Below are 144,179 nucleotides of genomic sequence, written 5' to 3'. Positions count from 1 at the left end.
TCTGTCACAGGCACTTCTGCAGGCTTCCTCATGCCTTGCGCTCTGCGGGCAGTGAGGAAGCCAGCTCCCTGCAGGCCCCCGGAGGTCCCCACCACCTTATTGGATCCGGGGACCTGCAGAAAAGGAGCCCCCCGCAGCAGCGCTGCACATTGCGCTGCCGTGGGGGGCTCAGGGAAGCACGGAGGGAGCCCCCTCCCTGCCGATGCTTCCCTTTAACCCCCGGTACACGGCAATCATGTTTGATCGCCGTGTACAAGGGGTTAACGTGTCGGGGGCAGTCCGTGACCGCCCCTGACACATTGTGCCGGGTGTCAGCTATGATCCGGCCGTGATAAGCGGCGCTCACCACGTGGGCGCCGCTTATCGCTATGACGTAATATTCCATCCATGGTAATTAGGGCCCAGGGCACATGGACGGAATATTATGTCCAATGAAGGAAGGGGGTTAATCTGTTTCAGTAGGCTCTGTGCGGTTCAGTGTAAGTTATGCTTCTATGGCTTCCATAGTGTGTATTATTTTCCATGCTGTGTCTAATCTATTCTCGCATGTGCTCTGCTGCCATCTGTTGGTCTTTTTTCTATATAGCAGCCTGCAGTTAATTAATTCTCATGGCATGCCTTCCACTTCCGGTTCAAGGGTCAGGACTTCCTCTACCTCCAAGCAGCCATTGTTAGTTTCACTTTCTCTGGGAGAGACATACTTGTACCGAGCTATGAAAGGCATCAGTTTTCGACCACTTTGCTGTACCACCTTGGTTGTTATACCTGCATTTCTGGAGAAGTATTGTATTACCTATCATATGCTGTATGTCCAGCTTTCCAATTAAACAAGTCTGGACTGCACAATCCCTGGTATGCATCATCTCTCCTGACGCTGAACAGCATTGGTCCTGTCTGCTCTGCATTGAGGAAACAGAGTTAGGGCCTCTCCCAGCCCTTATTCATCAGCCACATCTTCATTCACCTCATGTGAAGACAGAACAGACTCCACAATCATGGGGAAGACTGCTGACTTGACATATGTTCAGAAGGCAGTCATTGACACAATCCACAAGGCGGGTAAATTAAGTTTTTGATGATATTCTAATTTTGTGAGAAGCACCTGTATCTATGGAAACTCATCACCACAATTGGCTTCACCCACAATGGCACCAGCGTGTATTCCAGACATCAGCTGCAAAGTCACTGCCTCCTGTAAGATCAACATACAGTTCTCCTGCTGTTATCATTCCTGTGATGAGTAGACAGGTCACTGCCTCCTACATAATCAGCACAACTTTCTCCTTCTGCATGATCCCTTCATTGTCATTTTTCTATCTCAGCAGACTTTATGACTATACGTATGCCATCCGGTGCTATCAAAATCTTAGAAATGTACAGGTCACTGTCTTCCGCAAAGGTCAGCACACTCTACTTCTGATGCTGCAATAATTGCTGCACACTGATTGGCTACATAGTGTTTTTTCCCCACTGACTCCCACATGTCAACACAATCTTCTCCTGCTGTTGTCAATATCCTGGTGATCAGTATCCTCATTAATGATAACAAAATAAAAGTAAATATTGCACAGACAGATGAGGAAAGGGAAGACTGCAGTATTTTCACTAAACAGTACCTATTTTGGGGTCTTTTGTCTTACAAAATAACGACATAGCAAGGTGGGGGAAACATGTAGAAATAATTTTCTAATTGCAAAACCAAAACAAGGTTTTATCATTTACTGCACTTTTTTGTTTCTTTTACTAACCAAAAATTGACGAGTTTTTCCATCTCATATGAAAGGCACCATGTCGACCGAATGAAAAAGGATGTAATGGGAATGGACAATCGTTTAAGGGAGTCTGAAATCATAATTAGTCTATAAAAGTCCATTCTATGCCAATGTAATTTTGCACTTTTTTGAAGATTCCATGAAAGTCACGATATGACTGGAAAGTGCGAATCATTGTCAGTTTGTGATTCCAAGATCAAAGATTGGGCCGTTCATCAAGATAATGATCCAAGTGACCAGAGCAGCTCAAGTAGAAGATAGCTCGGGCAGCTGCAAAATCGAAGCCAAGTGCTGACATTGGAAGGGACCTCAAGGGTTATCGTGTCCGGGAGATCATAAAATAAAAGAACTTCCGTTGATTTCATCACAAGTTATGGGTATTGGAGGCAAGCGTTTTATTTACCCTTGGAGATATAAACTGGTCTACCACCAACAAACACTGCAACGGACCAAGGGAATGGCCCCATGTCATACACTTGTTGGGAATGTCATGGGGATGGGAAGTCCTGCAAGAGTTAGGGCTATAGGATGGACAAACTGCCATTTTTTTCCATTATGGGATACAGAGGAAGTCTCTAAGGAAGGGGAAATAGTCCCAAGGTCATAGAATGCGTCTCACCTTCAAGAGCAGGGAATTGAGGAAAGACAAGAGTAAGGGCCCCGTTACACGCTTCAATGTCCCAGCGATCCCACCAACGATCCAACGCGGATGGGATCACTGGGACATAGTTAGCTGATCGCTGGTGAGCTGTCACATAGGCAGACTCACCAGCGATCAGGACCAGTGAGCAAGCTGGTATCCAGGGTGAACAGCGGGTATCTAAGCGTCGCGCAGCTCTTAGTTACCCGCTGTTTACCCTGGATACCAGCTCCCTGGGTCGCTGATCGTTGGTCTCTCACTATCACACGCAGCGATGTGTGCTGCCCAGCGGGAGACCAACGATAGATTTATGGCCCAGACCATTAGGCAAAGATTAACGATCAGCCAACTGATCGTTGCTATGTGTCACACACAACAATGTCGTTTTGACATCGCTGCAACGTCACCAAATTGGTGACGTTGCAACGATATCGTTCACAATATCATTGTGTGTAACGGGGCCTTAAGAACCCTCTTTCTGGGATGCAAGAGATAACCTGATCCAGTAGTGCAATCATGAGGTGGACTGGTCCCTGGTTCATACTTGTAATCTGCAAGAACAATAAGGAACAAGAGGCAAGACCTCCCGTTCTGGGTTTAAGGAGTTATTTGAATCATCGCCAATGGAGAGAGAAGCTAGACTAATATCCATTCTTCATCCTTCCAAAAGTTAGGAATTTAAGAAGGACCATCATTGAATGAAAATGGTGGGAGTCAGCAGCAAAATCAAGTGAGGAAACGACCTCAGGGTCGCAATATAGAGTAAACCCTGAAGACGTGAACATTTTAGACGGATCAGTGCCACCTTGGAATGAAAAGGGCGTTCTGAAACAGCAGCAGTTTGGAGAGATTAACAGACCACAGCATTCTGATGTCTGATCTTACAACAGTTGGGTATTTAGGATGGATAAAAAAACTAAACCTTTAAAGGGAATCTGTCACCCCTTTTTTGAGATATCATATAATGATATCATTCAATTGTGTGTCACATAAGGATTCTCTTAGTACTTTTGCTTCCCCCTGACCCCGCACCTTTCATGCATAAATACCTTTTTTATATCGGTTCAGAGGTATGTAAACTGCCACTGTCCGGTCCGATGGGCGGTGCTTATTCACCTGCTCCCCCCCTCCATGTCTTGCTCTACACAAGAAGAAATGCATAGAGCAAGACAGGGAGGGGGGGAGCAGGTGAATAAGCCCCGCCCAGCGGACCGGACAGCGGCAGTTTACATACATCTGAACCAATATAAAAAAGGTATTTATTAGAGTTGAGCGAAACGGGTCGGTCATATTCAAAAGTCGGCGACTTTTGCTGAAGTCGGGTTTCATGAAACGAAACCCGACCATAGCACGAGGTCGGTGACCAGAGCGCCAAAGTCACGTTTCAATAGATGCTTCCAGCGCCCTTTTTCAGCCAATGATGGAGGATGCACACTGTGTGCAACGCGATGACATGGGCATCGGTCACCACCATCTTTGAGAAGGGCATGCAAGTGATTGGCTTGCTCTGTGTGGCGTCACAGGGGCTATAAAAGGGCGTGAACGCCGACCGCCATCTTACTTCTGCCGATATTAGCATTAGGGAGAGGTTGCTGCTGCTGATTCTGAATAAGGGAGAGCGTTAGGCAGGGAAGAAGAACCAAAAAAACTGCTTCTGCTGTTAGCGATTTCCCACTTACAACACAACACTTTGTGTGCAGTGACAGGGGAGGATATATTTTTGTGCATCAGCTCTGTTGGTTATTAGGCTGCCTTATAAGGCTCCCTGATAGCTGCATTGCTGTTTGCACACTGCTGTGTAAACTGCTTTTTTAAAAGCAAAAATACTTTTCTTCCTCTTTTCTGCACAGTTACCAAGCGTTCATTTTTCCACCCTTTTGTGTGTGCAGCAGTCCTGCTTATTAGGCTGCCTGTGTCCATACTTGGACTGAGAGCATCATTGTCAGCGTCCTCAAACCTCTAGTGAGATCCAAATTCTCACCAATCCGATAGACACCCTCCACCTTGTCATACACCATCCAATTTCAGCCTGTTACATTGAGGTGTAATCTCTACTGGGCCAGAGACAATAGTTCTGTGTCCTCAAATCTATAGTGAGATTCAAATTCTCCCCAATACTATATACACCTTCTACCTTGTTCTACAGTACCATATAGCTGGTGGTATTTTGGGTACATTTTCACAAAAATGAGGAAGTATGGTGGAAGACGCCATGGAAGTGGGCGGGGGTGCCAGCTGGTCACGATGGTGGTGGTGGTGGTGTTGCATCTGTTGGTAGCGGTAAAAGCACAATAGCACCTAAGGCAGGAGGTGTTGAGCCTGCGTCATCGTCTGGCTCCTCAAGGCCTCGAAGGCTCTCTTTTCTGGGAGTAGGTAAACCACTTTTAAAGCCGGAGCTTCAGGAACAAGTTTTGGCTTACATTGCTGACACAGCCTCCAGCTCTCTCGCCTCCTCTTCTGAAGTTTCAAAAATTAAAAGCACTGAGTCGTCAGTGGAGGCTCCTGGTCAGGAACAACACCTTTCCATGTGTCCTTCACCCCTACCAAAAGTGAAGGATGTGGCAGGCCACACTACCGATTACTCCTTGGAGCTCTTTTCCCATACCATGCCTGGGTTATCAAGTCAAATCGTGAATTCCCCAGTCCAAGATAAATCTGACACGGAGTGTGGGTGGCCAGGGCAGTGGGGTTAATCGGTACCGGGCCGGTGTCTCAGAGGGATGTGTCACGTTGGTGGTGATGACCCGTTCTGTGGTCCTGGGTGTCCATGCAAAGGGGTGAATAACATTTATAGGTGAATGATACGTGACGCCACCTGTGGTTTCTGATCAGATTGACTCGCGCTGCAGTGTCACTTCTCTGGGACAGATGTTGTGGTGCAGCTAATAAGTAGAAGCCCTGCACAGGTAGGGCCGTAGTCGCAGGGCAGATGAAAGAGTTGGTAGATGGTGCGCCGAGCAGGATGTAGCAGAGCCGTGCGCCAGGCGCAGGAGAAAGAAGACAGACACAGTCGTGCAGTTCCTTTACCTGTACTTGGTAAGTGCCATCCAGGACCCAGATGGAGAAGGAGTTGGTCAGCCTGGAAGCAAATTTGGAATTCTCTCTCTGCAGATAGGTAGTGTGGCCTCCGTTCTAGCGCTTATCTGAGGTACTCGCAGTACTGAGTTTACTGAAGTTCCTCCTGTTGACTCTCTTTTGGAACTTTCTCGTATGGCAGACAGCCATAGCCTTTTCCTTCTGGCTCACACACATTGCTGCTGGGGCCTCCGAGCCTTAGTTGGGAACAGAGCATTTACAGCTGCTACATCCTCCGGTTTCTGCTGCAGGGCCGTCAGTGTCACTATAAACTCGGAGACCGGAATCTCGACCATGCGCTCCAGCTATGAGTGAGCCTTAACTCTGCTCATCCTCCAGCTCCCCTTCTCACGTCCACACACTTCCCCTTCCCTTCACAGACTGCCCTAACTTACCTCCTCCCGACCACAGAGAGCAGCTCCTCAGCAGTCAGGTTCAGAGGTCTCCCTGCTCGCCTGGAGTGGGAACTGTGTTGTGTGTTGGTTTAACTGCTAGAGAGATCCTTCGTTGCTCTCAAGCATGACATCACACTGCCTAGGAGGAAGGTAATACCACTGTGGCGACCGTACTCCTGGGGGCGCCACAAGTGCACTGATGCCCAGCCACTGCTAGATGATTCTGCTGGTACATTGACCCAGACCACTACATTCTCCTCGCACTCTACACAGCCAGAATCTGACCCTGATGAAATTCAGGTTCCCCTTCCCGCATACTATACCACCTTACACGGTGACAAAGAAGAAGGTGCAGAAGAAAGTGCAGGTTCCTTGAGCAGGTGGGGGAGGGCATACTCATGGGTGATGGCACTGGCACAGGGCCCCTCATACTACGCAAGTGTGTCTCTGCCGGTGGGAGGGCCCACACGTCGTCAGACACACCGCCGTACTATGAGGGGCCTGTGCCAGTGCTGTCGCCAACGAGTGGGCCCCCCTGCTTGCTCAGGATCACAGCACTTGCAAAGTTGAAATACTTACCTCTCCATGCTCCACCGCCGTGACGTCTTCTGCGTTTCCTGACAGTGACATTCTGGTCAGAGAGCGCGATGACATCACGTCTGTACGCCCTCTGCCTAAACAGTCCAAGTGCAGAGAAATGGAAGATGGGGACGACCAGGAGTCCAGACTAGTACAGGGATTCCCTAGTGAGGAGACTTATTTAATTGTTTTCAGTGTTGGGACAGGTATTTTTGTGGAGCACTATACTCTGGAGAATGATATATGAGGCCCACCATACAATGGAGCATTCCAAAGGTGGACATCAGACACTGGAGCAGCATTTACAGGGCTCATTATACACTGGAGCATTGGAAAGGGGGCCCATTATATATGGAGCATTATTTGGGCCCATAAGACAGTGGAGCTTCATCCATGGGGACCAACATATACTGTAGCATTATGTGGAGCTCATCATATACTGTTTCAAACATTATATGGGACCAATGATTCTGTATGGAGAAATATATGGGCCTCATTACTCTGTATAGCGCACTATGTGGTGGCCATAATACTGTATGGAGTTATATACTGTCCGTTTTTGGAGGTATTGGAGAATTTAAAACGGATATCAGTCATGAGATGTAAGAAGTGAAGTATTTTTCATTGTACTATACCGCTATTTCTCTGCCATATCAGAGGATCATGAATTGTGGCGTGTGTTAAAGAGCCCAGTGACACTCTTTGGCCCAGGGCCTACGAAAATCTGGAGCCAGCACTACCCCCCCTCACAACTTTAGCCAAATAACACCCAGTTTTCAATGCCTAACTATTATTATAAAGTAAATTAAGGTTGACAAGCTTAAGCAATAAGAATTGATGTTTTTGGCATTAAAATGGGCACTGTACGTGTGTTTCCTGTCCTCCACTCCCTGCTGACCTTGGTTCCCGATTGACTTGCATTGGGTTTCGTGTTTCAGTCGGCCTTCGAATTTTCATGATAATTGGCCGATTTTGTTCGACCCGACTTTTGAGAAAGTCGGGTTTCATGAAACCCTATTCGACCCGAAAAAAGGCAAAGTCGCTCATCTCTACCGAATAGCTATTCAACTGATCGTTAGGCCAACAGCCATCTCAGCCGATTCTCACATACACAGGAACTACCCCATACATATTAGACCAGAGGTAGACCAAATTGATATCAGCAGGTTCAACTGAAATTAGTCTAATGTCTATGGGGGGCCTTTAATCTTACATCGGGTGGTATAAAAAGCCAGCTCAATATTTGTTCCCATACACTGATCAGAGAGGTGACTGTTCTCTTTCACTGTAATTCTTCTGTTAAAGGAGGGCCACAAGTTCTCAGAAGGATTTAGGTCTGGTGAGGAAGCAGCCAGGTCATTATTCTTAGGCTACTTTCACACTTGCTTTTTTTTGCGCTGCGCGACCAGTGCAAACGCGCATAAAAACGCATCATGCGTATTCAATGCATTTTCTTGTTTTTTGCGTATGGTTTTTGCAAATAAACATGCGGTTTTTTGCGCTGACGTGCACATGACCATGCGCACGTCAGCGCTCCCATAGACTTTAATGTGTGTTTGGGTGAATTTCGTGCGCATTGTGTGCGCATGCGTTTTTTTTAGACAGGTCGGACGCACAAAAAATGCAACAGGATGCATTTTGTGCGCCCGGGCGCACACTACAAAAAAACGCATGCGCATACAAACGCATGACAATGCGCACCCATGTTAAGTATAGGAAAAAAAACGCATGCGCATTTATGCGCAAAAACGCAGCGCAAAAAAACGCAAGTGTGAAAGTAGCCTAAGTCTTTAAGGACTTGGATAAATTATATATGGGCAATTAATCAAGGCTCATAATACGACAGTCAAGTGACCACCGTATAGAAGTAGGGATTATGTGTTAAAGTTCAGTGCAAGGTAGCACACAAGGGTATATAGTGGAAAACATGCACCCAAGAACATGAACGCAAGGTTAAAAAGTATAGTTTTTATTAAATCAAAAATTGTAAAAGTAGAACATGCAGAAAAGACATTAAAATGGATGATGACAGAAAATGACCAGAAATAGGCACCGGAGCTACAAAATGGTAACAGCATAGCTGAACATAATACAAATGTAAAAAAAAAAAAAAAAAAAAAAAAAAGACACGGATGTGTCTTCCCCAGAAGAAGACACTGTAGCCTAAACGCACCTTGGGGTGGTGGCACCGCAGCTCTAAGGTAACCATGCTCCATGCAGGATTTATCGAGTACTCCGTCTTACAACTTTCTAACATTGATGTGCCTGTTTTTCCCTTCTGGATTATCTTGTACTATTATTATTATTACTATTATTATTATTTATTTATAAAGCACCATTGGTTCCATGGTGCTGTACATGAGAAGGGGTTACATACAAATTACAGATATCACTTACAGTAAACAAACTAACAATCACAGACTGATATAGAGGGGAGAGAGGATCCTGCCCTTTGGGGTTGACATGCTACAGGATGGTGGGGAAGGATACAGTAGGTTGGGGGTTGCAGCAGCTCCAGTGATGGTGAGGTGGTAGCTCTAGTAGTGGTGAGGAGGCAGCGGGGATCATTGCAGGCTGTAGGCTTTCCTGAAGAGGTGGGTTTCAGGTTCCGTCTGAAGGATCCGAGTGTGGTTGATAGCCGGACGTTTTGGGGCAGGGAGTTCCAGTGGATGGGGGCTATTCGGGAGAAGTCTTGGAGGCGGTTGGGTGAGGAGTGAATAAGTGTGGAGGAGAGAAGGAGGTCTTGGGAGGACCGGAGATTACATGAGGGAAGGTATCGGGAGATTAGTTCAGAGATGTATGGAGGAGACAGGTTGTAGATGGCCTTATAGGTCAGTATTAGTAATTTGAACAGGATACGCTGAGGGAATGGGAGCCAGTGAAGAGATTTGCAGAGGGGAGAAGCGGAGGAGTAGCGAGGAGAGAGATGAATTAATCGGGCGGCAGAGTTGATGATGGACTGGAGAGGTGCAAGGGTGTTAGCAGGGAGGCCACAGAAAAGGATGTTGCAATAGTTGAGGCGGGAGATGGGGGCATGCACAAGTAGTTTAGTAGATTGAGGGTTGAGGAAGGGACGGATTCTGTAAATATTTTTGAGCTGGAGGCGACAGGAAGCGGAGAGAGCTTGGATGTGCGGTTTGAAGGACAGGTCAGAGTCAAGGGTTACTCCGAGGCAGCGGACCTCCAGTATGGGGGAAAGTGTGATGTCAATTGTTATAGAAGGGTCGGGTAAGGAAGATCTGTGAGATGGGGGAAAAATGATTAGTTCAGATTTGTCCACATTGAGTTTGAGGAGGAGTATATGGCTGATAAACATGCTGTGATTCTGGACAGCAGAGAGGTGACGTCTGGGCCAGAGAGGTAAATCTGAGAATCATCAGCATAAAGGTGGTACTGGAATCCCTGGGACTTTATGTGTTGCCCCAGGCCAAGTGTGTAGACTGAGAAGAGTAGGGGTCCTAGAACAGAGCCTTGGGGGACTCCAACAGAGAGCGGATGGGATGAGGAGGTAGTGTGGGAGTGGGAGGTGCTGAATGTGCGGTTGGAAAGGTATGAGGAGATCCAGGATAGGGCAAGGTCTTTGATGCCAAAGAAGGAGAGGATCTGTTGTAGGAGGTAGTGGTCAACTGTGTCGAAAGCAGAGGACAGCTCTAGAAGGAGGAGTATAGAGTATTGTCCTTTAGCTTTGGCTGTAAGTAGGTCGTTGGTAATTTTGGTCAGGGCTGTCTCAGTGGAATGATGGAAGCCAGATGGGGCGGAAGCCAGATTGAAGATTGTGAAAAAGCAAGTTAGATGAGAGGTGGGAGGAAAGTACAGCGTGGACATTCTGCTCTAGGAGTTTAGAAGCGAATGGGAGCAGCGATATTGGGTGATAGCTGGACGTGGCTGTTGGATCGAGGGTTGGCTTTTTAAGGATAGGCGTGATTGTGGCATGTTTGAAAGCAGAAGGGAAGGTACCAGAAGTTAGTGATAGGTTGAAGAGGTGGTTTAGGGATGGGATAAGAGTGGTGGTGATGTTGGGGAGGAGGTGGGATGGGATAGGGTCAAGTGCACAAGTGGTGAAGTGTGATTTGGAGAGATGAGCAAGCTCCCCTTCAGTGATGTTAGATAAGGAGGTTATGGGGTTTGGGCATTGGTCGGGCATGCAAAGGGGTTGTGGTGGTTGAGCAATAAAGACTTGCCTTGTTTGGTCTATCTTGTTCTTGAAGTGTGCGGCAAAGTCCTCGGCAGGGATTAGGGAAGTCAGAGGGGGCAGTGGTGGGCGGAGGAGGGAGTTAAAAGTATTGAACAACTGTTTGGGGTTGTGGGATAAGAAAGATACAACGGATATAAAGAAAGGCCTGTTTAGCAGAGGTGAGAGCTGATTTGAACGCAAGTGTTGCTTGTTTGAGTGCAGTGAAGTCGTCTTGCAAATGCGTTTTCTTCCAGCGCCATTCTGCAATTCCGGATGCTTGACGAAGCTTTTTAGTGGTGTTATTGTGCCAGGGTTGTCTATTGATTCGTCGCACTCTGTTATGCATGACAGGGGCGACCGAGTCGATGGCTGATGCAAGAGTGACATTGTAGAAAGCAGTGGCATTGTCTGTGTCGTGGAGTGATGATTTGGGGGACAGTGGTAGAATAGTCAGAGAGTGCGTGGGTGTCAAGGTGTGCCAGGTTTCTACTGGGGGTGCGCATGTTGCTGGACATGGGTGACAGGTGAGGAGGACAGAGATGAGAAAGTGAGTAGGTGGTGGTCAGATAGAGAGGGGAGGTGGTGAAGTTAGAGAGCAGAGGCGGGTGAAGACCAGGTCTAATGTGTCCCCATCTGTGTGGGTGGCTGAGGAGGACCACTGAGTAAGTCCAAAAGATGAAGTAAGGGACAGGAGTTTGGAGACTGCTGACTGGTGGGTGTCAATGGGGATGTTGAAGTCACCCATGATGATGGTGGGAATGTCAGCAGAGAGGCCAAGGAAGGAAAAATTACGAGAGGTAAAGAGGTCGTGAATCACATGGAGTTTATTGCAGGCGGAGCGGGCATTCCAGAGTGATCCAGAGAGTAGGAGCAGGGTGGTGGTTGTCAAAGGCACGGATTTGAGGTGTGAAAGATTTCTGGTGTTTGTGTTGGTTTGGGAATGATAGAAGGGGGTAGTAATGGAAGGTATGGGCTGTGGGGGTCCAGGGTTGGGAGATATGTCACCAGTAGTGAGAAGCAGAGAGAGGGAGAGCATGTGGGAGGAGGGTGGGCGGCTTGTTTTGTATTTTATTAGGAGAGCTCTGAGGTTGAGGAGCAGTTCAGCAGAGGAGGGGAGGGAAGGAGAGATTATTTGGTTAGAGGGTGCTGGGGTTTGCGGATAGCGAAGGAGAGTGAGGATTAAAGGAGCCAAACCAGTTACCGCGTATGTCAGCATGGTGAGAGTAAGTTTGAAGGCAAAGAAATTTAGTGCATTTATACGCAGCGTTTAGTCGTACCTTCTGGTCACTTCAGGCATATTTCAGATATTATCCTTAGAACTACTAATCAGATCACTCATAAGAAATACCTGACTGCACACTCGTAGTTTTTTTTTTTTTTTTTTACATATTTCTGTATTATGTTTATCTATGCCGTTACCATTTTGTAGCTGCGGTGCCTCTTTCGGGCCATTTTCTGTCATCTATTTTAATATCTTTTATGTCTGTCCTATTTTTACAGTTTTTGATTTAACCCCTTCCTGACATCCGACGTACTATCCCGTCCACGGTACCCGGGCCCGTATGACCGTGGACGGGATAGTACGTCTACCGCGATCAGCGGCGCCCACGTGGTGAGCGCCGCTGATCGCGGCCAGGTGTCAGCTGATTATCACAGCTGACACCCGGCACTATGTGTCAGGGGCGGTCACGGACCGCCCCCGACACGTTAACCCCTTGCACACCGCGATCAAACATGATCGCGGTGTACCGGGAGTTAAAGGGAAGCATCGGGAGGGAGGGGGCTCCCTCCGTGCTTCCCTGAGCCCCCCACGGCAGCGCAATGTGCAGCGCTGCTGCGGGGGGCTCCTATCCTCCAGGCCCCCGAATCCAAGATGGCGACGGGGGCCTTCGGGGACCTGAGGAAGCTGGCTTTCTCAGTGCCTGCAAAGCGCAGGCAAGAGGAAGTCTTCTTCAATGCCTGTGACAGATTGCTGATCTGTCACAGTGATCTGTGATGTGACAGATCAGCGATCTGTCACAGGACAGTGATGTCCCACCTGGGACTATGTAATAAAGTAAAAAAAAAAATAAAAAAAAATGTAAAAATAAATTTAAAAAAATCGCCAAATAAATTAGAAAAAAAAAATAAAAAAAATATTCCCCCAATAAATCCATTTTTTGGAAATAATAAAAAAAAAAACAATAAAAGTACACATATTAGGTATCGCCGCGTCCGTAATGACCAGCCCTATAAAACTGTCCCATTAGTTAACCCTTTTAGCGAACCCCTTAAAAAATAAAAATAAAAAACGAAGCAAAAAATAATGATTTATTATCATACCGCCAAACAAAAAGTGTAATAACGCGCGATCAAAAAGACGCATATAAATATCCATGGTACCGCTGAAAACGTCATCTTGTCCCGCAAAAAACGAGCCACGATACAGCATCATCAGCGAAAAAATAAAAAAGTTATAGCTCACAGAATAAAGCGATGCAAAAATAATTATTTTTTATATAGTTTTCATTGCATAAAACCGTCAAAAACATAAAAAAACGACCTAAATGAGGTATCGCTGTAACCGTACTGACCCGAAGAATAAAACCGCTTTATCAATTTTACCGCACGCGGAACGGTGTAAACGCACCCCCCCAAAAGAAATTCATGAAACGCTGGTTTTTGTTCATTCTGCGTCCCAAAAATAGGAATAAAAAGCGATCAAAAAATGTCACGTGCCCGAAAATGGTACCAATAAAAAACGTCAACTCGTCCCGCAAAAAAGAAGACCTCACATGACTCAGTGGGTCAAAATACGGAAAAATTATAGCTCTCAATATGTGGTGATGCAAAAACTATTTTACAATAAAAAGCGTCTTTTAGCGTCTGACAGCTTCCAAACATAAAAACCGCCATAAATAGTAAATCAAACCCCCCGTTATCACGCCCTTAGTTAGGGAAAAATAATAAAACTAAAAAAAAAGTATTTATCTCCATTTTCCCGTTAGGGTAAGGCTGTGTGCACACGCTGCGGATTAGGTGCGGATTTTGTAAAATCCGCAGGTGAAACCGCAGGTCAAAAGACCTGCGGTTTTACCTGCGGATTGCTCTGCGGTTTTGTCCTGCGGTTTTTCATCTCCTCAATAGAGGAGATGGCAAACCGCAGGAGAATCCGCAGAAAGAATTGACATGTCAATTCTTTCTGCGGATTGAAAACCGCAGATAATCCGCGCGGAAAATTCCGCACCGTCTGCACTGCGGTTTTTGATTCCCATAGGGAATCATGGTACTGTACACCGCAGCAAAAACTGCTGCTGGTCCGCAGCGGCCAAAACTGCTGCGGAACCGCAGCAAAATCCGCAGCGTGTGCACACAGCCTTAGGGTTAGGGCTAGGGTAAGGGCTAGGGTTAGGGCTAGGGTTAGGGTTAGGGCTAGGGCTAGGGTTAGGGCTAGGGTTAGGGCTAGGGTTAGGGCTAGGGTTAGGGCTAGGGTTAGGGCTCAGATTAGGGTTAGGGGTGTGTTGGGGTTAGGGTTGGAGTTATAATTGGGGGTTTCCACTGTTTGGGCACATCAGGGGCTCTCCAAATGCAACATGGCGTCTGATCTCAATTCCAGCCAATTCTGAGTTGAAAAAGTCAAATGGTGCGCCTTCCCTTCCAAGCTCTGCCATGCGCCCAAACAGTGTTTTACCCCCACATGTAGGGTATCAGCCTACTCAGGACAAATTGCAAAACAATTTTTGGGGTCCAATTTCTCCTGTTACCCTTAGGAAAATAAAAAATTGGGGGCAAAAATATCATTTTTGTGGAAAAAAATGATTTTTTTATTTTCACGTCCGAGTGTTATAAACTTCTGTGAAACACTTGGGGGTTCAAAGTGCTCACCACACATCTAGATAAGTTCCGTGGGGGGTCTAGTGTCCAAAATGGGGTCACTTGTGGGGAGTTTCAATAGTTTAGGTACATCAGGGGCTCTCCAAACGCACATGACACCCGCAGACCATTCCATCAAAGTCTGCATTCCAAAACGTCACTGCTTCCCTTCCGAGCCCCGACGTGTGTCCATACAGTAGTTTTCTCCCACATATGGGGTGTCAGCGTACTCAGGCCAAATTGGAAAACAACTTTTGGGGTCCAATTTCTCCTGTTACCCTTGGGAAAATGAAAAAATTGGGGACTAATTGATCATGTTTCTGGAAAAAATACGATTTTTTTATTTTCATGCCCTGGCATTATAAACTTCAGTGAAGCCCTTGGGGGTTCAAAGTGCTCACCTCACATCTAGATAAGTTCCTTAGTGGGTCTAGTTTTCAAAATGGGGTCATTTGTGGGGGGTTTCCACTGTTTAGGTACATTAGGGGCTCTCCAAAGGCAACATGACACCCGCAGACCATTCCATCAAAGTCTGCATTCCAAAACGTCACTACTTCCCTTCCGAGCCCCGACGTGTGCCCATACAGTAGTTTTCTCCCACGTATGGGTTATCAGCATACTCAGGACAAATTGGACAACAACCTTTGGGGTCCAATTTCTCCTGTTACCCTTGGGAAAATAAAAAAATGGTGACTAAAAGATCATGTTTGTGGAAAAAATACGAATTTTTTATTTTCACGCCCGGGCATTATAAACTTCTGTGAAGCACTGGGGGGTTCAAAGTGCTCACCACACATCTAGATAAGTTCCTTGGGGGGTCTAGTTTACAAAATGGTGTCATTTGTGGGGGGTTTCCACTGTTTAGGTAAATTAGGGGCTCTCCAAAGGCAACATGACACCCGCAGACCATTCCATCAAAGTCTGCATTCCAAAACGTCACTACTTCCCTTCCGAGCCCCGACGTGTGCCCATACAGTAGTTTTCTCCCACATATGGGGTATCAGCATACTCAGGACAAATTGGACAACAACTTTTAAGGTCCAATTTCTCCTGGTACCCTTGGGAAAATAAAAAAATGGTGACTAAAAGATCATGTTTGTGGAAAAAATAAGAATTTTTTATTTTCACGCCCAGGCGTTATAAACTTCTGTGAAGCACTGGGGGGTTCAAAGTGCTCACCACACATCTAGATAAGTTCCTTGGGGGGTCTAGTTTACAAAATGGTGTCATTTGTGGGGGGTTTCCACTGTTTTGGTACATTAGGGGTTTTCCAAACGCGACATGGTGTCCGATCTCAATTCCAGCCAAAAACGTCAAATGGCGCTGCTTCCCTTCCGAGCTCTGCCATTCACCCAAATAGTGGTTTACCCCCACATGTGGGGTATCAGCGTACTCAGGACAAATTGCACAATAACTTTTAGGGTCCTGTTACCCTTGGAAAAATAAGAATTGAGGGTGAAAAGATCATTTTTGTGGAAAAAATATGATTTTTTAATTGTATGGCTTTATGTTATAAACTTCTGTGAAGCCCATGGGGGTTCAAAGTTCTCACCACACATCTAGATAAGTTCCTTAGGGGGTCTAGTTTCCAAAATGGTGTCATTTGTGGGGGGTTTCCACTGTTTTGGTACATCAGGGGTTTTCCAAACGCGACATGGTGTCCGATCTCAATTCCAGCCCAAAACGTCAAATGGCGCTGCTTCCCTTCCGAGCTCTGCCATGCGCCCAAATAGTGGTTTACCCCCACATGTGGGGTATCAGCGTACTCAGGACAAATTGCACAATATCTTTTAGGGTCCTGTTACCCTTGGAAAAATAAGAATTGAGGGTGAAAAGATCATTTTTGTGTAAAAAATATGATTTTTTAATTGTATGGCTTTATGTTATAAACTTCTGTGAAGCCCATGGGGGTTCAAAGTTCTCACCACACATCTAGATAAGTTCCTTAGGGGGTCTAGTTTCCAAAATGGTGTCATTTGTGGGGGGTTTCCACTGTTTTGGTACATCAGGGGTTTTCCAAACGCGACATGGAGTCCGATCTCAATTCCAGCCCAAAACGTCAAATGGCGCTGCTTCCCTTCCGAGCTCTGCCATGCGCCCAAATAGTGGTTTACCCCCACATGTGGGGTATCAGCGTACTCAGGACAAATTGCACAATAACTTTTAGGGTCCTGTTACCCTTGGAAAAATAAGAATTGAGGGTGAAAAGATCATTTTTGTGGAAAAAATATGATTTTTTAATTGTATGGCTTTATGTTATAAACTTCTGTGAAGCCCATGGGGGTTCAAAGTTCTCACCACACATCTAGATAAGTTCCTTAGGGGGTCTAGTTTCCAAAATGGGGTCACTTGTAGGGGGTTTCCACTGTTTAGGTACATCAGGGACTCTCCAAACGTGACATGGCGTCCAATCTGAATTCCAGCCAATTTTGCATTGAAAAAGTCAAACGGCGCTCCTTCCATTCTGAGCTCTGCCATGCGCCGAAACAGTCGTTCCCCCCCACATATCAGGTATCTGCGTACTCAGGACAAATTGCACAATAACTTTTGCAGTCCAATTTCTCCTGTTACCCTTGGTAAAATAAAAAAAATTGAACCTGAATTATTTTTTTTATGAAAAAAAGTTAGATGTTCATTTTTTTTAAATATTCAAAAAAATTCCCGTGACGCACCTAAAGGGTTAATAAACTTCTTGAATGTGGTTTTGAGCACCTTAAGGGGTGCAGTTTTTAGAATGGTGTCACTTTTGGGTATTTTCTATCATATAGACCCCTCAAAGTGGCTTCAAATGTGATGTGGTCCTAAAAATAAAATGGTGTTGTAAAAATGAGAAATCGCTGGTCAACTTTTAACCCTTATAACTTCCTAACAAAAAAAAATTTTGGTTCCAAAATTGTGCTGATGTAAAGTAAACATGTGGGAAATGTTACTTATCAAGTTTTTTGTGTGCCGTATCTCTGTGATTTAAGGGCATAAAACTTCAAAGTTGGAAAATTGCAAAATTTTCAAAATTTTTGCCAAATTTCCATTTTTTTCACAAATAAACGCAAGTTATTTGAATGAAATTTTACCACTAACATGAAGTACAATATGTCATGAGAAAACAATGTCAGAATCACCGGGATCCATGGAAGCGTTCCAGAGTTATGACCTCATAAAGGTACAGTGGTCAGAGTTGTAAAAATTGGCCCGGTCATGAACGTGCAAACCACCCTTGGGGGTGAAGGGGTTAATAAAAACTATACTTTTTAACCTTACGCTCATGTTGCTTGGTGCATGTTTTCCACTATATGCTCTAGTTTTTAAGGACTTTCCTTGCCCTGAGCAGTGAAGACTTCGATGCTGCGATGGAGCATGATCCTACATAAAAATCATGGTTTACTTGAAAGCTTGAGACTTTTTTTTTTCTGTACCACTGCCGGAAGAAAGTGTTTTATAAAAACTGGCAGGGGGTTTGGAAGTTGATTTTGAGTTCATCTTTAACCCGAAAAGTCCAATGAGCCCATCATTAATAATCCCGGCTGCTGAATATATTAATCTACAACTCAATCTTGATACTTTCAGAATCATTCATGTAATCATACACCTAATTGCAGAGGAGCGGTCCAGTAGTTACAGTCACAGGTGCGGAGGGATTAGTCAGATATCCGCGACTAGTCAGTGCTTATTGTGCTTTAGGGATTAAAAGTCTCGCTGGCCGGCAACTCATGAACTGTGGAAGGGAAAGGCGAACTGTGCGGACTATATTGGATTGGGCGCCAACAGTTTGCTACATTACATCAGTGGGGGATCCTTTCCTCACAAAATAATTCCATGCATAAGTATTCACTCTCCACGCTACTATCACATCCCACCATCAGGATAGTCATATGATTACAGTGGGGAAAAAAAAGTATTTAGTCAGCCACCAATTGTGCAAGTTCTCCCACTTAAAAAGATGAGAGAGGCCTGTAATTGACATCATAGGTAGACCACAACTATGAGAGTCGAAATGAGAAAACAAATCCAGAAAATCACCTTGTCTGTTTTGGCAAGATTTATTTTACAAATTACAGTGGAAAATAAGTATTTGGTTACCTAAAATCATGCAAGACTTCTGGCTCTCACAGACCTGTAACTTCATCTTTGAGAGGCTCCTCTGTCCTTCACTCATTAGGCCTATTTCACACTTCAGTTTTTGTCCATCAGTCAAGATCCGCCGTTTTAAAAAAAAAACGGATCCGCCATTTTGCTTGGCGGATCCGTTTTTTTTCCCATTGAGATGCATTACCGGCAGATCTTGACGGATGGCCATCCGTTGGATCCGTTTTTTTACGGATCCGCCAAAATTTTGACGTCCGCCGACATGCCCGAACGGAGCATGTAACGTTTTTTCGGGCGGCAGGATCCGCACTTCACACTGCGCATGCCCGAAAGACTTCACTCAGCCTGAAATTTAACCCTAAAGTCTGTTCTGGCGGCTGGAAAAAAAAATCCCCTCTCTCCCCCCGGGCAACGGTTCCTTTAAAATTCTTCATTCATCGGATTCGTCAAAAAAACGGTCCAGTGGCATCCATTCACATCAGTTTACCAACGGATCCGCCTTCCGCCATTTTGGTGGATTTTAACTGACACAAAAAACTGAAGTGTGAAACAGGCCTTACCTGTAGTAATGGCACCTGTTTGAACTTGTTATCAGTATAAAAGACGCCTGTCCACAACCTCAAACAGTCTGACTCCAAACCCCACTATGGTGAAGACCAAAGAGCTGTCAAAGGACACCAGAAACAAAATTGCAGCCCTGCACCAGGCTGGGAAGACTGAATCTGCAATAGGCAAGCAGCTTGGTGTGCTGGAATCAACTGTGGGAGCAATAATAAGAAAATGGAAGACATACAAGACCACTGATAATCTCCCACGATCTGGGGCTGCACGCAAGATCTCACCCTGTTGGGTCAAAATGATCACAAGAACGGTGACTACACAGGGGGACCTAGTGAATGGCCTGCATAGACCTGGGACCACCATAACAAAGGCTACCATCAGTAACACACTACGCCGCCAGGGACTCAGATCTTACAGTGACAGACATGTCCCTCTGCTTAAGCCAGTACATGTCCGGGCCTGTCTGAAGTTTGCTAGAGAGCATTGGATTATCTAGAAAAGTATTGGGAGAATGTCATATGGTCTGATTAAACCAAAGTAGAACTGTTTGGTAGAAACAAAACTCTTCTTGTTTGGAGGAGACAGAATGCAGAGGTGCATCCAAAAAAAACACCATACCTACTGTGAAGCATAGGGGTAGCAACATCATGCTTTGTGGCTGTTTCTCTGCAAAGAGACCAGGAAGACTGATCCATGTACATGAAAGAATGAATGGGGCCTTGTATGGTGAGATTTTGAGTGCAAACCTCCTTCCATCAGCAAGGGCATTGAAGATGAAACGTGGATGGGTCCTTCAGCATGATAGTGATCCCAAGCACACCGCCAGGGCAATGAAGGAGTGGCTTTGTAAGAAGCATATGAAGGTCCTGGAGTGGCCTAGCCAGTTTCCAGATCTCAACCCCATAGAAAACCTTTGGAGGGATTTGAAAGTCCGTGTTGTCCAGCAACAGGCGCAAAACATCACTGCTCTAGAGGAGATCTGCATGAAGGAATGAGCCGACAAACCACCAACAGTGTGTGCCAACCTTGTGAAGACTCAGAAAACATTTGACTTCTGTCATTGCCAACATAGGATATATAACAAAATCTTGAGATGAACTTTTGTTAATGACCAAACACTTATTTTCTACCATAATTTGCAAAATAAATCTTGCCAACTCAGACAAGGTGATTTTCTGGATTTGTTTTCTCACTTTGACTCTCATAGTTGTGGTCTACCTATGATGTAAATCGGAGGCCTCAACTTTTTAAGTGGGACAACTTGAACTTGCACAATTGGTGGCTGACTAAATACTTTTTTTCCCCACTGTTTTTTGATATTGCACTATATTCCTATGGGTTTCCAGAGATGGTGAGAGGTCTGTAAAGTACAAATGCAGACAACGATCAGGGATCCTTACAAGACACAGTGGCACATTGGTGACATCTGCTGGTGAAGAGCAACAGCAGTTTTCAGTACACAAAGCTTAAGAAAACAAAATGAGCATCTACCCTGTACTAAGTGAATAGTAATAGTACATGTAAACAACATAGTTAACACTATTTTGATAAAGTGTAAAAGCCATCCAACCGCGACAAGGTGTACCCAATTGAGACAGTCCTAGCCTCTACTAAAAAAAAAAAAAACTCACCTTGTGTTAGGTTAAGTTCACATTTGCGTACTGGGGCTTTGCGGAGGGCTGCGTACTTCCTCCGTTAAGCCCCGCCTACTTCTGCATGCATCCTGCGTACCTATCTTTAACATTGAGTACGCAGGGCATGCATATGTATGCGGTTGGGTCCACGTGCGTCTTTTTGAAGCGCTGACGAACACGTTGCATTTATTGCGGACAGCGGGCACGTCAAAATGATGCATCCGCATGTCCTGTGTACCCAATGTTAAAGATAGGTACACATGACGCATGCAGAAGTATGCGGAAGAAGGCAGAGGAAGTACGCAGCCCTCCGTAAAGCCCCGATACGCAAATGTGAACCTTACCTTAGCCGACCAGAGAAAGACCCAGGTCCGACTGTTCAGAAACCTACCCAAGGGAAGCTATATAGATAAAATGCCAAGTATACCAACTTATGCTCCGGCTCATTTCTTTGGTTTTGCTGTAGGTTTTTTGTACAAACAGGGGTGTTGCTCTTTTTATTTAAAGCAAGGCATGTCATCTATATACGGTCCCATGGCCAGGCGTCTGCACAATCGGGCCTGGGTCCTTCTCTGCCCCTATCTACATTTAGACTGACACAAAGTGAGGTTTTAATACTAGAAGTTAGGTCTGTCCTGATTGGGAACACCTTGTCGCGGTGGGATGGCCATTACACTTTTTTGATCAAAATAGTGTTAACTGTCCCATGTTATTTATATGTACTATTACTATTCACTTTTTAATGGTTGGTTTTGTCTGTTAAACGGCCACAGTGTGAACGTGCGCTTACACATTGTGTGTACAGCAACTTGTTCTCAGACTCATTTCTTTGGTTTTGATAAAGTTTTCTGTAGAGACTCATTAAAGTTCTACTCAGTAAGACTCAGACTCAGTAAGTTCCACTCATAGTCTGACCACTAAGTGATGAGTATTATAACTAGGGTTGATCGAATAACTTCGGATAGGTGCTTATCCGAATAGCTATAGCCCTTCCCGGATCACTCCCGACAATCAGCTGTTCGGCGCCGCAGCTGCATGTGTCCCGGCTGTGTGACAGTCACAGCACAGGTATGGATAGCCTGTTTGTTGAGACAGTCACGCAACCGTGACACATGCAGCTGCGGCACCGAACAGCTGATTATCGGGAATGCTCCAGGTATCCGGGTTTCCAGGGCAGCTATTAAGGAAGGGCCATAAGCACCTATCTGAAGCTATTCGCTCATCCCTAATTATAACCTATTATATACAGACTATATAGAGAAAATTATTGAGTCAAAATCATTGAATTCAGGTTAATCCTTCACCCCCACACCATGGCCCCTGCTTTTAATAACGTGATGGAATGGCTGGTGATAAAGAGTTAACCAATACCAGCGTGGTCCTACAGTTGTGGCCAAAAGTATTGACACCCCTGCAATTCTGTCAGATAATACTCAGTTTCTTCCTGAAAATGATTGCAAACACAAATTCTTTGGTATTATTATCTTCATTTAATTTGTCTTAAATGAAAAAACACAAGAGAATGAAGCAAAAAGCAAAACATTGATCATTTCACACAAAACTCCAAAAATGGGCAAGACAAAAGCATTGGCACCCTCAGCCTAATACTTGGTTGCACAACCTTTAGCCAAAATAACTGCGACCAACCGCTTCCGGTAACCATTAATGAGTTTCTTACAATGCTCTGTGGAATTTTAGACCATTCTTCTTTGGCAAACTGCTCTAGGTCCCTGATATTTGAAGGGTGCCTTCTCCAAACTGCCATTTTTAGATCTCTCCACAGGTGTTCTATGGGATTCAGGTCTGGACTCATTGCTGGCCACCTTAGAAGTCTCCAGTGCTTTCTCTCAAACCATTTTCTAGTGCTTTTTGAAGTGTGTTTTGGGTCATTGTTCTGCTGGAAGACCCATGACCTCTGCGGGAGACCCAGCTTTCTCACACTGGGCCCTACATTATGCTGCAAAATTTGTTGGTAGTCTTCTGACTTCATAATGCCATGCACACGGTCAAGCAGTCCAGTGCCAGAGGCAGCAAAGCAACCCCAAAACATCAGGGAACCTCTGCCATGTTTGACTGTAGGGACCGTGTTTTTTTTCTTTGAATGCCTTTTTTTCTCCTGTAAACTCTATGTTGATGCCTTTGCCCAAAAAGCCCTACTTTTGTCTCATCTGACCAGAGAACATTGTTCCAAAACGTTTTAGGCTTTTTCAGGTAAGTTTTGGTAAACTCCAGCCTGGATTTTTTATGTCTCGGGGGTAAGAAGTGGGGTCTTCCTGGGTCTCCTACCATACAGTCCCTTTTCATTCAGACGCCAACGGATAGTACGGGTTGACACTGTTGTACCCTCGGACTGCAGGGCAGCTTGAACTTGTTTGGATGTTAGTCGAGGTTCTTTATCCAACATCCGCACAATCTTGCGTTGAAATCTCGTCAATTTTTCTTTTCCGTCCCCATCTAGGGAGGTTAGCCACAGTGCCCTGGGCTTTAAACTTCTTGATGACACTGTGCACGGTAGACATAGGAACATTCAGGTCTTTGGAGATGGACTTGTAGCCTTGAGATTGCTCATGCTTCCTCACAATTTGGTTTCTCAAGTCAACAGACAGTTCTTTGGTCTGCCATTGCAAGGATGCCATTATAAGGATAAATATTGAACTATGAGATAAGTGACCAGAAGGTACGCCAAAACTGTTTAAAATACCACATTTCGTTGTTAGCTCCACACCTACTCTTACCATGCTGAAATATGCTCTAATGGTTTTGCCTCCATTACTCCTGACTCTCCTTCGCTATCCACAGACCCCAGCACCCTCTAACCAAGTAATAATCTCTCCTTCCCTCTTGCCCCCCCCCCCCATCTGACCACCTCCACTGACCTGCTACTCAACTTCACATCTCTCCTAACACACAAAACACATCTCCCACTCTCCTCCTCTCACCTGCTCTGCCTCTCTCTGCTGGCAACATATCTCCCAATCCTGGACCCCCACAGCTCACACCTCCCATTATTACCCCCTTTTATCCAAAAAAAACCACCCAAAATCTTTTCAACCTCAATCCCATGCCTTTGACGCCCACCACCCTGCTCCCTCTCTCTGTGTATCACTCTGGAATGCCCGTTCCGTCTGCAATAAACTCCATGTGATTCACGACCTCTTTACCTCTCGTAATTTTTCCTTCCTTGGCCTCACTGAAACATGGCTGACACCCTCCGACACTGTCTCCCCTGCTGCGCTATACTATGGTGGCCTCCACTTCACCCACACTCATCGCCCTGGCAATAGACATGGTGAAGGAGTGTGCCTTCTCCTTTCTTCCAACTGCACCTTCAACTCAATTCCACCTCTACCCTCCCTTATCCTCCCCTCTTTTGAAGTCCACTCTGTCCGCATCTACTCTCTCTCCAACCTCCAAGTGGCTGTCATATACCGACCTCCAGGCCCCACCACTGCCTTTATTGACCAATTCTCCAACTGGCTCCTCCACTTTCACTACGCTGACATTCCCACCATCATCATGGGTGACTTCAACATCCCCATTGACACCCACCAGTCAGCAGCCTCAAAACTTCTGTCGCTCACTTCTTCCTTTGGATTTACTCAGTGATCCTCCTCAGCCACCCACACATTAGACCTGGTCTTCACCCGCCTCTGCGCTTTCTAACCTATCCCTCTATCTGACCATCATCTACTCACTTTCTCATCCCTGTCCGCCTCACCTGTCACCCATGTCCAGCAACACGTGCACCCCCGCAGAAACCTTGCACATCTAGACACTCGCATGCTCTGACTCTGTCCTACCACTGTCCTCCATATCTTCACTCCACGACAGACACTGTCACTAGTTTCTACAATGCCACTCTTGCATCAGCCATCGACTCGGTCGCCCCTGTCATGCATAACAGAGTGCGAGGAATCAATAGACAACCCTGGCACAATAATACCACTAAAAAGCTTCAGCAAGCATCCAGAATTGCTGAACGGCGCTGGAAGAAAACGCATTCCCAAGACTTCACTGCACTCAAACAAGCAACACTCGCATTCAAATCAGCTCTCACCTCTGCTAAACAGGCCCACTTCACATTCCTTGTATCTTCCTTATCCCACAACCCCAAACAGTTGTTCAATACTTTTAACTCCCTCCTCCACCCACCACTGCCCCCTCTGACTTCCCTAATCTCTGCTGAGGACTTCACCATGCACTTCAAAAACAAGATAGACCAAACACGGCAAGTCTTTATTATTCAACCACCACAACCCCTTTGTATACCAGACCAATGCCCAAACCCCATAACCTCCTTACCCAACATCAACTGAAAGGAAGCTTGCTCATCTTCTCTCCAAATCACACCTCACCACTTGTGCACTTGACCCCATCCCATCCCACCTCCTCCCCAACCTCGCCACCACTCTTATCACATCTCTAACCCACCTCTTCAACCTATCACTAACTTCCGGTACCTTCCCTTCTGCTTTCAAACATGCTTCAATCACGCCTATCCTCAAAAAGCCAACCCTCAACCCAACCGCTATATCCAGCTATCGCCCAATATCGCTGCTCCCATTCGCTTCCAAACTCCTGGAGCAGCACGCCCACACTGAACTTTCCTCCCATCTCTCATCTAACCTGCTCTTTGACAATCTACAATCTGGTTTCCGCCCCCATCACTCCACTGAGACAGCCCTGACCAAAATTACCAACGACCTACTTACAGCCAAAGCTAAAGGACAATACTCTATACTCCTCCTTCTAGACCTGTCCTTCGACACAGTTGACCACTGCATCCTACTACAGATCCTCTCTTCCTTTGGCATCAAAGACCTCGCCCTATCCTGGATCTCCTCATACCTCTCCAACCGCACATTCAGCGTCTCCCACTCTACCTCCTCATCCCACCCTCTCTCTGTTGGAGTCCCCCAAGGCTCTGTTCTAGGACACCTACTCTTCTCAATCTATACACTTGGTCTGGGGCAACTCAAAGTCCCACAGATTCCAGTACCATCTTTATGCCAATGACACTCAGATCTACCTCTCTGGCCCAGACGTCACCTCTCTGCTGTCCAGAATCCCGGAGTGTCTATCAGCCATATCCTCCTTCTCCTCCCGCTTCCTCAAAATGAATGTGGACAAATCTGAACTGATCATCTTTCCCCCATTTCACTGACCCTCCTTACCTGACCTATCACAATTGACATCACGCTTTCCCCCGTACCTGAGGTCTGCTGCCTCAGAGTAACCCTTGACTCTGCCCTGTCCTTCAAACCGCACAAGCTCTCTCCACCTCCAGCTCAAAAATATTTCCAGAATCCGTCCCTTCCTCAACCCTCACTCTACTAAACTACTTGTGCATGCCCTCATCTCCCGCCTCGACTACTGCAACATCCTTTTCTGTGGCCTCCCTGCTAACACCCTCGCAACTCTCCAGACCATCCTTAACGCTGCCGTCAAAATAATTCATCACTCTCTTCGCTACTCCTCCGCTTCTCCCCTCTGCAAATCTCTTCACTGGCTTCTATTCCCTCAGCGTATCCAATTCAAATTACTAATACTGACCTAACAAGGCCATCTATAACCCGTCTCCTCCATATCTCTGAATTAATCTCGATATCTTCCCTCACGTAATCTCCGATCCTCCCAAGACCTTCTCCTCTCCTCCACACTTATTCGCTCTTCACCCAACCGCCTCCAAGACTTCTCCCGAAAATCCCCCATCCTCTGGAATACTTTGCCCCAACACGTCTGGCTATCAACCACACTAGAATCCTTCAGATGGAACCTGAAAACCCATCTCTTCAGGAAAGACTACAGCCTGCAATTACCCCGCTACCTCCTCACCACTACTGGAGCTACCGCCTCACCATCACTGGAGCTGCTGCAACCCCCCAACCTACTGTCTCCTCCACCATCCTGTAGAATGTAAGCCCGAAAGGGCAGGGTCCTCTCTCCCCTCTATATCAGTCTGTGATTGTTAGTTTGTTTACTGTAAGTGATATCTGTAATTTGTATGTAACCCCTTCTCAGGTACAGCACCATGGAATCAATGGCGCTATATAAATAATTAATAATAACATACACTTGCCTATAAACATAGAAAACATGAAGGATGGCTATTTTCTTGGATTCAAGTATGCCGATGGAAAGGTAATGGGCAACGTTTCTCCTTGTGGAACGTGACATGCCAAGCGTGGCATGTCATAGTGAGTGAGGATCCTTAAGCCCCCTTCACACAACGAGATCGCTAGCGATATCGCTAAAGCGTCACCGATTTTGTGACGCAATAGCAATATCGCTACATGTGACACTTACCTCCGACCCGGCTCCCTGCTGGCTGTCAATCGCGCGAGATCGTCCTGGTCCATTTCTCGTCATCTGCTTCCTGCTGGCGCCGACCAGCGACTCGCGAGAGGAAGTCGTCAGCAGAGCTGCCATCTGACAGGTAACGACCGCTGCTGCATCGCTGGTGAGATCTGCCTGTTTGGCAGCTCACTAGCGACCATTTAGCGATGCACCAGCGATCCTGACCGGGTCGTATCGTTGTCGGGATCGCTGGTGCATCGCTAAATGTAAGGGGACCTTTATACGCCATGTTAATGCTCCCCTGGGAAATTAAATATGCAAATGGTCTCTTCAAAGAGGAAGCGGACTGGAACTCTAGGACCACCTATTGGAAGTAGCAATCTTAAAAGTCAGTATCAACCCTGTAACGAGCCTTGTTACATGACTTAGTATAGAAGCCAAACCAGAATCTCAATTTGCAGACACTGTATTTCTGGGTGTTGCCCCTCATCAGTGCAAAGTCTGAGATCTTGTTTGTTCAGGTGAGAGGCTCACATTGGCATGTCAGTCTTGGCACGCCACTATCCCCAAAGAGAAACATTACCCCTTGGATCTCGGTCAGATGCCTCTCACCTAGCCAAACAAGATCTTACACTTTGCACTGATGAAGGGCAATACGCAGAAAAATAGTGTCTGCAAATTAAGATTCTGTTTTGGATTTTATCCCAAGTCATGCGACAAGGCTCGTTAAAGGGTCAATATTGAGTTTTAAGAATTCTACTTCCTATAGGTGGTGCTAGAGTTCTAGTCCTCTTCCTCTCTGAATAGACAATTTGCATGTTGGAAACCTATACATGCTGTGCCCCCATTAGGTGAGCCGAATGGAACGGTTTCTACTTTCTATTAATACAGACTTATAGTTGCCCATGTACAAGAATAAATAAATGATAGTACCGTAGTGTGTCCGAATGATATTTCTAGGAGCTGCCAAAACAGTGCTGAATGATGCCGAGATAACCGGACAATCCCCAGAGTAGGGGAGATTCCTTTCTATGTGCCTTTAAAGGGATTTTAGAAAACTAGAAAAAAAAAAAGTTTGCCATTTGTGCCCTATAGTGGACGTCATTCAGTTGATTGGAGCCAATCTGCATTACCGGACACAACCCTTAGACCAGGAGTGGCGCTGTTCCTAGAAATAAAAAGCCTTTTTTTTTTAACCTCATCCACCAAATCTTCCGTAAAATGCAATGTGGACATCTGCTAATTATAGGGATTGTCCAAAAAAATAAAAAAAATTGCACAACCCTTTCTTATATGAAACAGAGGAGTGTGTGGGGGGGGGGGGGGGACATAAATGAAGACGAGAGCCACTTAAGGAAAACTCAATCATTTTATTAACTGTTGTCCTGAAAGCATGCATTATATTACAGCACCTGTAAACAGTCATTTGGATGCGCTGACATAAGCAGCTTCGCGGGATCTGGAATGTTCGGTATTCACAACGGACATAAAAACGGACATTAACGCGGCGCCTCCTGTGGCTGGAAACATTCATAGCAGCTTACAAAATAATGACTTTAGCTATTTCCCATTGCACTTTGTCAAATTTATTGCTACATGAAAAAAAAAGGCCATTATATCGTATATTAATATCACAGATACTGATTGTCTACATGCAAATTCCTGTGTACAGAACCAGCCTGAGATAAGCGACCAGTGGCCTTGCAAGGAAACTACAAATCCCAGCACACTCTGTTGCCCGGACACAGTCTTCGGGGCCATTTCTGTATTTTACGTCACAGCCCCTGGCTCTGACTTCGGATAGCAGTAGATCGCTTGGAATTTTAATTGAGCATGGACCATTGAAAAGAAAAAAAAAATCCCCAGTAAATATAAATCCTTTAAAACAAACAAAAAAAAAAAGTCAAATTAATTCCTTAATCTCTGTATTCTGAGCTCTAAATCCTGTGTATAGAAAACAGAGAGAGAGAAAGGATAAAATTCTGGCTTTGTGCAGTGACCACCAGAGGGAGCTTCCGAGCTCAGTGCATACAAGTTACAGGTGGATTATAACCGTATGCTCCTTCTAGTGGCAACTAAAGCCAGAAAATTAATACTTCTAACGGTGTTTACAGGGAATATGGAGCCACGACCACCCTCTCCCAGAAAAAAAAGGTAATTAATCGACTCAGAATTGCGTACCCGAAATACAAAGAGGTGGAGAATCTTCAGCTTTCTCGCATTTAGCTAAAAAAGATGGCGACTCAGACTTCTATTCACTGGGGATGGACATGCCCTTTAAAGGTGACCACAGCACAAAAAACAAATCTAGACAGAGCATTGGTCACCAGATTTCCCGCACCCCCTATAGACAATCACAGATAATGATCATTCGTTTACTTGTATGGAGATTGAACCTTTTTTATATTTTTTTTTTATTAATAAAATATACATAATTTCTGAATCTTAATGAAGTGGGAAAAACGGATTTTACATTTATCATTGGGAAAGGGTTAAGAAAGGCGTATAAAGTATTGCATAGTGCTGAACAGTCTCTATGGCCCGGCGTTAGGGCGGCAGATCTCTTCTTCACAAAAGAGGAGGAGGAAGGGAACTAAGTGGGTGGCAATGAGATGGGCGAATTCGGGAATAGTCCGCAGTAAGTGCATCGCTCCGACTTAACTGCATCTGTCAAGAGTGTGAACGCCACGGGACTGCCGCAGACAGGCACTGAAAAGGTTAAATCTAAAGGGTGCGTCAGAAGGTCCTCCCCCTATGCCAGACCTTCAAACAGGCGTTCCTGCATCATCGATTTCACAATTTTCAAAACCTCCGCTTGCTGCTATTGAATTAGCAATTCATAAAATTGGGGGGGGGCTCTTATATCCTTAGGATAGGTAATCAATATCTGATCGGTGGGGGGGGGGGGGAAATCGATAACCAGGATGCACACAGTATACAAAGTCCGTACGCTTGTGGCCTTTCTGGGTTACTCGTCAATGTTATTGAAGCTGCAGTACCTGAGAATGGCCACTAGACGGTATACGGAGCTCTGCAGTTCTGGCAGACGTAGGGGATCCAATAACAGCTAAGGGTCCTGGGTGGCAGACCGTCACTGATTTGACATTAATGACCTATCATAACCATGAATAGCCCTCCACAACCCCTTTAAATGCTGTCTATAAAAGCTGTGGTCACATCTGAGCACAGCTCTCGAAAACCGAGAAATGATAGTTATTTAAAGGGACAGTACACCAGGCACAATGGCCAGTGCAGTACACCTGTTGGCACCCTGGAGCTAACTTTTAGCAGCACCTCTCCCCTGATTACCGTGCACCCTGTCTCACGACAGATGCACCCCAACACGATCCCTTGTATACATCCTAGTGCAAGTGACTTGACGGCCAGATATTAATATATATATATTTTTTTTAAAAATGCATATATGAGATGCTTCCAACGTACAGTACATTAACAGAGCCATTTCATATAAATCCAATTATACACAGCTTGTCATTAATACTCGAGGTGCATGCAGGCACAACCGTGGGCGATTCTGGGTAAGAAAAAGCTAAAATATACAAAAAAAATCATCGTCAATATACTTCCCCTTCCGAGCATAGGAAAATATCGGCTAGCGATGCTCTAAGGCTATATGGAGACCCTTGATAGGATTATATTACACATAATTTGCAAAAAAAAATATATATATATATATCCCCCTTATTCAGGGAATAGAAATAGGTTTTTTTGTTTGTTTTTTTTTTTTATAAAATTACAATTATACGTATTTAATAAAAGTCTGATACACAAATCCCTCTCTATACATACAAAGTTCAGTAGTATATTCAAGCAAACCCAGTTATGCACAGGAGGATCGCGGCTCCGGCACAGTAAGACGGTAAGGCCCCTTATATCATATTGGCATTAAAAAAAAAAAATAAAAAAATACTACAAAAAAAAAAAAATAAAAATAGAGAATTATGCAAATAATTTTCTGGAAGAAAAAAAAAAAAAAAAAAAGTAGTCCATTGTAATAGGTTTAATTATGCTTCTGTGAATGTGGGGGGGAAAAAACAAGAAAAAAAAAGGGACTTAGAGGTTGCAGGAATCGGGCGCCTCACGACAACTGTACGGCCTTTTTCAGCTTGTCGACTTCACTCTGCGGGGGATAAAGCGAGAACGAGTTACCGTGGTTGACAGATCTGTGATCCATTATTTGACAAAAAACAAGAGCGGATAAAGGGTGTGTGCACACGTTGCGGATTCGTGTGCGGATTTTTCCACATGGAATCTGCAGAATCCGCAGTTCAAAATGCCTGCGTTTTACCAGCGGATTTCACCTGCGTTTTTACACCTGCGGATTCCTGGAATGGAATAGGTGTAAAAACACTGCGGAATCCGCACAAAGAATTGACATGCCGCGGAAAATAAACTGCTGCGTTTCTGCGCGGATTTTTTCACAGCGTTTTTTTTTTCCCCATAGGATAAACATGGTGCTGTACATCCCTTGGAAAACTGCTGCGGATCCGCAGGGCCAAATCCGCAACATGTGCACATACGCTTACAATCTGGGCCTCCCAATATAAAGGAAGCAACTCGTTCAGACTTTTGGTGACGAACCAATCTGGTCTAGATATACAGGGCCTTGAAAAAGTAAAAAATGTAAATGTATTTTATTGGTATTTTATGTGATCTATCAACAACAAAGTATCAAGTATTTGTGAAGTTTAAAGGTAAAAAAAAAAAAAAATACATGAGTTTATAATTATTTATAAATATAAATCTGTGAACATAGTGAGGTGCATTTGTATACCCCCTCCTTTACAAAATCCTGAGTGACCAATTGCCCCTGAAAGAGACAATTAGTAAATTGATTCCGCCTGTGTGACTGATTTTCAGTATAAATACAGCTGTTCTGTGATGGCCTCAGAGGGTTCTGTGAGAATGTTTGCGAACAAAGAGCATCATGAAAACCAAGGAACACACCAGACAGGTCAGGGATAAAGTGGGGTTAAAGTGGGGAAGCCCAATGTATGGGCTGCACAGGGACCACAAAGCTACTTTACCCAACATGCGGTAAAGCAAAGAAGCGGCCACAAGGACAACCATGGAGCTCATTACATGTTATCTGATCATAGTTTAGATGAGACGGCCGATCCCACTCACTTCTAAACTGCTGCGCAGCATCCGCTCCTCTTCTAGATCTCGCTTTATTTTATCCAGCTCATTCCTAGGACAAAAAATGCAAAGGATCATACCACATAAGAAATGACATCTGGATCAACGTTCTAGCTGCAAAATTCTGGGAACAGGCAAAAAAATTAATAAACTCATGTGTCTGTGTAACGGAAAAGGTGCGAGAGCATGAAGTAGCACAGCCCAGTGCCGCAATCTCTTCCCCCCGGACTTCGCAGACCTCCACAGATCAGACCTTTCCATCTTGTGAGATACGCCTGCCTTCTCACCTCCTTGTAACACACACTAATATAACAGACCGTCCCCGGTACCTATGTTCTTTCCTGAGTGTATCCACTATGGTCAGCAGCTCGCCGATCTGTGCTCTTAACTCCTCCATCTCGCTCTTTTTCCCATCCACAACATCAAGTTTTGGTTTGACGTCGGTCACCACCGGGCTGAGGGGAGCGAGGCCTGGCCTGGACACGGCAGACATGGGTGAGAATATAGACACGGATGCTGGGATCACCGATGGCTGAAATAAGGAATAAAAGGTATAGTACAAAAACAATGGAAGCCCCTGCAGTCGTCTGATCACATCTCGTACATTGTGACGTGCCCTCTATAATGGGAGCGGACGGAATCCTAATGATGTCTGGGAATGGCGGGGCCAATGTGCACAGCAGACAAAAAATATAAGGGGATCAAGGAGTTTGGTTTTTTTATAGCTACTTCTGTGAAAAATATGGAGTCGGCCCCTGAACAACCCACGAGTGGCCTTGTACAGCCCCATCCTAAAAGGAGGCGTACTGCAATACCCAATACATGTGTGACAGCATGTAGTGGTCTCAAAGAGCATTTACAGAGGATAATTGGACCCCCGCAGCGATCATACGACTAGTGGGACCTCAACCAACCACGAAAACGAGATGCACAAAGTCCCCTCTGTGAATGTAGCTGTACTGAGCATGTGCGACCGTGAATGAAGCAATGGTCGCACATGCTCAGTACTGCTCCATTCACAAAGGTCAGACCCCCAGCGATCATACACTTAGTGCCGATCCTGCAGACTAGGCATACGGACAGTTAATAGGATGAGCCCTTCATGTCGCAGATCACACTACTGGATACCTTCTTGACATCCGGCGTCGACGGTTTGGCACTTTCCTCCCCTTCCTCGTGATGCGCCTTCGGCTCCTCAGTCAAGTCTTTGTTGTGCTACAACAAATAAGTAGACAACCATTAGTCTGACCTTATCAAGGAATTAAGGGGGTCATCTCATAGGAGACCAGACCACCAGACTGAAGCAGGCAGCGGCAGTGCAGGGAACGCGACGTCAATGTTCATCTATGTGGCTGCCATAAAAAAAGAAAAAATTATCTCTTCTGTTACCTAGCATTGTGGCCACGTAGGTCATCAATCATTGCACCCATGGAGGAGATCATCTGATATTGGCGTAGGCAGTTTGCCTGGTTCGTACCCACCCAAATAAAATCAAACAATTCCCATAAACCCAGCATCCCCTTTACACCAGCTTCGGTACTTACAGAGGGCAGACCATTGAAGCGTCCTGGTGGTCTCTTGCCGGGCATCTTTGGTCTGCTGGCAGTGGGGTGGGATAGGTTTTCTGAGGTAGACAGCAAGTCATCAAAGCTGAGTTCGGAGGGAGCTGAACAAGGAAAAGCAGAGTTCATCATCCCTGTATATGCGCTGGGAAATTGCTTAACTGGCAATAACCTAAATGTACGTTGCAGCCATGTGGGGGAGCCGCAATGCACTAAGGGCAGTACGCAATCCTTCCCACAGTCACAATAGTAAGGGCACGTCTAGGGTATTGTCATTTAAGTGATTCTCAAATAAATTGAAGAAAGCTGGAATCAATGAAGCAGCAGACAAATGATGCAGAATTAACTCAGCCATATCATCAGCTAGAGAGGAAGCCAGCATGGAGCCAGTAGGGGGGAGGACGGGCCGCCCTGGGCTCACGGGGGCCAAGGTTTTGCCGGCCACGAGACATAAAAAGCCGTTTGTAGGACTTGGGCAAACGTAATGCCGGCTACAACTGTCGTCACCCAGCTTTCCAGGACAGATGGAGGGTGTGTGCGTTGAAAGAGCCATGCTGTGACTATGTGGAGGAGGGGAGGTGTCAGAGAGCCATGCTGTGACTATAGGGGAAGGGGGTGTCTGGGAGAGCCATGCTGTGACCATTGGGGGGGTCTGGGAGAGCCAAGTTATGATGATTGTGGGTCAGATAGTCACAGCCTGGCTCTAAGACCATGGGGGTTGGAAATCTTTTAACTGGCGACTAAGGCTTGGATTTGCAGACCGTCACTTGCAAGGTGGAGCCTAGAGAGCATCATGGCTGGCTCTCCACAGCACCATGGGAGCAATGCTCAAAGGTCATATACTATTAAGAATATTAAAGGTGTTGGCGGCTCCCAGACAATACAGAACGTACAGTTTACTTTGCTGATCGGTGGGCGGCAGAGACCCCTTAAATGTTACAGAGGGGCAAGAAGAACTTGAAGCATTGGAGAATCTTCTCCACCATCAGCATCTATACACATCGGGCAGCTGCCCCCGCTGAGCTCAGGACGGGGCCTTAAGGCTTTATTCACATCAGTGTGATGGACACCAGTGTCTCTATGCTTAACCATGAGGGTCATACCCATCATTTCCTGCCACTAGACACTATAAACAATATGGGGCACGTCCTTTTTTTTCCTATATGACGTTGCCCATAGGTATGGGTGTGGGGGGAGCAAATAGCCCCAGAGGAGGTCAGACCTGGCACTTACTGACCATAAATAACATTTCCCTCCATGCCGCCTCCACTAGAGGGCGCTCACTGCATAATGCTTCACTACAGAGCTCACAGCATATAGAAGCTCACTGCTCCCTCTAGTGGCGGCTGCAGGCAGTCGGAATTTATCATTTATGTCCTGGAACAGAATTGGAGCAAAGTAACAACAATGTTCTGTAAAAACATGTGAAATAATAATAGCAGAAAAGATTAACACTGAATATAAATGGCATTTATAGTGGACATTCACGTTAGACCTAAGATACATGGACACATTTCAGACGGTGGAATATGACAATTCCTGCACTGGATGATACCAGCACTGATCATGGACAACCCAGAAGAAACATCACCCCAGCACGGGGAATCAGCAGTGCACACCAGCTCCCCCACCCCCCTCATTACAGAAAACTTTGATTTAACCAATAAAAGGGCGTATTGGTATAATCAGGTGGATCCTGTGGTATCAGTCATTGTACATGTGGGGGAGGAAGTCAGCTGTGACATCATCTATTGTGAGTGCTGGATCCCATGTTATCTATTGTATCTAGAGGTGTTATCAGTCATTGTACAGGAGGAGGAGGAGGTGAGCTGTAACATCACCTTGCCGGATTGCCAGCACTCACCCTCTGTGTTTGGGCATGATCCCGGCAGAGGGAGGCCGGTGGGAGCAGATCAGGGGACTCTGCTACACTTTTTATCACAAATGTTGCAGCATTCAATCCGATATCACCGCTCTCTGAGACTTAGGAGATCTCATGCCGCCCGTGACTCGGGTGACTGCTTTCATGTAAACTACAGATCTCTAAATTAATCATTGCAAATGCAGGACTGCTGAGAGAACATGATCTTACCAAAATGGAGAAGGGTAGGAGGGGAAGTTCCTGATACGAAAGAAGGGAGACATGGCAAACAGGAGAGGAAACAAAATCTGGAAAGAAAAGTCAAGGAGAGGAATATCTAGAACGAAGACTGAAAACAAAATTACTTTGTAAAGCAGAAAAAAAAGGAAATCATTTGAAGAAAAGAAGCAAAGAGCCTGCACATGCAGAAAAAAGAGAATGGAGGGGCGTCCGGAGCCCCTCTGTGGTGATCTGCAGCGTTGGTAGGACACGTCTATCATTTATTAGGAGTACTGTCGGGTGCGGTGATGGCCAACAAGTCAGGGGGGCTCAATCTTATGTTACGAGGGCCACGTGTCACACTGGACAGCTACATAGTGCAGCGCTGAACCGTGCAGGGGAATCACTATCCCCCTTTTGGATGAAGACAAATCTCGTGCTCCTCCCAAGAGCCGTAACTGCATCTCCTGACTGCATCGTCATACCAGGGATTTTTTTTTTTTTTTTTTAAGCGAATGAGCTGTAACTTTGAAAAAAAAAAAATTCCTGAATGGGGGGGAATTTTCTTTTTGCGCAGTGAGCTGTATTCTTTATTGGTGTAATTGGAGAGCACATACGGCAGATTAATTGCCTTTTACTGTATTTTTGGTACTGAAGAGTGGCGATTCTCTGGAGCTTTCATTTTCTTTCTTTTACGGCATTAACTAATAACATTATTATTACCGTATATACTCGTGTATAAGCCGACCCCCCTAATTTTGCCACAAAAAAAAACTGGGAAAACTTATTGACTCGAGTATAAGCCTAGGGTGGAAAATGCAGCAGCTACTTGTAAATTTCAAAGATAAAAATAGATACCAATAAAAGTAAAATTAATTGAGACATCAGTAAGTTAAATGTTTTTGAATATCCATATTGAATAAGGAGCCCCATATAATGCTCCATACAGTTCATGATGGGCCCCATAAGATGCTCCATACAAAATACACCCCATATAATGCTGCACAAAGGTTAATAATGGCCCCATAAGATGCTCCATAGAATAATATGGCCCCATAAGATGCTCCATAGAATAATATGGCCCCATAAAATGCTCCATAGAATAATATGGCCCCATAAGATGCTCCATAGAATAATATGGCCCCATAAGATGCTCCATAGAATAATATGGCCCCATAAGATGCTCCATAGAATAATATGGCCCCATAAGATGCTCCATAGAATAATATGGCCCCAATAAGATGCTCCATAGAATAATATGGCCCCATAAGATGCTCCATAGAATAATATGGCCCCATAAGATGCTCCATAGAATAATATGGCCCCATAAGATGCTCCATAGAATAATATGGCCCCATAAGATGCTCCATAGAATAATATGGCCCCATAAGATGCTCCATAGAATAATATGGCCCCATAAGATGCTCCATAGAATAATATGGCCCCATAAGATGCTCCATAGAATAATATGGCCCCATAAGATGCTCCATAGAATAATATGCCCCCATATGCTGCCCCATAGACTATGCCCCCATATGCTGCCCCATAGACTATGCCCCCATATGCTGCCCCATAGACTATGCCCCCATATGCTGCCCCATAGGATATGCCCCCATACGCTGCCCCATAGGATATGCCCCCATACGCTGCCCCATAGGATATGCCCCCATATGCTGCCCCATAGGATATACCCCCATATGCTGCCCCATAGAATATGCCCCCATAAAATGCTCCATACATTATGTCCATATATGCTGCAAAAAAAAAAAAAAAAAAAAGCCATACTCACCTCTCCTGCTCAGGACCTCACCTGTCTGGGGGCCATTGCTGCTCACCACTGTTTGCCATGTCGTCTGTCAGTGACGTTCAGGCAGCAGAGGGCACGGCGCGCACTAACCACGTCACCGCACCCCCTGCTGCCTAAACGTCACAGACAGAGGATGCAGCAGACAGCTGTGAGCAGCGTTGGACACCCCGGACAGGTGAATATCGCTATACTTACCTCCCCTGGCGTGTTCTCTGCAGCGGCAGCACCGCTTCTCTACGGTCTCCCTTCCTGCCTTCAGCGGTCACGTGGTACCGCTCATTACACTCATGAATATGCGCATATTCATGAGTGTAATGAGCGGTACCATGTGACCGCTGAAGGCAGGAAGGGAGACCGTGGAGAAGCAGGGGGGCTGCAGAGACCTGCCACGGGACGCAAGTATGATCTGTGACACCCCCGTTCCCCCTCCCCGGCCGACCCCCAGGTATTTGACTCGTGTATAAGCCGAGAGGGGGACTTTCAGCCCAAAAAAATGGGCTGAAAATCTCGGCTTATACACGAGTATATACGATGATAATAATAATAATAAATATATTTTATCATTATTAGTAATAATAATGAAAAAGAAAAAACAAAAATGATTTTATAATTTCATAGCTCAGACGTGGAGACGTTTACTTTTTATCTCTTTTAACAATAAAGGAGGGGACTCCAATTATGTTTTCTTGATGTAAAAGCTTAAAAAAAAAAAAATATATATATATATATATATATATATATATATATATATATATATACACACACACACACACACACTCACTGGCCACTTTATTAGGTACACCTGTCCAACTGTGTGTTAAGACTTAATTTCTAATCAGCCAATCACATGGCGGCAACTCAGTGCATTTAGGCATGTAGACATGGGTCAAGACAATCTCCTGCAGTTCAAACCGAGCATCAGTATGGGGAAGAAAGGTGATTTGAGTGCCTTTGAACGTGGCATGATTGTTGGTGCCAGAAGGGCTGGTCTGAGTATTTCAGAAACTGCTGATCTACTGGGATTTTCACGCACAACCATCTCTAGGGTTTACAGAGAATGGTCCGAAAAAGAAAAAAAAATCCAGTGAGCGGCAGTTCTGTGGCCGGAAATGCCTTGTTGATGCCAGAGGTCAGAGGAGAATGGGCATACTGGTTCGAGCTGATAGAAAGGCAACAGTGACTCAAATTGCCACCCGTTACAACCAAGGTAGGCAGAAGAGCATCTCTGAACGCACAGTGCGTCGAACTTTGAGGCAGATGGGCTACAGCAGCAGAAGACCACACTGGGTACCACTCCTCTCAGCTAAGAACAGGAAACTGAGGCTACAATTTGCACAAGCTCATCGAAATTGGACAGTAGAAGATTGGAGAAACCTTGCCTGGTCTGATGAGTCTCGATTTCTGCTGCGACATTCGGATGGTAGGGTCAGAATTTGGCGTAAACAACATGAAAGCATGGATCCATCCTGCCTTGTATCAAAGGTTCAGGCTGGTGGTGGTGGTGTCATGGTGTGGGGAATTTTTTCTGGGCACTCTTTGGGCCCCTTGGTACCAATTGAGCATCGTTGCAACGCCACAGCCTACCTGAGTATTGTTGCTGACCATGTCCATCCCTTTATGACCACAATGTACCCAACATCTGATGGCTACTTTCAGCAGGATAATGCGCCATGTCATAAAGCTCGAATCATCTCAGATTGGTTTCTTGAACATGACAATGAGTTCACTGTACTCAAATGGCCTCCTCAGTCACCAGATCTCAATCCAATAGAGCATCTTTGGGATGTGGTGGAACGGGAGATTCGCAGCAGGGATGTGCAGCCGACAAATCTGCGCCGTGTGATGCCATCATGTCAATATGGTCCAAAATCTCTGAGGAATGCTTCCAGCACCTTGTTGAATCTCTGCCACGAAGAATTGAGGCAGTTCTGAAGGCAAAAGGGGGTCCAACCCGTTACTAGCATGGTGTACCTAATAAAGTGGCCAGTGAGTGTGTATATATATATATATATATATATATATATATATATATATATATATATATATATATATATATATATATAATATATATATTTTAGTATTTAATTATGGTATTGTTTAATTTTTACACCCACCCCTGGGACGTGATGGCAGCTACAGGACTGAGCTTCATAGGAGGGCAAAGATGGCAATAATCAGTAGACCCCCGGCAACTCATCGGCACCATGATATCGTGTTGTGGTGGTGCCAATGGGCATCGGAATGGACCCGTCTCACATCACACGTGTAGAACAGATGTCAGGAAGGGGTGATAAACATGTGCCACAACTGTCCGATAAGTGCCAGGGGTCTTCTGATATCGGGTGTGTAGAGATGGCGGCTCGTGCTAGGGCTTGCCCGTCCATGCTCCACTCCGACAGGGGAACTCCAAATGGCATCATGGGGTGCAGGTTGTGGCCCCCCGACTCCCGAGACTTTTTAAAAGATGTTAGAGGCGCCAGGTGAAATAATCACATGCATGCCAGAAAGCTGAGCAAGAAGGGACAGCGATGGAGAGCCGCCCGGTGATTTACGAGTGATCGGACCGTCACATGAGGCATGCAAACTAAAAGGAGGAGGAAAGAAGCAAGTGTCATGGAGAGAAGGCTGGTCACTGGGGCGCTGGGTGATGTGTCCTCACACATCAGGGCCGGGACAGGAGGATGATGATGAGGAGGAGAATGAGGAAGAACACTTTCACACAGGTCATGCATAAGGAGGCGGGCGTCCTCAGTCTCAACATACACCCAGTCGCCACATCTCCATCTACGTACCGCTCTCTCTCGGGCTTTTCACCCCACTCTGTTCGACCTCCATAGATTTGGGTCGACTTAGGATTTGCTCTAGATCCATTTTCGTTTTATTAAATGGCTCAGGTTCAGACTTCGGCCGACTGAGAGGCGATTCTCCATTAGGTCTAAGGAAAGAGAGGGGCACAAAAGGTCACTGAATCAGTGGGAGGGTCAGATTAACCTGTAATTTCTATTACTGTCCTCTAGATGGAGCTGTGGGACCTGAAACTATTATAAACTTACATAGTGACTGCAGCTCTGGAGTATAATACAGTCATGGCCAAAAGTCTTGAGAATGACACAAATATTATATTTTCACATGATCTGCTGGCCTCTGGTTTTTATGTGTGTTTGTCAGATGTTTTTATCACATACAGAAATATAATTGCAATCATATTATGAGTAACAAAAGGTTATATTGACAGTTAGAATGAGTTAATGCAGCAAGTCAATATTTGCAGTGTTGACCCTTCTTCTTCAGGACCTCAGCAATTCTCCCTGGCACGCTCTCAATCAACTTCTGGATCAAATCCTGACTGATAGCAGTCCATTATTGCAAAATCAATGCTTTTATTTTGTCTGAATTTGAAGGTTTTTGTTTGTCCACCCGTCTCTTGATGATTGACCACAAGTTCTCAATGGGATTAAGATCTGGGGAGTTTCCAGGCCATGGTCCCAAAATCTCTATGTTTTGTTCCCTGAGCCATTTAGTTATCACCTTTGCTTTATGGCAAGGTGCTCCATCATGTTGAAAAAGGCATTGTTGATCGCCAAACTGCTCTTGGACGGTTGGGAGAAGTTGCTCTTGGAGGACATTCTGGTACCATTCTTTATTCATGGCTGTGTTTTTAGGCAAGACTGAGAGAGAGCCCATTCCCTTGGCTGAGAAGCAACCCCACACATGAATGGTTTCAGGATGCTTGACAGTTGGCATGAGACAAGACTGGTGGTAGCGCTCACCTGGTCTTCTCCGAATAAGCCATTTTCCAGATGTCCCAAACAATCGAAAAGGGGATTCATCAGAGAAAATGACTTTACCCCAGTCCTCAGCAGTCCACTCCCTGTACCTCTTGCAGAATATCAGTCTGTCCATGATGTTTTTCCTGGAGAGAAGTGGCTTCTTTGCTGCCCTCCTTGAGACCAGGCCTTGCTCCAAGAGTCTCCGCCTCACAGTGCGTGCAGATACACTCAAACCTGCCTGCTGCCATTCCTGAGCAAGCTCTGCACTGCTGGTAGCCCGATCCGCAGCTGAAACACTTTTAAGAGACGGTCCTGGCGCTTGCTGGTCTTTCTTGGGCGCCCTGGAGCCTTTTTGGCAACAAGGGAACCTCTCTCCTTGTAGTTCTTGATGATGCGATAGATTGTTGACTGAGGTGCAATCTTTCTAGCTGCGATACTCTTCCCTGTTAGGCCATTTTTGTGTAGTGCAATGATGACTGCACGTGTTTCTTTAGAGATAACCATGGTTAACAGAAGAGAAACAATGATGCCAAGCACCAGCCTCCTTTTAAAGTGTCCAGTGGTGTCATTCTTACTTAATCATGACAGATTGATCTCCAGCCCTGTCCTCATCAACACCCACACCTGTGTTAATGGAGCAATCACTGAAACGATGTTAGCTGGTCCTTTTAAGGCAGGGCGGCAATGATGTTGAAATGTGTTTTGGGGGATAAAGTTCATTTTCTAGGCAAATATTGACTTCGCAAGTAATTGCTGTTAAGCTGATCACTCTTTATAACATTCTGGAGTATATGCAAATTGCCATTAGAAAAAATGAAGCAGTAGACTTTGTAAAACTTAATATTTGTGTCATTCTCAAAACTTTTGGCCATGACTGTACAGGATGTAACTCAGGATCAGAAATGTAATGTATGTACACAGTGACGAATAGTGAGTGCAGCTCTGGGGTATAATACATGATGTAACTCAGGATCAGTAATGTAATGTACGTACACAGTGACTGCACCAGCAGAATAGCGAGTGCAGCTCTGGGGTATAATACATGATGTAACTCAGGATCAGTAATGTAATGTATGTACACAGTGACTGCACCAGTAGAACAGTGAGTGCAGCTCTGGAGTATAATGCAGGATGTAACTCAGGATCAGTAATGTATGTACACAGTGACTGCACCAGCAGAATAGTGAGTGCAGTTCTGGAGTATAATGCAGGAAGTAACTCAGGATCAGTAATGTATGTACACAGTGACTGCGCCAGCAGAATAGTGAGTGCAGCTCTGGAGTATAATACAGGATGTACCTCAGGATCAGTAATGTACATAGTGACTGCACCAGCAAAATAGTGAGTGCAGCTCTGGAGTATAATGCAGGATGTAACTCAGGATCAGTAATGTATGTACACAGTGACTGCACCAGCAGAATAGTGAGCGCAGCTCTGGGGTATAATACAGGATGTAACTCAGGATCAGTAATGTAATGTATGTACACAGTGACTGCACCAGCAGAATAGTGAGTGCAGCTCTGGGGTATAACACATGATGTAACTCAGGATCAGTACAGGGTCAGTAATGTAATGTATGTACACAGTGACTGCACCAGCAGAATAGTGAGTGCAGCTCTGGGGTATAATACAGGATGTAACTCAGGATCAGTAATGTATGTACACAGTGACTGCACCGGCAGAACAGTGAGTGCATCTCTGGGGTATAATACAGGATGTAACTCAGGATCAGTAATGTAATGTATGTACACAGTGACTGCACCAGCAGAATAGTGAGTGCAGCTCTGGAGTATAACTATAATAAAGGAGGTAACTCAGGATCAGTACAGGATCTGCTATACACATACATTTCTGTGCTGCATCTACATAAACAGTAATAACTGCACATTTTTTATCCCTAGGGAGGAAAACATAATTTTGATTAAAAAATGGGTAGTTACACAAGGGATCAGCATGAAACAACAAAATGGTGCCAAGCCTTGTAACCTGGAGTAGGGACCTGTATATCCCGTATATGATAAGCAGCACCTTACTATATGACGTCTGCAGATCCGAGATGCAGCCTATGGTAACACTTACTTGGATGGAGGAGTGGGGAAAGCTGGCTTTTCCGGTCGTCTGGGTGGGATACTGACTGGCTTCACTAGGCTATTTGTCTTATTAATTAGTATGGGCTTCTTGGGAGGTACCTGAGGAGCGGCTGGTTTGGAAGGCTTATATTCCAGAGATGGCTTGTCATCTGTAATGAGGTGATGGAAAGATTAGACGAGATTCAGAGGTAACAAAACGTGTGGGACGCCAACAGTCCGCTCCGTTCTTAATGGGCACCGTCTAATACTACACTGCAGCAGTGAGGAAGGTGGTCCATGAGCCAGAGGCCTTCACCTTTTTGCTAGAGATCAGCCGATAGTTGGGGCATTTACATTTTGGAAGATGTTCTCCAATGGGCATACATGTAACACATTCGGTGTCAAATTCTAAGTGTGCAATAAGGAATGCAGAACTTTGATTTTCTACTACAAAGCTCGTAATCCCCTGCACAGATTTATAAAAGAGTAACATGCTGCATGCCAGCAGTGTCCACTAGAGGGAACTCACTGCATACTGTATTAGTCATTTCATGTATACCAATGTGAAGCGAGGCGAGTGCCCTCTAGTGGAGGCTTCATGTAACCAGAATGATATCTGAATGCACGAAGTGGAGCTCTTCATCAGAAAAGGAAATACACTGCTCAAAAAAATAAAGGGAACACTAAAATACCACATCCTAGATATCTCTGAATGAACTATTCCAGTTGCAAATTTTTATTCATTGCATAGTGGAATGTGTTCAGAACAATAAAACAAATTGTCAATGTAAATCAAAATGAATATCACATGGAGGTCTGGATTTGGAATGATACTCAAAATCAAAGTGGAAAATCAAATTACAGGCTGATCCAACTTCAGTGGAAATGCCTCATGACAAGGAAAAGATGCTCAGTAGTGTGTGTAGCCTCCACGTGCCTGTATGACCTCCCTACATTGCCTGAGCATGCTCCTGATGAGGCGGCGGATGGTCTCCTGAGGGATCTCCTCCCAGACTTGGACTAAAGCATCAGCCAACTCCTGGACAGTCTGTGGTGCAACGTGACGTTGGTGGATGGAGTGAGACATGATGTCCCGGATGTGCTCAATCGGATTCAGGTCTGGGGAACAGGCGGGCCAGTCCATTGCTTCAATGCCTTCATCTTGCAGGAACTACTGACACACGCCAGCCACATGAGGTCTGGCATTGTCCTGCATTAGGAGGAACTCAGGGCCAACCGCACCAGCATATGGTCTCACAAGGGGTCTCAGGATCTCATCTCGGTACCTAATGGCAGTCAGGCTACCTCTGGCAAGCACATGGAGGGCTGTGCGGCCCTCCAAAGAAATGCCACCCGACACAATTACTGACCCACTGCCAAACCGGTCATGCTGAAGGATGTTGCAGGCAGCAGATCGCTCTCCACAGCGTCTCCAGACTCTGTCACATCTGTCACATGTGCTCAGTGTGAACCTGCTTTCATCTGTGAAGAGCACAGGGCACCAGTGGCGAATTTGCCAATCCTGTTCTGTGTCAAATGCCAAGCGTCCTTCACGGTGTTGGGCTGTGAACACAACCCCCACCTGTGGATGTCGGGCCCTCAGACCATCATCATGGAGTCGGTTTCTAACCCTTTGTGCAGACACATGCACATTTGTGGCCTGCTGGAGGTCATTTTGCAGGGCTCTGGTAGTACTCCTCTTGTTCCTCTTTGAACAAAGGCGGAGGTAGCCGTCCTGCTGTTGGGTTGTTGCCCTCCTATGGACCCCTCCATGTCTCCTGGTGTACTGGCCTGTCTCCTTGTAGTGCCTCCAGCCTCTGGACACTACACTGACAGACACAGCAAACCTTCTTGCCACTGCTCGCATTGATGTGCCATCCTGGATGAGCTGCACTACCTGAGCCACTTGTGTGGGTTGTAGAGTCAGTCTCATGCTACCACGAGTGTGAAAGCACTATCAACATTCATAAGTGACCAAAACATCAGCCAGAAAGCATTGGTACTGAGATGTGGTCTGTGGCCCCCATCTGCAGAACCACTCCTTTATTGAGGGCGTCTTGATAATTGCCAATAATTTCCATCTGTTGTCTATTCCATTTGCACAACAGCATGTGAAATTGATTGTCAATCAGTGTTGCTTCCTAAGTGGACAGTTTGATTTCACAGAAGTTTGATTCACTTGGAGTTATATTCTGTTGCTTAAGAGTTCTTTATTTTTTTGAGCAGTGTACATATTTAAAGAAAAAAGTTAAAGAGCAGCACAATTAAATGTAGGGTGCAAATACTCACAAATACATACCAGTCCTTGCACATAAGTAAAAAAAAAAAAAGGTTGAAGCAGCACACCATAATGTAGTGTAGAAATTTTGCAAACTTATTAAAGAAGAAAAACTGAAATATCCCATGGTCATAAGTATTCAGACCCTTTGCTCAGTATTGAGTAGAAGCACCTTTTGAGCTAGTACAGTCATGAGTCTTCTCGGGAATGATGCAACAAGTTTTTCACCCCTGGATTTGGGGATCCCCTGCCATTCTTCCTTGCAGATCCTCTCCAGTCCCGTCAGGTTGGATGGTGAACGTTGGTGGACAGCCATTTTCAGGTTTCTCCAGAGATGCTCAATTGGGTTTAGGTCAGGGCTCTGGATGGGCCAGTCAAGAATGGTCACAGAGTTGTTCTGAAGCCACTCCTTTGTTATTTTAGCTGTGTGCTTAGGGTCATTGTCTTGTTGGAAGTGAACCTATGGCCAAGTCTGAGGTCCAGAGCACTCTGGAAGAGGTTTTCATCCAGGATATCTCTGTACTTGGCTGCATTCATGTTTCCTTCAATTGCAACCAGTCGTCCTGTCCCTGAAGCTGAAAAACACCCCCATAGCATGATGCTGCCACCACCATGTTTCACTGTTGGGATTGTATTTTGCAGGTGTCTGGTTTTCGCCACAAATACCGCTTAGAATTATCACCAAAAAGTCCTGTCTTCATTTCATGAGACCAGAGAATCTTATTTCTCATAGTCTGGAAGTCCTTCATGTGTTTTTAGCAAACTCTATGCAGGCTTTCATATGTCTTGCACTGAGGAGAGGCTTCTGTCGGGCCACTCTGCCATAAAGGCCCGACTGGTGGAGGGCTGCAGTGATAGTTGACTTTGTGGAACTTTCTCCCATCTCCCTACTGCACCTGTGGAGTTCAGCCATAGTGATCTTGGGGTTCTTCTTTACCTCTCTCACCAAGGCTCTTCTCCCACGATTGCTCAGTTTGGCTGGATGGCCAGGTCTATGAAGACTTCTGGTGGTCCCAATCTTCTTCCATTTAAGGATTATGGAGGTTACTGTGCTCTTAGGAACCTTAAGTACTGCAGAAATTCTTTTGTAACCTTGGCCAGATCTGTGCCTTGCCACAATTCTGTCTCTGAGCTCCTTGGCCAGTTCCTTTGACCTCATGATTCTCATTTGGTCTGACATGCACTGGGAGCTGTGAGGTCTTATATAGACAGGTGTGCGCCTTTACAAATCAAGTCCTATCAGTTTAATTACACACAGCTGGACTCCAATGAAGGAGTAGAACCATCTCAAGGAAGATCACACAAGGAAATGGACAGCATGTGACTTAAATATGAGTGTCTGAGCAAAGGGTCTGAATACTTCTGACCATGTGATATTTCAGTTTTTCTTTAATAAATTTCCAAAAATGTCTACATTTCCGTTTTTTTTTCACTCAAGATGGCGTGCAGAGTGTACAATAATGAGAAAAAAAAATGAACTTTTTTGAATTTACCAAATGGCTGCAATGAAACAGAGTGAAAAACTTAAAGGGGTCTGAATGTGTGCGCGCGTGATATAGATATTATATATAAACTGTAAAGCGCTGCGGAATATGTTGGCGCTAATATATATATATATATATATATATATATATATATATATATATTTATTTATTTAGGAACAGAAAATAAATAATTGAGACTTTAATTTCAAAATAAATGTTCAAATCACGAAGCAAAATTACAATTAATTATATCATCAAATGAAAACTACTCTTTTCTGACCCAATTGACCCTTGAAAATTAGTATTAATTCTGGAGACCGGACGCAGCAGCGAGAGCTCAGCAGAAATGGGTGCCCCCTGAGAGGACGTTCCTGTGCTCTCCAGAATATTACGTTCCTGGATCGTGAGCAGATTCATTAGTGAATAATTAACTAGAATACGAGGTAATATATGAGTGATTGCCATCCCACGTCTGACCCCGTTCTCACCTTTCTCTTCTGGTTTCGGTGGAGTGAACCGTCTCTCAGACAGACGAAGCTCCGGCTTTGGCACTAATGGAATGAAAACAGAAGATTACACTTTTTTTTCCTCTACAATTCAATGCAGTCATAGAATCATAGAATCGTAGAGTTGGAAGGGACCTCCTGGGCCATCTGGTCCAACCCCCTGCTCAAAGCAGGATTCGCTAAATCATCCCAGTCAGATGTCTGTCCAGCCTCTGTTTGAAGACTTCCATTGAAGGAGAACTCACCACTTCTCGTGGCAGCCTGTTCCACTCATTGATCACGCTAACTGTCAAAAAGTTTTTTCTAATATCTAATCTGTGTCTCCTCCCATTCAGTTTCATCCCATTGCTTCTAGTCTTTCCTTGTGCAAATGAGAATAAAGTTGATCCTTCTACAAGTCATAACCCTTGTGCCCGGATAATATGAGAAATATGCAGAATTAACATCTACAGAGGAACAGCAGAAGAAAATCCCAAAAAGCCAAGTGAAAGGCTGTTATTACAGGTGAGTTGAGAGTGGCTGAGTAGTCAGTAATTTTACCTACAAATATGTAAATTGTGTCTACAGAGAGAAAGAGGACTAGAATTCTAGCGCCACCTATAGGAAGTAGCAATCCTTGAAGTCCATGTTGACCATTTAATGAGCCTTGCCACATGACTTAGGATTAAAGCCAAAAGGAGAATCTCAATTTGCAGACACTGCAACCAAACCAGATCTCACACTTTGCACTGACGAGGGGGCAGTACCCTGAAACACAGTATATAATGTAAATTATGCTAGGAACAGACAGTATTTGTTTCCTATCTCTCCTTGTAAATTATGCATGTACAGATAATACTGCTCCATATTTCTCCTTCTTAAACAAAGTAAACATATCACATACGGTAAATTGTGTTCTTACAGATATTACTACCTTCAGGCAACGCCATAAAATTTGCAGGTGAAAATAAAGAAGCAGTGCTATCTGTGGCTACTTCATTCGAAGGGAGAAACTGAGAGGTAATACTATCTGTGCCTTCATCGTTAACAAAAGAAGGGGAAATAGCATCATCTGTAACTACCATTTTGGAGCCACAGACCGGTGGGTAGTACTTTTTTCCCTTTCTCTCCACGTAAATTAAGTGGGCACAGATAGTACTCTCTTTCTCTGCTTCTCCTTGTAAATTAGGTTGGTACTAACAGCATTTCTTCTCGCTATCTCCCTGTTATTAAGGAACAGAAGCTACTTGTTTCCTGCCTCTCCATGTATAGGATGTGGGCACAGATGGCACTCTTCACCAGTCTCTCCTTACAAATGATGGTGATATGGACGCACAGACCACTTTTCCCGTATTCTAGGTACAGACAGTATTTGCTCTCCATCTCTTTAGTAAATTTGTTCTGGGTCTTTCCTTGTAAATTATGTTTGTGTTTTTCCCGTCACATCCTGTAAATAACGTAGGTACAGATAATAGTGCTTTCACAGGGAGCAGTGAGCTCTTATGGTACTCATCCTCTCTAAATTCTGTAATATCAGGCAGTACCACAGTACTGATGCAGGCACAGATAGTGCTACATCGCCCTGTCTGGTGGATCCCGCTGCGATCTCCCATTTACTTACACAGCACTGAATACTAAAACATTGAACAATAGGCACATCCAAAAATGTACACTAGTACAAAGGTGTTACATACCCGGACTTTTTATAGGAGGCGGTGGCTTCTTTGGCTTCTGTAAGAATATAAAAATCACCTGTAACTATCTCGTATATAAGACGGCTGTAAACTAGTGATGAGCGAACGTGCTGGGATAAAGTGTTATATCTGAGCACGCTTGGGTGTTATCCTAGTGTCTTCAGCAAGCTCGAAAAATATGTTTGAGTCCCCGTGGCTGCGTGTCTCAAGACTTTTAGAAAGCCACAACACATGCAGGGAATGCCCGTTTGTTAGGTCATCCTGCGTGTGTTGCACCGTCGAACAGCAGCGAGACATGCAGCCGCGGGGTGTCGACACTCTTAGCACCCAAGAATGCTTGATAACACCTTACCCGAGCATGTTCGCTCATTACTACTGTAAACCCAAGACTCGTAAGTATCAAAGAGCCCCAGGAACAATACAAACTCCCCATAGTGTCAGCCCAGGATACTGCAGACAAGCAAAAGTGGTATTACATCAAGTGCGGCATGCACCTGGGTATTAAGTGGGCTCTCAATTCACATTTTTCCTATGCAATTAATATAGCACGGCTCTACTTACTTCCTTTTCAGTATCTTGGATTATAGCAGCAAAGTTGTCAGGAAAGACTCCTTCCTTTCCGTTGAGCTCACCTCTCCACCAGCCGGGATCTCCTCCGTCCTGAAGACACAATACGCAATTATAAGGTCATCGGCTTGCACTTCAATTACTGGGTCATACGGATTACTGCAGAGCTACCGCGTGTTTTATCCGTGCTCCCCCATAACTCATCCTCAGGGGTCGCCCTTCATTCATTACTATATACGCCGTGTGTACACCAATTGTATTTGCTCAGGACTTGGGGATCATGTGGAGCAAAGTACGGCTCCTCGACACTCTTATAAACAAGGGTCGGAAACTTACCTTACTGATCAAGTGGATGATGTCTCCTTCTTTGAAACTAAGCTCGTCGTCACTGTTCCCGTCGTAGTTGTACAGCGCCCGGCACGACTCTTTGGCTGTGAAAATAAAAAATAATTATGAGAATTAGAAAGCTGCACCAGATCTAACTATTAAATAGAACAATATGTATGGATCACATTCAGGAATGTGCCTTGAAAAAGTATTCACACCCAGTGAAATTTTGCACAATTTGGCTACGTTCACATGAAGTGGAACTCCCACGGAAGTTACCGCGAGAATTCTGAAATTCCATTCCGCGGGAAAATCGCATTTTAAATTCCCACGGAAAAACTAGTGATTTGCAAGCGTAATTAGCTTGCAGAATGCTAGTGTTTTCCAAGCGATCTGTAGCATCGCTTGGAGAACTGATTGACAGATTGGTCACACTCGTCAAACATAGTGTTTGACGAGTGTGACCAACTTTTTACTATTGAGGCTGACTATGCGGCACCAGTAGAAAAAGATCGAATGTTAAAAATAAAAAAAAAACAACAAAAAACGGGTTATATTCACCTTCCGATGTCCCACGCAGCGTCCCCAGGCCTCCGCAATGCTCCGGCAGGTAACGTTCCCAGTGATGCACTGCGGTAATAACCTTTGATGATGTTGCGGTTTCACGAGACAGCGACGTCAGCAAAGGTCATCATCGCAATGCATTAATGGGAATGGGAGCTGCCACGTGTATCGCTGAAGCCCGTGGACGCTGCGCGGGACATCGGAAGGTGAATATAACCCGATTTTTTTATTTTAATTCTATTTTTTACAGGGATATGGTACCCACAGGCCAGAGGACAGTCTCCTCTCCTCCAGACCGTAGATACCAACCGCAAATGTTCTGGTTACTTTTCGCATGGTGGGCACAGCCACATGCGGAAAGTAAGCAGAACAATGCATTCCTATGTGGGCGGAATTGCCGCGATTCCACAAAATAATGAGTATACTGCTGATTCCGCCGCGGGAAAATCCGCAGCATTAGCACAGCATTGCGGAATCCCATAGAAATGCATGGGATGCTTTTTTTTGCGTTTTCGCTGCAAAATCGCACGTTAAAAAACGCAGCGAAAACGCAAAAAAAAATGCGACGTGTGAACGCAGCCTCTCTAACGTTACAGGAACAAACTTAAATGAATCTTATTGGGATTTTGTATGATACCAACACAAAGTAGCAAATATTTGTGAAGTGTAATGGGAATGAGACACGGCTTTCTAAATCTCAAAAATTGTGAGGTTCATTTGCATTCAGCCTCATGAGTCAATACTTTGTCGGACGAACTTCTCCTACAATTCCTTCTGCAGACTTTTGGGGTCTCTCTACCAGCTTTGCACATCTAGAGGTGACATTTTTGCCCATTCTTTGCCACTGGCTCTTGCTCAGTGATCAGCAATTTTCACGTTCATTCTGGACTGTGACTGGGTCCTTTACAAACAAGAGTAGGCTTTGATGTAACCATCCATTGTAGCTCTGGCAGGATGCTTAGGGTCGTTGTCCTGCTGGAAAGTGGACCTACACCCTAGTCAGCCTCTAACAGGTTTTCCTCCAGTATTGCCCTGTATTTAGCACCATTCATCTTCCTATCAGCTCTGACCAGCTTCCATGTCACTACTGAAGAAAGGCCTCCCAGCGGCAGAATGCTGCCACCACCATGTTTTACAGTAGGGATGGTGTTTTGCAGTTTTGTTAGTTTTCCATTACACAGAGCGTTTTGCATTAAGCCCAAAAAGTTCTAGTTTGGCCTCGTCTGACCACAGCACCATCTTCCACATGCTCGCTGTATCCCCTACTGCTTATTGCTTGCTTTAAATGGCTTCTTCCCACTCTTTCATAAACGCCAAATTTGTGGATGACACGACAGTTGTCCTGTGGACGGATTCTCCCACCTGAGCGTGGATCTCTGCAGCTCCTCCACAGTGACAATGGACCACTTGGCTACTTTTCTAATTAGTGCTCTCCTTGCTTAGATTGTCAGGTGAGGTGGACGGCCATATTTTGGTAGGTTTGCGGCTATGCCATACTCCTTCCACATTTGGATGATGGATTGAACAGTTCTCTGAGATGTTCAGATCTTCGGATATTCTTTTATAACCTAACCCTGCTTAACTCTTCTCCACAACTTTATCCCTGACATGTCTGGTGTGTTCTTTGGTTTTCATGATGTTGTTTGATCCCTAATATTCTCACACAAACCACTGAGAAATACATAAAACAGCTGTAGTTATACTGATTTTAGTTAGGAGTATCAGACTACAACTTCACAAATACCTGCTACTTTGTGTCGGCATATCACATAAAAACCAAATAAAATACATTTAAGTTGGTGGACGTAACATGAATAAATGTGGTAAACTTATTAACAAGGTATGTAAGACACGGTATAAATTTCTACTATTCATTCAGGTCTGTATTATATTCTGCAGAAGACAGTATTCTAGTAGTCATATTCTTGTACATAGGGGCAGTAGTACAGTAGTTATATTCTTGTATATAGTGGCAGTATTATAGTAGTTATATTCTTGCACATAGGGGCAGTAGTATAGTAGTTCTATTCTTGCACATAGGGGGCAGTTTTATAGTGGTTATATTCTTGTACATAGGGGGCAGTATTATAGTAGTTATATTCTTGTACATAGTGGCAGTATTATAGTAGCTATAATCTTGTGCATAGGAGCAGTATTATATCAGTTATATTCTTGTACACAGGAGCAGTATTCTAGTAGTTGTATTGTAGTACATAGGAGCAGTATTATAGTAGTTATAATGTTGTACATAGGAGTAGTATTATAGTAGTTATATTCTTGTACATAGGGGCAGTATTATAGTAGTTATATTCTTGTACATATGGGCAGTATTATAGTAGTTATATTCTTGTACATAGGAGCAGTATTCTAGTAGTTGTATTGTTGTACATAGGAGCACTATTATAGTAGTTATATTCTTGTACATATGGGCAGTACTATAGTAGTTATATTCTTGTACATATGGGCAGTACTATAGTAGTTATATTCTTGTACATAGGAACAGTATTATAGTAGTTATATTCTTGTACATAGGGGGCAGTATTATAGTAGCTATATTTTTGTACAGAGGAGCAGTATTATAGTAGTTATATTCTTGTACATACGGGCAGCATTATAGTAGCTATATTCTTATACATAGGAGCAGTATTATAGTAGCTATATTCTTATACATAGGAACGGTATTATAGTAGTTATATTCTTGTACATAAAAGCAGTATTATAGCAGTTATATTCTTGCACACAGGTGCAGTATTATAGTAGTTATATTCTTGTACATAGTGGCAGTATTATAGCACCTATATTCCTGTACATAGGGGCAGTATTACAGCAAATTCTTACACATAGGAACGGTATTATAGTAGTTATATTCTTGTACATAGGAGCAGTATTATAGTAGCTATATTCTTGTACACAGGAGCAGTATTATAATAGTTATATTCTTGTATATAGGGGCAGTATTATAGTAGATATATTCTTGTACATAGGAGCAGTATTATAGTAGTTATATTATTGTACATAGGGGCAGTATTATAGTAGCTATATTCTTGTACATAGGAGCAGTACTATAGTAGTTATATTCTTGTACATAGTGGCAGTATTATAGTACCTATATTCCTGTACATAGGGGCAGTATTACAGTAGTTATATTCTTGTACATAGGAGCAGTATTATAGTATTTATATTCTTGTACATAGGAGCAGTATTATAGTAGCTATATTCTTGTACATAGGAGCAGTATTATAGTATATTCTTGTACATAGGGGCAGTATTATAGTAGCTATATTCTTATACATAGGAATGGTACTATATAAGTTATATTCTTGTACATAGGAGCAGTACTATAGTAGTTATGTATTCTTGTACATAGGGGGCAGTATTATAGTAGTTATATTCTTGTACATAGGGGAAGTATTATAGTATTTATATTCTTGTACATATGGGCAGCATTATAGTAGTTATATTCCTGTAGATAGTGTGATAAAACACTCCGGGATCGCCTTTGCTGGGGTCAAAGGTCACGTGCGTTCAGCATGAAACTCAGGCGCAGAGCTGGGATTCGGGTATAAGTGACACTGGGTCAGGTTTATTAAAGGTGAAAGCAATGCATAAAGAAAAAAAACATAAAACAAATCCTTGCCTGTCCAGCACTAACTAAACAAGGTACAACCCAACTACCAACTGGCGGGCTTCTCCCGTCCAGCCAAACCACAGTTGCAGTGGGCACTGCTTCCACTCACATGTGTCTCTCACACAGACAGGCTCTCTGTGTCCCCAGGCTGAGACACTCACACAACCACCTGGCATCCTTTTATATCCGCCTCCCATTATTCATTAGTAACCAGGTGCGATACTGACCAGACTAGGCCACATAGGAAAGGTATCTGGGCGAGATATACCTGCCCTCATCCACTATTCCCACATGATTCTCACATATCCCCCCCCTCTGCTCAGACCACTCTGGTCGAGCAATGACACCCGCCAAACAGTGCACTCGGGACAGGGCATCTGCATTCCCCATTTGTACCCCTGGGCGGTGCTCCACCGTAAAAGTGTAGGCCTGCAGGGCAAGGAACCACCGGGTCACCCGGCTATTACGTTCCTTGTGCAAGTGCATCCACTTGAGAGGGGCATGGTCCGTGATCAGCCTGAACTTTCAGCCCACCAGGTAATATTTGAGAGCCTCTAGAGCCCACTTAATGGCTAGGCACTCTTTCTACGACTGCATACTTTTGCTCATGTTTATTTAGCTTCCTGCTGAGATAGAGGACTGGGTGTTCCACTCCGTCCCTCACTTTTGACAGTACGGCCCCGAGACCGGTATCCGAGGCATCAGTTTGTACCACAAACTCGCTGCAGAAGTCCGGAGTCACCAGTACGGGTTGAGCGCAAAGTGCCCGTTTTAGGCTATGGAAGGCTTCTTCAGCCGCTAAATTCCATTTAATCATGATGGAGTCTTTCCCTTTGTAAGATCCATCGGGGGGGTAGCAATGGCTGCAAAATTGGGTATGACCCGGCGATAATAGCTGGCGATCCCCAGAAAGGCTTGCACCTGCTTCTTGTTGACAGGTTGCAGCCAGTCCTGAACCGCTTGAATCTTATCGACCATGGGGTTTAACAATACCCCTCCCAATTACATACCCCAAATACCGGGCTGCTTCTAGCCCGATGTGACATTTCTTGGGGTCCGTGGTTAGACCTGCCTCCCACAGGTCGTCAATCACAGCTTGACTTTCTGGAGATGAGTCTCCCAGTCCAAGCTGTAGATGACAATGTCATTCAAATAGGCCAAAGCGTACTGCCTATGTGGCCTCAGGACTCGATCCATCAGTCTCTGGAAGGTCGCCGGTGCTCCGTGCAGTCCAAACGGCATACACACATACTGAAATAAACCTTCCGGCGTAGCAAATGCCGTCTTTTCTCTGGCAGCCTCTGCCAGAGGGATCTGCCAATACCCCTTTGTTAGGTCTAGGGTCGTAATATACCGGACTTTTCATAACCAATCTATTAACTCGTCGACCCGGGGCATAGGGTAGGCATCAAATTTTGAGACCGCATTCAGTTTCCTGAAGTCATTGCAGAACCAGATGGTGCAGTCCGGTTTAGGAATTAACACAATCAGGCTGGACCAAGCACTGTGCGATTCCTCAATGACACCTAACCAACATTGCCTTCACTTCTCGGGAAACGGCTTCACGGCGCGCTTCCGGAATTCTGTAGGGTTTCACGTGAACGGTGACACCAGGTTCCGTTACGATGTCATGTTTCATTAGCGTAGTCTGCCCGGGTTTTTCTGAGAAAAACTTTTGGTTGTGAAGTAGAAACTACCTGACCTCAGTCTTTTGCCGCTCCGAGAGAGTCTCTGCAACCCGTACCTCCGGTACGGTATGCAAGCAGACGGGACGGGCCAGCTCCGCTGACAAGTCAGACCGATCTTTCCAGGGTTTTATCAGATTTACATGATAAACCTGTTCAGGTTTCCGTTTACCTGCCTGGTATACTTTGTAGTTTACTTCACCAACTCTTTCCTTAATATCAAAGGGGCCCTGCCACTTTGCTAGGAACTTACTGTCCACCGTGGGGACCAGGATCAACACCCTATCTCCGGGTGCAAGCGTACGGATCTTGGCGCCCCTATCATAGATTCTTTTTTGGGCTCCTTGAGCCTGCATCATGAGTTCTTTGACGATAGGCATAACAGCCGCAATACAGTCCTGCATTTGGGATACGTGATCTATCACCGTTTTAAACGGAGTGACCTGACCCTCCCAGGATTCTTTGGCGACGTCTAACAGTCCGCGAGGACGTCGGGCGTACAATAACTCGAAAGGCGAGAACCCCGTGGAAGACTGGGGCACTTCCCTGATGGCAAAAAACAAATACTGAAGTAAATAGTCCCAGTTCTTCCCATCCATGTCTATCGCCTTTCTCAGCATCTGCTTCAGAGTTTTATTGAACCGTTCGACCAACCCGTCTGTTTGAGGGTGATACACGGATGTGCGTAACGGTTCGATTTGTAACAACCGGCAGAGCTCCTTCATTACCCTGGACATAAAGGGAGTCCCCTGGTCGGTGAGTATCTGTTGTGGTATACCGACCCGACAAAACACATGCACCAGTTCCTTGGCAATCGTCTTGGTGGCCGTGTTACGCAAAGGGATGGCCTCCGGGTAACGAGTGGCATAATCCAAGAGGACCAGGATATGCTGGTGTCCACGTGCAGACCGTGGAAGGGGCCCAACTAAATCCATCCCAATCCTCTCAAACGGGACCTCAATAATAGGTAGGTGTATCAAAGGGCTACAGAACCGGGGCTTACTTGGCAGTCAGGACAAGACTCACAATATACACGAATATCGTGATGCATGCCTGGCCAAACAAAACAGTGTAATATCCTTTCGGTGGTTTTCTGGACTCCCAGGTGACCTCCAATCACATGTCCGTGGGCCAGGTCCAGCACCTGCCGCCTGTAGGGTTTTGGCACGACTAATAGTTGCACCAGGTCTTCCCCCTTTTTCTCTATCTTATATAGTAAATCATTCTCCAGGACCATGTAAGGATATGCCAGTCTAGAGCCAGGTTCTACGGGTACCCCATTTATCACTCTTACATTTGTCCTAGCCTGAGAAAGGGTAGGATCCTTTATTTGCTCGCTTTCGAAGTCATCTTTCTGAACTTCCAAATCTGGCAAACGGGGAGGTGGATGGCTGTCGGCCTCCTTTTCCCTGGTCTCCTCCGTATCATGCGCCATGACTTGAAAACGGGAACTGCAGGTCATTTCCAGCAGACTCTTCCCCCAAGTCTTCCGGGGGGACCTCTTCCAGGGGTTCGGGACCCACACGCGCCCTGGGTGAAGAATCATGTACACTATTACCCGGGGACATCAACTGATTCTCCCACAATTGCCAGAAGTGGGGAAAATCCCGGCCCAAGATAACCATGCAATAAAGCAGGGACGAGTCCCACTTTATGTTGCACAGACCCATAGGAAGTAGTAATGCATATGACCGTGGTGAGGTACGAGAAGGTGTCTCCATGCACACACGTTACAGAAAATTTGTCTGATGGTCTAGTCGGGGCTGACACCAGACTGGCCTTCACCAGAGTCACCACACTTCCCGAGTCTAACAATGCCACCACATTTTTGCCATCAATAGTTAAATCACACAAGTGTTTTTCCACATCCTTTTGACCAGCATTCACACTACTCACTACCCGTGCAACCATAGACATGCGGTTTTTAGAGTCTGTGACGTTGCACTGCATGGGTTCAGTAGTGACCGGACACTTCACAGCAATGTGGCCCATCTCTTGGCAGTGGAAACACCTAATGGGCCCCTTGCTTAGACCATAGTTCGTTACTCTCGGCCTCGCATTGTGGGCAGTCCCGGTTTCCTCCCCCACTGTCTTAGGGATTTTTCCTTCTCCCCTACTCCCTGGAACAGTCTTACCGGTTCCACGTGGAGATGATGAAGAACGAGGAGGGGTAGCGTCGTCTCGGAGTCCTTCCGCCACGGAGTAACGTTCAACCAGATCCACCAGTTGATCTGCAGTCGTAGGATTTCCATGGCTTACCCACTTCCTCAGGGCTGGCGGTAGAGCTCTCAGGTACTTGTCCATGACGACTCTATGGATTATCTCTGGCGCTGTCAGCACCTCGGGTTGTAGCCACTTCTTCGTCACGTGGATCAGGTCGAACATCTGTGACCGCGGTGGTTTATCCGGCTGATAAGTCCATTGATGCACTCTCTGTGCATGGACAGCGGTCGTCACTCCCAGCTGGGCCAAGATCTCGGCTTTCAGTTTGTCAAAGTCCTGCGCGGTTTCAGGTTCTAAGTCATAATAAGCATTTTGGGCCTCACCGGAAAGAAACGGGGCAATCAGGCCGGCCCATCGTGCCTTCGGCCATTTCTCTCACACCGCCGTCCGTTCAAACGTGGTCAGGTATGCCTCGACGTCATCTTCGGTCATCTTCTGCCAGTACCGACTCACGTGAATCACTCTCGACTCGGGTTACAGGTTAACCTCAGGTAAGCTTGCCAGGCGCTGCGCCACCTGCTGGAGAAGCGAACGATCGGTAGCTGTCATGTCCACCAACTCCTTCAGCTGGGCCATCATCACCCGATTAGCTTCTTGCTGGACGGCAGTGGACTGTACCAGTGCTTTCACCATGTCCTCCATGTTCATGCTTCCAACGTGATGCCCGTGTTCTCCACCACAATGTGATAAAACACTCCGGGATCGCCTTTGCTGGGGTCAAAGGTCACGTGCGTTCAGCATGAAACTCAGGCGCAGAGCTGGGATTCGGGTATAACTGACACTGGGTCAGGTTTATTAGAGGTGAAAGCAATACATAAAGGAAAAAAAACATAAAACAAATCCTTGCCTGTCCGGCACTAACTAAACAAGGTACAACCTAACTACCAACTGGCGGGCTTCTCCTATCCAGCCAAACCACAGTTACAGTGGGCACTGCTTCCACTCACATGTGTCTCTCACACAGACAGGCTCTCTGTGTCCCCAGGCTGAGACCCTCTCACAACCACCTGGCATCCTTTTATATCCGCCTCCCATTATTCATTAGTAACCAGGTGATATACTGACCAGACTAGGCCACATAGGAAAGGTATCTGGGCGAGATATACCTGCCCTCATCCACTATTCCCACATGATTCTCACAACAGGAGCAGTATTATAGTAGTTATATTCTGGTACATAGGAGCAGTATTATAGTAGTTATATTCTTGTACATAGGAGGCAGTATTATAGTAGTTATATTCTTGTACATAGGAGCAGTATTATAGTAGCTATATTCTGGTACATAGGAGCAGTATTATAGTAGTAATATTCTTGTACATAGGAGCAGCATTATAGTAGTTATATTCTTGTACATAGGGGGCAGTATTATAGTAGCTATATTCTGGTACATAGGAGCAGTATTATAGTAGTTATATTCTTGTACATCGGAGCAGTATTATAGTAGTTCTATTCTTGTACATAGGGGCAGTATTATAGCAGTTATATTCTTGCACATAGGGGCAGCATTATAGTAGTTATATTCTTATACATAGGAACGGTATTATAGTAGTTATATTCTTGTACATAGGGGCAGCATTATAGTAGTTCTATTCTTGTACATAGGGGCATTATTATAGCAGTTATATTCTTGCACATAGGAGCAGTATTATAGTAGCTATATTCTTGTACATAGGAACGGTATTATAGTAGTTATATTCTTGTACATAGGGGCAGCATTATAGTAGTTCTATTCTTGTACATAGGGGCATTATTATAGCAGTTATATTCTTGCACATAGGAGCAGTATTATAGTAGCTATATTCTTATACATAGGAACGGTATTATAGTAGTTATATTCTTGTACATAGGGGTAGCATTATAGTAGTTATATTCTTGTACATAGGGGCAGTATTATAGTTGTAATATTCTTGTACATAGCAGTATTATAGTAGATCTATTCTTATACATATGAACGGTATTATAGTAGTTATATTCTTGCACATAGGGGGCAGTATTATAGTAGTTATATTCTTGTACATAGGGGCAGTATTATAGTTGTAATATTCTTGTACATAGGGGCAACAGTATAGTAGTTATATTCTTGTACATAGGAGCAGTATTATAGCAGTTATATTCTTGCACATATGAGCAGTATTATAGTAGTTATATTCTTGCACATAGGTGCAGTATTATACTAGTTTTATTCTTGTACATATATAAATTAAATTTTTCACAAATTATCTTAAGTTAAAACACAACTCATCAGTCAGACAGGAAGCTTATTTTATTATAATCCTGCATTACAGGTCATTTTTCCTTATGGCTAGGATTTTCCTCAGGTGTTAAAAAATGTGCCTCCAGCTCTAGTTTTGGACAACTGTTTTCTTGAAATACATACTGTATATACTCGAGTATAAGCCGACCCCCCTAATTTTGCCACAAAAAAACTGGGAAAACTTATTGACTCGAGTATAAGCTTAGGGTGGAAAAGGCAGCAGCTACTGGTAAATTTAAAAAATAAAAATAGATACCAATAAAAGTAAAATTAATTGAAACATCAGTAGGTTAAATGTTTTTGAATATCCATATTGAATCAGGAGCCCCACATAATGCTCCATACAGTTCATGATAGCCCCATAAGTTGTTCCATAGAATAGGCCCCATATGCTGCCCCCATAAGATGCTCCATAGATTATGCCCCTATAAGATGCTCCATAGATTATTCCCCCATATGCTGCCCCTATAAGATGCTCCATAGTGTATGGTAGCGCTGTCATTCGGGTAGGGGATACTCGCTTGGCAGCCAATTAACCACATCCGGCACAGGTTTTCCATAAAAACAATCACAGTCCATGCGGTTTATTTAGGCATCATAAACCATGACCAGCAACATACAGTTCATATTAACAGCATAGCGTCCATGACAGAGCTTCACTCTTATCCCTGTGGTAACACAGGTTGTGCCATGTCCAGTACACAGGCTCTCTTAGCCTCACAGTTATATCCCCTCTCTGGGTTTACCTCGCTGCAGACATCCATTCCCTCCAGGGAACTATCAGGCACGTGCAGCCATTAAACACAGCGTTCACTTGCTGTCAGGAAAACAGCCTCATATCTCTCAGACGGGACCTTCCAAAATAGACCAACCAGGTCCCAGCATTCACCCCATGTGACCTACCCTGGCCACCTTATATGGTCCGTAGCCACGCCCACCGGGTCACACGGCTATGACCTCACCACAGGTCCTTCTACCACTCATACACACTTTATAATAGCATTCTTAAACACACCCCCTGGGTGGGTTTGTAGGTAACTGGTCTCACCAGTTACCTGGAAACTTCCCAAACACATTGAAACAGTACCTCAGCAGTATCACTGTTGATCAACACACACTAGTCTCCATCCCAAGGCCAACCACCTTGAGATACATAACGATCATTCAGTATTCTGCCACTCATCCTCTCTCCTGGGACATCCACACGGCGTCCCCTAGCGGACACAGTGGTCACTACACCACATACCTCCCCCCTCTGTTCAAACTTATGGGGTTGAACACACAACATTACACCAGGATCTCAAGACCAGGCACTCATTACACCTTGCCCCACAGGTCGAAAGAACCGTCTCCATCTGTCATTCGGCCTCATCCCTACGTTAGGCCTCCCCCGCCCCCAGCGGCCAGAATATCGGTCGTTGTCTTTGACCCTCCAGTCACGGTCTGTCTGCGTCGTCAGACACTAGTCAGTCACCATCTTTTATCTAAGCGTCTTGTAACAAATGGTACCCCAACCACGTCTAAGTTTGCTTTTCAGTGCATTAACATCTTCCAGTTCACACTGTAATCTACGGTGCAACGTATTGGCACGTTGAGCCTCTTTCTCTGTTTCTTCCATCTGGCTTTTCAACTGTTTCAGACGCACATCATTTCCCTCTGCCAAGTCTTTGTAGTGCTCAGAACTACGCCTCTCATCATCCATTTGCCTTAGTACAACCTTCAGTTTTTTCTCTGTACGGCATACTTGTTTGCTTGCAGATTGTAGCACTTTAATTTCCGCATCCAGCTGTTCCTCCAGTTGTGCAACCTTTGCTTCTAACTCCTTATTCTGGTGAACTAATTGCTGACGGGCACTCTCATTCTTCTGAGCATTACTACGTTCTGTCTTCAGATCAGCATTCATCAGGTCAACCTGAAGTGTGGCCTTTCTCAGCATGTCACTTCTTCCAGCTGAACAATGCCAGACTCTAACCGCCTCTTTTCTTCCAAAGCCAGAGCATCTTCACCTCTGTTGTTGGCAATCACATCAGCCAGTTCATCTCTTTCCTGCTGTGCTTGCCTTTTAGCACACACTGCAGCAGCAAGCTTCTCTTGCATATGGATCATCTCTGCTTCCATACTCTCCAGTTTCTTCTTGTCTTCACTCTGTTCATCACTCAGGCCTGGCCGCTGTAAGTCTTCATCCCACTTCTTCTCCCGCAGAAGACCTCTTACAGTTTCTGTGAATACTCCTACCTCTTCTCTGAGGGACTTATTCAGACCTTGCCACGATGCCAGGTGACCTTTGAGCTCGAAGACTTCTTTCTCTAGCTCTTCTAGCCTGTGCTCCCTCTCTCTCTGAGCCACAGTCACCCCTAGAGTCTGAGTCACGCTGATCATCCAAGAGAACCCTCCAGTTACCCTCTGACCGTGTGTCCACTCCAATCGTCTCATCTCCCAGCCCACCATCCGTCATGTCACGAGACGTCAGGTCCGTAAGTTGGGCAGATGTACCTTCTTCCGGTCACTTCTACAACTGACCTGTCCAGCTTAGCAGGCGTCACCGTTACAATGTCTGCTAACCCAACAGTAGGAACGTCTCCATCCTCCTGCCATATATCATCAAACAAGACAAAGTCCCGGCCCCTCTCAAAGGTATGCACTCAGTTTGGTGGTATACTACCACCTTGGCACTCCCCCTTTGTCATCTCAATCACAACTCTGTCCACCGTATAGTTCACAATGACCCCATGTTCGCAGCGAACCCAGACGTTTTTCTCGGTCAGAGGTAAAACGAGCAGAGTTCCTGTCAGAGTCACCTGACTCTTTGAGTCCAGCCTCCCAGAGGCTCCTCAGTGCAGCATCACGGTACACACCTGTGGCCCGTCGTTATCTGGAAAATACATGCCGCACTTCTCAAAAGACACAAACACACACTGCGGTTCCCCAGACATGTCCACTGAGGTACCCAGTGCTGCCCCTTTTGCTAACTCAGCCCCTTTCTGGACTACCATCCCAATTTGGGTCACCACCTCCCTCTGGGACTTCACCCCTTTTTGGGTTACCACCCCTTTTTGGATCAATCCGGCCCCTTTCTGGACCACCCCGATTTGGGTCACCACCCCCTTCTGGGACTCCACCCCCTTTCGGGATTTCCCCCATGTCCGTTTTACTAGTCTCCTTAGACCACAGTTCACAACCACACAGTTTGTCTCTTTTACGATACCACACAAGTCCTTGCTGGCACCACCACAGCTCCTGCTGTCACTGAACACCGACACCTCCGGCTGCCGTTCATACACAGCTGCTGGTGTCACCTTCGTAACCCCGCCGAGTTAGCCCTGTTTCACACTTCCGTTTTTTCAAATCCGTCAAAATCCGTTGGTTTCCGTAAAAAAACGGATCCGCCATTTTTTTGCAGGATCCGTTTGTCCCATAGCGGTTACCGCGGATCCGTCAAAAAACGGATCCGTTTTTTAAAAAACGGATCCGTTTGCATCCGTTTCCGTCAAAAAAACGGAAACGGATCCGTTTGGCGGACACAAAAACGGAAGTGTGAAACAGGCCTTACAGGGAGTCGCTTGTCCCCTTCGTAACCCCGCCGAGTTACAGCAATCCGCTTGTCAACTTCGTAACCCCGCCGAGTTACACCAAGCCGCTTGTCACCTTCTTGACTCCCACTGAACCACCGCAGCCGAGTTGAGACAAGAGAAAAAAAAAAAAACACCACACAAAACTCACGTGTCCTGTCTGTGTGCTATTCAGGACGTTCCGTCTCCGCATGAGACCGTCCAACACACAGGGCGCACCGGGTGCTATTCAGGAAGCCGACCCTCCTCCCAGGGTTTCCCAACACACTGGCCACACCAGGTCCAGGGGCTTGGCGGGTGCCCCCAGCTTCTCCGCGATCTCCCTTCCTGCCTTCAGCGGTCATGTGGTACCGCTCATTAAACTCATGAATATGTGCATATTCATGAGTGTAATGAGTGGTACCATGTGACCACTGAAGGAAGGAAGGGAGATCGTGGAGAAGCTGGGGGCTGCAGAGACCGTGCCAGGACGGGTAAGTATGACCTGACACCCCCGCCCCCCCCCTCCCCCTCCGACCCCCTGGTGTATATGACTCTAATATAAGCCAAGAGGGGGACTTTCAGCCCCAAAAAAATGGGCTGAAAATCTCGGCTTATATTCAAGTATATACGGTAATTTCAGGCTTATTTTTCCTATCAGTGCTGGATATTTGGCTAACATTTATAATTGAGGCAATAAACCAGCAGAGCAAGATTTACACCAGTGCCATAATCCGAGCAATGACACGGCTGCATGAAGTTTAATCTGATTGCAGACGACTCCCCATCATACCGGCGCTTACACCACTTTGAGCTTTGGATGGCTTGGATATAAGACTGGCACATTACATTAGGTATTGCAATAAACAAAAAAGGTCCCTTTGCTCGGCATTAGGGACAGTTATAAGTTATTAAAAAGGTCCATATTTAAAAAGGGGTTAAAACTGCAGCTATGTCAATCGTCACAGAGCAGTGTCGGAGTGGGTGCCCAATGTACTGGAAGTACGCGATTTTCATACTTCCGGACACCTTCCAACTAGACTTGCTCAATTCACTTGTATTGTGTAAAGCCGCACATGTCTAATTGGCATGTGACAAGTATGCAAATCACACACTTGCGGTCACAAGCCTGGCACCAGAGAACCCTGACAACAGACTTGAGCCCCAAAGCCGGACCACACCTTTAATAAAATAATCAGTCTGTGTTTGTCCGCTTTTTTTTATTTAAAGGGAACTTGTCAGCAGGAATGTGTTGAGTGACCTACAGGCAGGGTCAAGTTGGCGCTGTTCTACTGATTACAATGACACCTTGGTTGATGAAATCAGTCTTGTGGTTGTTCTTTAATCTTTATTTTCAGTTTTGAGTTAATGATATGCCCGTGCTTCGAGGCGGCCTGTGGGGGGGTCTTCATGTGGTGCTCTGATTAGGTATTCATCAATATGGCTTCTGACCGGTCACTGATCCCTCACAGGTTGCCCGGAGCACGGACGTATCATTAACTCAAAACTGAAAATAACGATTAAAGAACAACCACAAGACGGATTTTATCAACCAAGGTGTCATTGTAATCAGTATAACAGTGCCAACGTGACACTGTCTGTAGGTTACTGTGCACAATACTGCTGACAGGTTCCCTTTAAGATAAGAAGCGAAGTCAGACAGTTTTTTTTTTTTTTTTTTAAAAGGTTATTCCAATCACATAAGACAGTAAGTTATCCCTCATCCAATATGTGTGGATAACATACTATTTTGGGGAAAAAAAACCTTATAAAGTGATCTTATAGTAAAGGCAGAAAAAAAAAAAAAAAAAAATCAGCTCCTGCTATTGGGGAGCTTTGACGTGGCAGTATCTGAGCAGCACTGGTTATGCGCTGCTCAGGATGCTGCCTCCTGTGTGATCCCCCTAGAGAATGGCAGGTACGAACGTCAGACACATACGGTATGTAAGGGAATCATTTACTGTGACTAGTATAAGGCCTGTAACGCACACATGCTCTGCACAAAGGGAACAGAGCGGACAACACATGGATGGCACCAGAGCACTGTCCTTTCACAACACAGCACCGACATTGAAATACTTATTTGTTTAGTCCACAAAATAACAGATGCATACATTAAAAAAAGAAAAAAAACACACGTGACTATAATGTGCTCATTTGCCATTTGGTAATAATTAATAAGCGGATAGCATAAGTAATAGTAAAATAAAACCAAACCTTTAGGTTTACTGTCAGTTTCCGTCCTGGGAAGGTCTGAACTTGTCGTTCGAGCGACTTTTGTTGGAGGCGTTGGTGATGGCTGCAAAAAAAGAAAATGGTTGGACAAGGTAAGGCAAAAATCTGAGATTAATCCGTGTATGCCCGCAGGGGAGGACACACGTCACACCCCAGTGTACTACCGTAGGATAGGTTACTAAACTCCCCCCATGTAGCCGGGACCATTTTCCAGTCCGTTTACCTTCTCCGGCCTTTTCACTTCCACTTCGGAGTTGTGCATTCTCGTCTTGAGCTTCACGGACCCTTCCTTGAAGATGTCTCCGAAGCCGACTCCCATGACTTTCTTTGGCTGTGCCACAGACATAGGAGGCACTTCTGAGTTAATAGCTGGAGATGACGGAGATGCTGGGGAGGCAACGGCGGCAGACGCTGGTTCTGCGGAAATAAGAAACAGAAAGCAAGTGAATATTTATAGCTTTCACCACCTACGTGGCCTCCGACATTTAAAACGTCCCTGGTACGTGTGACCAGAACGTGAGCCCAGCTCATTCTGTGGACGTCTGAAGGTTCCCATTCAATGTCTGTAAGCAGAGATCCGGAGCAGCCGCCAGGGATTAAGAACATTGCTTGGCGCGCTGTTACACATCTATGGTCGTACCTTATAGAATATAGAAACCTTGGCACCACTAGAACTCCCATCATGTTCTGGCGTTGACAGGATGAGCAGTGGATTTTTGGCTCTGATCAGATAATGTTTGGGCAGAAGATGATTAGTCAGACATTGGCCAGATATCCGAGTCAGAGCCGCCATATAAATGGAGGAATGGACGTGTAACTACCCTCGTGCCTCGGCCGCCTCATCTCCTCACATCTCTGCTTTTTCATGTCACCAGTTTACATATGGAGAGAAGACATTACCAATATTGGCCTGTAATCCAGAAAAGTGCAAGGAGTGCCATCTGCTGTACGAGGAGGCGAGCCGGAGGGGAAAGTAATGCATTATTCGGAGTATACAGATAATCCCCCTTTCTTATAAATCTTTGTAATAAGTCTGTAAATCGCAGCCCATTGATTTAATCCTGATTGCATCGGGTTACATAAAGCCACGCGGCGGCTGATGCATTACAGGACGGCGGCGCCATAAGCTTCCGGCATACGTCCCGGGCTGCTGCACATACAGGGGGTTGGACAAAATAATGGAAACACCTAACGTTTTGGCATCATAATCTTCGAACATGTTATAAACATGCAAACCGTGACATATGGTAATGTTTTGTAGTTGATTATTTGTGTTATGTGATATGTGTATGTAAATTAACTGCTTGTTTTGCAGAATTGTAAGAACATTGATGAGAACCTGATACCAATGGCAGACCTCTCGGATTTTCAAAGAGGCCAAATTGTTAGTGCTCGAATGGCAGGCGCTAGTGTAACAGAAAGTGCCCAAATGCTTGGCGTGTCAAGAGGTACTGTCTCCAAAGTAATGACTGCTTTTGAAAGAGAAGGAAAAACGTCCGCAGGAAAGCACAGGTCCGGCTGAAAGTTGAAGTTGACTGAGAGAGACCGTCGGACTCTAAAGCGAATTGTGAGAGAGGATCGCAAGACCACGGCTCCGAAAATCACTGCTGAGCTCAATGAACACCTACAGAACCCAGTTTCCACGAAAACTGTTCGTCAGGAGCTGCACAAATCTGGATTCCACAGAAGAGCTGCAATTAGAAAACCGCTGCTCTCAATGACAAATGTTTCCAAGCGTTTAGAGTGGTGTGGAAACCTCCAGAATTCGTCCCTCGAGCAGTGGAAACATGTGATATTCTCAGACGAATCATCTGTTACCCTATTTCCGACCCCCGGCTGAGTGTATGTTTGGAGACAGCCGAAAGAAGCATTCCATCCAGACTGCCTTCTCCCAACCGTAAAACATGGCGGAGGTTCTGTGATGATCTGGGGTGCTATTTCGTGGAGATCTGCTGGGCCAATGATATCCCTTCATAGAAGAATTAACAGCCACGATTATTTAGGCATTTTGGGCGACCAAGTGCATCCTATGGTTCAAGCACTGTTCCCGGTGGGGAACGCAATCTTTCAGGCTGATAATGCACCAATTCATACAGCTAGAACCGTTAAAGCATGGCACGAGGAACATTGTAATGAAGTTGAGCATCTCATCTGGCCCCCACAATCCCCAGACCTCAACATTATTGAGCATTTATAGTCGATTTTAGAGATTCAAGTTAGACGTCGATTTCCGCTGCCATCGCCGCTCAAAGAACTGGAGGGTGTTTTAAGTGAAGAATGGGCTACAATTCCTTTGGAAAAAATTCACACCTTGTATGAATCCATACCTCGGAGAATTGAGGCTGTAATCGCCGCAAAAGGTGGACCTACACCATATTAAACTAACTTTTGTTGAGGTTTCTAGGTGTTTCCATTATTTTGTCCAACCCCTGTATGTTCCACCCACCACGGTATCGGGGACACTGCTCCAAAATCATGGCTTCTTGCTGACGGACATAGTCTGTGGTTGCACTGCAATCACCTAACATATCACCACCTTGCAATTTTTCATTTTTGCGCTCCCTTCTTCCCCATGGCCATTACTGTTATTTTTTCCGTCAATATGGCCACGTGAGGGCTTGTATTTGTAGCAGGACGAGTTGTACCTTTTAATGACACCATTCAATCTTCCACATAGTGTACTGTAAAACAGGAGTAGCGTTCCAAGTGCGGTGAAATTGCAAAAAAAAAAAAGTGCAATGTCACAATTGTTTTGGGTTGTTTTTTTTTTTTATCTATTATGTTCCCCAAATTCTAAAAACTGACCTGACATTTTGATTCTCCAGGTGAGTACGAGTTTGCAGATACCAAACATGTCTAGGTTCTTTTTATTTAAGTGGTGAAAAATAAAAATCTGAAGTTTGTAAGGGGGGGGGGAAAAAAAAAATTTGCTTTAGTCGCAATTTTCCATAGCGTCTCCATTTTTCAGGATCAGGGGCTGGTGAGGGCTTATTTTTTTGTGCCCTGAGCTGACGTTTTTATTGATACCATTTTCGGGTAGATATGAAAATATTTTGATCGCCTGTTATTGCATTTTATTGCAATATTGTGGCTGCCAAAAAAGAGCTTATCTACAGCATTCTGTAATGCTGTAGATAAGCCCCCGATGTAACCTGAAAGAGAAGAAAAACATATTAGATTATACTCACCGGAGGGGGCGGTCCGGTCCGGCACCTCCCATCTTCATACGATGCCGTCCTCTTCTTCCCTTCCTGTAATTGCTCCGGCGCAAGCGCACTGCTCTGACCTGTTGAGGGCAGGGCAGAGTCCTGCAGTGCGCAGGCGCCGGGAGAGGTCTGGCGCCTGCGCACTGCAGTATTCAGCTCTGCCCTCAACAGTGCAGAGCAGTGCGCTTGCGCCGGAGAAATTACAGGAAGGGAAGAAGAGGACGGCATCGTATGAAGATGGGAGGCGTCGGACCGGACCGCGACACCCATCGGACCAGACAGCCCCCTCCCGGGAGTATAATCTAACGTGTTTTTCTTCTCTTTCAGGTTACATTGGGGGCTTATGTACAGTATTACAGAATGCTGTAGATAAGCCCCTGATGTCAATGCTGGCAGCTGATAGGGCTTAAAAAGGGTGAGATTCCCTTTAAAGTACTTTATATTTTAGATCGGACATTTCTGAATGCAGGTATATAAAATGTTTATTTTTTTTTTTTATTTTTTTTTTTTTTATTTTGAATGTGGGAAAAGAGCGGTGATTTGAACAGTTTTTTTTTTTTGTTTGTTTTTTTTAAAGATTTTACCGTCTCCAACAGTCTTCTTAGCAGACATAAGGCTGCGATCTTCCGATCGTCTATGCTACATATAAGCAGGGCTTAATAATTAAAAACAAAAATTACAGGTCTCAGAAAGTAACGGCACAAACCAATTTTTTTTTTCTACAAAATTGAGAAAAAACAGAGGCATTTGTTAACATTATTATTATTACACCTCCTACTACATAGTGGGATAGGATGGGAATATCCCCTTTAAGGCTTTTGTGAGGTGAAGAAAAAAACAAAAAAGTTTAAAAAATGAAATAAAGAAGAACCCAGGAAAGTGTTAATACCGGAGCTCGTCGATGCAGAACATACACAATTCTGCACATTTCATAAGAAGAAATCTGGGAAAAGTTACCAACTCCAGGAGCAGCCGGATCTGCACAAAACAATAGGAAGTTAATGAGTGATCCGGGGATCAATCAGGCAGCAGGGGCGCACGCTGCTCTTGTGCTGCAACTGGGCAAATATTTGGCTCAGCGTAGAACATTCGCTTCCAGCTTAATACAAAACACATGCAATGACGACATGGTGTTTATTTCCGGCCACGTGCACCGGTGGAGCCTCGCCTGCCCCAGATCCGGATCCCACTGCTGCAGGCAGCTCACAGCCTGAACTCACAGACTTCAAAGCGCAACAGGTAAAGGGTTAAATCTCCTGCCATGAGGGATAATGGAAAGCATCCTACTGCAGAACTACAAGCCCCAGCCTGCAGCTGCTGGGAGATGTAGTTCTGCAACCCTTGGGTCAGATACAGATTCCCTCCACAATGGGACGTTACAAACACCATGGCGGTAATAATGCTGCGGGGAAAGAGGACGTTACCTAGATCTTCAGAGCTTTCTTGACTTTCTCCGTCGTCCGACAGATCCATTTCTTTCACGAAGTTAGAAGGGAAGAGCCCCGAGCGTCCGCTACATGTCCCGCTCCACCAGCCTTCTTCAACCTGCGTGAAAGGGAACGCAAAGATCGACACGTGAGAAAACCTCCAACACGGTTTGTGAGAAAACGATCCCCATTTTGCTTGCTTTAAAGGAAATGGAAACATTGCAAAAGTTGAAAATCTGTTCCTCGAGGGAAGGATATCGAGTAAAAGACCCACATAAGGTCTTCAAATCGGTCATCCTAATCTAAAAAGGCTTCTCTCAAGTTGCACTTCTCTCGAATGCGCTACACTGGACAGCACGTGTAACGTCTCCCAGACATGTATGATGGATATCGAGCATCCATGCATGTATGGAGACAACGCAGGGGGCGATAGCAGAACTTAACTGTTGTGATCCAAGCCAGGGTCCCCTCCGCCGCCCATCAAGGCCGACACGACCTCAGGGGGCCAGTCTGACTGTTTTTCCCTTGCCATGGTTGGGCCTATTGATTGACCCTGTGGCTGCCATCTTTGTACACCTGAGGCCAGTGTGTGGTTTTGAGTCATAGGACGTTGATAATTTATCAACATGTAGTATAGGCCATCAATCGCAGGTTCAAGCCCCTTGAAGGTAATTAAGGTGATTAAAATGATTTATAAAATCTAGAAGTATGAATTGAATCACTTACATTTTCCAACATAAAAATAAATAATACACGTTTGGTATTGCCAAGTCCACAAGAGTCCGATCTATCAAAGTATAAAAATCTTATAGTGTAGGTAAAAAGATGGAAATGAGTAAAAAAAGAATTAAAAACACCAGACCAAAAAAAAAAAAAAAAAAGCGATTAAAAAACAGCATGGCATCAATAAAAACTACAACTTGCCAAGCAAAAAAAATAGCCCATACACTGCTATATCCACAGAATAATATAAAACTATGAGTCCTGGAAAAAGGAAAGGATAACATAAAAGGCACAAAAATTAACATAGTCCTCATCATGGCGGGTCAATAAAGGGGCCAATGTACTAATAGGCAGGTGTTGCGCCCGATGCCGATCTCTGCTGGTACAGAGTGGTCAGACTGCTCCTGCCGGTGATTCTACGGTGTCACATCGGCAGAGCAGTGGTTTCTCTTCCGCTCTGCTGTTGATGTCATGCTGATTGACAGTTGGCTCCCTGCTGTATAACTGCGGGGAGCCAGCTGTTAATCAATGTGACGTCAGCAGCCACGCTCTGTCCGAGCAGAGCAGAAGAGAAAGAGCTGCCGCGTTGACGTGGAGCAGCAGAATCGCTGGCGGGAACGGTCAGTGACCGTTCTTAGCAGTCATCGGGTAGAACAGAAGGGTAGTTGTTTAGTTCTTAAGCCCACAGCACTGCACCACTGACCAGACTATAGCTTTTCACCGCCGTATGGCAGAAATGTCCGATCACTGCTTTCCCTGACTGTCACGCTAAATGGGTGACTGTCTCCAGAAAGCCACGTGATGAACACGATCACAAAAGATAAGAACAGGAACCAGTGAGACGGGATCTGGAGAGGCTGCACAACATGTGGCGTATTGAGCAAGAGGTGAGACGTGACGGGGCCGTCCCCATGTGCTGTGCATTTTGGGAGAATGGCTGCGGAGCTGGAATCATGCACACATCTACTGCATCTTACTAATGGGGTCATTAAAGGGGGTTTTCTAACTGTGCCAAACGCTGCACGCTCATTATTGTGCAAATATTGAAGGGAAGCAGATGTAGAAGAGTGTGATTCGAATTAGAGTATTTATATATTTATAAAAACAATATGCAATATATAGTCACTTAAATTAATGATACGGTAACGCGTCGGCACCCGTGATCATATCAGCACTTGCTTGGTAGAGGAATCTAAACGGTTAAACAGCAGTGATCCTAGTTCGCTCGGTTGCTGCCTTTATAGGCAGGTGTGCAAGCTGTGTAACGCAGCTGGTACCTGACACACATGGAGCCGACACAACCAGTGATGAAATATGGATTTTTGTGATAAACGCACCGTAAAATCTTTTTCTCCGAGACGCTCATTGGGGGACACAGGTGCTGTGGGTGTATGCTACTGCCGCCTGGAGGCTGACACAAAGTGAAAAAACGGTAATTAGACCTACCGGTAATTGTGTTTCCAGGAATCCATCCTGACAGCACACTGGAGGACATCCTTCTTATCCGCAGTGGGACAGGAAACCACGAGAGCTTAAAAAGGATCCTCCCCTTACCACCCTTCAGTGATTTCACAAAGTAACATCTGGATCGATGCAAATATAGATTTTATTTAAACCAACATTCTTCATACACATGTTACATCACAGTTGTATGGAAAGTGTCATCGGGAAGGAACTAATAGTGCTGTCAGGATGGATTCCTGGAAACACAATTACAGGTAGGTCTAAATACCGTTTTCCAGGTCACCACCTGACAGCACACTGGAGTAGTACCAAAGGATACTGGTTCTAGGACGGGACTACTGCGTGGAGTACTTTTCTCCCAAATGCTAATTGTGTGGATGTCACATCTAGGTTATAGTGCTTGGAGAAAGTACTAAGACTGGCCCAAGATGCTGCTCTGCAGATCTGTTCTGCCAAGGCTCCCCCCCCCTCTGCCCATGGTGCGGCCATGGCCCTAGTTGAGTGGGCTCTAAGACTTCCCGGGGGATTCTGGCCCCGTGCCCTATAGATTGTGCCAATAGTGGTTCTAATCCACCTTGCCATTGTGGATTTCGACGCCTTTTTCCCTTTGTTAGGGCCTCTGTATTGGACAAAGAGGTTATTATCCTGTCTCCAAGGCCTGGATGCGTCAAGGTACCTGAGTACAGTTTCCCTGACATCTAGGTTATGGTAAGCTTTTTCCCTGTTATTTTTTGGGAACTGAAAAAAAGAAGGGAGCACTACCTCCTGATTCATGTTTGAGTCTGAGATAACCTTGAGCAGAAAGGCCGGGTCGAGTCTTAGGACTAACCGGTCATTAAATACTTGTAAGTAGGGATCTTGGATTGATAGGGCCTGAAGTTATCCTGGTCTTTTGGCTGAGGTAACTACTACTAGGAAAGCTGTTTTGAGTGAGAGGTTACTGATATTTATCTCTGTCCCTAGCTGGTATGGCTGTTTACATAGCGCATTGAGGACTAGGTTAAGGTCCCAAGGAGGGACGGTCTTCCTTATTAAGGGTTTAAGCCTGTGTACCGCCCTCGAGAACCGGGATATCCACGGGTGTGATGATAGGGTTGTGTCATAGAACACGCTTAAGGTTGCAATCTGCACTCTCAGAGTGCTGGGTCTAAGGCCCTTTTTGAACCCTGCCGGCAAGAAGTCAAGGATCTTCGGGATGTTGGGTTGGTCAGTCTCGACTGTCGCCTCTCCACAAAAGCTGCAGAATTTTTTCCAGATCTTGTTGTATATTGCTGCGGTCACAGGTTTTCTACTTGCTTGCAGGGTAGATATGACTTCGTCCAATAGACCCCTTGCTCTTAGGACCTGCCGCTCAGGATCCAGGCTGATAACTGGAGCGTCTCCGGCTTTTGGTGTAAGATCAGACCCTGGTGGAGAAGGTCTTCTCTTTTAGGCAGGAGAATGGGTTCCTCCCGTGATATCTTCCCGAGTAGGGGAAACCAACTTCTTCTTGGCCAATAGGGGACCACCAATATGACCCTGGCTCTGTCCTCGTAGACCTTACTGATAACTCATGGAATGAGAGCTAGAGGCGGGAAGGCGTACAACAGGCCTCTGCTCCAGGACTGTGATAGGGCATCTATCCCTGTCGGGTTTCCCAGAGGGCTCAGGGAGTAGAAGGCTTTGACTTTTGCGTTCCGCTTGTCCGCGAATAGGTCTATTTCCGGTTGTCCCCAACAGTCGCACAGGCTGCTGAACATTTCGTCGTTGAGTTCCGAATCTGTTGCGGTTATTCTTCTTCTGCTGAGGAAGTCTGCGATCTGGTTCCTGGTGCCCTCCAGATGCACTGCTGAGATTGAGAAGACCTCTTTCCGCCCATCTGAAGATCTGCTCCGCTACGCCTTGCAGCGCCAGGTGTCTTGGTATTGTCTGACAGTATTTTGACATGCCTGTTCTTTACCAGAGACTAGGCGACGAGTAGTAGCTTCCAGACCGCATGTAGTTCTCTGAAGTTGGAGGACCTGTTGCTGTCCTCCGGACTCCATCGTCCCTGGTAGTACTTTCCTCCGACGTATCCGCCCCAGCCATACAGACTGGCGTCCGTTGTCACTACGACTTCCGGAGATTGAATCCATGAGACACCAGTTTTTAGGTTTCTCGGAGCGGCCCACCACAGCAGCGACCTTCTGACCCGGGGGGGGGGTTAACTGTATTTTCTTGTCTAGTCGCGGGAGTGGAATTGACTCCACCTGACGCAGGAAATGCACAAAGTCATCAGCCCCAGGATCCTCATTGCCTTTCTGATACCCGTTTTTTTGAAAACTGACGAATCTTCCTTGGCATGCTGGCTTGCTTTTCCTCTGGTAGATAGGACATTCTTCTTTCCGAGTGTAGCATAACCCCCAAAAATTTTATTCTGGGCTTGTGTATGAGATCTGACTTTGACCAATTTATGATCCAACCCAACCTTTGCAGCGTGGAAATTGAAGACTGACAGTCGACCCTGAGCTGGGCTGCTGAATCTGCTATGATTAAGAAGTCGTCTAAGTAAGGGAGCACCGTGATATTTCGAGCTCTTAGGTAGGCAACTACTTCTACCATTAATTAATGCTAGGACGAAGGGGAGGCAGTGAAACTGATAATGGTGTATCCTGCCGTCCCTTTCGACCGCGAACCTGAGATACTTTTGGTGGTCTGGGTGGATGGGGACGTGGTAATACGCACTTTTCAGATCCAGCGTGCACATTACCACCGCTTTTCCCAGAAGAGGAATCGTGAATCTTATTGATTCCATTTTGAAGCGTTTGTATGCTACCCACTTGTTTAGGGGCTTGAGATTTATTATGGTTCTGGTCTCCCCAGATGGTTGATCGCGAAGAGAGTCGAGTAGTGTCCTCTCCCCTCCTCTTGGGCGGGTACTGGCACAACCGCCTCTATCTCCAGGAGATCCTGGATGTCCAACCACATGGGGGAAGCCGGACTGAGTTGAGAGCTGGTAACTAAAAATCTGTCTGGGTTAGGGAGTTGAATTCTATCCTGTACCCCTGAGAAATGACCTGTAGTACCCAGGGGCTGGTGGTAACCTGCCATTCTCTCCTGAACCTGAGTAATCGCCCCCCTACTCTGGTGGCGTAATTTTCTTCGGGAGCTAGACCCTGGGCCGGAGAAGATGGTGTCTCTATTCCTACTTCTCCCCTCGCCCCCTTTGGGGTAGCTCCAACGACCCGACTTCCCCTTTCCTCTGTAGTCCGTTCTTTGGTTGTAACGGGGTCTATGAAAGGGCTGATACCTCTTACGTTTCTCTTCAGGGAACCCCTTTTTTTCGTCTGACGCCTTCTCTAAGATATCATCGAGCACAGGCCCGAAGACTCTACCCCCCGAGAAGGGAATTGAGTACAGCTTATTTTTTGACTGCACGTCACCCAACCAACTTTTAAGCCAGATAGCTCTCCTGGCTGCATTGGACAAGGATTGATTTCTGGCCATGAATCTAATGGACTCTGCCGAGGCGTCAGCCAAAAACCCCGTAGCTAACTTTAGTAAAGGGAGGGATTTCAGGATGGTTTCTCTCGTAGTTCTATCCGACAGGTGCTCCTCCAAATCATCTATCCATAGATGCATGGAGAGTGCCACTGATGTCGCGGCTATATTTGTTTTTATAACCGCTGCTGAACTCTCCCAGGCCCTCTTTAAGAGCCCGTCTGCCTTCCGATCTAGGGGCTCTTTAAGTTTGAGGAGTCCTCGAACGGAATCGCCGTCTTTTTTTATACTTTCGCCACTGGGATATCCATCTTAGGGATCTGCTCCCAGACCTTGACCTCCTCTGGGTCAAACGGCAGGCGAAGTCTTAAGTCTCTGGGGACAGTTAATCTTTTCTCTGCTCATTGCCCGTATATGGGTGTTTACTGGGAAGACCATCGAAGTCTGGGAGCGCAACCCCCCGAATATCTCATCCTGTATTGAGAGGGTAGCCGGGGGTTCCTCGATCTGCATAGTCTGCCACACTGCCCCCAATAGTTCGTCCGTATCCCCGGACGAAAAAAAGATATTTCCTTCCTCTTTCTGGGTGCTCTCTGATCTCCTCCTCCGCCTCTGATTCTGACATGATGTCCTCGAAAGAGGTGTCCGACTCCCTCTGCCTCTTTCTGGAAGCCAGGGGGGGGTCACCTGCGGGGTCTGGGGAGTGGCCAGGCTGGATACCGAAGCCTGCACTTCTTCCCTAATCATTGCTCTCATGTTAGACATGAGTGTAGCCTGTTCTTCCCCCACTATGCGTTTTGTACATGCATCGCAGAGGGTCTTTTGCCGCGTGTCCTTTAGCTTCTTAAAGCAAACGGAACACTTCTTCTCTTTCCTCCTGGGCTCCTTTCTCTCTGAGGTGGAGGTTCCCCCCTGGAACATATAAAATAAGTGTTCTGTGGGGGGGTGCCTTACTGGGGCCCTGCAGTGACCTCTCTTTCGAGGTTACTCACGTGACCCTGGCTCTCCGGTCCCGTCTCAGTCTTTGCCTGGTCCTCCATTCCTGGGTAGAGAGGACTGCTGTTGCTGTTCGCGCTGCCGATCCGCTCCACTGGAGAAAGACGCCTGCCCCCCCTTCTCCGGTGAACCTATACCGGCTGCGGCCTGTGACACCGGGCGGTCGGGACCCGGAAGTCGCACAGTGACGACGCGACCAGAAATGACGCGCCCCCGGCCCTCCTGACGCGGCCGGAAGGGACGCGCCTCGGCCTCGATGGCGCGGCCGGAAGTGACGCGCCCAGGTCCTCTGGCACGACGCGGCCATGCTTTCCCTGACGTGCCGTGTCTCACGGATGCGGTGATCCACTGCCGGGGTCCGCTTGTGGGGCGAGTGGACTCCATAGAGGCGGCCCGGGCTTCGGGACATCGGCGGTGGCATCCGGGGTCGAGAGCCCCCATCAGGAGGAAGCGACCCCATCTCCAGGAGCAGCACTACACTGGACGGGCTGAGGGACCCTCTTTCGGGTGTCAGCTGCAGAATTCTTGAGGTAGGAAGGGAAAAGGCTGGGCCCCCCGATCCTAACCATCTGCGTGGAACGGTCAGATCTTCTCTCGCTGTTCCTATCCCCAGTGGGACAGGAAAAACACTGAAGGGTGGTAAGTGGAGGATCCTTTTAAGCTCTCGTGGTTTCCTGTCCCACTGCAGATAAGAAGGACTTCCTCCAGTGTGCTGTCAGGTGGTGACCTGTAAAAAGAGGTTAGCTCCTCCTCTGCCGTATACACACTCACCCCAATTGCAGGCGGTAACCAGTTTAGTGCAAAAGCAGTAGAACAACAAAATCAGCCTTAATGCAGGTAACAATATGCCTAGAAAAGAACCACCCTAATTTCAATGAAAATGCACAATAATTAAACAAGAGCCAATTGGCTATCCGGGTGGGTGCTGTGTCCCCCAATGAGCGTCTCAGAGAAAAGGATTTTACCGTGAATTTATCACAATTTAAATACATGTTTCTCCTTCGCCTCACTGGGGGACACAGGTACTGTGGGATGTCCTAAAGCAGTCCCTGGGTGGGAAGTTGACTCACCGATCCAAGCTACATGCACCTCGTGTCTAAAAGGTGCGCCACCGCTGCTTGGAGAATCCTACCTAGGCTCGCATCCGCTGAAGCCTGAGTATGGATATTGTAATGTTTGGCAAACGTGTGCAGGCTAGACCAGCTTGCTGCCTTGCAAACCTGTTCCGAAGCCTGGTGCCGAGGCGCCCTCTGCCCGAGTAGAGTGTGCTCTGATCCCTGCTGGAACAGGCGCACCCCTGATGCGGTAGGACTCCTGAATAGTCAAACGAATCCACCTGGCTATGGTCGATTTTGAGGCCGCGAGTCCCTTCCTGCTCCCCTCGGGGAGCACGAACCGCGTGTCTGTCTGCCGATAGGGTGCCGTCCGTGACACGTACCTCCTGAGGGCTCTTACCAGGTCCAACGTGTGAAGGGCCTTTTCCACGCGGTGTACTGGTGCTGGACAAAATGAAGGCAAGACAATATCCTCATAAATGTGAAACGAGGAAACGACCTTCGGCAGAAAGGGGGGAGCTGGTCTGAGAACCACCTTATCCCTGTGGAAAGTGAGAAACGGGGCTCGGCAGGATAGAGCCGCCAGCTCAGAGACTCGCCTGATAGAAGTTATGGCTACAAGGAATACCACCTTCCAGAAGAGGTACAACAAAGAAACATCCTGTAGCGGTTCAAATGGAGCTTCCTGCAGAACGCTTAGGACCAGGTTAAGGTCCCAGGCGTCCAGGAGGGCAATATAGGGAAGTACCAAGTGGGAGACCCCATGGATGAAAGTCTTTACCTGCAAATTGGCAGCAATTCTGCGCTGGAAAAGGACGGATAAAGCCGATATCTGTCTCCTGAGTCTAGGCCAGACTGGAGAAAGGCCAAGAGGTTGGGAATAGAGAATCTCAGCAGAGAATAACCGCGGTCTCGACACCAAGAAAACCTTCCAAGTGTGATAAATTCGCACCAAGGTAGGCTTCCGGGCGCTAACCATTGTAGCAACCACCTCGCTCCCAAACCCCGCCTGGGTCAGAATCCAAGATTCAACGGCCATGCCGTTAAACACAGGGCCCCTGGGCGCGGGTGGAAGATCGGGCCCTGGGACAGTAGATCTGGGCGCTCTGGCAGTCGCCAAGGAACGTCGGCGAGCAGCTGCACTAGATCAGCGTACCATGTTCGACAGCGCCAGTCTGGGGCCAGCAGAATCGCTGGAACCCCTTCTGTTTTGATCTTCTTGATGACCCTCGGTAGTGGCAGCGGGGGGGGGGGGGGCATAAGTATGGGAGGCGAAACTGGTTCCATGGCAGAACCAACACATCCACGGCGATCGCCTGCGGGTCCCGGGACCGAGCGACAAACATGGGCACCTTGGCGTTCACCCTGGAGGCCATCAGGTCCACATCCGGTGTTCCCCACCGTTGGCAAATCTGCTGGAAGACCTCGGGGTGCAGTGACTATTCCACGGACGCAAGACCCTGCCGACTGAGGAAGACTGCCGTCCAGTGGACCGCCGATATCACCGAGTGGTTCTTTTCAGCCCAGTGAAGAACGTGCCCTACCTCACGCATGGTTGCTCTGCTGCGGGTGCCCAGATGATTTATGTAAGCCACCGCCGTGGTGTTGTCCGACTGAATCCGGACGGGGCAGCCTGCTAGAAGGTGCTGAAAATGTTGCAGAGCCAGCCAGATCGCTCGTATTTCCAACAAGTTGATCAGGAGGCATGCCTCCTGCGGCGATCATTGTCCCTGGGTCGTGTGGTGGCGACCAATAGTGTCCGTTGCCCCTGTCTCATCTTCATGGAAAGTAAAAATAAAGTCTGGGAAAAAAGACCAGACGTGTCCCACATTGCGGGAGAGGATACGTGGAGGCGACACTCACACGTGCTCGCCCGCTGTTCGTTTGGGGAGATCGGATCCTTTCAATAGGGTCCGTCGCCCCTGTCTCATCTTCATAGGGAAAAAAAAAAAAAAAGTCTGGAGAAAAACAAATGTGTGCCTCCAACGGACATTAAGCATGAACTGGTTTCCGCCCGCAATCGGGGCGAGGGTGAATACGGCAGAGGAGGCGCTAACCTTTTTTCACTTAGAGTCAGCCTCCAGGCAGCAGTAGCATACACCCACAGTACCTGTGTCCCCCAATGAGGCGAAGGAGAAAATGTATGTCACGTGACGTAAAGGGACTAATGAGGATCTTTCACCAAGACAGATACAAAAGGTGTAATTTTTCAAGACCGTTACATCTGCACCGTGGATGATCACACAAGTTCTCCATGCCCCAAACCTCAGCACCTAGCCATGGCCTTGCCGGCTGCTCACCTCTTCTGTGATTTCCAGCATTTCTCCCACTTTAAGCTCCAGCTCGTCTTCGTTCTGCGGTATGTAATCGAATATTACTTTACATTGCCTTTTCTTGGATTCTGGTAGGGAACAACAAGGCAGATGGTGAATGATGAGGAACATTTACCTACATAAAGCCTGCAGTGGGGGCAATTGAGAAATGTCCAACATTACTGGGCATACACCACGAGTTAGGGCCAACTCTCCAAACTACAGGGCCCGACCAGCTCCTAGGAGCTTTCTACATCCCTGTATTCTGGTAAAGCTGGTGGCAACACACCACGAACCAATAAGGGACCTGTAGCCGCACAATTACATGAATGGGCACAAAGCAACAAGTCTGTTTCCCAGGATACTGGGGCCTTCACTAGTTCTCAAGTATCAGCACAGCTTCATTCATGGAGTGAAAAGCAGGAGAACTGGATTAGCTGGGTGAGAGGCCTATAAAGCCTACATGGCGTTGCAGATGTGGTTTGGGGTGTCTGCCTCCTCATCAGTGTAAAGCAGGAGAACTGGCTGAGAGACCTCCAACAGGGGGGTTTAAGGTATTACAGATGTGTTTCAGTATGTTTGCCCCCTCATTAGTGTAAAGCAGGAGAACTGGATTAACTGAGTGAGAGGCCTTCGACAGAGGCTATAAGGCATTGTTACAGGTGTGTTTTGGGGAGTTTGCCCCCTCATCAGAATAAAGCAGGAAAACTAGGTGAGAGGTCACTAACATTATTTATTAAAACTGTTTAGAGAGTGGTTTGATTTTGGATTTGATGAGTGCACAATACCTAATGCCAGTCAGCGTAGAGCGGTCTATATCCTTAAGGTCGGGATCACACTAGCGAGAAACTCGCGCCTTAATACCCAGCACTGCCACCGGCACACAGGACAGGAGTGTGCAGCTCCATGTATTTCTATGCAGCCGAGCGCTCCGGTCCCGAGTGCAGGAGGCAGTGTCGGGTATTAAGATGCGAGGCTTGTGCGAGTTTCTCGTAAATCTGACCCCGGTCTTAAATGAATGCTCCAGGCAAAAGTGATGTCTACTAGTAGACTAGTGGTGGGTGCTTGTTGTGGGATGGGTAGTCCTGCACTAGGCCTCACTGGGTGCAGATCGGGCAGGGTAGTCCTGCACTAGGCCTCGTTGGGTGCAGATCGGGCAGGGTAGTCCTGCACTAGGCCTCGTTGGGTGATCGGGATGGGTAGTCCTGCACTAGGCCTCGTTGGGTGCAGATCGGGATGGGTAGTCCTGCACTAGGCCCCGGTGGGTGCAGATCGGGCTGGGTAGTCCTGCACTAGGCCCCGGTGGGTGCAGATCGGGCTGGGTAGTCCTGCACTAGGCCCCGGTGGGTGCAGATCGGGCTGGGTAGTCCTGCACTAGGCCCCGGTGGGTGCAGATCGGGCTGGGTAGTCCTGCACTAGGCCCCGGTGGGTGCAGATCGGGCAGGGTAGTCCTGCACTAGGCCTCGTTGGGTGCAGATCGGGCTGGGTAGTCCTGCACTAGGCCTCGTTGGGTGCAGATCGGGCTGGGCAGTCCTGCACTAGGCCTCGTTGGGTGCAGATCGGGCTGGGCAGTCCTGCACTAGGCCTCGTTGGGTGCAGATCGGGCTGGGCAGTCCTGCACTAGGCCTCGTTGGGTGCAGATCGGGCTGGGCAGTCCTGCACTAGGCCTCGTTGGGTGCAGATCGGGCTGGGCAGTCCTGCCACTAGGCCTCGTTGGGTGCAGATCGGGCTGGGCAGTCCTGCACTAGGCCTCGTTGGGTGCAGATCGGGCTGGGCAGTCCTGCACTAGGCCTCGTTGGGTGCAGATCGGGCTGGGCAGTCCTGCACTAGGCCTCGTTGGGTGCAGATCGGGCTGGGCAGTCCTGCACTAGGCCTCGTTGGGTGCAGATCGGGCTGGGCAGTCCTGCACTAGGCCTCGTTGGGTGCAGATCGGGCTGGGTAGTCCTGCACTAGGCCTCGTTGGGTGCAGATCGGGCTGGGTAGTCCTGCACTAGGCCTCGTTGGGTGCAGATCGGGCTGGGTAGTCCTGCACTAGGCCTCGTTGGGTGCAGATCGGGCTGGGTAGTCCTGCACTAGGCCTCGTTGGGTGCAGATCGGGCTGGGTAGTCCTGCACTAGGCCTCGTTGGGTGCAGATCGGGCTGGGTAGTCCTGCACTAGGCCTCGTTGGGTGCAGATCGGGCTGGGTAGTCCTGCACTAGGCCTCGTTGGGTGCAGATCGGGCTGGGTAGTCCTGCACTAGGCCCCGGTGGGTGCAGATCGGGATGGGTAGTCCTGCACTAGGCCCCGGTGGGTGCAGATTGGGATGGGTAGTCCTGCACTAGGCCCCGGTGGGTGCAGATTGGGATGGGTAGTCCTGCACTAGGTGTCATTAGTTCCTAAATGACTGAAATCATCTCTGACTTTATTTTTAGGAACATTTAGTATGGAAGACAAATAACAGGAGCAGTGTACTTTTCTTGCTGGACTTGTTTGGCGGCGGTGGTCCCATCGCAGGAATCCCGATCACACTGATCCGCTGTACCAGGCTAGCGACATTTCCAGACTTTTCCCTTCTAGATATATTCTCCTCCTTTGGTTCAGCTTCTTTCTTAATTTCCTACAGGAGACAGAAATTAACACAATCGTGATACTGAACGGGTAACGCACTGGGGAAGGCAAATTAACAAGCAGATAAACAGTTAAATGGATCATCATTAGCAGGAAGTAAGTCACTGGACAGGAAAACCAGGCACAAAAATAGAAGGGGGGATGATCAGGGGGGGCGAGATGGTGATCACTGATCTATATCAGGAGGTAAAGGAATGTGGAGAATGCAGGTGAGCGCTTGTCCCGACAGCTCGCACCACCAGGAAGGAGGGAGAGAGCAATGTACACCTGGATCACTGAACCTCCGCCTAAATAAAGTCACAAAAGCGTGAAAGGATAAAATATGGCAAGAAGACAAATCTCTGCAGCTTCACCTGTCAGAGCCAAATAAAAGGGTACAGCAATATGAGCAACAGCTTGCTGCACCTCAGCCTCTTCCACGCTCAGTGCCATCCTCCTGCATCGAAGCGCTGACATTTACCATCCCACAGCTCTGCACCCCAGCGGCACCCCTACATTCCCACCGCGCCCCAGCAGCACCCCTACAGGCCCGCCGCGCCCCAGCGGCACCCCTACAGGCCCGCCGCGCCCCAGCGGCACCCCTACAGGCCCGCCGCGCCCCAGCGGCACCCCTACAGGCCCGCCGCGCCCCAGCGGCACCCCTACAGGCCCGCCGCGCCCCAGCGGCACCCCTACAAGGCCCGCCGCGCCCCAGCGGCACCCCTACAGGCCCGCCGCGCCCCAGCGGCACCCCTACAGGCCCGCCGCGCCCCAGCGGCACCCCTATAGGCCCGCCGCGCCCCAGCGGCACCCCTACAGGCCCGCCGCTCAGTGCTGCAAAATCTTGGAAATAGCAGATTTTATGAAGGCAAACCTAATTTCGGGTACAACTGTGGCAAACCGTACACCAGTGGGGTCTGTATACAGAAACCGTTCACTTACAGAGATCTTAGCGAGGGTCATAAATGGTGACCCCACATGGCACGGCTCCTCTCTCCAGATTTCACGAGTATTTTTCGATACTTCTAGATCAACAAAGTACTCTCATGATATTTTTAGACAGATTTCATGGAGGAGGTTGAAATCCAGGACTGTGGTGTGTTATTACGGTGACAAATGTGCAATTAGCCCCTAATGACGGCATTCACTGGCTCTACTGGAACATAACACACCCGGCAGCTCACTGCAGAGGAGGCTCCTCTCCTGGACGACTGCCAGACAGAGGTATCTGCAATCTATGGTCCTCACAACCAGCAATTACCTAACAGTGCCCCTGCAATATAGCTGCTGTCTACCGGGTTTTGGCAAACAAGATGTCATAAAACCGCCCCCACCTACTAATAAGAGCGGCTTTAATAGGACAACGCTGGTCCTGTGTCATGCACCCGGCAACATAGTCCATGGGCTTTGGTCACTTAGTGAGGAATAACACAATTTTTGGCCATTAAATGACCCCTATCCTGCATTTTTCACCAGTTTTCCCTTCTGCAAGTTCAGCCTCTCTAATTTTCAGTTGTCTCTGAGCTAATGGGTGGAAATTACCTACTATGGTGTCTTCCATACAAAGCACCAACAGACATGAGGGATTACTGTTTTTCTGTCCCTCTGTAGCAAAAGTTCAGACACAGCAGCATGGAGGACAGCATACAGCAGCACTGAGCAGTGTAGCTGTGAATCCAGCTCTCTGGTGGTGAGATAAAACACTCACTAAAGCAGTAACACCATCTGTGTATGCCTTGCCCTCTGTAGGCTTCAATAGGCAGGTGTAATGAGATATCTCAGTGAGATTACAGCGAGACTTGATGTGACAGACTGATTTGAGCAGTTTTTCAAAGTGAATGAATAATTCCCATTTTCAGTGGGGCTGCCAGACAAAGCCGAGCGCAGCCCCATAAGGAATAAATGCAGCCGTGGTCGGTAATGTGCACTGCCACACCACTTTGCAGATCGGCACAGGCAATAAGTTATTATCATCCATACACAGGACAAGAGGAAATCAGAGAGAGAAAGGGACATGAGGACACAGGGTGGATCATGTGCTACCTACTGTATACAGAGGTGTTCTCAGTCATTTTACAGAAGGAGGAGGAAGTGAGCTGTGATATCACCTATTGTGAATGGTGGATCCTGTGCCATCTACTGTATACAGAGGTGTTCTCAGTCATTGTACAGGAGGAGGTGAGCTGTGACATCACCTATATTGTGAATGGTGGATCCTGTGTTATCTACTGTATATAGAGGCGTTATCAGTCACTGTACAGGAGGTGAGCTGTGACATCACCAATTGTGAATGGTGGTTCCTATGTTACCTACTGTATATAGAGGCGCTATCAGTCACTGTAGAGGAGGAGGAGGTGAGCTGTGACATCTAATGTGAATGGTGGATCCCGTGTTATCAACTGTATATAGAGGCGTTATCAGTCACTGTACAGGAGGAGGAGGTGAGCTGTGACATCTAATGTGAATGGTGGATCCCGTGTTATCAACTGTATATAGAGGCGTTATCAGTCACTGTACAGGAGGAGGTGAGCTGTGACATCTAATGTGAATGGTGGATCCCGTGTTATCAACTGTATATAGAGGCGTTATCAGTCACTGTACAGGAGGAGGAGGTGAGCTGTGACATCACCTATTGTGAATGGTGGATCCTCTTATCTACGGAGCTGTTATCAGTCATTGTACAGGAGGAGGAGGTGAGCTGTGACATCACCTATTGTGAATGGTGGATCCTCTTATCTACGAAGCTGTTATCAGTCATTGTACAGGAGGAGGAGGTGAGCTGTGACATCACCTATTGTGAATGGTGGATCCTCTGTTATCTACTGTATATAGAGGAGTTATCAGTCATTGTACAGGAGGGGAAGATGAGCTGTGACATCACCTATTGTGAATGATGGTTCCAGTGTTATCTACAAAGCTGTTATCAGTCATTGTACAGGAGGAGGAGGTGAGCTGTGACATCTAATGTGAATGGTGGATCCCATGTTATCAACTGTAGGGGGGGGGGGGTTACTTTTCATTGAAAGTCTGTAATTATTAAACTTCTCAAAAATATAGTAAGCGTCTATAATGCATCCTCTGTGGCCAGTATAAAACAAACAAAATAAAGAAAAATTAAATAAAATTTTTAAAAAACATACCTATTTCATAAAACCTGATTTGGACAGTAGATCGTGTGTCTGGGGACACATGCCTCCCTGCCCCAGGTGGAGGGGAGAAGACAAGCTTGTGTTGCCATCCAGTAGGCAGCACTACACAATGTGGGGGCTGGTGCCGGCTCCTCCCTGGGTGTAAAGGGCATGTAGACATTTATAGCCTCCATAAGGTAGGCCTGTCGCCAGAAGATGAATCAGCCAAGCTGTGAGGATAGACACAAGTGACAGCTTTCAGCCATCACGGTGACATCTAGCCTAAACATCCCCACGCTGTCCTGTCATACAGCCACGGGTGGGGGCAGGGATCGGGAGGAGGATTGTTTTGTCGCCCCAGGTTTTATAAGTCATGTGTTATTTTAGATTACTGTGGACCATCTCAAATCACACAAGGGGAAAACCCAATCAGGCCTAGCATTTTGTATGCCAGACCTGAGAGGAGGGAGTGCTGGAGTTCGAGTAATGGGGTACTCCCAGGTTATTAAATCGCTTTAGTGCATTAGTCAGCATGAAAATGAGCAAGTTTCCAATTGATTTACTTTTTCTATCTGTTGTCATTCTCCTGCTGTGAGACCCTTTATCTTACATAGTGCACAGCTCATTACCATGGAGCTGGGCCACCAGAGCCTGGCGGAATGGCTACATTACAAGAGAGGAGTTAACCCCCAGCATCCCAGCCACCTTGCTCCAACCCACTGATTTCTATGCAACAGTTATCGGCTCACCTTCCTCCCCTCTCCGCTCCTGACAGGACTTTTATCAGTCCTGCATAATCACACTTGATTGCAGCAGTCATGTGAATGCATCGATATTTAGGCTGTGTAACCACGTAAGTGGTTTTTTTCGCGTTTAAGCCTTTTTACCGGCAAAAACGCTTAAAAAATGCTTACAGGAGGCATCCCAATCATTTTAATGAATTCTGCACTTTTTGTGCACATTGATGCGTTTTTACAGCGGAAAAAAAAACAAAACATTGCGGTAAAAATCGCAGCATGCTCATTAATTTCTCTGAAAAATCCGCATTTCTAACTATATTCTATGAGCAGGGGGATGCTCCTGTAAAAACGCATTAAAAAAACGAGCAAAAATCGCCCAAAAACACGCGTTTTTCCTGGGAAGGAGTCCGTTTTTTTTCTGCATACGTGGGTACATAGCCTAAAACACATTTTTAGCTTTGTAGTGTGAAACAGATGACAGGATAGTACCTGAAGCAAAGCCAACTGCAGTGCACACAAGTAGTACCACAAAAAATTAAAAACTGCAGCAGCACTCCTAGCAGTACCAGCAGCAATACCAGCTGCACCAGTACCCCAGCACCTGATTATGAGCCTGCAGCAGTGCCAGCAGCAATACCAGCTGTACCAGTACCCCACCACCTGATTATGAGCCTGCAGCAGTGCCAGCAGCAATACCAGCTGCACCGGTGCCCCAGCACCTGATTATGAGCCTGCAGCAGTGCCAGCAGCAATACCAGCTGTACCAGTACCCCACCACCTGATTATGAGCCTGCAGCAGTGCCAGCAGCAATACCAGCTGCACCAGTACCCCAGCACCTGATTATGAGCCTGCAGCAGTGCCAGCAGCAATACCAGCTGCACCGGTGCCCCAGCACCTGATTATGAGCCTGCAGCAGTGCCAGCAGCAATACCAGCTGTACCAGTACCCCACCACCTGATTATGAGCCTGCAGCAGTGCCAGCAGCAATACCAGCTGCACCGGTGCCCCAGCACCTGATTATGAGCCTGCAGCAGTGCCAGCAATACCAGCTGCACCGGTGCCCCAGCACCTGATTATGAGCCTGCAGCAATGCCAGCAGCAATACCAGCTGCACCTGTGCCCCACCACCTGATTATGAGCCTGCAGCAGTGCCAGCAGCAATGGTGCCCCAGCACCTGATTATGAGCCTGCAGCAGTGCCAGCAGCAATACCAGCTGCACCGGTGCCCCAGCACCTGATTATGAGCCTGCAGCAGTGCCAGCAGCAATACCAGCTGCACTGGTGCCCCAGCACCTGATTATGAGCCTGCAGCAATGCCAGCAGCAATACCAGCTGCACCTGTGCCCCAGCACCTGATTATGAGCCTGCAGCAGTGCCAGCAGCAATACCAGCTGCACCGGTGCCCCAGCACCTGATTATGAGCCTGCAGCAGTGCCAGCAGCAATACCAGCTGCACCAGTACCCCACCACCTGATTATGAGCCTGCAGCAGTGCCAGCAGCAATACCAGCTGCACCGGTGCCCCAGCACCTGATTATGAGCCTGCAGCAGTGCCAGCAGCAATACCAGCTGCACCGGTGCCCCAGCACCTGATTATGAGCCTGCAGCAGTGCCAGCAGCAATACTAGCTGCACCAGTACCCCAGCACCTGATTATGAGCCTGCAGCAGTGCCAGCAGCAATACCAGCTGCACCGGTACCCCAGCACCTGATTATGAGCCTGCAGCAGTGCCAGCAGCAATACCAGCTGCACCGGTACCCCAGCACCTGATTAAGAGCCTGCAGCAGTGCCAGCAGCAATGGTGCCCCAGCACCTGATTATGAGCCTGCAGCAGTGCCAGCAGCAATACCAGCTGCACCGGTGCCCCATCACCTGATTATGAGCCTGCAGCAGTGCCAGCAGCAATACCAGCTGCACTGGTGCCCCAGCACCTGATTATGAGCCTGCAGCAGTGCCAGCAGCAATACCAGCTGCACCGGTGCCCCATCACCTGATTATGAGCCTGCAGCAGTGCCAGCAGCAATACCAGCTGCACCGGTGCCCCAGCACCTGATTATGAGCCTGCAGCAGTGCCAGCAGCAATACCAGCTGCACCGGTGCCCCAGCTCCTGATTATGAGCCTGCAGCAGTGCCAGCAGCAATACCAGCTGTACCAGTACCCCACCACCTGATTATGAGCCTGCAGCAGTGCCAGCAGCAATACCAGCTGTACCAGTACCCCACCACCTGATTATGAGCCTGCAGCAGTGCCAGCAGCAATACCAGCTGCACCAGTACCCCAGCACCTGATTATGAGCCTGCAGCAGTGCCAGCAGCAATACCAGCTGCACCGGTGCCCCAGCACCTGATTATGAGCCTGCAGCAGTGCCAGCAGCAATACCAGCTGTACCAGTACCCCACCACCTGATTATGAGCCTGCAGCAGTGCCAGCAGCAATACCTGCTGCACCGGTGCCCCAGCACCTGATTATGAGCCTGCAGCAGTGCCAGCAGCAATACCAGCTGCACCGGTGCCCCAGCTCCTGATTATGAGCCTGCAGCAGTGCCAGCAGCAATACCAGCTGTACCAGTACCCCACCACCTGATTATGAGCCTGCAGCAGTGCCAGCAGCAATACCAGCTGTACCAGTACCCCACCACCTGATTATGAGCCTGCAGCAGTGCCAGCAGCAATACCAGCTGCACCAGTACCCCAGCACCTGATTATGAGCCTGCAGCAGTGCCAGCAGCAATACCAGCTGTACCAGTACCCCACCACCTGATTATGAGCCTGCAGCAGTGCCAGCAGCAATACCAGCTGCACCGGTGCCCCAGCACCTGATTATGAGCCTGCAGCAGTGCCAGCAGCAATACCAGCTGTACCAGTACCCCACCACCTGATTATGAGCCTGCAGCAGTGCCAGCAGCAATACCAGCTGCACCGGTGCCCCAGCACCTGATTATGAGCCTGCAGCAGTGCCAGCAGCAATACCAGCTGCACCGGTGCCCCAGCTCCTGATTATGAGCCTGCAGCAGTGCCAGCAGCAATACCAGCTGTACCAGTACCCCACCACCTGATTATGAGCCTGCAGCAGTGCCAGCAGCAATACCAGCTGTACCAGTACCCCACCACCTGATTATGAGCCTGCAGCAGTGCCAGCAGCAATACCAGCTGCACCAGTACCCCAGCACCTGATTATGAGCCTGCAGCAGTGCCAGCAGCAATACCAGCTGTACCAGTACCCCACCACCTGATTATGAGCCTGCAGCAGTGCCAGCAGCAATACCAGCTGCACCGGTACCCAAGCACCTGATTATGAGCCTGCAGCAGTGCCAGCAGCAATACCAGCTGCACCGGTGCCCCAGCACCTGATTATGAGCCTGCAGCAGTGCCAGCAGCAATACCAGCTGCACCAGTACCCCACCACCTGATTATGAGCCTGCAGCAGTGCCAGCAGCAATACCAGCTGCACCGGTGCCCCAGCACCTGATTATGAGCCTGCAGCAGTGCCAGCAGCACCAGTACCCCACCACCTGATTATGAGCCTGCAGCAGTGCCAGCAGCAATACCAGCTGCACCGGTGCCCCAGCACCTGATTATGAGCCTGCAGCAATGCCAGCAGCAATACCAGCTGCACCGGTGCCCCAGCACCTGATTATCAGCCTGCAGCACTACCAGCTGCAGCAGTACCCCAGCACCTGATTATGAGCCTGCAGCAGTGCCAGCAGCAATACCAGCTGCACCGGTGCCCCAGCACCTGATTAGGAGCCTGAAGCAGTGCCAGCAGCAATACCAGCTGCACCGGTACCCCAGCACCTGATTATGAGCCTGCAGCAGTGCCAGCAGCAATACCAGCTGCACCGGTGCCCCAGCACCTGATTATGAGCCTGCAGCAATACTAGCTGCACCAGTACCCCAGCACCTGATTATGAGCCTGCAGCAGTGCCAGCAGCAATACCAGCTGCACCGGTACCCCAGCACCTGATTAAGAGCCTGCAGCAGTGCCAGCAGCAATACCAGCTGCACCGGTACCCCAGCACCTGATTATAAGCCTGCAGCAGTGCCAGCAGCAATGGTGCCCCAGCACCTGATTATGAGCCTGCAGCAGTGCCAGCAGTAATACCAGCTGCACCGGTGCCCCAGCAACTGATTATGAGCCTGCAGCAGTGCCAGCAGCAATACCAGCTGCACTGGTGCCCCAGCACCTGATTATGAGCCTGCAGCAGTGCCAGCAGCAATACCAGCTGCACCGGTGCCCCAGCACCTGATTATGAGCCTGCAGCAGTGCCAGCAGCAATACCAGCTGCACCGGTGCCCCAGCACGATTATGAGCCTGCAGCAATACTAGCTGCACCAGTACCCCAGCACCTGATTATGAGCCTGCAGCAGTGCCAGCAGCAATACCAGCTGCACCGGTACCCCAGCACCTGATTAAGAGCCTGCAGCAGTGCCAGCAGCAATACCAGCTGCACCGGTACCCCAGCACCTGATTATAAGCCTGCAGCAGTGCCAGCAGCAATGGTGCCCCAGCACCTGATTATGAGCCTGCAGCAGTGCCAGCAGCAATACCAGCTGCACCGGTGCCCCAGCAACTGATTATGAGCCTGCAGCAGTGCCAGCAGCAATACCAGCTGCACTGGTGCCCCAGCACCTGATTATGAGCCTGCAGCAGTGCCAGCAGCAATACCAGCTGCACCGGTGCCCCAGCACCTGATTATGAGCCTGCAGCAGTGCCAGCAGCAATACCAGCTGCACCGGTGCCTCAGCTCCTGATTATGAGCCTGCAGCAGTGCCAGCAGCAATACCAGCTGCACCGGTACCCCAGCACCTGATTATGAGCCTGCAGCAGTGCCAGCAGCAATACCAGCTGCACCGGTGCCCTAGCACCTGATTATGAGCCTGCAGCAGTGCCAGCAGCAATACCAGCTGCACCGGTACCCCAGCACCTGATTACGAGCCTGCAGCAGTGCCAGCAGCAATATCAGCTGCACCGGTGCCCCAGCACCTGATTATGAGCCTGCAGCAGTGCCAGCAGCAATACCAGCTGCACCGGTGCCCCAGCACCTGATTATGAGCCTGCAGCAGTGCCAGCAGCAATACCAGCTGCACTGGTGCCCCAGCACCTGATTATGAGCCTGCAGCAGTGCCAGCAGCAATACTAGCTGCACCGGTACCCCAGCACCTGATTATGAGCCTGCAGCAGTGCCAGCAGCAATACCAGCTGCACCGGTACCCCAGCACCTGATTATGAGCCTGCAGCAGTGCCAGCAGCAATGGTGCCCCAGCACCTGATTATGAGCCTGCAGCAGTGCCAGCAGCAATACCAGCTGCACTGGTGCCCCAGCACCTGATTATGAGCCTGCAGCAGTGCCAGCAGCAATACCAGCTGCACCGGTGCCCCAGCACCTGATTATGAGCCTGCAGCAGTGCCAGCAGCAATACCAGCTGCACCGGTGCCCCAGCTCCTGATTATGAGCCTGCAGCAGTGCCAGCAGCAATACCAGCTGCACCGGTGCCCCAGCACCTGATTATGAGCCTGCAGCAGTGCCAGCAGCAATACCAGCTGCACCGGTACCCCAGCACCTGATTACGAGCCTGCAGCAGTGCCATTAGCAATACCAGCTGCACCGGTGCCCCAGCACCTGATTATGAGTCTGCAGCAGTGCCAGCAGCAATACCAGCTGCACCGGTACCCCAGCACCTGATTACGAGCCTGCAGCAGTGCCAGCAGCAATACCAGCTGCACCGGTGCCCCAGCACCTGATTATGAGCCTGCAGCAGTGCCAGCAGCAATACCAGCTGCACCGGTGCCCCAGCACCTGATTATGAGCCTGCAGCAGTGCCAGCAGCAATACCAGCTGCACCGGTGCCCCAGCACCTGATTATGAGCCTGCAGCAGTGCCAGCAGCAATACCAGCTGCACCGGTGCCCCAGCACCTGATTATGAGCCTGCAGCAGTGCCAGCAATACCAGCTGCACCGGTGCCCCAGCACCTGATTATGAGCCTGCAGCAGTGCCCACATCAATTGTATGCCCAGAACTACAAAGCCACACCTGCAGCACTGACATTCGCTGTACTATCACAAGCAGCAGTCACAACAGTAGGGATTCCTGATGCCAGAGAAGTGAATGAGAATCCTGAAGCCTCATGCACACATTGCTTAATTGTGACTTGCATTTTTGCTGCAGATTTAACCAGTATTAATGAGTGGGGAAAAATCTGCAGCAAAAACACATGTAAAAAAAATGAACCAAAAATGCAGCAAACCCGTGAATTATTTATGCAGCGGTTTTCCTGCCAAGAAATGCAGAAAATACTGCACCAAATATGCAATGTGTGAATACACCTACATATGTGTATCTGTCACTGGCCACTAGTCCTTATTGTAGATTCATACTTACAGAAGACTTTTCAGCAGCCTCATTATAATCACGACACGACAGGATTTTTGGCTACTAAACACCTATATACAGTAGATAACACAGGATCCACCATTCACAATATAGGTGATGTCACATCTCACCTCCCACTCCTGTACAATGACTGATAACACCTTACTAAAGAGTGACAACGCTGCATACATGGAATTAGAAAATCTAGAGAGCAAAAAAAGCGCAAACAGGGTTTGTCGCAACTAAGGCTAGTTTCACATTTGCGTTCAGGAGGGCTGCGGATGGCTGCCTCCTTCCTCTTTTCTTCCTCCCTGATGCTCTGCCTACTTCCGTATGCGTCCTGCGTTTCCCTGCATACCTATCTTTAACACTGGGTACGCAGGGACATGTGTTGTACGCGGATGCATCCGCATGCGGCGATTTGACGTGTGCATCGACCGCGCGGGAACGCAAAATTTTAGGTACACAGCGAAATGCAGGACGCATACAGAAGTAGGCGGAGCTTCAGGGAGGAAGAAAGGAGGAAGTAGGCAGCCATCCTGAACGCAAATGTGAAACCAGCCTAAGCAACATGTAAAAAGCATGTATCAGCTGCTGCAGGACATGGGTCCAAAGACCGAGGATAATGGAGAAACGGGTGCATGTGTCCAAATCTGTGCGGCTGATAATGATGGATGGCAGACGATATTCTTCAAAGCTTTATTTCAAAACAGGCTAATACTTAATAGTCAATGCGTTTCGAGGTCATGCAGGACCTCGAAACGCGTTGATTAACCTGTATTGAAATAAAGCTTTGAAGAATATTGTCTGCCATCCATCATTATCAGCCGCGCAGATTTGGACACATGCACCCGGTTTCTCCAACGCTGCATACATAGTATATATACATACAATTGTACAGGTCTGTGGAGGAAAACAGGAGATCAGAGCTCCGGCATCTGGAGGCCCACTGCAAGAGCCCACTGCACAGCACTGTGAAGAGAAGCCGCCGCCACACAGGGCCGCCGGGACCAGCCGCCGCCACACAGGGCCGCCGGACACTCCCGGGCCACAGAAGAAGATACCACAGGTGCATGGGGAAAGGCTAAAAAGAGGTGCGTTACCCTGGAGCGTGATGGTGTTTTTGATGTGCACTATCGGGTTTACGTATGCATATTCATTGGATAACCTCTTTACAAAAGAATTCCACCCAAATCCGACACATCACAGGTACAGGTGAAATAATCGCAATGGATCAGAGTGCGGAGCTCAGCGCTGCTCGATTAACAGCATATAGGGATCACAGCAGTCACCAGGACCGCAGCCACCTGCCATCTGGAGGGAAGGGGTTGTGGGGATCGCTCAGCGGCCTGAACGACTTCTGTGGGGGGAAAATGTGGGCATGCTCAGGGAGCTGAATGACCTCTATAGCAAAGAGTGCTGTGCTCATGCTCAGTAACCTGTGCAGAACCAACTGTGCAGGGAAGGGGGAGGAGGTGAGCTGTGAAATCACCTATTGCAAATGGTGATTGGGGTAAAGTGCTTTTGTATGTTGCGGTTCAGTACAATGTGTGGGGGGTTCTGAACCCCTCTATTATACTGCTTGGAGAGAGGTGTTAGTCATGGAGAGTCCGCTGCCCCCGTATGATATCATTGGTGGGGAATTGTAGCCCCTCCATTCAGGAAATCACTAATGGACCAGTCTCCGTGCATGGGATCCTTTGACACGGCAGTAGATCCCTTACCTCTGTATTTCCCCTTCAAGACTAGGGCTGCACACTTTTCCCATATAGGTGCATGAAATACCAGAATCCCCCGTGTCCTATTTATATAAAAAGTATTAAAGTTCATTTACAGATACAGCAGAGCCGAGTCTGCCACCTTGCAGTAATATCCCAATGTGGTTTTACATAGAACTGGAAAAGCATGAAAAAATACTGCATTAGGGCACAGTAAGGTAAAGAAGGGGGTGGTTTTCCTAATTAAGACCTCCTATTATCATTCTATTATTTTATGGATCCAAAGTGTCCAATGAAAGGACATAATGATGTTAATAGGGCGCAGTGAAACTTCAGCGACAAGCACAGCTCTGCTACATTGGAGACGATCCATGAAAGTTTACATTCCTGCCGTGACCCCAGATGACAGGACGAGGGGCCGTGCAGGGCGCCGCTGCTCACCGTTACATGAGGCATCGGATAATCCCATAAAGCACGGCCTCCACCATTGTTCTGCGTCATGTGTACGGAGCCCAGAGAAGGAGACAATAAGCGGCAGCACTCACCGGCTCCAGGGACAGGGACATACCTGTCAGCCCGCACACGCCCTGCGCTCAGCGTGCCGGCCCACTCCCACAGTCATGACACGACTTGTCTGCAGGTAGTGATCCGGGAAGTGATCAGTGTGTGCGAGACCACCACGACTCCTGGTAGCCAGGCTATGCTGGGAGTTCTAGTTCTACAAAGGAGACGGAGCCATAGGCTGCAGGACAAGGTCTTGCTTTGCTTTCTACAAGTAAGGAATGTTATTGAAGTTTCCACTCAAAGTCTAGTGGTGAAGTCCTATGTAAATCTGGCTGGAAGTTCATAGTGGGCAGGATCTTCCAGTGCACAGACACGCCTCCAATGCACCTCCAGCCTGATTTACATATGGCTTCACCACTAGATTGCTCGTGACTGGTGAATCAGATCTCTGTCAAAGAATAGCCTTTTTTTTGTGACCGATGCCTAGATCTCCATCCCACGCACTGACAGGTTTCCTTCCAAAATCTCTATATAAGGGAACAAAGCTTTTCTTTTCCTCCTTCTATCCGGAGGATGCAATTTCCAAACTAGTCATTTACTTGATCGTTGGGGGATCCAAGAACAAACGTCTTGAAAGAAGCAAAAGTGCACAAAATCCTCCACCTTATCCCTGGCATCGCTGGGAGTCCCAGCAGTCAGATCCCCAGTGGTCACCATGTTATCCCCTATGCTTTGGGATTAACCCCTTATAGGAGGATCTCGAAGCTTAGAGCACTGATGACCCGTCCTGTTTTCAGTTCTGGCAGCAGCCATGTAAAACTATATACAAAGTCAGAACAGCACCACTCTGTGTTGTGGCTGCTCCCTGGTACTGCAGCTCATCTCATCAGTAAATGATAAAAATATTGAAATCCTAATTTTTCTGAAAAAAAATAAAATAAATGCTTATACGGCTGGACAGTATAAAGCATGGGGGAGGGTGCAAAGGAGCTGCATGTACTGGAGGAGGATGTCACAATCAGACAACAAGAGCTGCACATCTGAAGTCTACATTCACATTCTCACAGGTACTGTAGCATCTGCACAGCATGGGGTCTGAGTTGAGATTGGAGGAGGGGGCTGCCTCCTGGAGAGGTTGGGGGGGCACAAGGCCAGGAACTGGCAGGAATGTTCCCATATTATCTGATGAGCTATTCTAACAATGCAGCGCTCTTCCTGCAGTCACCAGGCTCCATCCTGCATGGCTGGTGCTATCCTGCGCAGCCACAAGTCACCACATACTGGACTCAGGCTGAAGTTACTGGGACCCCGTATTATGTGTGACCCATATCTCTGTACAGGACATGTCACGGGGGACACACAGCCCGATCACAGACAGCACTCAGACTCTGTGAGGGAGCCGAGCACAATTGGCACAACTTCAAAAGCACTCTACACCCCCGTTAACCAACAGGAACCCTGCATTAACCCCTTCCTACTCTGAAACCACAGATATGGCATTTAAACCTTCCAGGCTACCAGGGACGACGGCATCATCCGCCCAACCACAAAGGACGACGGCATCATCCGCCCAACCACAAAGGACGACGGCATCATCCGCCCAACCACAAAGGACAACGGCATCAATCGCTCAGCCACCAGGGACGAAGGCATCAATCGCCCAGCCACCAGGGACGAAGGCATCATCCGCCCAGCCACCAGGGAGTCAGTAGATAAACAGTCGCACTCAAGTCTGGATTAACCTTGCCAAAAAAATCTTGAAGATTTTGTGAAATTTTTGGATTTTTATTTCATTTCAAATACATCAAATAGTGTAAGGCCGGTTTCACATTAGCGCTTTTTCAGCGCACGCACGGCCGGGGGTAGCTCTGCCCCCGAGCCGGCTCTCTGCCCGGCGTGCCCGCCCCTTGCTTGTAGCGCCGCCTGCGATCGGCGCACCCTATCTTTAGCATAGGGTGCGCAGATCGTGCGCAGGCCGTGCGCTAGTTGCGCTTTGACCTGCGCTGCGCACTTTTGACGGTGCGCCGTGCGCGCCAAAATCAAACTTTTCGGATTTTGGCGCGCACGGCGCACCGTCAAAAGTGCGCAGCGCAGATCAAAGCGCAACTAGCGCACGGCCTGCGCACCCTATGCTAAAGATAGGGTGCGCCGATCGCAGGCGCCGCTGTCCGCTAGTAGGCGGCGCTACAAGCAAGGGGCCGGCACGCCGGGCAGAGAGCCGGCTCGGGGGCGGAGCTACCCCCGGCCGTGCGTGCGCTGAAAAAGCGCTAATGTGAAACCGGCCTAACACCGCAGACAAAAGAAGTATCCAAAATGTGGGTATAATATCGTAATCCAGGATATGAGTATACTATGGTTACGCTTCGACCTACTAAGAGGCTGCTCCCATGCCATCAGCCCCTGTTTGGGACTTCTGAAAATGCTCTAATTAATCTTTTCCTTGTCACTACTTGAGTATGGTTTGAGAAAGGCCTCTTAGTAGGTCGAAACGTAACCATAGTATACTCATATCCTGGATTACGATATTATACCCACATTTTGGATACTTCTTTTGTCTGCGGTGTTACACTATTTGATGTATTTGAAATAAAATAAAAATCCAAAAATTTCACAAAATCTTCAAGATTTTTTGGCAAGATTAATCCACACTTGAGTGCGACTGTTTATCTACTGACTATTGTTTGTGGACCCTCCACGTACAGTCAGCACCTATCTCCACAGCAAGAGTGCGCGTCTTTCTTCTTCTGCAACCACCAGGGAGCACGGCATCATCCGCCCAACCACCAGGGAGCACGGCATCATCCGCCCAACCACCAGGGAGCACGGCATCATCCGCCCAACCACCAGGGAGCACGGCATCATCCGCCCAACCACCAGGGAGCACGGCATCATCCGCCCAACCACCAGGGAGCACGGCATCATCCGCCCAACCACCAGGGACGACGGCATCATCCGCCCAACCACCAGGGACCACGGCATCATCCGCCCAACCACCAGGGACGACGGCATCATCCGCCCAACCACCAGGGACGACGGCATCATCCGCCCAACCACCAGGGACGACGGCATCATCCGCCCAACCACCAGGGACGACGGCATCATCCGCCCAACCACCAGGGACGACGGCATCATCCGCCCAACCACCAGGGACGACGGCATCATCCGCCCAACCACAAGGGAGCACGGCATCATCCGCCCAACCACAAGGGAGCACGGCATCATCCGCCCAACCACAAGGGAGCACGGCATCATCCGCCCAACCACAAGGGAGCACGGCATCATCCGCCCAACCACAAGGGAGCACGGCATCATCCGCCCAACCACAAGGGAGCACGGCATCATCCGCCCAACCACAAGGGAGCACGGCATCATCCGCCCAACCACAAGGGAGCACAGCATCATCCGCCCAACCACAAGGGAGCATGGCATTTACCGCATTGGAACACCACCAACCTGAGACTGCCAAGAGTCGTCTTGACCATCTTCATCAGTCCCACAAAGAATTAATGGATCAGTGGTAGAATATGTGCAGCGCTGCTCCAAATAGTGGACAGGAGTCTCCAGATTGGAGGCATTATGGGGGTGGGAGAGCTGCTCTGTATGTACCCATGGAGCAGCAGGCAACAGTGCGTCCATAAGACATGAAGACGGACGGTGTTCACTGCAGACACCGGGATAGATGTCAATCAGGACTTGAGGGGAGGTGTCTGACATCATGACTCCTCAATAAAAAGTGAACACCCACTTGACTATTCACAGGTTGTTAGCCCATATAGCTTTACAGATGAACTTATCTCCATTGCAGCATCCTCAAAAACCAGGCAGGTATGGAAAAATTGTTTGATTATTCAGATCAGTCAGCTCCAAACATCGCCAATTAATGCAAAAAAAGGAAAAATCGGAGAATATAAGAAGTATGCGTGTGACTGGAGACATCTGGATGACATATTTCACTGCTGGAGGAAGCAAATGGGATTCTTCCAGAGGTTTATGGAGTCTGAATGAGACCGAATTACACCGATGACGGGAGTATCGATCAGCTCAGACTCGGCCGCAGGCGCCAGATTATCGGCTGCACGGCAGTACATTATCGGCTGCGGACGGCAGCACATTACGGGCTGGACGGTGATAAGCCTCTTGATATTTCTTAGATTTCCTTATGACAGGTCATCAGCGGCAGATTAATGGAGGTCCAGCACCGGCACCCCACTGATCAGCTGTTCTCCGCTCCAAATGTGCACAGTGTGCAGAGCTGAACTGCACAGCGCCATATGTGGAGTAGTGGTCTCTCTCAGTACTGCAGCTCAGATCACATTCACGTCAATAGGAGCTGAGCTGCAGTACCTGAGCACAGCCACTACACAGCGCATGGAGTTTCTCTGTCTGGAATTGACAACAGCTGATTGGCGGGGATACGGGTTGTCGGACCACCACTGATCTACTTTCAACAACCTAGCCTCAAGATAAGACAGTGATATTGTAGTCCTGAATAACCCCTTCAACTACCAAGAACCAGCTCCAGGCATATTTCTTACCTCCTGAAGACAAGACTGGAGCATCTTAGGTTGCTAAAACTAAATAGTTGAATATTAATTATGTAAGATAAGGCGAGTTTGTGATAGTCTTTGGACTTCGTAGCGGCGGGGGGCACAGAATACCATATGCTCCATGCTCTAGCTACCTGTAACCACCACTAGAGGGAGTGCAGGAGCTTACTGCATAGTTACACATTGCACGCCATGATAACCAGTCTACAGAGAGCTCCCTCTAGTGGTGACTGCAGGTAACCAGAATGGAATACTGGAAATCTCCCGGGCAACAAAAAAACTTGCATTAATAATAAATAAATAAATAAATAATAATAATACTTGCATTGATGTTAACCCCTTTAAGAGGTCTGTCTTGGAGATAAGCCCCTCATATGCCTCCATAAGCATCTAGTTCAGATACTGAAGCAACAATGTACATTTGATTAAGGGGGGGGCTTCTTACCTTAACAAAGTTATCAGGAAAAGCCCCTCGTTTGCCATTGATCTCCCCTTCCATCCAGCCCTCCTCATCCAGCTTCTTGACGTTCTTGATGATGTCCCCAATCCGCATCGTCAGCTCGTCATCATGTACCGCATCATAGTCATATTCCACAATGTAATCAACTGGAAAGAAACGAGACAAAGAAATGAGACATTGGCTTATCAGCAGGGCTGTGGAGTCGGTAAGCCAAACCTGCGACTCCGACTCCTCAATTTCCCTTACACCGACTCCGACTCCAACTCCGACTCCGACACATATTGCTTATATTTAAGTGAAAAATTTATTGTAGTACAATGTGAACATCAGACATTTAATCATTTTTATGATCCAATAATCAAGATATTTAGATAGAACAGAATATATATTGGTGTACTACCCGGTTTTCATTCTTTTTGGTACAGATACGATATGGATAGACAGATATGGATAAATGTATAGAGCAGATTTCTAATCTGCTTTTGCCATTGAAAACATTATCTATGAGCTCAAAAACCTTTCAGGTGATGCAGTTTTTTAAAAAGATGATCAGCTTTTGCAGCTGAAAAACGTATCCTCAAAAAACACAGGAAAAACGCTGTGTGTGAATGTAGCCTTAGATCAGGAATATAACAGCCATTTATAGGACATTTCATAACTTTCCCAAACTCCTATGAAAAAATATTCAGCACATCCTGCATTGAATTACTGTACCCAATTTATTATATATTTTAGGAGTCGGAGTCGGTCCATTTTATACCGACTCCAACTCCGACTCCACCAAAATGAGCACCGACTCCGACTCCACGACTCCGACTCCACAGCCCTGCTTATCAGTAGTATTTTCCAATTCCCCAAAATGCGTGGATTTACAAGAAAAATATGGATCATGTGCATATTTTGGATATGAAGGACCTCAGCCTGGTGTAAATACCACAGTAGAGATACCGTTATACGGACCATATACTACAACGTATCAGCACAGAACACCCACTAAATGGGTAAAACTGTGTGCCCCCTCCATAATACACCAACGTGAGCATTTGGCCTCCTCCCCTACACCATATAGCGCACTGCCAATGTCTCGCCATGGCTCAGCAGCCATTATATCGTAGCTACTGCTGGCAGTAACGTGGCACATGAACGTGAACTGTAGGCGGCACGTAAAAGCCGAGCCCCGGACAAGGAGCTGGAAGACTATCACAAGTCCGGCTCATCTGTTCTTACTTCAAAGCGTCGACAGCAGGAAGCCGCTTCCTTTATATCATAAGAAACACGTTGGGTCGGCCTCACATTCAGGCTGCACATTTTATCTCCGAACCATACAAAGAGGAGCATTATCGCCACTTGTGAGGCTGAGAACGTGCCCTGCGCCATTTATAGTGCTGATGTACAGGGTCTGGATGTGACCAATATATAGGGGACTAGTCCTGGCTCTGCACATTCAGCTATACCTGAGGTTCTCAGCCATACGGATTTCTCTAGAGAGTCGAGGAGAAGCTAGCTACTTCCTCTCTCCAGTGACCGATGCGTCCCATTTCCTTCTTGTAATCTAGCCTGATGAAGGGGCCTTCTGAGCCCTGAAAGCTTGCAAATATAATTTCTCTGGTTAGACAATAAAGGTATCACTGCTTGAATATTTTTCTCAATTTTTTGGGGGAAACACAAGTATTTACATCTTCTTGTGCAGGGTATCCCTAGGTCACAGATTTGGAGACAAATCTGGTAGCAATCTCAAATCAACCCGACCTCATAAATAAACCCATCCTGACAATAAAACAGGCTGCAGCAGTAGTTTAGGATTGCAGCCTCTTCTTCAGGTTGTCTCTTGAGCCAGCCCAACTCTGCAAAGAGCTCAGCGGCAACGCAGCGGTCATCTCCATTCATGGAGGTGAGGGCTGTGATCACCTCCAGTTGTCATCCATTTAAATCAGATACAGTAATAAAAAAAAAATAAACCGATCCATCACAAAGTAAAATGGATGCAAAATGGAAATCCTAGATTTTTTTTCTTTTTTTTTGGCAGATGCATATTTAAAAAGAAAAATGGATCAGTTTAAAAAAAAATAACACTTTTGTTAGCGCGGGTGGTCAGGAGCGGAACTCCGAGAGTGGACCCTCTGGACCGTGGCACCGAGGGACCCCGGGCGAGCTGCCAGGTGGAACCGACCCCTATACAGGGACCGTTAGGAGCAGGCCCAGGGGTTCGAGTACCACGGTAGCCGGTACCGAGAGGGGCGGCTCAGGATGGACCGGAGTAAGACTGAGACTGGAGTAGGACGGCAGGAGCACTGAAGGCAGGACTGGAGTAGGACGACAGGAACACTGAAGGCAGGACTGGAGTAGGACGACAGGAACAATGAAGGCAGGACTGGAGTAGCTGCTGTGAGGAGCAGCCGAGACAGGAACTGCAGGAGCAGAGTGTGCACGATGGAGCGAGGCCAGAGAGTCAGGAAACACAACGATCAGGCGCCTCCCTCAGGGGGAAGCGGCCTGATATGGCCCCGTCTGGACAGCCATTGGTCCAAAGGTGCTTCCGGGTCAGGGCACAGCCGGAGCATAAGAAGCAGGAAGGAGGCGCGGCAGCGGCCTATGGCGCATGCGCATAGCATGCAGGGAAGGCATCGGTCGCGGGCCTGTCTCAGGTGACCGCCGCGGCCGTCGGGTGGAGAGAGGCTGCGGCGTGGGAGCAGAGGGCGACTGCGGCGTGGGAGCGGAGACCGGGTGAGTATGGCGGAGCGGTGTAACAACTTTGCATTTTGCATCCATTTATTGCAGGCATTTCTGAACACCTCTACTGCTATGGGAAGTTGCAGTGCTAAAAAGATGGAAAATAGACTTGAATAGCAGAAAAAAAAATTATAATATATATACACACACACACACACACACACACACACGTCAATATATCCATTTCTAAAAAGGTTCTAATGACATGAAATTCTCCCCAGATGTCGGTAACAACCCATCCAATCCACACAGGGAAAGAAATCACCATAGATGTCCATAAATTACCATAACTTATGTGTGTATTAATGAGAAAGCACAGGGTAAGAAGTATTGAACACAAAGACAGAGGTGCAAAAAAGCCATGAAAAGTCCAGACACCAGCTGAAATCTGTCAGTAATTGAAAAGCAATCCTGCCACTTAGTGACAAATAATATTGGCTGGTTCAACTGATGGCCTATAAAAAGGTGTCTCATTACACAAGAAACATCTCATGATGGGTAAAACTAGTGAGCTGTCTCAAAACCTTCACAGCCTTATTGTTGCAAAACGTACTGATGGCATTGGTTACAGAAGAATTTCTAAACTACTGAAGGTTCCAGTGAGCACTGTTGGGGCCATAATCTGGAAGAAAATAGAACATAATTTCACCATAAACTGGCCATGATCAGATGCTTCCCACAGGATTTCAGATAGAGGACTGAAAAGAATTATCAGAGGAGTTGTCCAAGAGCCAAAGGCTATCTGTGGAGAGCTACAGACTTGGAATTAGCAGGTACATTTTTTCAAAGAAAACAATAAGTAATGCACTCAATCTCTATGGCCTGTATGCACACTCACCACGCAACCTCCATGTCCTGTATGCACGCTCACCACAAAAGACTCCATTGCTGAACAAAAATGCATGCTCAAGTGCATTTACAGTTTGTTCAACAATATTTAGACAAACATGTGAAATACTGGGAGAATATAGTCTGATCAGATGAAACCAAAATTGGACTCTTTGGATGCCATAAAACACTCCTTGTTTGGAGGCCAGAATGCACTGCATATCACCCAAAAAAATACCATACCCACAGCGAAGCTTGGAGGTGGGAACATCATGGTGTGGGGCTGTTTTTCAGCCTACGGCACTGGCAAACTTCAAGTATGAAGGAAGGATGAAAGGACAAACATACAGAGACACTGATAAAAATCTGCTCCCATCTACCAGGATGATGAAGATAAATGAGGGTGGACATTTCAGCAAGACAATGATCCCAAGCCAAGGAAACTATGAATTGGATTCAGAGAAAGAAAATAAAGCTGCTAGAATGGCGAGCAGACCACCGGACCTGAATCCAATAGAAAACATATGGAAGGAACTAAAGCTCAGGGATCATAGAAGACGCACACAGGACCTTCAGGATTTGAAGAGTGTTTGTGTGGAAGAATGGGCCAAAATCACAACTGAGCAATGCCTGTGACTAGTTTCTCCATACAGCAGGCGCCTTAAAGCTGCCATCACCAACAAAGACTTTTGTACGAAGTACCAATTACATTTCAGTAAGTGTGTTCAATACATTTTCTCTGTGTCACTGATTATTACATATGACTTCATTTAAGGACAGCTATAGTTTGATTTCTTTGCTGTATAGGATAGGATGGGTTGTTAGCAAAATCTGCTGAGAATTTCATGTCAATAGCACCTAAATAAGACTTATTTAAGAAATTGGTGACGTATTCAATACTTATTTCACCTGCTGGCTAAAGAAAACAAATAGCAGATGGAAAGGAAGCCACCAGAAGACATTTTATGTCACTTCCGTCCCCGTACTCATGAATGGATCATTTGTGGCAAAGTTTTATTTCCATTTTTATCCCTTGAGAACAGAGGCAAACCATCGCAATCACCTGAGCTCACCAAATTTGTAGTGGAGATGTCGCCGAGAAAGTGAAAGCGCTGCACCGAAGTGTGTTACACCAAGACTGGGAAATAGGAAGTCTGCTTCTAGCAAAACCTAAACTCCCAGCACCCACGTGCCTCATCAGCATCAACAGCAAATATCACCCAGATCACTTCTTCATTTTTTAACTACGGTTCCTTTGCATTCATCTTTTCCTCTTTAGATCATAGAGACATGAATAGCAGTAGCACAAGGAATACTACTACACGACGAGAGCTGCTCCGCTGTGACCGCCTGTGACCTGTGTGGAGCGCGGCGGCTGGGCACAGAGGAAGTCAAACAAGACGGCAAACACCGGACTCAGCAAGTTTCACTTCACCCCATCTTTATAGATAATGCCACTACACAATGAGTGCAAAAAGAAAAAAAAAATGACGTTTGCTTACAATGAGAATGCAGCAGGGCAGCGCGGATTATTTCACCTGCTCCCTTGTCACGGACGTGGTTTGTGGAACCACTGTGCCACGGACCGTGGAGATCCTAGAGGGGCGTAATGAAGCGAACACCTGACTGTTCACTAGAGCCTCTGATGGGGAGGATAGACTTTGCTTCCGATGAAAGCCAGCCAGGTGCCACTCAAGGACAGACTGGATGGAGCAGCAGGCAGGTTCTGCGCCAGAGTGCAGCAGGCAGGTTCTGCGCCAGAGTGCAGCAGGCAGGTTCTGCGCCAGAGTGCAGCAGGCAGGTTCTGCGCCAGAGTGCAGAGCATGGGGAAGGAAAGAACTGTCTGCAGCATGGGTGTGTGAAGAGACACGCCAGAGACCCTGCCTGTCAGAGCAAGACTCCAGCATGGTGCTAACATACCTGCGCTTGGCCGCACCACTATAAGCTACGTTACAGTCTGGCTTACCTTTATAAATAAAAATTCAGAAGAAGAAATCTACCACCTTGCTTCCCCAGAATCCCAAACCATCACAATCTGTGCACGGTCAGACCGTGCTGACACAATATGGGGGGCAAGATTTCACAGAATACATAAAAGGTGGAAAAATATAAGCTTGAAATAAATGTCTGCGATGAGAAGAAACAAGTCAGCGAGACAACATGTGCTGCCCATCTGGGACTTGTACACAGAAGCCAAATGCAGAGCAACAAAAATCAAGAAAACTGGAAAAATCTTAAAAAATTCCCATAAAATAAAAACTTTATTTGACTCTAGTTACCTATCAGCATTCCAATGTGGAAAATAGCAGAAAAAGTACAGGGGTCTTACAGCAACCCTCAACATACTAGCCACGGTGGGCTTTAAAAATTACTGACATTTTTAACATTTTAAATATATAGATAGAAATATGAAATAAGTAATTAAAAATCACCAGGACAGAATTACAATGACTGATAACACAGGATCCACCATTCACAATAGGGGATGTCACTGCTCACCTCCTCCTCCTCTACAATGACTGGTAACACCTCTATATACAGTAGTTAACAGGACCCACCATTCACAATAAATGATGTCACAGCTCACCTCCTCCTCCTCCTCCTGTACAATGACTGATAACACCACTATATACAGTATATAACACAGGATCCACCATTCACAATAGGCGATGTCACAGCTCACCTCCTCCCATTCCCCTACATTATCACAAATCAGACTTTTAAAGATGCAGTGATACTACTATTAGTGAAAGGGAGTGACAAACTTTAGACAGTGACTTCCTGACAATTATTTGGAGGCAATGCATCATGTTGCTAAATCAGGGCAGTGTTGAAGTGGCAGGAGTGACAGCAGAAAACTCACTATGCATTAGTGACTGCAAACAACAGCAGCTCACTGCACGAGCGAGCCAGGAGGGCAAGGGAAAGCGGAAACAGCCATCTGTACTCCCTGGGTTCTGCTGGCACTAATGGGAATATCAAAGCCACGTCCTTCTCACTGGTCTCACACCGGAAGCTGGCAATATTACTGGGACACGGTGTGAACTGGTTTCAGACCTCAGTATACAGAAGAGAGAGGTTCTGGGTGTGGACAAAATCAGCATTGTGCAAAGGGACTTTCCAGGAACAATCTATGGCCATCACCATAAATTAAGACTCATCACATAATGACCACAAACCACAATAATAATGTGCAACATAAAGCTAAATCAGTTTACTACATCTTGTACTATACTCCAGAGCTGCACTCACTATTCTGCTGGTGGAGTCTCTGTGTACATACATTACTGATCCTGAGTTACATCCTGTATTATACCCCAGAGCTGCACTCACTATTCTGCTGGTGCAGTCACTGTGTACATACATTACTGATCCTGAGTTACATCCTGTATTATACTCCAGAGCTGCACTCACTATTCTGCTGGTGGAGTCTCTGTGTACATACATTACATTACTGATCCTGAGTTACTTCCTGTATTATACTCCAGAGTTGCACTCACTATTCTGCTGGTGGAGTCTCTGTGTACATACATTACATTACTGATCCTGAGTTACATCCTGTATTATACCCCAGAGCTGCACTCACTATTCTGCTGGTGCAGCCACTGTGTACATACATTACTGATCCTGTACTGATCCTGAGTTACATCCTGTATTATACTCCAGAGCTGCACTCACTATTCTGCTGGTGCAGTCACTGTGTACATACATTACTGATCCTGAGTTACCTCCTGTATTATACTCCAGAGCTGCACTCACTATCCTGCTGGTGCAGTCACTGTGTACATACATTACATTACTGATCCTGAGTTACCTCCTGTATTATACCCCAGAGCTGCACTCACTATTCTGCTGGTGCAGTCACTGTGTACATACATTACTGATCCTGTACTGATCCTGAGTTACATCCTGCATTATACTCCAGAGCTGCACTCACTATTCTGCTGGTGCAGTCACTGTGTACATACATTACTGATCCTGTACTGATCCTGAGTTACATCCTGCATTATACTACAGAGCTGCACTCACTATTCTGCTGGTGCAGTCACTGTGTACATACATTACTAATCCTGAGTTACATCCTGTATTATACTCCAGAGCTGCCCTCACTATTTTGCTGGTGCAGTCACTGTGTACATACATTACTGACCCTGAGTTACATCCTGTATTATACCCCAGAGCTGCACTCACTATGTACATACATTACTGATCCTGAGTTACATCCTGTATTATACCCCAGAGCTGCACTCACTATTCTGCTGGTGCAGTCACTGTGTGCATACATTACATTACTGATCCTGAGTTACATCCTGTATTATACTCCAGAGCTGCACTCACTATTCTGCTGGTGCAGTCACTGTGTACATACATTACATTACTGATTCTGAGTTATATCCTGTATTATACCCCAGAGCTGCACTCACTATTCTGCTGGTGCAGTCACTGTGTACATACATTACACAAGGTGACGGCAGACAGCTATCGGATGTGTTTTTCGCCAGCATAGCTAATATACATTAGTATCATTAACACCAGTGGGTAAAGTAGCAGGATTCTCCGTGACTCGTGTGCATGGAAAATACATTGTAGTACTTCTCACAAATGCACTGACACTGGCCTAAAATTTAGGGGTAAGCATTAGCAATATTAAATACGTGGCGGCAGTACTGATGAGCGGTATTCTCACACGCCTTCAGTTATGAGGACCGGTCCAGACCGCAGTCATTCTGCAGGCAGTGCGTATTCTCATGATTGGGGGGGTGTCCACGTTATCACAGTTCGGTGGTCCCAGAAGACTCCTCCAATTACAATTCGTATATTCAAAAATTGAGTGAGAAAGCAGTGGAGGCAAAATACCTCCATGCCGCACTGTCTGCACGGACACTACTGCTTTATGGCAGCTCCACCAGAGTGAATCAGACTGAACACGTACTAGTGTTAGACAACCTCACAGATCTGTAACAGCAGAGCGAGTACATGCACTCACAGTAAAGCAGGGGTGCATTGGTGGAGTGCCCGTCCCCCCTGGGTGACCACCACTTTCTGCCACCTCTGCATCTTTGGGCCACACGGTGGTTTATTCTTTGGTCTATGAGTCACAGGGAGAACAGTGGAGACAGAGCCACACAATGTCACTGCTGATGCTCGTCAAAGTGTAGGAGGAGAGGCCTCCGCCGAGTACCCGGGCCGGAACCGAGGGGACCGTCTTCTAGGTTCCTGGGGTATCTGTTTCCAGGGAGCAGAGCTAGGGGATGGACTGCTGAGACTGACAGGGCAGTTGGGGGAGGAGTCCAGACAAGAGGGGCGGAGAGGGCCAGACTGTGTGAGTCAGCAGAACGAGAAAAGAAGGTGGAGACTTGGGGAGGGCCAGAGAGCGAGAGCCACGAGAAGCTTCCAGAGACGAGGACAGCGACAGGAGAGATACTCTAGGTGGACAGCAGGGAGACGGCGCCGAGCTTACCGACAAAAGAAGACCACTGCCTCAATCCAGCTCTCGGCTGCGGCCTACTCGCAGCCGTCGCCGCCTCACTCCAGCTCGCGACTGCAGCCTCCTCGCTGCTGCCCGCAGCCACCTCCACTTCACTCCTGACCACGGCGGTGACTCCTTTGCCGCCCGCAGCTGCCACCGACCCGCTCGTCCGCGGTAGAGACTGGGCCTGTGCCCGCTGCGGATTCTCCAGTGCGGCCTCAGGCTGCGCCTGTGGCCTATCAACCGCCACTTATCACTGCGGCTGCCAGTCCGTCAGGGCGTTGCGGCCTCCACTCTCCCAATCCCAGGCAGTATCCCGCTGCCTCCGCTGGGGGACATCCCGCCAAAGAACTCTCCGCGGGCCTGTTGTGCCCCTGCTCCTCTTCGGCGTCGGAACGCCCGAAGACTACGCCAGATCTTCCGTGGCTGGGTCCAGTGGCTGCGATGCTGACACACCATGGAACAGAATGCCAGATAAGTGATACATAATGACTAAGGACCCGTAGTCGGCCATTACGTGGCCCTATAGTGAGCGGTCTTTGCCGGAGTAGTCGTGTCCTCCCAATCCTTGTTTATGTGTATTGACTCCCTGCGAGGACAACTACTGTTATTCTGTTGGTTGCGTAACAATAGCCCTAACGGCATTTATCTATAAAAGTTAACGTTTAAAGTCATTTCTGTCTCGCGTCTCATCACTGCATCCTGCGTACCTGCTATTACCACAAAAGGGAGAGGGCGAGACGGCGACAAGTTTTCGCTTCTTCTCGAGGGTAAGAAAAAGAAAGGGGGACACTACTACTGTGTGGGACGGACAAAGGGCGGTATTACTGTGCAGGTGGAATAAAACAGGGCATCATTATTAAGTGGAGAAATAGAGGAAGCATTTGGAGTAGCACCTACAGTGTGGGGCCTACAGGTGGCACAAAAAGATACTCCTGAAATCGTAAATTATGCTATGAGATAGGGGGATAATTTACTGATCACAGAGGTCTGACCACGGGATCCTTAGAGATCCCAGGAACAGGGCTCTGGCTCACAAAAATCGCTCTCCGCAGAGCCCAATCTTGCATGGAGTCTAGGTGTCCATGCTTGACCTCCACTCCAGTCTATGGGGCTGTCAGCGAAAGGCATGTGGGAATAACGATTTTGGGAATAATTTTTTCGTGTGCGGCATTACAGGCACTACAGAAGGAAAGTACAAGTGGTGGTGGTGGTGGTGGTGTTGGGGGGGGGGGGGGGGGGTCATGTCGATGTAAGGAGCCAAAATCATGAAAAAAGTCATCGTGGTGGTCTGAGCAGGATGGAGAACAAAACACACGTGAATGACCAGTTGTGGAGAAATTGTCAGCCAACAGTCACTGAATTTTCATAATAAAGGAATTCAAGAGCCAGAACCTGTCTGGGTTCACCCTCCTATTAGTTGTGTAGTCCTGCCTATCTAGTCTACAGCAGCATAACAGACCTGTCTCCCAGCAAATGAAGGACATTGCTGACGTTATTTCGACAAGGACTAGCTGCTTAATGTTCTTTATTGCGTATAAACCTATGGCTGGTGAAATCATACAATTAGCACATTTTTTGACAATGAGTTATTCATTAATTGCAGCAACATGATACTGTAAAAAACATGCAGAGCGCCACGGAATAAATGGCGCTATAATAATAAACATGAAGCAGAGCGCCACACAGTGGAATCAATACTTACTTCCAGCTGTAACCCCCATTATATAGCCTAGTCTCCTCGTCATTTGCCTTTTACAGGGGTCATGCTTACTAAAAACATAGGGCTGCTAAGAACACTGCCGCCCTCCCACACACATGAAGGTCTCCCATTGTGTGGATGGGCCTGGTGACCTGCGCTCAGTGTTTACCTGCGCTGCCCCTCCCCACCCCGGAAGCCACAGGTATGTGCAACTCCACCCGCTGATGTTTAGCAAACAGATGCCCCACACATGAGGCATCACAGGCAGAAAGAGCAAGGAAACGGCAGAGAAACATAATATCACTTCATGGAGGCATCAGATTAACCAGCACTAAACCAGCCCAGCCAAACATAGCTGAGAGTGAGGGGGGAAAGCACAGAAAGCAACGAGCATGCGAGGAAGCCCAAGGCAAAAAGCAACGAGCATGCGAGGAAGCCCAAGGCAAAAAGCAACGAGCATGCGAGGAAGCCCAAGGCAAAAAGCAACGAGCATGCGAGGAAGCCCAAGGCAAAAAGCAACGAGCATGCGAGGAAGCCCAAGGCAAAAAGCAACGAGCATGCGAGGAAGCCCAAGGCAAAAAGCAACGAGCATGCGAGGAAGCCCAAGGCAAAAAGCAACGAGCATGCGAGGAAGCCCAAGGCAAAAAGCAACGAGCATGCGAGGAAGCCCAAGGCAAAAAGCAACGAGCATGCGAGGAAGCCCAAGGCAAAAAGCAACGAGCATGCGAGGAAGCCCAAGGCAAAAAGCAACGAGCATGCGAGGAAGCCCAAGGCAAAAAGCAACGAGCATGCGAGGAAGCCCAAGGCAAAAAGCATGCGAGGAGACCAAGGCAAAAAAGCAACAAGCATGCGAGGAGACCAAGGCAAAAAAGCAACAAGCATGCGAGGAGACCAAGGCAAAAAAGCAACAAGCATGCGAGGAGACCAAGGCAAAAATCAAGCCGCAAAAGAGGGTAAACTAAGAAGGGAGCAGTGAGCAAGATGATGGGAGGGGTTGGAATAACAGAACACATCACAGGGCAAAGAAAGGTATAGAAGATAGGAGCGAGCCATACACCATGAAAGAGCTGAAGAAGAACAATACCCACCAGAAAGAAATTAGGTATTTTTTGCTTTCTACAAACCTGGAGAAAGTGACAATCCAGAGCTGTAGTGAAAAGCCTCCAGTAATCCCTCTGCCTTTCTCAGCACTGATGGTCGCCCTTATCTTTTGTAGCCTTTGCCCTCTTTGCCGAATAGGTGTGTATTTCGGCAGCGGCCTCACATGATCCAGGGAATTACTGAGCTCACTTCTTCCAAAGTCTACAATTTATACACCAGTCTCAAAGTCTCAGTCATCACAGGATCAAAACCTTCCTGAGCGACAACTCCCATGTACAGAGGTTTTCAGGATACAGAAAAGATAAGGGTCAATGCCAAAAGGTAGCCGGAGTCTCACAAAAGAACTGACACAAGGCACTAACACTATCCCAGGAACAGTAATAGTAGGGCAATTACACAAGGGGAACTATACCTACAGTGGCATGTAAAATTTTGGGCACCCCTGGTCAAAATTACTGTTATTGTGAACAGCTAAGCAAGTTGAAAATGAAATGATCTCCGAAAATTGTAGATTCACTCTGAAGGCATCAAAACTATGAATTAACACATGTGGAATTATATAGTTAACAAAAAAGTGTGAAACAACTGAAAATACCGTGTGTCTTATATTCTAGGTTCTTCATAGTAGCCACCTTTTGCTTTGAGTACTGCTTTGCACACTCTTGGCATTCTCTTGATGAGCTTCAAGAGGTAGTCACCGGAAATGGTCTTCCAACAGTCTTGAAGGAGTTCCCAGAGATGCTTAGCACTTGTTGGCCCTTTTGCCTTCACTCTGCGGTCCAGCTCACCCCAAACCATCTCGATTGGGTTCAGGTCTGGTGACTGTGGAGGCCAGGTCATCTGACATAGCACTCCATCACTCTCCTACTTGGTCAAATAGCCCTTACACAGCCTGGAGGTGTGTTTGGGGTCATTGTCCTGTTGAAAAATAAATGATGGTCCAACAAAACGCAAACCGGATGGAATAGCATGCCGCTGCAAGATGCTGTGGTAGCCATGCTGGTTCAGTATGCCTTCAATTTTGAATAAATCCCCAACAGTCACCAGCAAAGCACCCCCACACCATCACACCTCCTCCTCCATGCTTCACGGTGGGAACCAGTCATGTACAGTCCATCCGTTCACCTTTCTCAAATTTGGACTCATCAGACCAAAGCACAGATTTCCACTGGTCTAATGTCCATTCCTTGTGTTCTTTAGCCCAAACAAGTCTCTTCTGCTTGTTGCCTGTCCTTAGCAGTGGTTTCCTAGCAGCTATTTTACCATGAAGGCCTGCTGCACAAAGTCTCCTCTTAACAGTTGTTGTAGAGATGTGTCTGCTGCTAGAACTCTGTGTGGCATTGACCTGGTCTCTAATCTGAGCTGCTGCTAACCTGCGATTTCTGAGGCTGGTGACTCGGATGAACTTATCCTCTGCAGCAGGTGACTCTTGGTCTTCCTTTCCTGGGCGGTCCTCATGTGAGCCAGTTTCTTTGTAGCGCTTGATGGTTTTTGCCACTGCACTTGGGGACACTTTCAAAGTTTTCCCAATTTTTCGGACTGACGGACCTTCATTTCTTAAAGTAATGATGGCCACTCGTTTTTCTTTACTTAGAATTTGTATTATGGCAAGAAAAAAGCAGCTAACAGTCTATTCAGTAGGACTATCAGCTGTGTAGCCACCAGACTTCTGCACAACACAACTGATGGTCCCAACCCCATTTAGAAGGCAAGAAATCCCACTTATTAAACCTGTCAGGGCACACCTGTGAAGTGAAAACCATTTCCGGTGACTACCGCTTGAAGCTCATGAAGAGAATGCCAAGAGTGTGCAAAGCAGTAATCAAAGCAAAAGGTGGCTACTTTGAAGAACCTAGAATATAAGACATATTTTCAGTTGTTTCACACTTTTTTGTTAATTACCGTATATACTCGTGTATCAGCTGAGATTTTCAGCCCATTTTTTGGGCTGAAAGTCCCCCTCTCGGCTTATACACGAGTCATGTGGGCGGGGGGGGGGGGGGGTGTCAGAGACCATACTCCCCCCTCCTGGCACGGTCTCTGCAGCCCCCCTGCTTCCTCCATGATCTCAGTGTCCCAGCTGTTCCTGCATTCAGCGGTCACGTGGTTCCGCTCATTAAACTCATGAATATGCGCATATTTAACGGCTGCGGTGCCACGTGACCGCTGAATGCTGGGGCAGCCTGGGACGCCGATATCATGTTGGAAGCAGGGGCTGAAGAGACCAGGCGCAAGGAGGGGGGTGGCGAGTATGAAAGGGGAGCAGAGCAATACTTACCGCTCTCCGTTCCATCACTGTTTCCGGGTTCTCTGGCTGTGACATTTAGCGGAGGGAACGATGACGTAGTCAGTGCGCACCCTCTGCTAACGTCACTGCGCAGGACCCGGGAAACAGCGATGGAACGGTAAATTTCAGGAAAAGAACATCTCACCAACCATTAAGCATGGGGGTGGATCAATCGTGCTTTGGGGTTGTGTTGCAGCCAATGGCACAGGGAACATTTCATGGTTAGAGGGAAGAATGGATTCAATTAAATTTCAACAAATTCTTGATGCAAACATAACACTATCTGTAAAAAGGCTGAAGATGAAAAGAGGATGGCTTCTACAAATGGATAATGATCCTAAACACACATCAAAATCCACAATAGACGACCTCAAAATGCGCAAGCTGAAGGTTTTACAATGGCCCTCACAGTCCCCCGATCTGACCCAGGAATCTCACAGAACTGGTAACATTTATGTAAATCCAAACAAGAATGTAAAGACTCTTGTCAGGCTACAAAAAGCATTTGCAAGCTGTGAAACTTGCAAAAGTAGGTGCTACTAGGTACTAACCATGCAGAGTGCTCAAACTTTTGCAATCAGTCCATTTTTTTTGCAATTTTTAAAATGTAAAACATGAAAATATATACAGTAGGGAAAATATGTGATACACTGCCAATTTTGGCAAGCTAGGCCCCTCTAGGATCTTGAAATGCTTCTTACCATTACCGATCCCACTCCTTAGTTGCCCTTGCTGTGTTTCGAATCATTGTCATGCTGCAAGACCCGCCACGACCCATCGTCAATGCCCTTACTGAGGGAAGGAGGTTGGTAGTCAAAATCTCGTGATACATACCCCGATCCATCCTCCCTTCAATCTAGTGGAGTCATCCTGCACCGCCGAAGTATGATTGTTCCCATGCATTCTTTACGGTTGGGACGGTGTTCTTGGAGTTGTACTCGTCCTTCTTCCCCCAAACCCAGCGTATGCGGTTGATACCAAAGTTTTATTTTGGCCTCATCTGACCAAATGATCTTCTATGCCTCCTCTGGATCATCCACAAACATTGGCAAACTTCAAATAGGCCTGGACATGTGCTGGTGTGAGCAGGGGGACCTTGCGTGCCCTGCAGGATTTTAATCCATGACTGTAGTACGTTACCAACAGTAATGTTCGAGACTGTGGTCCCAAGCCTCTCCAGGTCATTGTCCAGGTCCTGCCATGCAGTTCTGGACTGATTACAGACCTCTATCAGAATCATCCTTATCCCTTTAGCGAGATCTTGCATGGAGCCCCAGACCAAGGAAGATTGACAATCATCACGTTCCTTCCACTTTCTGATAATTGTACCAGCAGTTGTTGCCTTCTCACCAAACTGCTTGCCTATTGTCCTGTAGCCCATCCCAGCCTTGTGCAGGTCTACAACTTTGTCCCTGGTGTCCTTAGCTCTTTGGTCTTGGCCATGGTGGAGAGGTTGAAGTGTGATTGATTGAGTGGACAGGTGCCTTATACAGGTATCAAGATCCAACAGGTGTAATTATTACAGGTAATGAGTGCAGAATAGGAGGCTTCTTAAAGAAAAACTAACAAGTCTGTGAGAGACAGAATTCTTGCAGGTTGGTCGGTGATCAAATACTTATTTCATGCAACGAATACTTTATTTTCCTCATTGTATAGATTTTTTTTTGCCTAAAATACAAAGGAAATGTGTCATCTGCAACTTTAGCCCTTTTAGAGATCATTTAATCTTCAAGGTGCTTAATCGTTCACAGTAAGTTATTTTGAGTAATGGGGTACCCAAACTTTTACATGCCACTGTATAATATGGAAATAGAAAAAGTAATCAAGCATTAAGCAAAATTCAGGCCCAACAAGTCACATCTTGTACTGACAAATCACAGGGGGAATAGCTGGAGTGAAGTAATCGTGCACAGATATCACCTAGTGTCTGGTAGTGGCGGATCAAGGAACTACGAGAATTAGAGAGGCCGAGAGCTTCCGACACACAGTTTTATAAACAAATCAAAATAAAATTAAAAAAAAAAAAAAAAAAAGGGATTCATAAACGATTATGTAGGCCTTTTGGTGACTACTTCTATAAACCGCTGTATTATAACAGGGTAAAGAGACCAGCTGAGTACAGTGTTATAGGCAATGTAACATGGGAAATAAACAAGCAAATTCGCTTTCTTCATTCCGTGAAAGAACCCTCCGGCAAGCGCCCCCTAGAAGGGATATCTCCCCTGCAGCGAAGCTCCCCATCCAGCTTTCCCTTGTTGCAGTGGAAGGCTTGCGAAAGGGATGGCCACTGACTTCTGGGGTAGCTTCCTCCATTAGGTGGTCCTTACCGGGCAAATTCTTTCATTCTGCCCTTATTACAAGTTAGGGTAGATGCACATAGATTTGTCCTTCTTTGAAAGGGAACATCCCTAAAATTTTCCTAGAAATCAGGTTAAAAAAAAAGAAAAAAAAAAAAAAAACACCAACTCTTCAAAACTGTTTCCGGGCAAGAAAAACTCCACAGAAGGATCATTTTTTATGCAGCAGTTTTTGCATGAAAAACTTTTGAACGTCCCAAAAACTCTGAACATAGCCCAAAAGTGAGGTTACTATTTTTTGTCAACGGAAAATTCCATTTTTTCCTCCCGTTTTGTACATCCATCTCCTCTGCAGATCTGTGCGTCTCTATAACAAACCGAGCTTTGCTGTCACAGGCGGCAGATTTTTTATTTCAATTTTTAGAAACATCTCCCACGCAAAGACCAAGATGCTTACTTCGGAAATTAGCCTATTCCAATGTACAGAAAGGATTTTCAGCGTCAACGCCTGACAGCAGAGTTAGGGGTTTAGCGGCCACCACTAGGGGCACTCTTCTAGCGGAGGCTCCTGTTCCATCCAGTGAAGTGCAGCCATGCGGTGAGCGTCCATCTCAGCCGGGCTCTCACGGCTACGAGGCTTTCAGCTGCTATTCCCAGGACACAGTACCACTCCCCAGATTAATAGCTGATATGTGCTCCTCATCCGATGCACGCCATAATGAAGCACGTGGGGCACTTACAGCCAATTTACATCTAGATATAGTCTTCATGGAGCATTCAGTAACTTTGCACTAATGGAATCATTCTCCGAGAAATCCAACTCCTGGTTTCTCATTATGCAGGACGTCACATCATACCGCGATGCAAGATGTGGAGCCCAACGCTCTGCAGATCTGCTCCTTATCCCAGCAGAATTATAAATACAGCTCTGGCTGTCAACAGCTGTCATAGACAAACATGTCATCTGCATACAGTCAGCAATCTAATACATCTGGGAGGCATCGTAGCCAACCTTAGTGACCATAGCTTTCCCCTTGGTAGCAGATATAAAGGGGGGGAATAGAATCATCCCCATTGTATCTTGTGTGATAAAGGAGAGCCGCCGGCCAGTCCGAGCATTGTGTTGCGATCCTCGTCCGAGTTATATGGCCGACTGACCCTCCCCTTAGTTTGCATTATTTATCTATGGAACCACATCGGTATTGTATGGGTGATGCAGACAAAAAAAAAAAAAAAAAAAACAGCATTTTTTATAATTATTTTTATAAAATAAAGTGGCTTCTTTTATGTTAAAAGCCTTGGACAGAGAGCACATAAAACGTGTTACTTTTAGGACAGTTGCGAGCGCATATCTGGATGATTATATATCCTTGTTGGAAACAATACTTGTGTCCATAGGCTCGGCCAGGCGTAAAAGTAATGAACCAAGCTTTACTCCCCCCAGAGCTGCTCCTCCTCCACCGCTGCCTCCAGTCTTCACTGACAGGCCATCATGACTACAGGGCACCAGTGGCCACACGACGTCATTGTTTAATGATCGTTGCCTAGTTACCGGCCACTGCTGCAGTCTAGCAGTGGAGGTAGAGCATGAGCAGTGCTTGAAAGAGCATTTTAAATAAGGAATCTGTCAGCAGGTTTTTGCTATATAATCTGAGAGCAGCTTAATATTGGGCATGAGAACCTGATTCCAGCGATGTGTCACTTACTGAGCTGCTTGCTGCAGTTGTGATAGAATCTCCATTTTGTCCGATGTAGAAGTGATAAGTCTTTTGGGCTATGTACAACCACGCCCACACTCCTGATTGGCAGAAAGCTATCAGTGGTGGGGGGCGTGGTTACGCATATTAGCCTGACTGCTGTGCACATGAGACCTAGCCCTCTAATGATAATCTCCTGCTGATAAAACACTGATTGTATTGAAACTACATCCTAATAAGTGACATACCAGGAATCAGGCTGTCTTATCTCCACATTATGATTAAATAGCAAAAAACCTATTGATAGATTCCCTTTAACAGAGTTTGGAACGCACGACCTGGCCAGCTTTAGTGCCGGGGAGCCCCTCCGAAGGAACGTAGAGACCCCCAACAAGCAAGAACCTGGGAGGCATATTACAGAGTTACCCTACAAAAATGAGTATCAAATGTGACAGTGACCCTGCTGACTGTAGTGGCTTTTATTTAGGGAACCATTTAGGCTGCAGGGAAAGTGCTGAGACAATGCACTTCTCCCTGACTAAGGCTTCACCTGCCCCACCACAACACTTTAAAAGAACTCCCCAAATTGTAGCACCCCTTAAACTTTCCTGGAGGGTGCAGCAATACAAAGGACGCCCAGCTGAGGCATATACTCCATTGTACTCTGTATACTGGAAGAGCGACCCCAGAGAGAATTTGGCCTCTCCGTGCTTTCTGTAGTACTGAGTGAAGCAACCATGGCCGCCTCTGGCCCCAGGTGTTTGCACACACAACACACAGACGTTGGTGCAGGACGACACCTGCAGGCGACGTCAGCGCTGCTAGATGGCTCAGTGCTTTCCTGCCTGTCACGTGGAGGAAGTGACTGCGTCCTCCAGAGCTTAGATTGTACTAAAAGAATGCCACAGCCGGGTCGACGTACGACAGATTGTCACCGAGTGCAACAAATGCTGCTACACCTGCACACTTAATGTCAACGACGACACGACACAGTCTCATACAAAGGGGGAAAGAACGGTGATCACAAGCTATGAAGACCGGGCCGTCATTGGAACAGACCAGCCTGTGCAAGTCTTCTGGACATAGGACGGCCGGCCATGTGGACCTTCAAAACGCCAAATTCTGCGTTACCCCTGGGAGATAAGCAATGCCAGATATCGCCAGCAGTAATCAGGCAGATACATGGATTATGGGGGAGTTACGGAAATTCTGAGGTGTGTGCGTGGCTGGCACCGGTCCATGACGTCTGGTACGTGTCCAGCACCGGACCGGCCGTCAGGCACTTGGTATCAGTCCTGGCTTATCGCAGCACATCCCAGGTGTCTTGAAGGGGTTGATTAAATAAAATACGCTACCGAGTCATAGGTGGCCTGAAAAACAACATCAGGAATGCTGATCTGCTGTTACCCCCGTGGATCCCTCGAGGGCCACTCTGGTGGTCTGCGCTGGCAGTGGAAGAAATGGTGTCACAGTTTCTAGTCATTTCACCGCTGCAGCCAATCACAGGTCCCAGTGACGTCATTACTTTCAGTGCCAAAGCAGATCATTGGCGTGGCCCGGGGCAGGATCCGTGAGAATGACAGCAGGCAAGTATGTGATTATTTTCACCCCTCCGTGCCCCCATAACATTTTTTATTAAGGCCATACAACCCCTTTAACTAGTAGCGACATTAAGCGTTAGGCTATGTGCTCACGGTAAGGATACAGCAGCGTTTTGAACGCAGTGTATTTCTTGTGAACCATGCAGATTTACCATATCTAGTGAATGGCTACAGGCGAGTCTCCCCTGCAGATAATTGACATGCTGCGGCTCGTAAACCCGCACCGTGGGGGGAGTACACGCAGCATTAAATAGAAGCACAGTGGGCATGCGATTTCTATAAATCTAGAACGCAGCGTTTTGGAAGCAGCGCAGGTGAGCTACATCCAAAACGCTGCTATCCGGACTGTGTGCACGTAACCTGAGAGTACTGTATAGAGAGCCTGACATTCAGCTGAAAAGGACACTTGTGAGGAGCCCATCACCCTGCCTGCTGGATATCAGTCTGATGGATAGCAGTCGCACAATGCTCTTCCTAGGTGTCCTTTTCAGTTGAATGCCAGGCACAGCATTAAGCCCCCAAACACCAATAACAGCAGTCCTACAAGGCCAACAAGGGGTCATAAAATCATCAGCCTGTGGAAAGACACGACAGAAAGTGGGGACTGAACAAGTTAAAAGGGTTACTCTATGGAATAACCACAATAGTCACCAATACCAGTATATGTCAGTGTTATGTCACCTCTTGGGAAAACCATCATTATTTATCAAAGCCCCCCGTGACCAAGTTGTCATATGTCGCACACATTGTGAGGCTATGTGAACACGTGCGGAATTCCCACGGATTTTATGCGTTTTTGCCGCGAAAACGCATAAAATAAGCAGCCCATTGAATTCAATGGCATTCCGCACATGCTGTGCTAATGCTGCGTACTATTCCGCGGCGGAATCGCATCAAGGAAAAATACGCAGCATGCTCATTCTTTTCGCAGAATCGCGGGAATTCCGCACACATAGGAATGCATTGTTCCGCTTACTCTCTGCATGTGGCTATGCCCACCATGTGCAAAGTAAGTGGAAAATGAGCGGATGATACCCACGGTCCGGAGGAGAGGAGACTGTCCTCCAGGCCCTCGGTACCATATCCCTGTAAAAAATAGAAATAAAATAAAAAATCGTGATATTCTCACATTTCGGCGGCCCCTGCAGCGTCCCCAGGCAACTCCCGTTCCCAGTGATGCCTTGTGACAATGACCTATGATGATGTAGCGGTCTCACAAAATGCTACGTCATCTGGGGTCATTGTCGCAAGGCATCGCTGGGAACGGGACTTGCCGGGAGCATCGCTGAGGCCCGGGGACGCCAGAAGGTGAGAATAACAATTTTTTTTAAATTATTGTTAACATTATATCTTTTTGTTATTGACGCTGCATTGGCAGCCTCAATAGTAAAAAGTTGGTCACACTTGTCAAACACTACGTTTGAAAGTGTGACCAACCTGTCAATCGGTTTTCCAAGTGATGCTACAGATCACTTGGAAAACGCTAGTATTCTTTAAGCCGATTACGCTTGCAAAATGCTAGTTTTTCGCGGGAATTACACATGCGGATTTCTCACGTATTTCCTGCGGCAGGGCGTTGCGGAATTGCCACGGAAATTCCGCACGTGTGCATATAGCCTAATCCCCAAACTCTAGGACCTGATAAAATGATAACATACAACTGTACACAGATTTAATAGAATTTTGCACCTGGTCCTTTTCTGGTACAAGAAAACCTTTTATAGATTAAGAAAAAGCCAAGAAAGTATAATGAGGCAGTGAAGTAGCAAATTCCTGAGACGCAAGGGAACAAGAAAGGAGGGAGGGTCAGTAATGAATCGGTGACACATGGTGGCGGCTTTACAAGAGGCTATCCTGGGAACAGACGGGCATCCATGGCCTCTAAATACAGGGCCGCAGCTAGGAACATAGCGTCGTCATGGAGCTGTCACCAATCTTCCACCATAAGGGGGCAATCAAGCTATACGTAGGGCAAATAGTACAACGGCTAGCCTGGTGCTCCTGACTATATGGAAATGACAGTGGACTCTGAAGCCGTCCTTTCACTTACCGTACACACATGAAGAGGGGCTTACTATCAATGAGGTAAGGCCTATAGGTCTCCATAGACTGGCATCTCAGACATGTCATTCCTTACAAGGAGATACGTTAACCCTTGGGCTACTACTACCAATTTCACACTTCTAATATGCAAATTGCATGGCCTCTATGTCTCCTTACACTGACACATCACTCTCCCTTGGGCTACTACTGACAAATTTCAGGCTATCAGTTAAAAGGGGTTGTTATGAATTAGGCTAATTTCACATTAGCGTTTTTTTTTGCGCAGCGCATCGGACGCATAAAAAACGCAAAGAAAAACACAAAACAAACGCGCTTTTTTTAACGTCATGCGCACGCTGATGCGTCAAAAAAACGCAGCGTTGCTTGCGTTTTTGCATGCGTTTGCGTTTTTTTATGCACATGCGTTTTTAGGTGTCATTTTTTCCATTGTCTAGAGAACATTCTAGACTTGTTTAACTCAAAAACGCATGCGCAAGACCATGCGCACGCATGCGTTCCCATAGACTTCAATGTGTTGTTTTTGCGCATTACGTGCGCATGCGTTTTTTTGCCGAGACAGGGCACACCAAAAAATGCAACATGTTGCATCTGGCGCGCCTGGAGCGAAAGACAAAAAAATGCTTGCGCACGAAAACGCAAGTGTGCGCAAGACCATGCGCACGTCATGTTAAACATAGGTGCGCAGTGCGCATGCGCACGGGTGCGCACAATGCGCTGCGCACAAAAGCGCAAATGTGAGACCAGCCTTAGGAAAAATAAATAAATCTAGAAACAGCTCTGTTCTAGCTTCTAAGGCAGCCGGCATTTTGGGCGCCTTTAGTGGACACTATACCCCTGCAACGTCATGGCACAGTGCCCATCATGTCGTCAGATGAGGCCTAGTGACTTCAAAGGATGCCCAGACTGCAGGGCCGAGGATGCCCACCGCAGGGGTGAAGACCTACTATCATTGAGGATCAGTCTGGACAGATCCAAAGTCTGTGACCGCACATTTGAGGTATATGCAGTAATCCGCTGCTGGGGAGGATTGAGAGGGTGCAGTTGTAGTACCCCATGAGGTTATCTGAACCCTGCAAACATTGAAAAATTAACCTCTCTCTCTTTTCCTCAGTGCAATCATAGTTTTGAAAGAATATACCAAAAATCAGGAGTCCAGCTTTACATTTACTTCCTGCATGATCAGTTAGCCATGGACACCCCGGGGCGTATGGGCTCGGTTTTAACTTGTGGAGAGCCCCCAGCACTTAGTGTTCTTGTGTAGAAAACCCACCCGGCTGTGAATCATAATCCAATGTTTCACTGGTAAACATAATCCGCCTGACACCGGGAGCAGCTGTCTACTGAGGAAACAAACAGCGGAGGGAAGAAGCCGGACAAAACCTCCAAGCCACGGCCTCCCACCTCGGGAAGAGTCATTTCCTGCTAATCACAGCACAAGACTGACGTATCCGCAATGCACTGCACAGGCCTGTCCTCACACCGACCCTATATATAGTACCGTGTCCTAGGATCACAGGCCCGGGTGCTAGCACTAGAAGAGCTCTTCCTCTAGCCCCCAAAGATTGAGGTCTGGGGTGCAGACTGATCCTTCCTGGAGTCCGGCACATGGGCGATGGCACTGGTCCTAGAGGCGGATCACAGAGCATACTGGTATATAGATGGTGAACCAGTGCACAAACAAGTTATCATTTGTGTCCGGCGTGGCATAAAACAACGGACAAGATACAGCCGAGCCTAATATTATCCTTCATCACATCATATCAAACCTGTAAAGCACAGATGACAGGACTTCATGGCTCCAGATCATGGTCTACAACGTGCACTTCTCTGTGGAGCTCCTAATACAGTCATAGTTACTTTAAGAGTCCACTGATTTGAGTGAAAACCATGTAATACTTTATTTCCCCTGTGGGAGCGCTGCAGGCAATGACAGACTGATCGCTGGAGGGTCCGGCAGCAGGACAACCTGTGATCATTCATTGGATGGACCTAGAAGTTGTCAAATACTATAAAAAGGAACATAAAATTGATACTCACCTACAGGACCCAGCGTTGCTCCCATGATCCAACCTGCTGCCGTCCTCTTCTGGCCGCTGGATCCAGGTGATCACCGACTGAACAGTTGCAGCAGAAAAATACCATGAGGGTCAGAAAAGTGTATCCTCCATCTATGTGCTGCAGACCATCAGCGGTTAGCTGACCTTTCCACCCCCATCCCCAGCCAGAAGAAGGCAGCAGTGCAACGCCGATCTGATAGAAGGGCATCAGTTTTTCACTGCCCTCAGTCAAATAATAAAATGTCTTATAGTAGTGGTCAACCCCTTTAAAGGCCGATTTTCACAATTGACCTTTATGAGTGCACCACTCCCCTCCTTCCTGGCTTCCCAGGGGGCAGAGAGTTCCTGAATGATTGACAGTTCAGACCAGTGGCCAGCGTCGGAGGAGCCAGGCAGGCCCAGCCAGCGTCGGATTAGCCGGGTCGGCCCAGCCTACTGCATTAGTTCTGATTTCACTGCTTAGCTGTGAGTGATTATGAGAGCAGACTGTCAGTTATTTCATCTCTCACACTGGTAACGTCCGGGTTCAATCGAACTTTATGCCAAAATTTGGTTGGAGTATCGTAACTTGAACCCCATAGATCTCTCTCTCGGAGAAGATTTTCAGGGAGATCTATGTCTGGCCCATAGAAAAACGTGGATTTCTCTGAAATTAAACATCACAGATTTCAAGGTTTCATTTTATTCAATTTCTATGACCTGTGCCCATATAGACGGCTTAGGCCTTTCACACTTCCGTTTTTGACCATCAGTCAAAATCCGCCATTTTTTTTGGCGGATCCGTTTTTTTCCCCCATTGACTTGCATTACCGGCGGATCTTGACGGATGACCATCCTTTGGATCTGTTTTTTTTGCGGATCCGTCAAATTTTTGCGTCCGCCGAGATGCCTGGATGGACCATGTAACGTTTTTTGTACTGCAGGATCCGCATTTTTAGACAGCGCATGCCCGGAGGAATGAAGTCAGGAGGAAATTTAACCCTGAAAGCATTTCTGGCGGACAGAAAAAGTTCTCTCTCTCTCTCTCTCCCGGGCAGCGGTTCCTTTAAAATTCATTTGGCGGATCCGTCAAAAAGACGAATCCAGTGGCATCCGTTCACATCAGTTAGGAACGGATCCGCTTTCTGCCTTTTTGGCGGATTTTAACTGACACAAAAAACTGAAGTCTGAAACAGGCCTTAGAAGGATTGATCCCTTTACACATATATGGCCGAAATCATGTAGCCAGAGCACGATACAAGCTGCCTGTATGTTGGGCAGCACACATCAGCTGTCAGGTTCCATCTAAGAAGTAAATTGCCAAGTTGCTTGTTTTTCCTTTGCAATTTTATCCATTTTGGGATGATTTAAGAAAGACTCTTTAAAGGGGTTGTCCAGGCTTGGGGCTCAAATCTGCAATCACTATGTGTCTGCAGACCTGCACACTGTCAAGATTTTTTTTTTTTTTTTTTTGACGTCGGGAACGTGACCGCAATTGTGTGATTGTCATACACGTGGTCCCGTGCCGACTAGACGTGTGCAGACTTACTGGATACAAGTGAACTGAGCAAGGATGGACATGTCTAGTCGGAATGTGGTTGGAAGTATGCAAAATTGCCAGCTTCGTGCAGCAGAGTGTTAGCACAGTACACACTATAGTCGCTGAGAGGATTCACAAGTCTGCAGTCACATGGAGAGACTGCAGACTTGAACCCCAAGCCTGGACCCTAATGTCTAACGTTTTTTACTGTATATGGCCCTTATCAGGGGCCAGCTTCTAAGGGGCCCGTTACACATAGCGATATCGCTAGCAATATCGCTACGTGATACTTACCTCCGACCGGCTCCCCCGCTGCTGTTCGCGCGAGAACGTCCTGGACCATTTCTCGTCGGGCGCTTCCTGCGTGGACGCGGGCGGGAAGACGTCAGGATCGCCGCGTCTGACAGGTAAGTAGCGACCCCCGACCGCTGCTATGTCGCTGGTGAGATCTGCCTCTGTGGCAGCTCACTAGCGACCACTTAGCGATACACCAGTGATCCATATCGTTGTCGGGATCGCTGGTGCATCGCTAAGTGTAACGGTATCCTAAGTATAAGTGTTACGCTATTGGGATAAAAATGCCAACCAAAGCTCGTTAATCAGCCAAATTGTCAAACCACCGCCCCCTTTGAAGAACACGCCGGCCCATTCTGCCCAAGCGTGAGAACTTCCATGGGGCTCACCTTCCTTGTTTACAGGGCAGCGTGGTGTGGGAACCTGCGGGGGAACAGAGCGCCGCTGTGGCCGACAGCTAAGAGCATTCACCTGAACGGGGCTGGCAGCGGGCGGACGTTTCTAAGCTCCCCCCTCAGCTGAAGGCCTCAGTTGTGAACAATTCTGCCAACAACTTCACAGACTGGGAGTTGCCATTTTTCAGCAACTGAGACGTCCTGTGCCGACCATTATTATTACCCAGCGTTTAATATTCGGTAGCTGAAAAAAGCAATTTTTTTTAAAAAGTGAGCTGTGGTCTTACTGCCGCCATCCCCCCCCCCCCCGATCTCTTCACGCTGCCTTTACTGCACGGAGCAGGGTAATCTATCCAGATTCACATGCTCTAACTGTCCATCGTCTCCTAATCATTGAACTGTTCCACTCATCATTCTATCAGCACTATAGGTGCTAAGACTTCCTTACCCTCATTACCCATCAAGCATTGCTCCTGTCACTGTCTAATGGCATGCCTGCCCCGTACTGGAAACCTGGCGCTCTGCTATGCAGTATGACAGATAGGAGAGCAAGAGACAACCCTTCATCGGGGTCCGGCACTTTACTAGAGCTGGGGGCTAGTTTTCATACCAAATATGATGGGATCAGGGACGGAGGCTCCCGGCGTGGGGACGATCTCAGCTGCACTCCGCAGCCACTTCTGCAATAGTCCTGACATCACCACGGACATTTACAACCGTCCACAGCCACGGTTCACATGAAGGCGTCCTCCATAGCAACACCTTCCATTACGGTACAGTCCATAGCAAATATCTGCATCAATGCATCGTCCATGGCAACAATACACCATCGATCAACTAATCACAAGACTACATTCTCCATAGCAACCAACCACATAAATGCATCGTCCGTAGCTACAAACACTATCAATGTACAGTCCTTCGCAACTAATTATATCAACCCATAGCAACCAGTCCAAGACTACATTGCCCATAGCAACCAGTCCAAGACTACCCTGCCCATAGCAACCAGTCCAAGACTACCCTGCCCATAGCAACCAGTCCAAGACTACCCTGCCCATAGCAACCAGTCCAAGACTACCCTGCCCATAGCAACCAGTCCAAGACTACACTGCCCATAGCAACCAGTCCAAGACTACACTGCCCATAGCAACCAGTCCCCTCCAGTGATAGCAACCAGCTGCACAAATGCATCGTCCGTAGCCTCTAACGGCATTATGTACTGGTCACCTGGGACCCCTAAGTGTAGACACAGCGCCCCCCGCCTCCCCACAGCAGCGAGTTTCTGACTTTCTGCAGCCCCACACTATGATTTATGAGGTAAGGAAGAGGCTTCTCTTAATGGCTTGTCTTAAAGGGGTCGCATAAACGAGACAAGCCCTTTAAGCCCCTCCCACCCCGAGACTACCACTACTACCCCCGCCATCCCGGAGTCACGTGACGCCTCCAGGTGTGTCCCGTCCCAGTCCGCACGGGCCCTGTGTGTCGGGGGAAACACTCACCCATGCTGCCTGCGGCCTCTCGCTCCCCTCACACGGCGCTGTCAGCCCATCAATATTCGCTGTGCGCCGTCCCCGGGGCTCCCCGCACCGCGACACGTCTCCTCCCAGCCCTGCCCGCACCACACGGAGACGAGACGACGACTGGGCGAACTAGAACGCCAGCTCGGAGCCCGGCGCCGTCACGTGATGCGCGCCAGCCAATGGCAGGCCTGCCTCCAAGTCCTGGCAGATTCCCTGCTCTCCACACACACAGGGAGACTCCGGCCTGCCCGCTGTTACCAGGTGTGCTGACGTCATCAGCTACGTCTCGCGAGCCCCGCCTGCAGCGACAGCGCAGCCCAGGGGGTCTCTTGACACAGGGGGTCTCCTCACACGGGTCTCCTCACACAGGGGGGGTCTCCTCACACAGAGGGTCTCCTCACACAGGGGGTTTCCTCACACAGAGGGCCTCCTCACACTGGGGGTCTCCTCACACAGAGGGCCTCCTCACACTGGGGGTCTCCTCACACAGAGGGCCTCCTCACACATGGGGTCTCCTCACACAGGGGAGTCTCCTCACACAGAGGGTCTCCTCACACAGGGGGCCTCCTCACACAGGGGGTCTCCTTACACAGGGGGTCTCCTCACACAGAGGGTCTCCTCACACAGGGGAGTCTCCTCACACAGAGGGTCTCCTGACACAAGGGGTCTCCTCACACGCGTCTCCTCACACAGGGGGTCTCTTGACACAGAGGGACTCCTGACGCAAGGGGTCTCCTCACACGCGTCTCCTCACACAGGGGGGTCTCCTCACACAGGGTGTCTCCTCACAAAGAGGGTCTCCTCACACAGGGGGTCTCCTCACACAGAGGGTCTCCTCACACAAGGGGTCACCTCACACAGAGGGTCTCCTCACACAGGGGGTCTCCTTACACAGGGGGTCTCCTTACACAGGGGGTCTCCTCACACAGGGTCTCCTCACACATGGGGTCTCCTCACTGGGGGTCTCCTCACACAGGGGGTCTCCACACACAGAGGGTCTCCTCACACAGGGGGCCTCCTCACACAGGGGTCTCCTTACACAGGGGGTCTCCTCACACAGAGGGTCTCCTCACACAGAGGGTCTCCACACAGGGGGGTCTCCTCACACAGGGTGTCTCCTCACAAAGAGGGTCTCCTCACACAGGGGGTCTCCTCACACAGAGGGTCTCCTCACACAAGGGGTCACCTCACACAGAGGGTCTCCTCACACAGGGGGTCTCCTTACACAGGGGGTCTCCTCACACAGAGGGTCTCCTCACACATGGGGTCTCCTCACTGGGGGTCTCCTCACACAGAGGGTCTCCTCACACAGGGGGTCTCCACACACAGAGGGTCTCCTCACTCAGGGGGCCTCCTCACACAGGGGTCTCCTTACACAGGGGGTCTCCTCACACAGAGGGTCTCCTCACACAGAGGGTCTCCACACAGGGGGTCTCCTCACACAGGGGGTCTCCACACACAGAGGGTCTCCTCACACAGGGGGTCTCCTCACACAGAGGGTCTCCTCACACAGGGGGTCTCCTCACACAGGGGGTCTCCTCACACAGGAGGCCTCCTCACACAGGGGGTCTCCACACACAGAGGGTCTCCTCACAGGGGGTCTCCTCACACAGAGGGTCTCCTCACACAGGGGTCTCCTCACACAGGGGTCTCCTCACACAGGGGGTCTCCTCACACAGAGACCCCAGTATAACAGCACACCGGTCCCCAGAGCCCAAAACATGGCTCACATTCCAAGAGACACAACAGCCTAAAATACAGCAGCTAAACCACTGCATTATTTATTATTATTCATTATTTTATTTTTTATTTATTTTTTACATTTTGTCATTTTTACCATTTGGGATAAATGTTCTCATCATTTATTATCGGTTACATTCCCAATATATTATTAACATTGAGGAAAAGTGTTGGGGTGTAACTTTTATATTTTCTGTATTTGTATTTATATACGTTTCCCTTTTTTTTTTTTTTGAATTTTTTTTATTATGAATATTACTTATAATTATTTATAATGTATGTATAGTATGAGATCATTCTTTTATTATAAATAATTATTTTATATTAGATGATGTATTTACAGTAAGGTGTTTTGATTCATTATTTCATATTCTATTACTATGGTATAGTTTATTTGTACTATAAAATATTAAGTATTTTAGATTATAATAGGCATTTAAAATGTATTTATATTTATTATATTTTATTTTTGTTTATTACCAATTTAACATTAGGATATTACTCAGATTAGATTTGTAATATCATATTTTTTATAAGTTTTATTATAAATGGTTATATTATAATTATAATAAAAAATAGGACAAATACAGTATTAAATATTATACTATGACATAATACATATTATACATAAACACACTAGAAATACATATTATATAAGAAATCCCCTCTATATCAGTCTGTGATTGTTAGTTTGTTTACTGTAAGTGATATCTGTAATTTGTATTTAACCCCTTCTCATGTACAGCACCATGGAATCAATGGTGCTATATAAATAAATAATATATTACTCGTATTATAATTTTTATTTGTTATAATGTATTTGTTTAAGATATTTATTATATAATTCCATTATAAATTATATATTCCATTCCATTACAGAAGCAGACATCCAACTGCGGGTCGAGAACATGAAGAGCTGGACAGCACCTGTCCCAGACATGAAATTCACACCCAGTGTCAGACTGAAGAACATTGGGCCCCTGGAGGATTTGATTCTGAGGGCCCACTTTTCGCCCCCACTCAAGAGCCCCATAGCACCTGCAAGGTTTGCACTATGAACTCTCCTGAGGAGAAGCCAGGGTCCACTGGAGGATTCTCCGGTGGGCCAGTCCAACCCTGTCAACACCTACTGGCTAAAGAAATTAACAGCGGTACATGAATGTATGGCAAAGCAGATGAACCAACTGCTAGAAGAAAGCCACCATCCAGCCTGGCTAACACAAGGAAGAACAGTGCTGATCTTGAAGGATCCTCATAAAGGAACAGTTCCATCCAACTACCGCCCAATAACCTGCCTTACAACATGGAAACTCCTGTCAGGCATCATAGCCACCTAGCTACAGAACCATATGAGCCAATACATGAATCCAGCTCAGAAAGGCATCGGGAGGCTCTAAGCACCAGCTCCTCATAGATAGAGCAGTCTCCCAAGATCCAGACAGACCAATCTCAGCACAGCCTGGATTGACTACAGGAAAGCCTATGACTCAATGCCACACACATGGATGTGTAAATGCTTGCCCCTCTATAATGTCAATAGGAAATTAAGAGCCTTCCTCAGAAACTCAATGGGGCTATGGAGAACAACACTGGAAGTCATCTCAAGACAACTAGCACAAGTGACCATCAAATGCGGCATATACCAAGGTGATGCACTGTCCCCATTGTGTTTCTGCATAGACTTGAACCCCCTCAGTCAGATAATTACAGAGTCTGGCTATGGATACAAGTTCAAGAGCGGAAGCGCCATCAGCCACCTCCTCTACATGGATGACATCAAGCTTCAAGCTATAGGCGAAAAACTAATGAGACATCAATTCACTGACCCACCTGACAAGGATCTACAGCGAGGACATCAGGATATCCTTCAGACTGGAGAAGTGCGGCCCGTTGGTAATAAAGAGGCAGGGTAGTCAAGACCGATGGAGTGGAATTACCAGCAGGGCATATAGCAGATGTACAGACATGGCACAAGTACCTCAGCATCCCACAGGGATACGATAACCATGATGAGGAGGCAAGGAAAGCAGCAACTTCCAAATACCATCAAAGGGTAAGACAGGTCCTGAAGATCCAGCTTAATGGGAAGAACAAAATCCGTACCATCAATACATATGCCTTTCCAGTTATCAGATATCCTGCTGGCATAGTGTGCTGGCCAAAAGAGATGGAAGCTGCGGATGTGAAGACATGAAAGCTCCTCACAATGCATGGAGGTCTCCACCCAAAGTCTAGCACCCAAAGATTGTATACCAACAGAAAGGAGGGTGGTTGAGGCTTGATAAGCATCCAAGCCGCCATCACGGATGAAACAAGGAGCATCCAGGAATACATCAGAAGAATGGCACCAAAAGATGAGATGCTGAGAGAAAGCCTAAGGCAGCAACAACAACAGATCTGGAATGAAGAACAGGAACATGAAGCACCATGGCAAGACAAGCCAAAATACAAAAAGGACTTTAATATCCCTGATGGCGTTGCAACGTTTCCGCTACAATAAGCCTTTCTGATGAGATTAACAGTATACAAAAGGTATATACATCCCTAGTAGGTTCCCAAACGGGACTTGAACCTGCGATCACTTGTACATTATACTGGAATATTGCTGTATATTGATAAAGTTACTGATCTCCTATGAAGCCCGGTCACAGTCTGGGCAGACACCCAATACAGCCCGACTGCCATGACTATGGCATCAGCACCCGGCAATCATGTTTCACGGGGGTGAGAATTGAAACTTTCCTCCATTTCCAAACTAGTGAATGCTGCGGTCCCAATTGACAGGAGCATTTAAGAGGTTAAACCTCTGCGATTGGTCACAGCCGTTAGGCTCTGGTGCTGGCCGTATATCACAGGTGACACCTGAGCTCCAAACATGCAGTTTACATGAAAGGTGGATGTGGGGCACAGACGGCACCGCTCAGGGTTGGCAGGATGCTGGAGTCATGATGTCACCTTTTCAGACCGGGGAGGGCCGGAGAGATTAAGCTATTATCTTATTTTTACATTAAAAAGTGTATCCTTTACAGTAGGGGTGTGGTTTCAATAGCCATAGAAATACATAGGCCTTCGTTGATGCTGTATACGTAAATCGGTTTAAGATTTTTACTCTGAATTAATTGCAAAGTTGCTTTATTTTTTTACATTAGGTGCATTGGAATTACAAAAAGCAAAGTATTCATGCCCTTTAAGGGGTTAAATATGGCTGGCCGACCAGCCGTGACTTTGCTTCTCCTATGTATGTATGTATGTAGAAGTTTTCCAGGATTTCAGGCTTCACCCCACCCGTCAGGTATTAGCACACTGTGCACACCATGGTATATGGAGTATATTCATACAGGAAGCCGGGTCACTTTTAGAGCCTCTTCTTTCTTTTTTTTATACTTTGCTCAGATTTCACATCGGTGCTTTCATCAACAGTAAAGAGGAAACATAAACTAATGCAGGAAAAACCTGTTCATCTCTCCTGTGACCACAGAAAGCACCGAGGTCTCTTGCTGCATGTAAAAGTCACAAAATGTTAGGGTGATTGTACCCTAGACCACCAGGAGTGATTTTACGTATGCCTGAAATTTCTCCATTCAGTACGCTGAGGGTTCCTACAAAATTTGCAACCACTCAGAGTCGAAAAGCAACGATGCTATGTATTAAAAGGCAACACTACCTTTGCTCCGTCTGTGTGCCAGAGCCTGGGGGGCCACGGGGGCGTTGGATCTGGGACACAAAATTCTTAGGGATGCAAAATTCCAAAACCAGTCGCGTTGCCAACGAAGAAGATATGGAGCTCGTGCCCCAGGACTTCTGGCCGGATGTCGCAGATCTTTGCATTGGCGTATTCATGATGCCCATATAATTGGATCCTTTGGTCGAGCAGGGTGTAATATGACAGACCATTGTCCATCTAGTAGAGAGCACACTGCTGTGCCGGCCCGTAATGGGTGCCCTAGAGAGAATTGGTGACGTAGGTTAGATGAATCTTAGCTATATATTTTTTTGTGGAGGGTGGTACTGGGCCAAGGAGGAGCATGGGGTTAGAGGGCACGATACTTGATTTACGTTGGCCACCCACGATTTGCCACTGATTAGAGTATAGACATCAGTGATGCAAATTGCTGAGAAGCTGAAAGATGCAGACATGATCCAAACCCAGATGATATTGCACGGAAAGAATGATCGGACATGTGGAATCAGTATGCCTCATCCATTCATGCAAACTAGAAAAATGGCCACTAGAGGTGTCTGTCAGCAGCTTATTTCCATGCCCATACACTTGCTGCCAAACAGAGTGTGCGTGTGTCCAACAAAAAGGATTAGACATGTGGAATCAGTATGCCTCATCCATTCGAGCAAACAAGAAAAAAACACAGTAGTGAGGTTCCAAGGGAGAGGATGAGTGGCAGAATCCTGAAGGATGGTTGTGTATCTCAAAGTGGGTGGCTTTGAGATGGAGACTTAGTTATGCGTATTGATCAGCAATAGTATTGCTGAGGTGTTATTTCAAGGTAAGGGAGAAGTCTCTAGGTAACTTGGGAGTTGGGCGGCCCAGTTACCTACAAACCCACCCAGGGGTGTGTCTGAAAAACACCTGTAGTAAAAGACTATGTGAGGGTGTGAAGGACCTGTGATGAGGTCATAGTCACGTGACCCGGTGGGTGTGGCTATAGACCATATAATGTGGCCAGGGTAGGTCACATGGTGAATGCTGGGACCTGGTTGGTCCAGTGTGGAAGGTCCTGCAGAGATGGAGCTTCTTCCCAGACAGCACGTGTGAAGTGGCTGGGAGCAATGGCGATGTGTGCCTGAGAGTTCCCTGGAGGGAACGAACGTGTGCGGAATGCTGCAGCCACATGAGGAGCCCTGACGTGGGTGAGATAATTGTGAGGCTAAGTGAGCCTGCGTACTGGACATTGATAACCAGAGTGAAGCATTATAATGGACGCTATGCTGGTAATGCTATTAAGTGAACTTTCTGTTGCTGCTGTGGTTTATGAGGCGTGAATAAACCGCAAGGACTGTATGATTTGATGGAAAATCCGTGCCGGAACTGGTATTTGTTCGCTGCAAGCGAGAATCCCCTAAGTAAATGACAGCGCTACCTCACATTTGGTGGAGAAAGCTATGGGCAATGTTGTAGCCTTGTTGCTGGGAGCAACGGAAGAGGACTGCAAAGTTGGTTGCTAAGGGCAACGGTTTCCAAAAAGTGCATGTTGCAGTGCTGGCAACGCTAAGCCAGGAAGGCGGACGGTTGGGGAAGCCACTGCCCGGCTGTGGTTCTGGAACCGTGGGGCGGCCTAGTGAGTAAGGCAGTGTCCGGATCGGTGAGCCCAGTGCGGCCGTTTCCCCAGGAGAAAGAGACTGATAGGACACCTCTTCGATAGAGGGGTCCGAGAACCTGCGCGGCCAGCAGGTGACGGTCGTAAAAGAGAAAAAAAAAAAGTGTTTTTCTGACCGGGCTCAGTGAGCAAGAGACTGGTGTTTGCTATAGGGTGCCTCTGAGGAGAAGAGGTATCCGAAGACCTGTGGCTGGCACAGGTAACGGACTGGTGTTCGTGTGGTACTGACCTGGGTCAGTGGGAAAGACTGTGTTCCTGGAGGGTTCAGTGAGCAAGGTCCTGGAGGGTCAGTGTTGGGAAGAGCCCTGGAGCACGTGGTATGACCTTGGACCTGGTGAGGCGTAAGTGTTGGGCAGTCTCAGGCCGAGACGGATGTCCTGAATAGCACCCGCTAAGCCCCTGGACCTGGTGAGGCCGGTGTGTTGAGAAACCCTGGAAAGAGGGTCGGCTCCCTGAATAGCACCCGGTGCGCCTTGTGTGTTGGACGGTCTCAGGTGGAGACGGTACATCCTGAATAGCACACAGACAGGACACGTAAGTTTTGTGTTGGTGAGGCCGGTGTGTTGGGAAACCCTGGAAAGAGGGTCGGCCCTGAATAGCACCCGGTGCGCCCTGTGTGTTTGACTGTCTCAGGCGGAGACGGTACGTCCTGAATAGCACACAGAAAGGACACGTGAGTTTTTTGTGTGGTTTTTCTTTTCTCAACTCAGCCTGCAGTGGCTCAGTGGGAGTCAAGAAGGTGACAAGCGGCTTGATGTGGCTCAGTGGGGTCAAGAAGGTGACAAGCGGCTTCCGGTAACTCGGCGGGGTTACGAAGGTGACAAGCGGCTTCCGGTGGATCGGCAGGTCCACGAAGACGGCGCAGCAGGAGCTGCAGTGATTCCAGCCGCTGTGTGTGTGAACAGCAGCCGGTGGTGTCGGTGATCGGTGACAGCAGGAGCTGTGGTGGTGCCAACAAGGACTTGTGTGATATCGTTAAGACATAAACTGTGTTGTGTGAACTGTGGTCTGAGAAGACCGGTTTAACGGACATGGGGAGACCCCGAAAGGGGGTGGAGTCCCAGAAGGGAGTGGTAACCCAAAAAGGGGTGGAGTCCCGGGAGGGGGCGGCAACCCAAGGTGGGGTGGTGGTCCAGAAAGGGGCCAAGTTTGAAGGAATGACAGCACTGGGTGACTCAGTGGGTATGTCTGCAGAACTGCAGTGTTTATGTATGTCATTTCCAGAATGTGGGCTATTCTTTCCGAGTGGTGACCGGCCGCAAGTGTGTTCCGTGGTGCTATTCCGGGAAGGGATCTCAGGACGGTGGGACTCAAAGAGTCAGGTGACGCTGGTAGGAAATCCTTTCACTCTCTGACCGAGAAAATGGTCCAGGTTCGCTGTGCACATGGGGTCACAGTGAACTATGCGGTAGACAGAATAGTGATTGAGGGGCTCAGAGGCAGGGAGTGCCAAGGGGACAGTATACCATCTGACTTAGTGCATACCTTGGAGTGGGGCCGGGACTGGGTCAGGTTTGATGACCTATGCCAGGAGGATAGAGACGTGTCTACGGTAGGGCTAGCAGACGCTGAGACGCTGATGCCTCCTAGCGTGGACAGGCCAGACGTAGGGGCGACTGGAGAAAGAATGGCGTCGGACGAATTTACTGACCTGACATCACATGAAGGGTACATCAGTGTGAATGAGAAGGGCGTGGTAAACAAAAAGAGCAGAACTGACACACGGAAAGAGAGTGCCTTGGGGGTTCAACGTACGGGGTGGTGTGACTGAGACGTGTTGTTGCCAGTAGTCACCACTAGGATAGAATCAAACTTGGGACAGGACTGATGGTAACCTGGTCGAGAAGATAACGGAAGTTGAGATACAGTCAGAGGGTAACAGGGGGGTTCACTCAACTGACGAGACTAACCCAGGGGTACCCTTAGACGATATGATTAAAGAAGTAATGGTGCAACACATACTGGCCAAAAGAGAACTAGAGCAGGAGATACAGTTAATAAAAGAGACAATGAAGGAACAGCTCGAACGAGAAAGTGTGATGAGACAAACGGCCGAGCACAGAGTGGAGGAGCTTGAGAAAGAAGTCCTTAAGCTCAGAGGTCACCTGTCAACGTGGCACAGTGTGAACAACACCTTAAGACAGGATGTGGTAGGGCTTGAGAAAGAAGTCTTGGAGCTCAGAAGTCACCTGTCAATGTGGCAAAATGGGAACAAGACCCTTACAGAAGAAATGGAAGAACTCAGAGGAGTAGTTAAAAGTCTTCTGCGGGAGAAGTTGGATGAAGACTTACCGCGAGTGAGCGCAAGTGATAACAGGACAGAACGGCCAGTAGCCCTCAGGGCAAAGTGTCATGAAGGGACCAAGTCATGTGAAGTTGATGAGTTAAGAACGGAAGAAGACAGTCACCCGGTCGGGTCAACGGCAGTGAGGGAGGTTTCCGTGGTAAAGCAAGAGCCTTCGGTCCAGGAAGAGAGCAAGACCACAACGTTCCAGTTTGTGATTGATGTACCAGAGGACATGCAAGGGGCCTGTGAAGAGGAAGGTGTGCATGAGGCTTTCAAAGAGGCGGTCAAGGCGTGTGAGGTGCACTGGGCACCTGAGACTCGGCAGTTGGTGATAATATCGGACAGAGAAGATACGTCTACCCGAGTAGCTGTCCTAAAGGAGATGCAGTGTCTCCACACCAAACAGCGGGTCAGGCAGAGTAATGTGAAGGCTGCTCGACGCCTAGAGATAGCAAGGGAGGGTTGCGGAAAGATGTGGTGCCGGTACCCAAATCTCTAATTGGGAGAATCATTGGAAGATCCGGGAACGTAATGCAAGACCTTGTAAATATCTCCGGTGTGGTGAGAGTGAGGATCCCTGCTGATGATGAAGACGAAGTATCTAGTGAAGTGGGTAGGATTCCCATCCTGGTGGTTGGCACCGGGGAGAGCCTGAGAGACTTTCGGATGCTCTTGGAGTATCGAGTGAGGTACCTGCAAGAGATCTAGCAGTTGAGGCAGTACCGCCGGCGAATTAATAAAGAAGTACGGAATACCAGGTGGCGGCCGCCTGCAACCCAACCAGATGTAAGAACTCGAAGAGTTCCGCCAAGAAGTGACAGGGCAGATGGCCAAAGAATGTCAGCAAGTGGTAGTTCGACTGGCAGGATGACGTTAAGAGACCGTAGTTCCTGTGAGACCCTGAATGAATCAGACTCAGGCCAGACAGTAGGCCTGATTTTGACTGATGACCGTACCAACCGGGGAAGCTGGTCGAGGAACCGAACAAGCAGAGAGAGAAAGGTGGTGACTGGACCGTGTCTGATGACGCACTGTAACTGGAGGGTCAAAGAGCAGGACCGATATTCTGACCGCTGGGGGCGGGGGAGGCCTAACGTAGAGAGGAGGCCGTATGACAGGTGGAAAAGGTTCTCTCGACCTGTTGGGCAAGGTGTGATGAGTGCCCGGTCTCAAGAGCCTGATGTAATGTGTGTTCAACCCCACAAGTTTGAACAGAGGGGCGAGGTATGTGGTGTAGTAACCACTATGTCCGCTAGGGGGCGCTGTGTTGAGGTTCCAAGGGAGAGGATGAGTGGCAGAATCCTGAAGGATGGTTGTGTATCTCAAAGGGGGTGGCTTTGAGATGGAGACTTAGTTATGCGTATTGATCAGCAATGGTATTGCTGAGGTGTTATTTCAAGGTAAGGGAGAAGTCTCTAGGTAACTTGGGAGTTGGGCGGGCCAGTTACCTACAAACCCACCCAGGGGTGTGTCTGAAAACGCCTGTATTAAAAAGCTATGTGAGTGTGTGAAGGACCTGTGATGAGGTCATAGTCACGTGACCTGGTGGGTGTGGCTATAGACCATATAATGTGGCCAGGGTAGGTCACAGGTGGTGAATGCTGGGACCTGGTTGGTCCAGTGTGGAAGGTCCTGCAGAGATGGAGCTTCCTCCCAGACAGCACGTGTGAAGTGGCTGGGAGCAATGGCGATGTGTGCCTGAGAGTTCCCTGGAGGGAACGAACGTGTGCGGAATGCTGCAGCCGCATGAGGAGCCCTGACGTGGGTGAGATAATTGTGAGGCTAAGTGAGCCTGCGTACTGGACATTGATAATAAGAGTGAAGCATTATAATGGACGCTATGCTGGTAATGCTATTAAGTGAACTTTCTTTTGCTGCTGTGGTTTGAGGCATGAATAAACCGCAAGGACTGTATGATTTGATGGAAAATCCATGCCGGATCTGGTATTTGTTCGCTGCAAGCGAGAATCCCCTAAGTAAATGACAGCGCTACCTCACAGCTGCCAAACCGAGAGTGCATGTGTCCGACAAGAAGGATCAGACATGTGGAATCAGTATGCCTCATCTCTTCGAGAAAACGAGGAAAATGACCACTAGAGATGTTTGTCCGCAGCTTATTTCCAGGCACGAGCAGCCAAACTGTGAGAACGTGTGCAGCAAGAAGGATTGGACATGTAGAATCAGTATGCCTCATCTATTCGTGCAAACAAGAGAAAAACAGCCACTAGAGGTGTCCGTGAGCAGCTTATTTTCTTGCACTTGCACGCGCTGTCAAACCGAGAGTGCATGTGTCTGGCAGGTCAGAAGGGACAGCTGTGGTTGAATAGCTATGTGAAATGACAGGGACGCATTTTAGCACATTTTTAGAATCTGTTCTTCCTAAAAAGCCCGCAGATGTGACATCAGACCACATCCCTTTTCTGTCCGGCCACACTGATATATCTACAGTATCTGTGAAGTGGGGACATGACCTGGACTGGTGTCTAGGATGAAGTCGCTGCTCTGTAGGAGTCACAGTGCTGGAAAGCGCTTATTATATAGAATTATATTTGGGTTTTGTTTCTTTCCTCCTGCCCCCGTACGCCCACGCTTACTTTTAGATATTTTCTGTTCTATAAATACATAAGAAAATGACTGCGGTCGAGCACAGGAACGGTGAGATAACCTAGCGGTTCTTGGTTTGGTTTCCTTCCCCCAGAAATAATGTGTTTGGTTCAGTAAGGTGCAGCGGTTCTCATAGATGTGAAAAGCCATATTGTGGGCCGCATCAATAGGAAGACGAGAATCACAGAGCATGATGGGCGTTGTAGTTCTTTAGTAAGTGAAGATCAACTGATTAGTTACCAAAGTCTAAATCAGGCCATTTATATCTGGGAGGAGGTTAGTGATGTCATCGCAGTTGCACAGTGATGTCATTATTGCCCCCAAAACTTCCATGTGGTCGTGGATCTTCTCTTAGTCTTCTGATGAGGATGAAGCAGAAATCATGGTAGGTGAAGGCAAACATAAAAATTCTTACTAATGATTGAAATTCCCCTCCTCTGTACTCCGCGGCCACTGATCAGCTACAGTGTTCATATTTTGTCTGAACGCAAGAAACAGCCCCAGAAAGTTAATGCTGAAATCTTTTTATTTTTCTCACCTCCTTGGGCACATTATGAAGGGGTTGTCCAGTAGTGAACATCCTCTTTCAGTTAGTTGCCGAAACAATAAAGCATGGTAGCTTCCAAAACATATATACAGGGCGCAAAGCATTTGGTTGCAATATATCATCATGAGGGCACTGTACATGAAGGTTGCAGCAAGAACATGTTCAGTCCACAACTAGAAGAGTTGTATGGGCCTAAAAGCTAACGGGTAGGTGGTTGCTAATTACCCGCCTGCTCTACCCGGGTCGTAGCAGCCACAGACCGATCCTGCCGGCGATTCAGCTCTTCCTTTTCCAGGCTACTCTGTTGATGTGGCGTGATTACCAACGTCATGCTGATTGACAGCTGTCTCCCCGCATGTATGCATTGGGGAGCCAGCTGTCAATCTGAATAACGTTGGCATTCACGCTCCGTCTACGGAGCAGAGCGGGAAAAAAAAAATCCTGCTTTTTCCTATTGGTGTTGTGCATTATCTACATGATTTGGGGTCTCCTCCTTTCACCACCCGGGTGTCCTTCCAACTCTGCGCTCTCTCTACCATGCCTTTTTGCAGCTGCGCCGTCCCATTTTTCAGTTTTAACAGCCATCGACTGCTGCTGTAATCACTTTGTCTTTTAAGGACCCAACTTTCCTGTCTGCTGCACTCCAGATCCTATTTACTAGAACTGCAGTTTGTCCTTCAGAGCTGTTCTTTCTCATGTAACTGTGGACAGAGAACATCCGTAAACTGGCCATAGACTCAACAAGGTAGCCAACAGAAAGCTTCTATAAACTTCCCAATACAATCAAGCAGCCCGGACCCCCAACCCCCAAAGTTTGCTAGTACTGAAACCTAATTTAAAAAAAAAGTTTTGGTTTCTGAATTGGACAATCCTCTTATTATGTGACTTTCTTCTAGATTATCCAAGTGACCTTCACAACTGAGCGCTCCTTAGGAAGACTCACACAAACCTCCAAGATAAAGTATTGGCAGATATCACGCTGTGACAGTCTTTGGTAAGGAAGGGGGTCCTTAAACTGTCTTTGGAACTGGGACCCTAACTATCCCTGTCCTGGGGATACTCTTGAAGGTAAAGAGGCCTAAGTCTCTGACCTTAGGTGTTCCAGTTAACCCTGATCGGTCCCCTCCCCCACCCCATGAGGCCTGGGACAGAAATGTAAGGTAAGCAAGACAAAGACACTCACCAAAGGTAAAGACTTAGGGAAGGATAGGAGTGTACAAATCAAATGGGAATAGGACAATGAGAAAAGCATACACCCAAAACAGCACCCAACAATCTCCTGAAGCAACAACAAACTCCTATTCAGCACAGCATCTTTCAAGGAGCTAGGAAGGAAAACTTTCACTGGCAAGACAGAGAAGGTCTGGCCAGGTTTTACAGGGAGAGGTAATGACCAGATCAAGAAGCAGCTGAAAATGGAGCTGCAAGTTTCTGATCAGCATAGAACGGGTTGTTAACCTCTTCAGCACCAAAGGAAACCAAAATCCATTTAATATGAAACACAAACACACAGGCTAAATGGAAGATCTGCGATTCACAGTACATAGTGATCTCCTAACCCCAGATCTCCCAGTAGGACTTGACACACTCATGACAGTGGTTTAGCAAGTTTATTAGGTGTGTTCACTTTACAGCAGCCCTTGCGTGAGAAAACCTATATCTAGCCATTGTATGTGGGCCTTAATGTGGCAGTCTAAGCCGAGAATCGCATGATTTGCTCACTGCTCCAATATTTACTCTCTGCAGTTTTCAATGCTTTTATTAGGACATTACCTGCGTATGACATGTGGGATGGGTTTTATTGTAATGTCTAATGCATCACGGCAGTATAATGAGTCTCCTGTTATCTGAGCCCAGGAGTATATATTGGGGTCAGTGGGAATATTGTGCCCCTTATCTCTCCAGAGGACCTGCTTCTCATTGGAAATCCAACTTTCACCCGTATGTGTCCTGTCCAAAAGAAGGGCGGCACAACTATCACTGCGGCATCCTCTTTCCATTTACAATGCCGGTAGAAAGGGTGTAAAGTAGGGGCAATTTGCAAAAACGGGTAGGGTTAAGTAAAGCCATGACCAAAAGTGGAAGGAGGGAGTGTTAGGGTGTTAGCGTTCATCCTCGGTGCAGGCTTTAAATGTCTCTAATTTATAATGGTAATGTTGGTAAGTAACGTAGCCACTATATTGTGGCATTATTTACGAGCACTGCATGGCGGAATTATTTGGACACAGTATTTTGGCATCATTTGTGTACTCTATAATGTTTTGTATTGGGGGTATTTTAGTGGGATGGGGCTGTATTGTGATATTATATGGACACTTGATCATGGCACTCTATGCTGAGAACGCAGAGTGCCAACGGGCTATCATGGCAGCCAAGAGCCTACTGAAGACCCCTGAATGACCATCTTTAGGAGGTGATCATTTAAGCTATAAACTGCAACATTGAGGCATTGCAGTACAAAGTACAAGCGATAAAACGATCACCAGCTCAAGTTCTTTGATGTCAGGGAGCTATAAAAAAAAAAATTAAAGGAAAATTAACCCCTTCACGCCATAGCCCATTTTTGTTTTTGTATATCTTTTTTTCTCTCCCCTTCTTCCCAGAGCCATAAGTTTTTTATCTTTCTGTCAATATGGCCATACGAGGGCCTGTTTTTTTTTGCGGGACGAGTTATACTTTTGAACGACATCATTGGTTTTACCATGTCGTGTACTGGAAAACGGGAAAAAAATTCCAAGTGTGGTGAAATTGCAAAAAAAAAATTGCAATTCAACCGCAGTTTTTTAGTTGTTTTTTTTTTTTTTTTTTTTTTTTACCATGTTCACCAAATGCTAAAACTGACCTGCCATTAAGATTCTCCGGGACATTACGAGTTCACAGACATTAAACATGTCTGGGTTCTTTTTTATTTAAGTGCTGACAG

At 47.3% G+C, this 144,179-nt stretch overlaps 1 protein-coding gene and 1 long non-coding RNA gene across 4 annotated transcripts; one reads left to right on the top strand and one right to left on the bottom strand.

Annotated features, from left to right (window-relative positions):
- Nucleotides 1–28,412: 28,412 nt before the first annotated feature.
- On the bottom strand, nt 28,413–128,949 carry CD2AP (CD2 associated protein). Of its 3 annotated transcripts, none has more exons than XM_073586584.1 (18): nt 128,725–128,949; nt 101,166–101,326; nt 83,577–83,721; nt 81,113–81,213; nt 71,113–71,233; nt 66,706–66,899; nt 66,465–66,546; nt 50,355–50,449; nt 50,013–50,111; nt 49,452–49,488; nt 47,761–47,823; nt 43,521–43,680; nt 40,464–40,606; nt 33,767–33,888; nt 33,351–33,437; nt 32,552–32,754; nt 32,211–32,274; nt 28,413–31,203 (listed from the first exon to the last, which is right to left on the bottom strand). In XM_073586584.1, exons 1-18 carry the CDS (start codon nt 128,726–128,728, stop codon nt 31,162–31,164), a joined length of 1,923 nt encoding a protein of 640 aa, XP_073442685.1. In that variant the 5' UTR covers nt 128,729–128,949; the 3' UTR covers nt 28,413–31,161. The 3 variants fall into 3 exon arrangements, 2 of the variants coding, with proteins under 2 accessions (XP_073442685.1, XP_073442686.1); XM_073586585.1 differs by lacking the exon at nt 128,725–128,949 and adding an exon at nt 113,035–113,178; XR_012234300.1 differs by lacking the exons at nt 28,413–31,203; nt 32,211–32,274 and adding an exon at nt 35,877–35,953 and having other exon boundaries at nt 32,617–32,754.
- LOC141098618 (uncharacterized) lies at nt 128,902–133,600 on the top strand. Its single transcript, XR_012234301.1, has 2 exons — nt 128,902–129,006; nt 131,365–133,600. It is a non-coding gene; the product is annotated as an uncharacterized lncRNA (long non-coding RNA).
- The last annotated feature ends 10,579 nt before the right edge of the window (nt 133,601–144,179 follow it).

Source organism: Dendrobates tinctorius, unplaced genomic scaffold, assembly GCF_039654945.1.
Source record: "Dendrobates tinctorius isolate UK_male_01 unplaced genomic scaffold, ASM3965494v1 ptg000093l, whole genome shotgun sequence".
Taxonomy (NCBI): domain Eukaryota; kingdom Metazoa; phylum Chordata; class Amphibia; order Anura; family Dendrobatidae; genus Dendrobates; species Dendrobates tinctorius.
Note: the sequence above shows the minus strand (reverse complement) of the source record. Positions and strands in the feature narration are given on the sequence as shown.

Coding starts and splice junctions, on each gene's coding strand:
- CD2AP (XM_073586584.1), bottom strand. Junction 40,607..43,520: donor TTCCCCACTCCTCCATCCAA/GTAAGTGTTACC, acceptor CTCTTTCCTTAG/ACCTAATGGAGAATCGCCTC. Junction 33,438..33,766: donor GCTTCAATGGTCTGCCCTCT/GTAAGTACCGAA, acceptor TATTTGTTGTAG/CACAACAAAGACTTGACTGA.